At 41.2% G+C, this 105,953-nt stretch overlaps 4 protein-coding genes and 1 pseudogene across 14 annotated transcripts; 2 read left to right on the forward strand and 3 right to left on the reverse strand.

The window, feature by feature from the left end:
• The first annotated feature begins 2,747 nt into the window (after window positions 1-2,747).
• Window positions 2,748-37,266, forward strand: pikfyve (phosphoinositide kinase, FYVE finger containing). Of its 8 annotated transcripts, none has more exons than XM_047600917.1 (45): window positions 2,748-2,872; window positions 3,477-3,496; window positions 4,340-4,542; window positions 5,930-6,091; window positions 7,198-7,209; window positions 7,627-7,736; window positions 8,403-8,574; window positions 9,076-9,283; window positions 9,922-9,948; window positions 10,151-10,240; window positions 15,674-15,830; window positions 15,912-16,069; window positions 16,522-16,633; window positions 16,802-16,949; window positions 17,042-17,206; window positions 17,876-17,938; window positions 18,023-18,152; window positions 18,740-18,920; window positions 19,021-19,095; window positions 19,242-19,349; window positions 19,430-19,570; window positions 19,865-19,991; window positions 20,066-20,931; window positions 25,588-25,977; window positions 26,457-26,557; window positions 26,637-26,708; window positions 26,799-26,970; window positions 28,016-28,194; window positions 28,283-28,396; window positions 29,368-29,476; window positions 29,564-29,718; window positions 29,897-29,993; window positions 32,275-32,332; window positions 32,412-32,543; window positions 32,620-32,740; window positions 32,809-32,904; window positions 32,976-33,053; window positions 33,129-33,223; window positions 33,309-33,368; window positions 33,772-33,948; window positions 34,025-34,128; window positions 34,389-34,517; window positions 34,812-35,073; window positions 35,157-35,231; window positions 36,839-37,266. In XM_047600917.1, the coding sequence occupies exons 3-45, from the start codon at window positions 4,359-4,361 to the stop codon at window positions 36,952-36,954; spliced, it is 6,288 nt and encodes a 2,095-aa protein (XP_047456873.1). In that variant the 5' UTR covers window positions 2,748-2,872; window positions 3,477-3,496; window positions 4,340-4,358; the 3' UTR covers window positions 36,955-37,266. The 8 variants fall into 8 exon arrangements, with proteins under 8 accessions (XP_047456873.1, XP_047456874.1, XP_047456878.1 ...); XM_047600918.1 differs by having other exon boundaries at window positions 17,879-17,938; XM_047600922.1 differs by lacking the exon at window positions 9,922-9,948.
• Window positions 37,267-41,980: 4,714 nt separating this feature from the next.
• ankrd44 (ankyrin repeat domain 44) lies at window positions 41,981-75,712 on the reverse strand. 3 transcript variants are annotated; one of them, XM_047600760.1, is made up of 28 exons: window positions 75,536-75,712; window positions 69,651-69,734; window positions 67,527-67,605; window positions 65,932-66,002; window positions 64,738-64,938; window positions 63,390-63,477; window positions 63,142-63,284; window positions 62,433-62,645; window positions 61,644-61,722; window positions 61,450-61,564; window positions 61,281-61,363; window positions 54,286-54,349; window positions 53,936-54,004; window positions 53,670-53,810; window positions 53,088-53,153; window positions 52,857-52,968; window positions 50,857-50,928; window positions 50,545-50,746; window positions 50,146-50,233; window positions 49,941-50,058; window positions 48,717-48,939; window positions 48,278-48,365; window positions 48,106-48,189; window positions 47,866-48,011; window positions 47,700-47,776; window positions 47,522-47,604; window positions 47,224-47,315; window positions 41,981-46,080 (listed from the first exon to the last, which is right to left on the reverse strand). In XM_047600760.1, the coding sequence occupies exons 1-28, from the start codon at window positions 75,560-75,562 to the stop codon at window positions 45,821-45,823; spliced, it is 3,168 nt and encodes a 1,055-aa protein (XP_047456716.1). In that variant the 5' UTR covers window positions 75,563-75,712; the 3' UTR covers window positions 41,981-45,820. The 3 variants fall into 3 exon arrangements, with proteins under 3 accessions (XP_047456716.1, XP_047456718.1, XP_047456715.1); XM_047600762.1 differs by having other exon boundaries at window positions 41,981-45,983; window positions 54,286-54,394; XM_047600759.1 differs by having other exon boundaries at window positions 54,286-54,394.
• Window positions 75,713-78,048: 2,336 nt separating this feature from the next.
• LOC125017925 lies at window positions 78,049-80,509 on the reverse strand (annotated as a pseudogene).
• Window positions 80,510-81,892: 1,383 nt separating this feature from the next.
• Window positions 81,893-84,046, forward strand: LOC125018165 (the record flags this gene model as incomplete). Its single annotated transcript, XM_047601911.1, has 1 exon — window positions 81,893-84,046. A coding segment is annotated over one exon (2,154 nt), but the record flags the coding sequence as incomplete, so codon positions are not given.
• A 2,690-nt stretch (window positions 84,047-86,736) lies between these two features.
• Window positions 86,737-102,561, reverse strand: sf3b1 (splicing factor 3b, subunit 1). 2 transcript variants are annotated; one of them, XM_047600103.1, is made up of 24 exons: window positions 102,443-102,561; window positions 100,818-100,990; window positions 100,559-100,660; window positions 99,832-99,946; window positions 96,015-96,094; window positions 95,583-95,768; window positions 95,021-95,483; window positions 94,704-94,825; window positions 94,429-94,626; window positions 94,251-94,352; window positions 93,637-93,816; window positions 93,467-93,553; window positions 92,929-93,199; window positions 92,350-92,495; window positions 91,614-91,760; window positions 91,237-91,362; window positions 90,825-91,046; window positions 89,887-90,069; window positions 89,692-89,803; window positions 89,278-89,398; window positions 89,066-89,197; window positions 88,710-88,982; window positions 88,272-88,488; window positions 86,737-87,379 (listed from the first exon to the last, which is right to left on the reverse strand). In XM_047600103.1, exons 1-24 carry the CDS (start codon window positions 102,468-102,470, stop codon window positions 87,221-87,223), a joined length of 3,945 nt encoding a protein of 1,314 aa, XP_047456059.1. In that variant the 5' UTR covers window positions 102,471-102,561; the 3' UTR covers window positions 86,737-87,220. The 2 variants fall into 2 exon arrangements, with proteins under 2 accessions (XP_047456059.1, XP_047456060.1); XM_047600104.1 differs by lacking the exons at window positions 99,832-99,946; window positions 100,559-100,660; window positions 100,818-100,990; window positions 102,443-102,561 and adding an exon at window positions 96,465-99,730.
• Between the last annotated feature and the right edge of the window lie 3,392 nt (window positions 102,562-105,953).

The raw sequence follows: 105,953 nt of genomic DNA on the forward strand, positions 1-105,953 counted from the left end.
TGGCTGTCCAAATAGCTCTTTAAAAAGCCTCCAATTGATTCAAACTGCTACAATAAGAGCACTGACAGGAATTAACAAGAGAAATCTCATCTCATCTTCATTTTAATCCTTACTTGGGTCACAGGGGTTTGCTGGAGCACAGAGACAAACAACCATTCGCACTCACACACGCACACCAATTAGCCAATTAGAAGAGAATGTAGAGCTGTTACAATGTGAGGAAGACACCAATGTGAAAGCTCAGCAACTTGTGTTGATGACAGCAGGAATGAACATCTATTGCAGGGTGCACATTTAAACGCACACTTTGTTGTTTTCAAGTTTTATTTACAAAACACTAAGTTGTGGATGATTTCCCTACACAGAAGGGATAAACAAGCATTAAGATCATAAATCCTTTTATAGAATAACAAATAAGTCTACTATGCCAATCTACTTACTGAATTTCTACATCTAGTTTTATGGTAGTCTCATTATGAACACGGCAATCTAACAAACACAAAGTGCACAAACAATCATGAGTTATGGCTATGATTCACTCACATGTGATGTCTTTGTTCTTTTGTAGGGGAAGTGTCTCAAGGCCTTTTAAGAGGCCTTATATAGGTTATGGAGGAGTGGTAAATTAATGACATGAGATTTAGACAGGAAGTAACTTGGGATTTAACAATCGATGACTTATTAAATCAACCATTAACAAAAACAGAGCTGAACCATGCACTAGAGAAATTAATTGTCAGCACAAGGAAAGCATCAGACTTGTTATGAAATGTTAAAGCATCTCAGTGAATCGTCCAAGGAGATTTTACTGGAATTATATAATAAAGTTTGGGAGGGAGGAAACTGCCACAAAGCTTAATACACCCAAGCCCAATATGGGAACCTAGGGAAATATCAACCAATCACTTGCTAACCAAAATCCAGTGGTTAGCACTGATGCCGCACAGCGGGTAGATCCAGGTTTGAGGCTGACTTGGGCCTTTTGGGGTGGGGTTTGCATGTTCTCCCTGCATCTGTGTGGGTTTTCTCCAGGTACTTCAGTTTCCTCCCGACCTCCAAAGACATGCTCTTTAGACTGATTGGTGACCCTTAATTGACCCTAGGTGTGAGTGTGTGAGTGAATGATTGTTTGTGTATGTGTTAGTCCTGTGATAGGCTGGCAACCTGTCCAGGGTGTACCCCGCCTCTCGCCCGATGACAGCTGGGATAGGCTCCAGCAACCCCCGCGACCCTAGTTTGGAGGTTGGAGGAAACCAGAGTACCCAGGGAGAAATACTAAGGATCCAGCTGTATGTTTAGAGCTAAGGTCAGAAAAGCACAGATAACCCGTGAAACTGTGGTGGCTGTGTTTTTTGACATAGAGAAGTCATCTAATACATTGTGGGGAGAGGGATTATTAATAAGACTCTACAAGTTAGGCATTAAAGGTTGAATTCATAGACGGATTAAGGATATTTCATTTTTTTTTTTTTTTTTTTTTTTTCAGATTTATTCAACTAAGAATAGGGAAGAACTACTCTGGGAAAGTTGCCATTGAAAATGGCACACCTCAAGAATACAGATTATACAGAAACTGCTATCACAGAAATAGAGGACTGATCGTATAAATGGGGTTTTAAATTTTTCAGTTGACAAGACAAAGACAATGTTTTTACAAGGAAAATAATTGGTAGTACAGTAAAATTAAAACTGTATCATCAAGAATTGTAGAGAGTCATCCAACACAACTGACTTTAAAACCTTGTTGGGAAAAGGACAAAAGGCACAGTGAAAGCTTTGGTTGGACAATGATACAGAAAGGAAAAGAACTTGAAATAGCACAGTTTAACTCAGTCCTATCAGTCCTACAGTACCTTTGCCAGTTATACCACATTGAATACTTCCAAATGCCACAGTAGATTTTGATTTGTTAGAAAATAGAACAAGAATAGACAGCTTACATACAATTTACATGTTGTACGGGCATACATTGATGGTTTTATCAGTTACATCCAGGTATATACAGATGTGTCAAGGAGTTCAGTTAAGTTAGGAGTAGTTTTTATTGTTTTCGAATTTCATATTACAGTAGGGTAACAGATCAGTTAGACAGATAAGACAGGACAGGAAACTGGAAATAAATACACTGATTTGACAGTGTTAGTAAATCAGAAATTAAGAGTATTAAAGGTTGAAGGGAAGGGAGGGAAAGGTGGCAAAAACAATGGAAGGAAGACACGACGGTGGTATTATAGAGTACATAATATTGTGGCTCAATTATGGACATACTGCACATAATAGCACACTATTCATGATAGGAAAACATAATACAGGGAATTATGACTACTGGGGACAAGGAGAGACAACATGTAATACTCCATTGTCAGAAACACACAGAAACACATCTCAGAAAAATTTAAGTACCACTTGACATCATAGACATTCTACAGCAGAATTCAGGAAGTGAGTGTTAATCAGTGTTGCCACCTGATTTCTTCTTCTACTTTTTTTTGCATGTTGGTCACACCTAAATGTTTCAGGTCATCAATATATTTAAATATTGGTCAAATATAACACAAGACAACATAAAATGCTGTTTTTAAATTAAGCATTTTATTATTAAGGGAAAACAAATTCCTAATAACTGATTGGACCACCCTTAGCAGCAACAACTGCAATCGAGCGTTTGCGAGAACTGGGAACGACTCTTTTACAGCGTAACTACTAATACTACTAGATGACTCTGCATTCGACCTGTGCTGTCTGCTCTCGTAATCATCCTGCGGTTGTCGATTCGCCAGGGCTGCTTTTTTAGGAGTCAATTTTGTCACAGGTGTTTTACACCGTAGGTCCAGAGTTTCATTCAGAGATGTCCAGCTCATGAAGTGAACTGGTAATCATCTGTGTTATATGTTTGTCGTCATTATAACGTAGTGATATGCATTTCGTCCTGGAGCAAGGTTGTTGCAGAGCAGCCGACTAGTTACCATACGAGGCTAACATTAGCGGGCTTGGCTAAAAACACTGCTACTGTACATACAGTTAAGCTAGCTGGCTAACGTTAGCTAAGTAGCGCAGGTCCTTTATTTTGTGTTTCTGACTATAATAAAACGTCGGTTTAGTACACATTTATGATAATTTAGCTGTTAGTGTCTCATGGTTTGTAGGAAATGCGCTGACAATTTTAATGATATTCGATGTAATTAAATTACCTAGCTACACTGGCTAGCTGCTGATGAACTGCTACTACAACACTGGGAATCGTTTGTGTAGTGATAGTGTCCGCAGACTGTCATCGAGCTTAAGTGACAGTTAACTTGATCGTGTAAACATTAGCTCGGTGATGTGGTGAGATAATACGCAGGGATTGGTCCCGAGGACACTGTAGTACTGCCTCGGCCTGCTTTAATCACATGATGAACTGAAGGATGTGATGAGGCTACTTCTGCTTTCTCTTTGTCTCACTATGTAAAATGGCATACATCGCAAACTCAAAGTCTGCAGCCCTCTTCAAAAGGTAAGAGTGGATTTAAATGTTCTCCTAGTTTGTTCAAGGAGAAATGTTGATTTGAGTGGCGGATGTAGTTTAAGCTTTCCAGCAGGCTCATAATTAATCAGCTACAGATGTCATGTCACGAGTTAATCTGTGGGCAAGTTTGGCTTTAAATCTCACTCTGGATTCATCAGATTGAGAGTAAAGCTGAGTTATACTGTCTGGGAAACCAGAAAAACTGTCTGACTGAAACCTGTTTACTGTCAAGTTAAGATCAAAAGTCAGATTTCAAAAGTTATTAATGTTTGAAACATGAAAAGTTCATTCAGTAACCTTTTTGACAGGACTGTTTCAGTTCAGAGGCCACCAAGTGGTTGTGTGTTTTTATGTGCACCCACCAGTCATAACATTATGACCACTGGACTACAGAGACATGGAGAAAGGTGGTTCTGGTCTGGAGACAAGCCTGTGGAGACAGTGTTTGGTCATGAGACCTTGGGTCCTTCCATTCATGAGGATGTTGCTTTGACTTGTAGCTCCTCCCTGAGCATCACTTTAGACCATTCCAGACAGTATTCCTTGATTCACTCTTTCAGCAGGATAATGCTCCATGGAGGCTGCACCTTTCAACTTAAATTAAATCTGCAGACTTAAAGAATCTGCTGCTCATGTCTTGGTGTCAGATATCCCAGCTCAACCTTCAGAGGTCTAGAGGAGACCAGGCCTAGACAGGTGGTCATAATGTTATGGCTGGGTGCTTGTACATTGCTGTCTGGTTTACGTTTACGTTAAACACAACATCAACAGGTCTCCTTGATGACACATGATTTATTTATGTTTAAATAATCTCTGTTTCTGCATCTGTAGCAGGACCTTTAGCAGGGACATGGCGGCTGATGACAAGTCCTCATCTTCATCTTCCGACTGGAGTGCCGAGCCACCAGTCATCTCCCCCAGCAGCCCCTCCCACCTCACCCACTTCAAACCACTGACACCGGAGCAGGATGAACCTCCACTCCGTTCGGCCTACTTCGGCTCCTTAGTCAACCTGTTTCGCTTCAACAACAAAGGTTAGGACACAAAAACATACCGACACCCAGAAGTAAAGGTCTAGCAGTGTCCTGACACAGACGGATGTTTGGGTAGGGGTGTGAGTGTGATGTGGCTGTCAAAACAAAAGCCTGTAGCTGTATAAACACAAAGCAGATGGTTGGTTGCAGAAGAAGAGCAGCATCATATTTTCTTTTAACCTGACTGTTAAAAAAGGTACACAGTGCTGACTAGCGTTTCTGTGGCATTTTTACAGAGTGAGCCAGACTGACAAGCACACAAGTGTGAATGACTCGCACCAGTAGGTTATGGTGTCGAGGTCCCACAGTAGTACTTTAAAAGTGTCTTTATTCACATTGACCAATAAGATATCTGAAGTTTCTTGTCATGTTTGGCTAAATGCTCTTGATTATTGGGTAATTTATTTAACTCTGTCACACATTCTATTTCTTTCTATTTCTACCAAAGAGTAATAAATCCTCCAGTGTGTTAAAATCCACCTGGAACACTATTTTGCAGAGGTTTAAAGAAGCCAGGGTGATTAGCCATTGTTTCATGGGGTCTTGTGATAGAAATTGTGTTGAACAAGTTAATCACATGACATGTGTATTTCAAATCTTGCAGTGGGAATGACTCAGTAAATATCTGAAAGTCTTTGATAGATAGAAATGCTGCACTTCATGTTGATTATTGGTAAAAAATTAAATCCCTCTGCTTTGAATAATAATTTGTATTATTTTTATAAGTTCAGAATTTTTCAGCTCATCTGAGCCTCAAAACTAGTCTGGTATAAATCTGTAATTAAATAATTTGGGCTGCAGCAAAGGTCATTTTCACCTTTTTTTTTTTACCTGTTGTGCTATTAGTTTATTGACCGTTTATTAATTATTATATATAATTATATATATTAATATATTAATATTAATATAATATGTATATATATTATAATTATTAATGTTTTGATTTAAAAACTAGGAAGAAAGGAAATATGGAGGGAAGGAAGGAAGGAGAGAGAGGGGGGAGGGAATGAAGGAAGGATGGAAAGAGGAAAGGACTTGACACAATCACACACAGCCTCCTCATATTCCATAATTTTCTGATTTTATTGTTTACATTTACTTCTTCTTTAGTTAGTTAACAGGTCCAACTGCAGAATCTTTTGAAGGGCTCCCATTACCTATGAACAGACATCATTAATTCAAGTGATTTTTTCTAATAGTTGTTGAATGAATGAGTTAAACTCCCCTTCCACAGATCAGCCCTGTTGAGTCTTTAATGCGGCCCAGAGATCAAATAAATTAAGAAACATAATTATGGTTGCACTTAGAAGACAGACTGATGAGATGGAAACAGAATAATATGGCTCTAAGTAATAACAGATCTCTTTGTTTTGTTGCTTGTGTGTAGAGGAGGGACGTCCTTCCTCTACAGCTTCAGAGAAGACAGATGTGCCGTCCCCTTCCCCTCAGTCAGAGGGGAGGGGCTGGTCCTCCAGTCCTTCCCATTCCGTCTACAGGACACACCGCAAGCAGCATCCTGACCACCTCCGACGCACCTCCACTGCCTCAGGTAAAACGCCGTACAACTTGTTTAGCCCTTTGTCAGGTAGATCTGATGGAAACAGGTTTGTGGTGAACACCTAGTCCATTTCACAGCAGTGTGAATGAGATTAAATTATGTAGTTTGGCTGTAAAATGTTGGAGCTATTGTATGTGTAGAGGATGTCCATTTAAATTTATACAAATCTATAAGAAAATGTGATTTACTCTTGTTTTTTTTATCTGCTATTTGAAACCAGCTGATTTGTAAAGCCTCTGTTCTGTGATGAATAAACTAATCAGATGCCACTGATAACACTGTGACATGTTTAAATTTCACCCAAATTCATTTTTAAAGCTTTACATTTGTTCTTTTCCATTTAAACATTTATTTTTGAAGAGCTGCTAACACCCTCTGAAATTAGCCTTTCTTCTTGAAGGTACAAAAGTTTGTCTTTGAACTTTAGTCAAGATTTAATTTATTTTTCCTGCTGGTGAAGAACCTGTGCAATAGTGGTCATATGTTTGAGTACAACCACTGAGTTATGAGTATCTCTCACCTCATGTTCTTGCTGGAAAATAAAACTTTTCCTAAGTCTTAGTTCTCTTACAGATTGAATCCAGTGGCTGCTTCATAGTGGGAGTGTTTGTGGTGATGTGCGGCGTTTTATGTCTTTTAAAGGTGGTGAATACTTGAAGAATTCACACATTTTACATTATGTATTTTTAATTAATTTACATGACTTTGTATCAATTTGTATGATACAGTTTTTCATATTTTTTCATATTTTTGTTTTAATCTATTTTAGTCACTCTTATTGGTAGACTGGTCACACATGGATTTTATAGTTTTTTAATGATAAAAAAAACAACAAAACAACCTCTGCATCATTTGGATAGTCCGCAAACCAATCAGAGTCAATTTTGTGAATGTAGGGAGTTAGTGTGGCTTCAAGTTTAATATTGACCTATATATTTATTTATAAAAATCAATAAAAGTGGGTGAATAATTGTCTCTGCATAAACCACAGATCAGGTGTTTGTTTGGGTTGGACAGAGGAGACAGAAAAAGTTAGTTTGAAACGTGTATGCATGTACAGGCTGTAACGTCTGCTCTCATGTCTTTTCTGATTCCAGTGGATTGGCCAGGTGAGGGCTCCTCTGCACTGTGTGTTTTTTTTTTTTTTTTTTACTAAAGATGCTTTCAGCTTGTCTGTAACAACTCGTTCTGAAAGAATGTGAGTGCATGCGAGTGCGTTTGCATTTTCAGTGAAGCGCTTCCTATTTGTCTTTAGTTTGCCCTAATATTTTCCACTCAGGTACTAATAACTGGAATTGCGTTTGTCATGAATGAAAGCTAACATTTATATTGAGTATGTGTATGTTCCTTTCACATTTTTTTTGTGTGCAATCTTATCCATATTTACAACATTTCAGGGAGAAATGTTTGGCACTTAAAATATTTAAAAAGTCATATTTGACAATGCAGCCGGATGGATTTAAAAGACAGAACCTTTTCCGTTTTTATCTTAATTTGTGTAGTTGTGTTTGTGTGTGGGATTTTAGATGGCACCAGGAAATCAGATGCACCTCTAAGCAATCATGACCCCCGCACTGCTGTGCAACTACGCACTGCACTGAAGAGGCTGAAGGAAATCATGGAGGGAAAGAGCCAGGTATTTGTTGTTCTTTTTTCTTCTGTTCTTACAGTTTCTTAAAACATTAAAGGTGTTTCCCCAGCCAGCACTTGAGATCTTAACTCAGTCTGTGTGTCTGTAAATAACCAGCGCCATCATGTGGTCAGTAGAATATTGTAACAACTGCTGTCTCTAATGTAGGGGTGCCCAAATTGTTCCCAGTGGAGGGCCAAAATTTAATCCTGGGGAAGAGGTGTGGGCCAAAATGTTAACTTTGCAGCACATTAAGTTAAATATGGGCATATATAGCATGCATGTGCAAGATGCTGGTCTTCTTCACCTCACAGGATTTGAGCTGTCAGAAGCTCAACAGCGCCACCCTACCATCAATCACAATGGTATTCTTTGGTCAGCAGTAGAAGTGCACCAATAAATAGTATTTAATGAGAGCAAACGCAGCGAGCGCGTATTCTGAGCACTGATGGTGGGAAAAAATGATACAGTGGGCAAGGTGCAGGCCAAATATATTTGGTTTTGGCTCACAGGCCACAAATTGGACAGCCAAGCTCAATTGGATTTCTACCCACCTCTGGATCAGAACTATCAACAGCTGTTTGTTCACTTGGGGAGATGATCCATATTGTGGAACAAGCTGTCTTTTACACGTTAAGTTCTTTTCAGTTTACTGTTGTCTCCTCCCTGCAGGACAGCGATCTGAAGCAGTACTGGATGCCAGACAGCCAGTGTAAGGAGTGTTACGACTGTAACGAGAAGTTCACCACCTTCCGTCGCAGACACCATTGCAGACTGTGCGGCCAGATCTTCTGCAGTCGCTGCTGCAACCAGGAAATCCCTGGAAAGTTCATGGGCTATACCGGTAAGTGACATACTTTACATTATCAGTTATTAATCAGAACGGATTTGGAGGATTTTATTTATTAATTATTATTATCATTTATTTGTTTTGAAATATATTGCCATTTTCCTTTAATTATTTGCATTCATTATACAATGCTTATATTGTGCATAAAGTACACACAGCATAATATACATTAACATACACAAAACACATAACTAATCCTACTGCATGCAAAATCTTTTGTATGGTGGAAGTAGAAGGTAAAAACATTTAACTCACCAAATTGGCAGAAGCATTCTTGGAACAACCATCTAAAAATCAGCCATAATTGTGTTTGAATGTTTGTTAAGTTTTTCCTACAATTAGTTTCCAAAATAAGAACAACTTTAACTGAACCGTCACAGGTACACATAAGACCACAGAATAACCCTTCTGCATACATGCAAAAACTGTCATTCAAAAGTTACGTGACACAGCTCATTCTTCTCACCTTCTTGGATTTCCTTTCACTTCGTTTAGGAGATCTGCGAGCTTGTACGTACTGCCGTAAATTAGCACTAAGCTACGCTCACTCCGCTGAATCAGGATCCATCAGCGAGGACATCAGCTCCTTGACTGACTCTCCCTGCTCGGTGTCTGTGCTGGAGCCCAGTGAGCCGAGGACACCGGTGGGTGGACGCAAGGCCAGCAGGAACATCTTCCTGGAGGAAGACCTCACCTGGCAAAGGTAAACATGCTTGCACACGATTTGGGCTAAATCAAATCGGGGAAATTTTAGCTTTCATACCCAGATAGAATCAATTTTTGTAAAGCTTTGATTTTTTGATTTTGCCGAAATACAAGTGGAGCAAAGTCTCCCTGCATGGCTCCTCCACCCATCATGTTTACTACCCACATACCTGTTAGTTTCATGTGGCGTTACAAGTTTCTGATTCTGCTTGTGATAAAAACACTCTTCACGCGCTTCCTCTGTCTTGATTTTCTTCTGTTTAAACATTTGTATGAACTGTCATCTGTGCATGAAACTAAATCACATAATGTAGAATATGTTATATCCATTTCTCATGGTCCTTACTATGAGCCTGCACTGTTAAATTTCTTTCATCTCTAATTAAGAACTTAAATCTATATAAAAAGCTAATAATCATCCTTTTAAGTTAATCTTTAAATTTGTGATTTCATTAACCGTGCACTGAACAGATCAAACAAATTCTTAAATGACATCTCCATTTAAAGTAACAATGCATGCTTTAATACCGGTCTGCTTGTTTTGCTGCTGTTGTTTTGAATCAGTGTCCTTGCTGCTTGTTTTCTCTATCAACTTTCCTCAAAGAAAATCTGTTTCCTCTCTCTCTCCTGGCATAGAAAAACTCCTATTGGAATGAGAAAGAAGTGAGTCTTGCTGTTTGTTTTATTCATGTTTTTCTTCCACATCTGTCTCAGCAGTGTGAATAAATGCTAATGCTTTCTAGCTCTGTAAATAAATGATCTTCTGCATTCTCACGTTCACTGATCATAAATCTGACTGGAAAACATAACAGCCGTGAAAACATAACCGCTGATAGGATATAAATCAAAACTTTGTCTTGGTTAGTATGGTTCACCAGGAGCCTCAGAGCAGTGGCCTCAATTCAAGACTGACGACGCTGCAAGAGGACATTGGGAAATCACCGGCAAGGAAGAGGTGAGTCACGCAACGTACAATGGGATTTATTTTCTCTTTATTACAAGAAGTGTCCACAGTCTGATTTGAGTTAATTCCTTTGAGCCGTAGAACTTCATTGTTATCCATGAAAACAACAAGACATCTGGATCTATGTTGCGTAAAAACCTCCCTCTTTCATAGGTGTCATTTTGAGTTGTTGTGTGTGTCATTGTGTCCTTAGAGTAGATGCAAGTGTCTTCATGTACTTTAGAGTAGTTGTAGGTGTCACGGTCTCCTTCAGAGTAGTCATAGGTGTCTTGGTGTCCTTTAGAGTAGTCACAAGTGTCTTTGTGTCCTATAGAATAGATGCAGGTGCCCTGGTGTCCTTAGAGTAGTCATAGGTTTATTGGTGTCCTTAGAGTAGTCATAGGTTTATTGCTGTCCTTTAGAGTAGTCATAGGTGTTATCGTGTCTTTTAGAGTAGTCGTAGGTGTCAGTGTCATGGTGTCCTTTAGAGTAGTCCTAGGTCAGGGGTCGGCAACCTTCAACACTCAAAGAGTCATTTGGACCCGTTTCCCACGGAAAAGAAAACACTGGGAACCACAAAACCCCTTTGACATCTAAAATGAAGATAACACTGCATATATCGTTTTTACCTCTATGCTAGGCCTATGTATAAAAAAACTGTAGTATGTTACATTTATGAAATGAAAGAAATGCTACAGAGAAAACAAAATTTTATTTATGCATACGAATACATTTTGAACCCCGAACAAAAAGTAGGTTGAACGTAACACTGCATATATTGTTTTTTTACCTCTATGCTATGTATAAAAAAACTATAGTGTGTTGCATTTATGAAATGAAAGAACTGCTACAGAAAAAAATAAATTTTATGCATACATAATAGGGATTTATCCATGGTTGGCCTTCCCTCCGGTCAAAAAGTTAATTAAATAGCGGTCTGGGTCTGCCGGCGCGTGTGTGTCGCACATCGAAAGTTGTGATGTATTTTGAGCGACAAAAAATTAAACACATTTTATTTTAATGTTACAAGATCACCATCAATTAAAATTTAGGATTATATTTAAAAAACTAAACAAACTCAAATAAAATACATTTGAATTAAATACTTGATAGCAAGGAGTGTATGTGCTGCAATGCACTGTGGGAGTTCATTGTTTTTGGTTGATGTTACAACCATGAGTGTAGTGTGGCATTCATTGTCATTCAGTTTTGTGTAGCTTTCACTCGTTCACTATTGATTGAATAGTTGCTGAGGCAGTTAGCTTGAAAATGTGAACGACTTTGATCAGCGTCCTCGTTCCCCACTGCTCACCACAGAGAGCAGAGGGACCAAAGAGCCGCAGGTCCTAGGCACTGTCCTAGGTAAAAGACTGAGAGAAAGACTTTAAAACGACTAGATAGCTATTACAACCTGGATGTGCAACAACTTCTTCTCAATGTGATAAAACTCTAAATTACAACTTATTCACTACAAAATTTACAATATATATTACACAAAATGTGAATTGCTGAAAATAAAACCTGCTCACACTGCACAACAGACAGTATAGAATCTATACTGTAGATGATTACTTTCATGCCATTTGGCTGTGCCCACCATCTCAGAAACCTTGGATAAATGTCATCAATATTTTATCATTAGCTATAGGTCATGGTAAGGAATGTGTATCGTTATGATTTTATCGAGACCGATACTCCTTATCGATACCGGTATTTATCAATACTCTTATTGATACTACAACGTCATTTAGAGTAAACAATAAAGATATTACAAGATGTTAAAAGATTCAGACGAGAAGCTGGTGGTGCTGGCATGGCGCTACACTCAGTAGTGTTTGGCAGATGGACTTTTGCCACTTCTAAGCAGTCAAAGACAGCATGCCTCCCTTGGACGAAACTTGTCTCAGACAAATGTTGCATTGAGATGAATCTTGGGCCCACACTTTGGATCGCTTAGACCAGGCATATTCTGTTAAAATTTAAAGAGGTCCAGTTACTATGATTTCCCCCCAGCAAAGGTCCCAACCTAATGTCACTCGAAATAGTGTACCCTGATGTAAATAAAATGATACGATAATGTACATACATTTCCATATCATTTATTGTCAAATTTCAAGTGTTTTCAAAGTAATAGCCTATACTTTTTACATACCAATAAGTCTGAACTTATAGAGCTACAATCAATTTGATTGGCTTGGCCATTGATGATGCTCTTGACGTATTAACGACATTTATCTTTTTATTAACCATATAAAGCCTGAACGGATCGCTAGCGACCCATCAAAGCACGGTGATTTGAATTACCATAACTCACAGTTGTTTATGCTACTGACAATATTCAAATTGTGGCTGAACACTGGGAAGTTGTGCTTTTGTCTGGAAGACCTTTGTGACATCTCAAGGGTATAACTAACTTTTTTACCAGCAAATTCCTCCGAACAACTCTCTCTTGCTCGAGCTGACAGCAGCGGTGCGTCATCATTATCCTAATGGCAGGGTTTTTTTTTTCAGAAAGCGCAACTTCCCAGTGTTCAACCACACTTTGAATTCCATCGGGGAGTTATAGTAATTCAAATACCGCAAGCTTCTTTTTGTGCGCACACGGATGTTCAGGTCTTAAAGGGTTGATATCAAAATTTTAACAGGTCAGGGTAGAACTGTCATTGGTACCGTGCCCTGACTGAGTCTGCCATTTGGTAATGCCTGGTTTAGACCTTTCCGTGGACACGATCAGTGGACTAGGAGCTGCGTCATCACCTATTGACGGTGGTAGTGATATAGTGCCAATAAAAATACAAATTGTCTCAAGACGCTCTACAAAAACCAGCCTGGGGCAGATGTAGTTTATGGAGCTCCACAGCACTCCAGACCATGAAGACTGGGCTGGTTGATGAGGCCACGGCAGCAGATGTAGCTTAGAACTCCACAGGTCAGATATTCAGCACTCCAGCCCAGAGACCCTCAGAAGAAGATGGAGGGGAAGGGGAGGGGAGGGGAAGGGAGAGAGTGAGACACAGTGGTTAGTAATTAGTAAAAAAAAAAATATAAGATATTAGTGGACAGGACCCACAGAAGAGAGTAGAGGACATGTCCTCAGTGCATCGTCCCCCTGCTGCCTAGGCCTATAGCAGCATAACTAAGGGATGGTTAAGTCCAGACCTAACTATAAGCTTTGTCAGAAGGAAAGTCTTAAGCCTGACCTTAAACGTAGAGACTGTGTCTGCCTCCCAAACCCAAACTGGGAGCTGGTTTCACGGGAGAGGAGCCTGATAGCTGAAGGCTGTACCTCCCATTCTACTTTTAGAAACTCTAGGAACCACAAGTGGACCAGATCGTAATGATCTGTTGGGACAATATGGTACTATGAGGTCTTTCAGATATGATGGGGCTAGGCCTTCCAAGGCCTTGTATTTAAGGAGGAGGATTTTAAATTCAGCTCTAGATTTTATAGGGAGCAAGTGAAGAGAAGCTAAAACTGGGGTAATATGATCTCTTTTTCTAATTCCTGTCAGTGCTCCTGCTGCAGCGTTTTGAATCATTTGGAGGCTTTTTAAGGAGCTATTTGGACAGCCAGACAGTAATGAGTTACTATAATCCAGCCTGCAAGACACAAATGCATGAACTAGTTTTTCTGCATCAATCTGAGAGAGGATGTTCCTAATCTTGATGATATTACGAAGGTGAAACAAAGCAGTCCTGGTCACTTGCTTTATGTGAGAATTAAAGGACATATCCTGGTTAAATATAACACCAAGGTTTTTCACTGTAGTACTGGAGGCCAAGGTAATGCCATCCAACGAACCCAGGTGATTAGATAATGAATCTCATGTTTAGAGCCAAATACAATGACTTCTGTTTTGTTTGAGTTTAAAAGTAGATGGTAGTACATGCTTGGAGTTTAACCAGCTGATTAGTTTCATCTGGTTTCATGGATAAATATAGGTAACTTTAACCAGAGCCGTTTCTGTACTATGATGAGCTCTAAAACCTGACTGAAACTCTTCTAACAAACCATTCCTGTTTAAATGATCAATCAACTGATTGACAACAACCCTTTCTAAAACTTTAGAGATAAAAGGAAAGTTGGAAATTGGCCTATAGATGGCTAAAACATCTGGGTCAAGAGTGTTTTTTTAAGTAATGCTTTAATTACAGCAGTTTTAAAAGACTGGGGCACATATCCTGTTAATAAAGATAAGTCTGGGTTTTCTGTAGCGTTCACTATGGCAGTGGAGCTGAATCATTCTGCTGGAGAATGAGCTCCTATGACCCTCAAATGTTTGGTGTATTGGATGGGATGGATTGTTCATAATGGAGAGCAGTTTATCCAATGTCCTCCTGTCCCTCACTGAGACAAATGACTCCTACTCCCTACCGATCACATGTCCAGCCTTTCGGATCTATTTGTTGATCCTACTCATGTCTTTTTTGCTGGTACTACTTCCCCAACAAACCACAGCAAAGAACAGGGCACTGGCAGCAACAGACTGGTAGAAAGACTCTAGTATTTCTCTGCACACATTGAAAGACCTGAGCTTCCTGAGAAAGTAGAGTCTACTCAGGCCCTTCTTGTACACAGCATCACTGTTGTCCCTCTAGTCCAGTCTGTTGTTCATGTGGACTCCCAGGTACTTGTAACGATCCACTACTTCCACCTCCAGGCCCTGGATGGTAATTGACTCCACTGATGTCCTCTTCCTCTTGAAGTCAGTGACTAGCTTTTCAGTCTTGTCCACGTTCAGGAGAAGTTGGTTTGCCCAGGAACACTCCACAAAATCCGCGATCAGTGTCCTGTACTCCACCTCCTGTCCATCTCTGATACACCCTACCACTGCACAGTCATCAGAGAACTTCTGCGGGTGGCAGGACCCAGAGCTGTATCGGAAATCAGAGGTGTAAAGAGTGAACAGGAAAGCAGACAGAACAGCTCCCTGTCGTGCCCCTACATTACTGATAATGGTATCTGACAGGGAGTCCCCCAGCCGCACAAACTGAGGCCTGACAGACAGTCAGCAATCCAGGAGACAGCCTCCCCCTCTATATGTCTGACCTAAACTGGAAAGACAAAATTCTCAAATACAGTACAAAATATCTCAGTGGCACCTTCTATTATCCTGCCACATCTCAACAGAAAAAGCATTTTATTTATTTATCATTACTTTTTTGGTCATTTCTTGTCATTTGCAAACATACTTCACCCACATAAACACATAACCATCCATGTTGTTCAATGTCCTGCATCATCTGTTTTTTCCCTGTCCTGTAAGTGTTTTTTGTTTTGTGAATTAAAAAAATAATAAATGAAAAGGAGTAGAGTAAGAGAGAGTTGTCGTAGGTGTCTTGTCCTTCAGAGTCTGTTGTGAAATCCATTCATTCTTCTGTGAAATAGAACAATAAACAAACCAAAATGGAGAAGGTTGAGTGAACGATCCGCCTGTCTCTCAGGTCTGCCAGTGTGACCAACCTGTCTTTGGATCGCTCGGGATCCTCCATGGTACCTTCCTATGACAGCTCCGTCAGCCCACCCACCAACCGAGCCGTTTCAGTGACCAAGAGTGGCAGCAAACTGGACCACAGTGAGGAGGAGAGGAAGATCCTGCTGGTGCTGATTTTCATGTCCTGGTACTCCAGTATGTTGTCTTGCTGTAATCAAATCTGACTACTCTGATCTTTTTGTTTGAAGGATTCCTCTCAGTTGAAGGACCTGTGGAAGAAAATCTGCCATAACAACACAGGGATGGAGTTCCAGGACCACAGGTACTGGCTAAGGACGTACCCAAACTGCATTGTCGGAAAAGAGCTTGTCAACTGGCTGCTTAGGAATGGCACCATCTCCACCAGGTATCGTCATCCCACTGGATTAAGCAAGTCCTGTAACTAGAAACTAATCAAACAAAAATATTATACTTTGGTCCTCAGTTTCAATTTGTTTTTGTGTGACGGCATGGGCAGACGAGCTTCCTGAGGAGCTCAGCAAAAGAGTTGTTGCTCATCAGATTGAAGAATAAATGGCTTGGAATAGATTTAAGACGATTGATACCCTTCATAGCAGTGGTCCACCAGCAATGATCCCTCCATAAGAAAAATACAAATATTTACAGTTTATTTGCATTTCTATTTTCTGTGGTCCTTATGTCCCAAAGTATTACACAATCTCTGCTTTTGTGAGTAAATGAACTAGAACTAGAACCTGATCTAAATTGATTAACTCTTGATTTGAGTTCTACATTTTAAATTCAGTTTAGAAGCTGAGAGCTGCTTCCATCTTGCATTTTTATGTTCTTGTGTTGCAGAGCTCAGGCTATCGCTATAGGCCAGGCGCTGGTGGACGGTCGCTGGCTCGACTGTCTCACCCACAACGACCAGCTGTTCAGGGACGAGTACGCCCTCTACCGCCCCTTGCAGGTGAGTTCAACCCCAAGCCCAGTGACACAAACAAGTGTAGGCAGGACACAGCTCCAATCGACTCGTCACATGCTGATATTGATCAGTTCAGTGGTGGGATCTCTGGGTCAACGGCTGATTCCACTAAGTGAGGTGAAATGTGCTGACGTCTCTCTGTCTGGTCTGTAGAGTACAGAGTTCTCAGAAACGCCGTCTCCAGACAGCGATAGCGTCAACTCCCTGGAGGGACACTCAGAGCCGTCCTGGTTCAAGGACATCAAGTTTGATGACAGCGACATGGAGCAGCTGGCGGATGAGACTGACTACACCATGCCCAGTCTGTATCTTTAATTGAACTTTCACATATGTTGAGTTCTAGTTTTAGTTCTGTACATTTAAATCCACCTTTCTTCGTCTCTTTGTGTCCAGATTCTGCCAGCCCCAGCAAGAGGACATCTGTTAGTAGCTTCCAGTCGGTGGTGGACAGTGACTCGGCCGCCTCCATCAACCTCAACATGGAGCAAAACAATGTGAACTTCCACATCAAGAAGCAGTCCAAATATCCACACATGCCTCCTGCCACTGACCAGAGAGGTAAAAAAAGATACGTCCCACATATGTGTCTCAACGGCTTCTACTTCATTCAGTTCGGCAACTAATATACATAACTTTGTTGAGTAGTTCACACCTGAAGGACAAAGGACACCCTCTAACGTCCACATTTTATCCACTTATCAGACACTCAGTTTCATCCACATTCAGAACTTGAGTCTAGAATTTCTGGACATTAATTGTCTGTTAATCCAGTAATCTGGTTGTTGCAGACTCTATTCATGTGAGTTTCAAGTTTTTCAAGTCACCACTGATGGATGTTCCTGAGAAAAACAAGAAACCCAACAAGTTAAATTTACCTTTGTTCTAGATAAATTCTTCCACATGCGCATTTTTTCTAATCCACCTTAAACTAAACATGAAAAAGTGAGATCTCCCTTTGCCTGTGAAGGTTATTCATGTCATGGTATTCCCAAAAAAAAAAAGACAAAACAAAGAAAAAAGAGTTTCTTGAATCCATTTAATTCAAGTCTGCAGTTCTAAAAGACTTATGGGGAGTTCAATAAGAATAGTTTAATTAAGAGTTTAATAAGAACATCTGTGTTGTCCACCTGAAACTTGCTTGATAAAAAACGATTGGGCAAAGCATTTATCCTGTAAATCTTGTCATCTTTGTTTCTGGGTCTTTACTTCCTGTCTCATCTCTTGTAGCAGAGTTTTTCGTGTCTGAGGATGGAGGGCAGAACATTGTCATCAGCGATGCCTTCATCAAGGGTAGGAGTTCTGCACCTTTTGGGTGAATCAACCCACAACACAGGCTTGTTAAAGGCGAACCTGCTCTTTCTTCCCCCACTGCAGAGTCGCTGTTCAATCGTCGTGTGGAGGAAAAAGCCAAAGAGATGCTGTTCACTCCGCTGGGTTGGCACCACAGCTCTCTAGATCAGCTCCGAGAGGAGAATGGAGAGAAGAAAGCCATGGAGAGGCTGCTGTGAGTGGTCATAATATCATGTTTAATACTGTTAAAATAATCCTTAAAATTAAGACAACTTTCACTACAGTGACTTGAAAGTGATATATGAAATAACGGATAAGGACTGGGGCCGTCAAACATTTGTACAGGAAGGTTTAAAAAAACACCTAATAAAAAAATATTCCTTCTTATATTCATAAAGAACGGCATTTCTGCGTACTGTTAACATACTTTTAGATGTAGTTATTTAATATCTATAGAAAAACACGTATATTTAAATGGTGTTTGAATGTTAATAAAGGGGAATGAAATCTAGCGTTAATGAAAAATTAAGTTTGACAGTCCCGGGACGTCCAAATTTACTGTTCATGCCTGTGTGGAAACACATACGCAGGACTAGGTCTCGTCATTACTTAAAATATTATGATATAGTGGGACATGACACTGACACAAACGTGATATAAATGTCATTAAATTCATGGGCTAACAATTTCTAAAACATACATAATTTGAAGTCTTATTGAGGATTCATTTCAGAACAACTATCAATGCCTCAACATGGCAAGTGTTTAATGTGTCCTCCAACCATCTTCCTCTCTGTGCAGCTCAGCCAACCACAGCCACATGATGGCACTGCTGCAGCAGCTGCTCTACAGCGAGTCTCTGTCTCTGTCCTGGCGGGACATCATCGTCCCTGTGGTCCGACAGGTTGTCCAGACTGTACGACCCAACGTCCGCAACTGTGACGACGACATGGACATCCGACAGCTGGTCCACATCAAGAAGGTCATACGCTGCCTTAGCTGGACTGTAGACATATCTCATAGTTTGGACATTTGATCAGATGATGAGACGTTATAACTGTGTTTGGATGTTTGTGGTTCAGATTCCTGGAGGCAGGAAGTTTGACTCAATGATGGTGAACGGGTTCATTTGCACAAAGAACATTGCCCACAAGAAGGTTGGGTCACCACACAAAACACATCCTAAAAACACATTAACACATAGATGTTGTAGTTCTTGACATAGTAAACCAATGAAATCACAAAACATTTTGGTTGTGCTTGGTTGTGTCAGTAATTATTGTTTGGATCCTTCTACAACCAGATGAACCCATACATCAAGAACCCAAAGATTCTGCTGCTGAAGTGCTCCATAGAGTACCTGTACAGGGAGGAGACCAAGTTCACCTGCATTGACCCCATTGTGCTTCAGGTCAGGAAATCACTCTGACAGACCGATGGAACTGAGTGGTTTGTTGTAGTTCACTAATGTTTCTTGGCCCGTACCTTTAGGAACGAGAATTTTTGAAGAACTACGTTCAGCGCATTGTGGATGTCCGTCCAAACCTGGTACTGGTGGAGAAGACTGTATCTCGCATTGCTCAGGACATGCTGCTGGAGCATGGCATCACGCTGGTCATCAACGTCAAACCGGTTGGTGGAGAAAATCTGAGTAGCTGGAGATAAATATCTGAACACTTCCTGAATCAAAATTTAATCAGGACAGAATTGTTGCCACTTATTTTTATAAACAGCTTGAAGCCAGACCAACTTCAACTGCTACAAATTTTGCTGTGGTGGAAAGTTGGTCCGGAGTCTCTCCAATAAATGTTTATTGGCTCCGACATGAGATGCTCAGTTTCGAAGCACACAGAAACTAAAAGAATGAATGAAGCTTTAGATTGACCTGTAATGATATTTTTATTATCTGTTTATTTTTCATTTAAGCAAGTCCTGGACAGAGTGAGTCGTATGACGCAGGGAGACCTGGTGATGTCCATGGACCAGCTGCTCACCAAACCTCGACTTGGGACCTGTCACAAGTTCTACATGCAGCCCTTCACGCTGCCCAACAGTATGTCTTCTTTCTCCTCCTCCTACATGTCGTCATTAGTGTGACTTTAAAACTCAAGTTTTTTTTTCTTACAGATGAGATGAAGACGCTGATGTTCTTTGAAGGCTGCTCTCCTCACTTGGGATGCTCCATTAAGCTCCGTGGAGCTTCAGAGTACGAGCTAGCCCGAGTAAAGGAGATCATCATGCTGATGGTGTGCGTGGCCTATCACTCCCAGCTGGAGATCTCATTCCTGATGGATGAGTTTGCCATGCCTCCCAGCTTGACTCAGAGTGCCTCCTTCCCCTGCCTGCTAGAGGGTGCTGCTGCTGCTGAGGAGGAAGAGGAGGAGGAGGAGGAGGAGGAGGAGGAGGAGGAGGAGAGGGAGGCAGACGGAGAGAGGAAGGAGACGGATAGAGAGAAAGCTATAGTGAGTGTGGAGTCCACACTAGAAGCACAACCTGAAGATGAAGGTCTTCCCTCAGAGTCTTTATCCAAGAATGGGGATGTTCTCCAGGACAATCCACAATCTCCACAGGATGCTGCCAGCAAAGAGACGAGGACGTCCTCTCCGCTATCTGTCCGGCCTGCTCCATCTCTCTCCGTCTCTCCTCCATTTCTCATGGAGGAAAACCTGGAGGTGAGTTCAGACACTTTCATCTGTGCGTCCGAGGGGGAGACGGTGGAGGAGGGAGACCCACTGAAGGTTTCGGCGGATGGTGATGGTCCAGAGACACCCACTACCAAGCTGTTCCGAGATCCTCTGCAGGACGACACAGGGATGTTTGTGGCTGAGCAGGTGGCCTCGTCCGACGACCGCCTGAAGTCCATCTCTGCTGTTTTCAAGCAGGAGCTCAAAGACATCATTCTGTGCATCTCACCCTTTATCACGTTCAAAGAACCATTCCTGCTCCTGCCGGATGGCATCCACTGCCCCAGCAGAGACTATTTCCCTGAACAGGTGCGTGGCTAAGTTTACTTTTACTATATTCCTTTACAGATTGGCTCTATCATAAAAAAGAAAGAAAATTAGTCAGTAGCATTTGGTATCACTGAGTATTGCCTAAATAAATCTTAATTTTTAAAGATATTTCAGTTTTAATGATCAGGTTCTTCTAACCCTCAATCCAATCCTGATCCTTTACTATCAAGTCCTGATCTGATGTTAAATCGTCATCTTCTCTAAGAGTCAACTGGCTTCAGTCCAATAAATCTTTCTGTCAAAGGTTATGTAGTGTGGAGAGGGTAGATCGTACCTTGTGTTCTCTACTCCAGAAATGTTCTGGTCATCCAACGCTGCCATAAACTCCCTAACTCTCTCTGGAAGTTTTTTTTTTATCTCTCTTCTTTTAAACACAGCATTCAGTGTTTGTTGTTGTTGTTTGGGTGCAGCATTTACCTGAATGGACTCCATGGATTCTATCTAGTAATTTTATTGGGGCTGTTGAATCAAGTTGGCAGTATTGACTGATTATCTCCCACTACCACCCCACTGAACATTCAAATTTAATTAGTTATTAACTCCTGGCTGACTCACTTTATTTTACACACCAGACATGGTTAGATACAGGATTCTGGTTCTTGTTCTTCATCTTTGTTTAAATGGCAGCTTTGACACTAGTCACTAAAACAGAAGAAGAAGATATTTTAACACTACAGGGACAGATATGAAGTTTGGCTAAAGCCCATCTGATCCCATGATTTTTTAGAATGCCTTGATTGGCCTCAATACTGATCAGGACATCCCTACAGTTTAACCCTTATTTTTGTACATTTTTTTCAACTTTTTTTTTTTTTTTTTTTTCATTTGGTGATTATTTTGGCTGTGTTATAGCTTCTGACTTGAAGCCAGTATCTTTTACTCTCACATGTCATTTATACTCTTGTCATGCAGTTTGCCCCCTATGGACACCTTCATGGCAAAAATGTACACGCTTGAAAAATGCCATAAAATCCTCATTGTAAAATTGGGGGTCGTCTTGATCCGTTTATATTTACTTTAATGACAGCATAAACATCTAAACAAACCGGCATGAGCAAAAGCGCCTTTGTATGCAAGGCAGCAACACATTAACTGCTCTGCGTTACAATGTTACTGTTGCAACATTACTTCCGCTACATAAACTATATATGACATTGCACCCGTTTAACTTATTATCAGTAACATAAAGTGCAATTAACACATACAGTAACAGCCAGAAAATAGAAGAGTGTAGTGAGTGTAGAGTGTAGAGATGAGTGGTTCTTTTTGTTGGGTCCACTTTTGCTCTTGGCATGAGTGGCATGACATCACTGTGTTCTAGAGTTCTGCACAGAGTCCTGGCCCCCAAACCGAAGATTTTGCTCTCTACACTTTGTTAGCCCCTGATGTCCATCATGTATTTTCTGTAGGGTGTCGGCTCTCTGGGACAGTGGAGTGACCCTACTTCCACATATGAGCAAACCATCAGTCTCTGATAGCTCATTTTTCACCTTCATGTATGCTTTGACCTTTGGTGGTACATTTCCACTGTATTCTGGCCACCTGCTTCTTATGAATTTGATGACAGACTGCAGCTCGCTGTCAGCTGCAGTGGCCATTTTGATGCTTTCCATCCTGCTTGGAGATGATGGGATGCCTTGTACCACCGAAGCTACATAACACTCCACCTTGCTGTGTGTGTCAGTTTCTTCTTCTGTGTAATTTTGTGGGCTTCAGGACAAGGTATCAGCAACATATACAGCAACTGGTTTGTACTAGGGCTGAACAATATGGACAAAAGTTCATATCTCAGTATTCATGCCAGATATCTCGATATCTATACGATACGATATTACTATGGGTTTGGTGAAAACCAAGCAACCAACATCATAATACAAAAAAATGTGGAAAGTGCAGTTTTATTTTTAAGAACTCACTGCCAGTCATCAACATTAACATAAATTATGAATAAATAAATGATGTATGTGCATTATGCGATGGTGTTGTTTCAGGTGGTGAAACGTGTTTGTTGTGTTACCTTGCTTTTCAAGCACCAGCGGGTTGTGATCAGGCTCAAGCCTGAATTCATCTAGGCCACACAGATACTTATCAAACTTTTCACAAGCCCACACACCAGCCAGCACTCCTTCTCTATCTGGGCAAGGCGTGTTTCAGCTTCTGAGAGACGTCTGGAGCAGTAGGCTACTGTCTTCCACTCTTCTCTGTGGAGCTGAAGCAGCACAGCTCTTAGTCCATAACTACTGGCATCTTCAGATACAGCTGTAGGCCTTGTGACATCATAAAAGGAAAGAACAGGTGCTTTTGTCAACATTCTTTTAATGTCGTCAAAAGCTGACTGCTGCGAGTGTCCCCAGGCCCAGATGTTCTTGCTCTTTGGCAGCTCATACAACAGCTGTCCCACCGCTGCAAGGGCTGGGACGAACCTTCCCAGGTAATACACCATGCCAAGGACTCTTTTTAGCTCCTGCATATTTTCAGGCAGTGGCAGCTGGTGTATGGCCAGAGTCCAGTCTGACCCCTGACTGGTCGATGAGATGACCCAGGTAGCATAGCTGGCTCTGCCTGAGGTAGAATTTCTTCTTGCTGAGTTTCAACCCTGCTAACTCAACACACTGCAGCACCTTCTCGAGTCAGGCATTATGTTGCTCCATCGAGGTCCCATAGATTAGGATGTCATCCATGAAGACTGCCAGGCCTTCCAGTCCTTCTAGAGTCTCCAGCATCTTCCACTGGAAGATCTCTGGTGCATTTGTTATGCCAAAAGGTAACCTTTTGAAACAGTGTCTGCCAAATGGTGTTATAAATGTTGTCAGCTTGCAGCTGTCTGGATGCAGAGGGATCTGCCAGAATCCACTGGCAGCATCAAGGGAATAAAACACAGTTGCACCGCTGAGCTTCACTCCTCTCATCCAAGGTAGATAGGATGTAGCGTTCTCTTTTGACTGACTTATTTAGTTTCGTCCGGTCCGCAGATTTGGGCAGCGCCTGTGTTCTTCTTCAGGACTGGTACCATGGGAGCACACCATTCAGTAGGTTGTCACCCGCTGGATGACACCATCTTTCTCCATCCTCTGTATTTCTGCTTTCACGTTTTCTAACATGGGAAAGGGCACACGGCGTGCAGTGTGCACAGCATATGGCATATGGATTTTGACTGGTTCAGTGTTTAGAGTAACATGCTCACTGTGGGTTAGATGACTGGTGATGCCTCACCAGGTTTATCCTTACTGACAGGGCCGGCTGAGGAGATTGTTGACTCTATGTCCACGTACTACGCAGGCTGTGAATGAACAATCTTTTCCTTTGTGACTGGCTGTTGCATTAAAGCGGCCCAGACATAGCAGCTCACCTCCAGGGCTCTCGAAAGGAATGTCAGGTGGGTCCAGTGTTCTCTCAGGGGTGAGTGTGTGAAATGTGTTTTCACTTATGACAGTGACATCAGCTCCCCTGTCAATCTTAAATTCTACTGGAGAGGAATCAGCTTGTAGTAGCACAGTCCACTGTTCACTGTTTTCATTAGCATCACACACAGAACCCAGGAAATAAGAGATCTGTCCAGCTCTCTCAGTCTCTGTGACCTCATTCATTGACCTGTTGTGAGATACTCTGGCCCAGTGTCCCTTACTGTGACAGTTTCTTTTGCGTTTAAACAGCACCCCCTGTACTGATCCCGCAGCATCTCTTTGCAGACTCACTTGTGCCTGACAGTCTGTACTGTCTGCATCAGGTCTGCCATCAGCTGCAGCCTGCGGCAGCTCACTTGTACTTGTCCCCCGTCCTTCTGAAGATTTGTTGTGATTCTGTATCACTCGAACCGTTGCTTCCGTTGCTTCAAGTTCTCCGTAGGGTTAAATGTAGCCATTTCTTTTCTTCTTGCCGTCTGTCTTCTTACTTTATCTCTTGGTCGTTCATTGAACTACTTCTGACACCATGTAAAATGATCGAGGGTTGGCTTGATCCATTTATATTTACTTTAATGACAGTGTAAACATCTAAACAAACAAGCATAAGAAAAAGTGTCTTCGTAACCAAGGCAACAACACATTAACTGTTCTGCATTACAATGTTACTGTTGCTGTGGGAACATTACTTCTGCTACATAAACTTCGTATGAGCTGCTTAAAACTACCAACATTTCAAAAGTTTTCAGGATTTTAACCTTTTAAATTCCAGTCTGAAACTACAAAGTTTTAAACAAAGGGAGTATCTGACTTTGATTACATTAGTATTTTTTATGTAGTGTCAGATACTCTCTCTGTTTAAAAACTTGCATTTAAACTGGCATTTAAAGGGTTAAACTCTTGAAATTTTGGTTGTGTTGTGCAAGTGATTCATGAAAAAAGAAAAAAGCAGAAATAAATATTGAGGTATGAGGATTTTATGGCAGTTTCTTTATGCGTGTACATTTTTGCCACAAAGGTGTCCAGAGGGTAGTAAATTTGAGGACGGCATAAGGATTAAAATCTAATCAGCTTGATGGACAGAAGAGTAACAGTAGTCATACATGTCATTTGAGTGTCATCGAGTTGAATAAGTTTACTTAATGTCTCTGATTGGTCCAAATGATGCAGACTTCTGTCTTATACACACCATTTACATTGGTTTTTAATTGAGTTTTTCTTCTCTACTCCTTAGGTTTACCTGTCTCCTCTTCTCAACAAAGACTTAAAGGAACTTGATGGGCGTAGGAAGCGACAACTCCTCAAAGATTCCGCCCCCTCCTCTGTGGTCAGTGGACAGACGAACGGTGGCAACCAGCCAAAGCCCATTGACATCCTGCCCTGTCACAGCCTTACCAGTACCCGCATCGTGGATCAATTGGGCAGTAGTCACGACCTGGCCAAAATGTTGGCCGACTACCGAGCAAAAGGTGGTCGAATCCGACAGAGAGAAGCCAGCGACCCCTTCAGCTCCGCTGGTGGAGGACTGAGCCGGGCAGCCGACGTACCAGTTAAAGCACCAGTGAAGTCTGACAGCGAAGAGGAGAAGCTGAGCAAACAGAGCGATATGAACTGGTCTCCCAAGGTGAGCACTGTTATTTATTACTGTTAACAAAAATATTAGAACATATTAATGATGGCAGGAAAGGGGCAACTTTCATCAGTAGCTCGGCAACCTGGTTAATGACTGTGATATGAGATGGACTGTTTCAATGAAGCCTGAATCAAATGATGTGATCGGATACATATGTTTATATCAAAACATCAATATGAGGAGCATCACATCTACTGGAAATAAAAACAGAAGATGAGGAAGAGGAGGAGAAGAAGTTGAAGGAATAAGATGAAAAAGAAGATAAAAGAGGAGAAGTAAATTCAGTGTTCAGTCCTGAATATCTGCAGTAGAAGACGACAACCAAGTCCTCACATCTTCACGTTGCTGTCCACATGGATTCCAGCTTGATTTATCTTGGCGTTTGTGTAATGGTCACAGTGTTGAATTATGTTAAGAAGAACGTTTGTGGTTTCTTTCCTCATCTTTTTTTTCTGTCCTGTCATCCTCAGCTGGACTGTCTGAACCCATCCAACCATCAGAGGCTCTGTGTTCTCTTCAGCAGTTCATCAGTTCAGTCCAACAATGCTCCCAACCCCTGCGTCAGCCCTTGGTAACCTCCTCATCAGAGAGAATCAGAAACCAAAAAAAAAGAAACAAAAGTTTATAATTAGTACATTTGTTGTCAACAGGATTGTCACGATGGAGTTTTATGGGAAGAATGACCTCTCTCTGGGTGTATTCCTGGAGCGATACTGTTTCCGGTAACTCAAAGATCAGATTGATATTTCAGTTTGCTCTACGTTGTGTTTTTTTTTTTTTTTTGGTGATAAATGTGGATGAATGATCTCCAGGCCATCGTACCAGTGCCCCAGCGTTTTCTGTGAGACTCCCATGGTGCACCACGTCCGGCGGTTTGTCCACGGCAGCGGTTGTGTTCAGATCGTGCTGAAGGAGCTGGACTCTCCTGTTCCTGGTTATCAGCACACGATCCTCAACTACTCCTGGTGTCGCATCTGCAAACAGGTCAGTTAAGTAGTTTCCTGTTTACAGATATTTTTAGTTTAGTAGATTCTTTTTTTGTTGCAGGAATTCAAAAGATAAACTAATAAAAGTCTCCAGACCAATTGTATGTTTGTTTTGGCTTCAAGGCTAAAACAATACCTGAATAAACATCTCCACAAACACTTCACTTTATTAGTTTGTTGTTACATGGACAGTCCCTAATAATCAACTGTACAAAGTGCCAGTGCCACTAAAAACTAATTTCCAGCTGTAGTCCCCGGCCAGGTGTAATATCTTCCTGTAATACAGTGGAAGATATTATCAACAGAGGAAAGTAATTAATAAAAGTTATTTATAAAAAGCAGCAATGTAGAAATATAATACAGGCCAAGCAAGCACTGAAGAGACACATTAGTGTGCATTTAAAAAAACAGCACAGCACAGAAAGCATTCATCAAGCATAGAAGTGGCTATTGGAGCTATGCAAAACACAAAGACTTCCCCCGTAGTATCAGAACCAGAATCTCATACTAATGGTGTTTCATTATTTTGGTAAGACAAAAGGGGAAAGGTAAGATTTTTTAAATAACTGACGTGTTTCGCCTGTCATCTGCACCAAATTCAGTCGTGCCGATATTGGGCTTAGATCAGCTGGGGAACCAGGATGAAGGGACTGCAACCAGATCCTGGAACGACACCCAAAAGCCAAAGGCGTATCCGTTCTTCCCAAAATGAATTTTTTGAACTTCAGAGTTGAACTTGTCAACTACCAAGTACACAAGTTCTAAGTTCACATGCTTGGTATTGAGATAGCCCATAGTCTCAACAGGACGTTCCAAATATCTCCTTGTGTTCTTGCCTTACCTGTTTTAACAAGGCTCCGTTGGGAGGCAAGTTATCCCAGAATGCATTTTGCGGGTGTCATCAAACACATTGAAGCCACTTCCTCCATTTACTTCCACCTGATCAAACCTGAGACTGGTGTCAGATTTCGCAGAGCTGGTTAAATAACTTCAAAGAGTCTCAGCTTGTACTGCTCCTACTTTTGTACCACTTCTTTCTGTAGGTGACCCCTGTGGTGCCTCTGTCCAATGACTCCTGGTCCATGTCTTTTGCGAAATACCTGGAGCTTCGCTTCTACGGCCACCAGTACACCAGACGAGCCAACGCCGAGCCCTGCGGTCACTCCATCCACAAAGACTACCACCAGTACTTCTCCTACAACCAGATGGTGGCTTCATTCAGGTTTTTTTGATTTTCATTCAAGACATTCAGCTCCTGTGTCTTTGAGATTTATATCAGTCACTAAATTAATTGACTCCTGTCTCCTCAGCTACACTTCTGTAAGGCTGTTAGAGATTTGTCTTCCTCGTCCTAAAATCTTCATCAGGAACCTGGGGCCTTCTAAAAGCAACCTACAGCAGGATCTGAAGGACTTCTCTCAGAAGTAAATGATCTCCAAGTTGTAATAAGAGCTAAGAGATGTAAATGTCAGAACAGTTTGTTTTATTTAAATTCAATTGAGCTGGGTTCAGAGTTCTTATGAAGAACTATCTTTGAAGACTGAAACAAAGACAACTGGACCTGCAGAGATTCTTGAAGATGTTTCATCAAAGTCTTCATTCTAAAAGCTGGTGTGGAGTTGTGGTTGAAATAGGAACATCTGTGGGTGTTACCCATCAAAAACTCTTATGGCGAGGGTTCATTGATGACTAGATACTCACCTGAAGTTGGAGCAAATTGTTTCTGACAGGTAACATCTACAGATGTTCCTCTTTAAACTACAACCAGTCTTTTTAGAACGGAAGATTTTGTCTTCAAGAAACTTTCCAAGTCCAGTTTTCCTTGTTTCATGTTCTAAATAGTGAAAAATTTAAGGCAATATCAAAAAGAAAATTTAAATTCTGTGCTTGTGCTACATGCAACTGTCATCCTTAACTGCAGGGGTCTTCAACGTTTTTCAGAGACCCCAAAACTGATGGAGAGATTTAATAGGGACCCCCCCATGTGTTCTATATTAAACTCGGCCTAGGGTGGCCGTGGAACTGCTGTAGATGTCTGCCAATTGTGGGGAACCTGACAGAGTCAGCGTGTAATATGCGCTGTATGAGTATGAACGTATAGCTGAATGAGTGAAGTGCTGACTGTCTCCATTTATCCCTTTACTAAAATATGTTGGATTCTAGTTAATGTGTTTTAAAGAAATTTAACATTGTTTGGGAATATTTAAAAAATACATAAAAAAAAATCTAAAAAAAAAAAAGTGTAATCAACCAACGATTTTGCGACCCCCCTGTGGTAACGTATTAGTACCAGATACCACAGCGCAACACCTCCACAGGTCAAGAGAAGTTCAGTCCTCAAAGGGTCAGGAAGGTGCTCACAAAGTTATGGTGCATATTTTTCTTTCCTGTTCAGAGTGTCTCAGGTGTACTTGGCCATCGACGACCGCCTCACTTCCTTGAAGACTGATACCTTCAGTAAGACTCGAGAGGAAAAGATGGAGGACCTCTTCGCTCAGAAAGACGTAGGTGTTTCCCTCCATCAGGGTCTCCAGTCGCAGTTTTAAAAGGAAAATATATTTAAGCTCATGTTCTTGTTGGTTTGTTCTTAGATGGAAGAAGCCGAGCTGCGGACTTGGATCGATAAGCTCCAGGGTCGACTGCAGGTCTGCTGTCAGGACTCTCCTCAGCAGCTTCAAGCCGTTCTGGAGTCACTGGTGATGAAGAAGCAGAGTCTGTGTGAGATGCTACAGTCCTGGAACAGCAGGTCAGAATCACTGTCTCCTCATCCATCCAACTCTTTATGGAGTTATACATTTTTTTGAACCATCAGTTCTGACTTAATCTGTTTTATATTATTATGACATTAGAAAAAGCAGTGAGGCTCATATCTTAGGTTTCTTTTTGTTCATCCTGTTGGTTCTATGTGTTTTTGTCTCTCCCAGACTTCAGGACTTGTTCCAGCAGGAGAAAGGCAGGAAACGTTTGTCCGTCCCTCCGAGTCCAGGTAGACACAGACCAGCAGCAACTGATGACAGCAAGGTTGGTGACGTCTCTATAAGCCCTAACCAAGTACACGTTCATGATCCAGTGGTATCCATTAGAGCAGGGATGGGCAACTGGTGGCCCCGTGATTAGTTTCTTGTAAATTATGAAAACGAGAGATGCCTGGAGACACTTTCAGCCCTGAAAGACTATTACTTAAGTTGCCACTACAACAGCTTGCACAAAATTAAGCATGAAAGTATACTGACGCTGCCAGAGCTGCTCTCATAGCCAACCTCAAATCTTCAGTACACAAACGGCGGCATTTGTTTTTTTTTGTTTTTTTAACCAAAACCACAACCACACAGGAGGCTGCAGTCACAGCATCTTGTGCTGTTGTGATTGAGCAAAGAACCCTTCAGATGGTCAGATGGTGAAATTGTGAAGGGGTCTGCCATGGAAATGGCAAGAGCTTTTGGTGATGCTAATGTGGCGAAAAACTTTAATATGGTCTCTTTGTCTCGTTGCATAGTCTCGAATTTTTGACATTCACGGTTCATGTCGAGGAGAAGATGAAAAAAGTTATGCATGACTGCAAGTAGTTCTACCAGTTCTACACCAGGAAGGCACTGATTTTTGCAAGAACTGTTGATAGTTCATGAGAAGTGCACGAGGAGTAATTACAAATGGCGTCTTTGCATGATATACACATATTGAAAGGCATTAACGACATTAACGCCATTAATTTCAATTGTTATCTTATCTTATTCCTACAGGAGGCCCTCTGTGCCAAGACAGAAATTTAGTCACATTATGAACTTGTTGACTAAAGTAACATATCTTATCCGAGGAGGGTCTCTCAGTCTCGGGAGATTTGTAGCTATTTAGGATGAAGTGGATGTCGCCTACGAGAATTTACAAATGCACGTTCGTGGTGATATGAGTGCTTACTGCAGGAAACTCACTGCATTTTTATGCATCATGGCATTCCTTTCTGACTTCACATCTCAATGACCTGACCTGAACACAAAGTTGCAGGGGAGAGACCAAACTGTGTATGACCTGTGTGCAACACATTTCAGTGCAAATTACAGCGCTTGAAAGGGGGATTTTCATCCCATTGTAGGCACACTCTCCTGCTTGTGAGGAGAAGCAAAACAATGTCCCAGGGTGTGAAGCCATGCTTCACAAAAATAAGATTGATATTGAGGGACTGCAGGAGCAGTTCAAACTACAAGATTTTCACTCGATACAGCTTGTCACGGATCCCTTCCCACTGCTGTTAGCGGGTAATGTTCTGACTTACATCTGACCTGCAGTAAGATCCATTTTTTTTCAAGCAAGGTGCAATGACAGGGGAATTTTAATTTTGGAGTCTGCTACCCAAGTGCTGTTTCCCACGCCTCCAAGATTTTGCTCTAATGAGCACATACATTTGTGAGAGCAGTTTTTCGACAACGAAACACATCAAGTCAAAGGAGAGGAAAAGGCTGACTAATGACACTCTTTTCATGCTATTGTTCGCCAGCAGGCAAAACCAGTGTCTCATTAAAACAGTCCCTTATTAATCTTTGAGTTTTAAAAATAAACAAAGTGAAAAGTGACCAAAGTTTTGGTTTTATTAGGATTGCCATTAGCTGCAGCCTTGCTGAAGATATTCTTCCTGGGGTCCGACCATAAGCATAAAAGAACACAATGAAACAGAATATAAACATAATAGATTTTATTTATTTTATTTCTTGCACTGTGTTGTTTTGTGTGCAGCAGTTTTGTGCCAGGAATATGTGGTTATTGTGGTTATTTCTTGAATGATTGTTCAAACACATTGCTTTTGTTGTTGTCTTTGTACATACATTTGAGCATGAAATATATTGTTATATTGTTTGATTCAACAAAAAGACATATGCATGTATGTTGGTCTTATTTAAAATAGTGTTTTTGTCATATCTGGAGAAAGTTTGCGGTCCTATGTGGCCCCTGGTACAGCTGACAGAACATTGTGCCCCCCTCTATCATTTAAGTTGCCCATCGCTGCATGACAGCGACATCATGTGGTCAGTAGAATATTAGCAGCTGTTAAAATATTCTACTGACCACATGATGGCTGCTTATAGACAGACAAACTGAGAACTGATCTCAAATGCTGGCTAGTGCTCCACATTTGAATTAGAAGCAGGAGTGAACTTAGAGATGAACAGATGGGATCAGATAGACCTTAAATTTAATTTAAGGTCTGAGTGAATTATAAATAAAATAGTTGATCTAGCTTGTATTAAGCATGAAGGAGACATTTTGACCAGGTAGCTTTTCATTTATCATAAGTTTATGTTTTTAACAGAGTGCTGTGGAGTCCTCCCCTCGTAACCCCTCACCTGTGGTGCAAAATGGAGAGAAAGGTGAGGTCAAACAAGCTGAGTTGGGTTTGTTTTGCTAGTCCTGGTTTATTAAAAAATAAAATAATATTTCTTCCAACAGAGGACCGTCACCTCAGCATGCTGCCCTCAGCCACTGTCTCCTCTTCGCTGCCGTCTCCAGGAGAATCCGGAACAGAAGCGACCTCAGCTGGGCCGTCCTTCAGCGAGCAGGACTCGGTCAGCCTCCCTGAAGGTTTGTCGTCTCTGATGTGTCTCTCTGCGTATTTCTGGTGTTAGTCCCTCGCTACAAACTGCTGATTTGCTTTCAGACGTATTTGAGGGACACCTGCTGGGCTCCACTGACAGCCAGGTCAAAGAGAAGTCCACCATGAAGGCTATCCTCGCCAACTTCCTGCCTGGGAACAGCTACAACACCATCCCCTTCCCCTTGTAAGTGTTGATGGATGTATGATAGATATATAACCTATAGATGAGACTCTGACGTCTCTCGTCCTCAGTGATCCAGACAAGCATTACCTGATGTACGAACATGAACGAGTTCCCATCGCTGTCTGCGAGAGAGAGCCCAGCTCCATCATTGCCTTCGCTCTCAGGTTATTATTGATTATTAATCATTATTAATATTATTTATCAGTTTTTAATTATTCCATCTCTCGTCCTCCAGCTGTAAAGAGTATAAAACAGCTCTGGACGATCTGTCCAAGGCATCAAACTCAGGAGATGAGACTCCACAGGTCATCAGGTACGCGGTTCAGTTTCAGTTAATTAAGAATTAATAATCAGTGATCAATAGTCAGCGTTACTGTTTGGTCCTCAGTGGAGGGGACAGTCGAATGAGGAGCAGTCCGGCCCGGCCCAGCGAGATGTCGTCTTCACAGCAGAGTCGCAGCAGCTCAGAGACAGATCCTCTCAGTAGGTCTAATAGGTGATCAACACCTCTGATCAGAAACACAAACTGATAATCAGTTGAAGACACATGTCCTGTGTTTGTCTCCAGAGGATGGAGACTCAGTGGACAAACAGAAGAAACAGACTTTGAATCCACACGTTGAGCTGCGTGAGTGAGACATCCTCTAACTTCCTGTACTAACAATACAAACAGAAAAATGAGAGATAGATAAAATGACCAGATAGGTACCGAGAAGGGAGTGAGAAGGAAATGGACAGAGAAAGAATGAGAGGGAACGAAATAAGTGGGAGAGAGCATGAGACACAGTACAATAGAGAAATGGACAGAAAGAGGGGGAAATAAATAAGGGGAGACTGAATGAAAGTGGGAGGGAGGGATAGGGAGTGAAAGAATTGTGGAGAGCAGTAAGATTATGAAGACCACAAAGAAGCAGAAGGGATGAGAAAACATTTTTATTTTGAAGGGCATCATAAAAACATCTCTTTTAAAACATTTAGATCAAATTTATTTCTAAATGAACCCATTTATAACATTTCCTCTGTTCTCTCAGAGTTCTCCGACGCCAATGCCAAGTTCTACTGTCGTGTCTACTATGCCGAGGACTTCCACAGGATGAGGGAGGACATCATGGAGAGCAGTGAGGATGACTTCATCCGCTCGCTGTCACACTGCGTCAACTGGCAGGCAAGAGGAGGGAAATCTGGAGCTGTGTTCTATGCCACCGAAGGTCAGACATAGATTAAGATATAAACTTATTTAAGTAGAAGGAATGGTTCAGGTAATCAGACTCTCCTCTTCCTCAGACGACCGCTTCATCCTGAAACAGATGCCCAGACTGGAGGTCCAGTCCTTCCTGGACTTTGCTCCTCATTACTTCACGTACATCACCGGAGCCGTGCAGCAGAAAGTAAGAAACTAAAGAAAATCAATCACCAGGTTCACAGACATCACCCTGTAGGAGAAAAATGTAGAGACAAAGAAGAAAGGCAGGGAGAGGGAAAGAGAAAGAAAAGAGGAAAGGAAATGGAAATGAGTGAGAGAGGGAGAACTCTACCACTCTAATCTTCCAAGGTTTTAATAACACGAGAAACCCCACACATCCTATTATATACAAAGTCGGGCCTATCAGATCTGTAGAGGTTGTTAAAGTGAGTGTTTGTGTCACAGCGGCCGACGGCTCTGGCGAAGATCCTCGGCGTTTACCGGATCGGATACAAGAACTCCCAGAACAACACAGAGAAGAAACTGGACCTGCTGGTAATGGAAAACCTCTTCTATGGACGAAAGATGGCTCAGGTTTGATTGTTAATATGCTTCTTATTGAGGGAAATTAAATTAGTAACCTTACAAATATGTTTTATCATTTGGCAACAACTTAACATTACATTTATACAGCTAACAGCACACTTCGGATTAAAAGAAGGAATAACACATGCAAAATATATCCATAAAAAACGAATAAATGAAAAAATAAATGTAAGTTAAAAATGTAAAAGGAATATACTACAATTATATAACAATGAACAACTATAAAATCAATTTAAAGAAGTAATTTAAATGATTTATAAAAGACAGATGGCTGTCTTTTAGGTGTTCGACCTGAAGGGCTCGCTGAGGAACCGCAACGTGAAGACAGACTCAGGGAAGGAGAGCTGCGAGGTGGTTCTGCTGGACGAGAACCTGCTGAAACTGATCCACGACAACCCGCTCTACATCCGCTCCCACTGCAAGGCCATCCTGAGGGCCGCCATCCACAGCGACGCCTACTTCCTGTCCAGCCACCTCATCATCGATTACTCCCTGCTGGTGGGGCGCGATGATGCCACTGACCAACTGGTGGTCGGGATTATAGGTGAGGAGGAAGAGGAGAAATGGAGGAGGATGTGGTTGTATGTCATCTTTGGTTTCATTTTCTCTTCTTCTGTTTCTCTAAAGATTACATCAGGACGTTCACCTGGGACAAGAGACTGGAGATGGTCGTCAAATCCACTGGAATCCTGGGAGGTCAAGGTAAATAAATCAAACCCAATCCACTCTATTTATATAGCACAATTTTAACAAACACAAGGTTTCCAAAGTGCTGCACAGTAAGATAAAAAAACACAATAAATAGTACAACAGAACACAATAAAAAAATAAAATAAAATAAAATAAAATAAAATAAAATAGGATAAAAAACAAATAAGATGAATAAAATAAAATAAATAGAGTGCACTGCTCACACAACACGCAACACAAGGTATCAAAAGCCAGAGAGAAGAGGTGGGTTTTAACAAGAGATTTAAAGTAAGACAGTGAGGAGGCCTGTCTAATGTGCAGTGGCAATCCATTCCACAGTTTTGGAGCTGCAACAGCAAGTGCTCATTCATCTTTGAGTTTAAGCCTAGCTTTAGGCACTCACAGGAGCAGCTGGTCAGCTAACCTGAGAGAGCGGCTGGGAGTGCTTGGGTGCAGCAGCTCAGAAAGGTAAGGTGGGACAAGGCCATTCAAGGCTTTAAAAGCAAATAAATTAATTTTAAAATGAATCCTAAAATGGACGGGCAGCCAGTGGAGTGAAGCTAAAATAGGTGAAATGTGCTCATATTGGCTTCTGCAGTTAAAAGACGTGCAGCAGCATTTTGCACCAGTTGCAGACGAGCAATGGAGGACGCAACAACCCCTATATAAAATGCATTGCACTAATCCAGTCAAGTGGTCACAAAGGCGTGGATTACTGTCTTAAAGTGCTGTCTCTGAAGGACTGGTTTAATTTTTGCCAGTTGCCTCAACTGGAAAAAGCTTGACTTCACCGCAGCTTTAATCTGGCTGTCAAATTTCAGGTCTGTGTCGACTTTTACCTCCAGATTGTGCATGGTTGGCTTGTGATATTGTGCCATAGAACCCAGATCAACTAGGGGGGTCACAGAAGATCCACCACCAGACCATGACTTCTGTCTTTTCTTCATTAAAATTCAAGAAGTTTAGAGACATCCAAGCTTTGATGTCATGCAAACACTCATGCAATGGCTTAATACTGTAGGAGTCTGACTGTTTTAGGGGGACATAGATCTGACTGTCATCCGCATAGCAATGAAAAGAAATGCCATGTTTCCTGAGAATTGAACCAAGTGGGAGTAGATAGAGGGAAAATAAAAGAGGGCCAAGCACACAGCCCTGTGGTACCCCACTGAGCTTCAACCTGATGAACCATTTCCATGGAAACTAAAAATGATGATATCAGATATGACGTGTTTACATCAAAACAGCAATCACTGAAGAACTAGAAGAGGAGGAGAGAAAGAAGAAAAGGGGAGGAAAATGCAGAGAAGCAGAAGACAAAGTCAGGAGAGGAAAAGAATAAAAAACAAGAAAAAAGTAGAAGAAAGGTGGAGGTTAAAAAGAGAAAAGGTAACATGAAAAGGGGGAGAGGAAGTAGGAGAAAGATGGGAGGAGGAGAAGGAAAAAAAGGAAGAAAGGGGAAGAGGAGGACAAGGAGAGGAAGAAGATGTAAGAGGAGATTTCCTCCATATTTCTCTACACTTCAACTGATACAGGAGAGAACAGGAAGGATAAGGAGGAAATAGAAGATTTTAATTGTAGAACCTTGCTTTTATGTGTCCTTGTGTTTTTGTTTCCAGGGAAGATGCCCACAGTGGTTTCTCCAGAGCTGTACAGAGCTCGATTCTGCGAGGCCATGGATAAATACTTCCTGATGGTCCCCGACCACTGGACTGGCCTTGGAACCAACTGCTGAGTCTGCACACTGTTCAGTGAAATCATGAACTATACGCACACAAATCTGTTCCCTGGAAAGAACCTGGACCCTGGTGTGGACTAACTCCTCATTCCATAGAAGAAGAAGCTGCAGCAGCATTCTGAAACGTTGAGATGTTTTTATGGTGATGTTATTAAGTCACAACTCTGTCCAAATCTGTCCTTTTATAATCAGTGCCATGAGCCTCTGGAGAACATCCAGGCTGATGGTTTTAGTTTGTTAAACAAACTAACTCATGTAATTTAAAGTTTGTACAGAGATTATGTAACTATTAAAGGTTATTAACACTAACAGGATGTTGGTTCTTGTGTTAAATGAAACAAGGAATCTGCTCTCAGGGAAAAATATCTTAAAAACAAAAGCAGGCTGTCTCGAGTATAAATACCAAAACATTTAGCAAATTAAGAACTGAATACTTACCTCAGGAGTTGGAGGGGACATAAGATGGAGCTAAAAATAGGTAAAGGTTGGAAGTAGCTTCTTCAGGTGGATGCTAAATCCTCAAATAACTGTATTGTCTGTGTTGTGTTTCTGTGGGTCGTCCTAGCTCACCTGGGGGTGTTGCACAAAAGAAGGGCATCCAATATAAATAAGCAAGCTTGCTTTACTAAGCCTTATTGACGCTTTCTTGGATTAAACGGTTGCACCGTAAAGCAGGGGGAAAAGCCTGGTAGACAATAGCAGCTTCATGCGTAAGTAGCCTGAACATGTACAGCTGATAAACATTTAAGAGTTTAAGGAAGCTGAGCTAATTAGTCCTCTAATCAATAGTCATGTTTTTTAGTTTAATGTGGCCCATAGAAGTGCATGTTGCTCATGTTGTGTAGATTGTCTAAATAATTAAGTTCAGAGCTGTGACGCTTTGTCAGCCTGGCTACAGTGCTGAAAAGAAATCTGGGGTTGGTCTTGTTTTCTTCTATTAATGAAGAGTAATATACTCTTCTACTCTTATGGAGAGTTTTTTTTTATAAGTTGTTAAACTTAGAAAAGATCTTTCCAGGCTACGTGAGCTTCTTCAGAATTAGTGGAATGCCAAATTCTTTCCAGCTTTCCAACTGCCTGCTTTGAACTACGCAACTGTGAATTATACCACAGAGCTACCCTCCTCCGATTTATCACCTTCTTTTTCAGAGGAGCAACTAGATTTAGAGTTGTGCTAAGTGATGCTGTTGTGCTGTCAACAAAATAACCTATTAGTGTTGGAGTTAAATTGTGGTTGCTGACATCCACATCAGTTACATAAGGCACTGAGGTAGATGAAGGAATCCATCTCATCTTCCGTACCGCTTAATCCTGCACTAGGGTCGCGGGGGTTGCTGGAGCCTATCCCAGCTGGCATCGGGCGAGAGGCGGTGCACACCCTGGACAAGTCGCCAGCCTGTAATGAAGGAATTAATTCCTTTTATCTAGTTACAGCATCATTGGATAAGCGTCTACCATAACATTATGTCTTTCCAATTTCAGTGTAATCTCTTATAGTAAATTCAAATGTTATGAGGAAATGATCAGACAAAATAGGGTTATGAGAATATATTGTCAGACCTTCAGTTTCTATGCCATAAGTTAGTACAAGATCTAGGATGTGATTGAAACAGTGAGTTGAACCATTTACATTCTGAGAAAAGCCAGTTGAGTCTAGTAATGACATAAATGAAGAGCTAAGACTGTCACTGCCAACATCAATATGGATGTTAAAGTCACCTACTATAATGACTTTATCTGTTCTAAGCACTGAATCACATAGAAACTCAGAGAATTCAGCTAAAAATTCTGAGTAAGGAGCAGGTGGGTGATACACCACAACAAAGAGAATTGGTTTTTGTGTTTTCCAGTCTGGATGAGCAAGACTAAGAGTAAGGCTTTCAAACGAATTAAAGCTTGGCTTAGGTCTAGGATTAATACATAAATCAAAGTGGAAGATTGCTGCCAAAAAAAAAAAAGGAAGATTGCTGCCACTCCTCCTCAGCCTGTGCCTTGATTATTGCAATAGCTACTGGGTGGTATGGACTCATTTAAATTGATACATTCATCATCCTGCAGCCATATTTCAGTCCAACTAAATAGATCAATCTGATGATCAATTGTCAGATCAGTCACTAAAAGAGATTTAGACGAGAGAGATCTGACATTTAAAAGACCACATTTAATTTTTTTTATTGTTCTGTTGTACTAGTGAATTTATGAACAACTCCTCCATTGTTATTTTCCGATTTAAAACATCTGTGAGCAGACAGCACATCTATGGAGTTTGCAATGGGGCTGAACTCTGGGTTGTCATGGTTTTGGGGGGTTAATAAAATCGGTACCCGCCAAGGTGGGGTGAACTCCATCTCGCCTAATCAGACCAGGCTCCAATTATCAACATAGGCCGCGTCGTTGGCTGGACACCACCTAGATAACCCGCGGTGGAATGACAACATGTGACTAAACATATCATCGCTGGTCACATTTGGCAGGGATCCAGAGAAAACTACGAAGTCTGACATTGTTTTTGCAAACTTACACACCGATTCCACATTAAGTTTATTAATCTCCGATTGGCGTAACAGTTGGTCATTACTGCAGACGTGAATAACAATACTTAGCCTTAGCTAGCAGTTTCAGGTAAGTTTTGGTGTCACTCTGGCCCCAAAATAGAGTCACCAATTACCAGAGTTGGTTTCTCAGCGGGTGTGTCGCAGAGTGGGGAAAATCTGTTTGAAACGTGAACCGTTTGATTGTGCTCTGTGGGCCGGGTACGACTATGCTTCCTTTGTACCGTCACCCAGCTGCCCTGGTTTCCCGGCTGCTCGGGAGCTGCAGGGGGACAGCTAGCAGGAGCTATGCTAACGGGAGCTGCGCTTGGTCAGCCCACACCGGCTATAGGGCGCTGGCTAGCTATTGGGTCTGCATGGTGCGGAGCCATGCTTCCAATTCAGAGAGCCTCGCCTCCAAAGCTACAAATAAACTACATTTATTACAGGTACCATAACCACTAAAGGAGGCAGAGGAGTAGCTAAACATGTGGCACAACGAGCAGGAGAGAGAAGGAGAAGCAGAGGGAGAGAAAGTGGCCATAGTTAACCGCTAAATACACCAAAGCTGATTAAACTGAGAAGAAACGTGAGATTAACAAGGTGCTACAGAGGACAGGTGGTTGGGTAAACTCAAAACATGAGTTTCACCACTTATACAGAAAATGTTCATGTGATTTTAATGGAGCTAAAACAGTGCAAGCATACACAGCAGCGGTGCAGAATTGGGAAGCTTACTCACGTGACGTTGTGTTCACAAGCACATTTCCAGCAATGTCCTTTCTCTTGGATCCACCTCTTGACTGCGGCCCTTGACAGCTGACGGAAATCTGGGCAGACACTCATATGATGGCCAGGGACACTACAATAAGGGCATGTCTGGCTACGACGTGTAGCAGACTCAAGTGGAGGTCACTGAGTTTGGCGTTGAGGATGGCTAGTCCCATGAACTCTGCTTCTTCGAGTCAGTTAGAAAAGTCAACCAAGTTATAAGGAACACCTGGCTTTGTGGTACAGCTGAAACTGGTGTAATTAGCAACATGCTCAGAAGGAAGTTTACCCAAACGCTGCTGCACATAAGATGCACAAGCCAACTCTGCATCCCCTTCACCGTTCCAACAAGAGCTTGGACTCGGATGGCAAAGTCACTGAAGCTTCTAGAATCTGCTGTGGCTGACCATATCTCTGCTGCAAAGCTAGCACAGCTCTGGTCAAGTGGTCCAATAATACATGGTATTTTAACTGCTCAGTTTCATCAAGGGGTACAAGGTTTGTAAGAGCCATCTTAAGCAGTATAAACTGTCTAGGATCTTCATGGGTAAAGTAGGGAAAGAAGGGGGCTGCAACTGGATGAGCACTGTGGTGCAGCAGATGTTGAGGCACTGACTGTTCTTGGTAAGTAGTATCTGCACTGCACACATTCAAAGAAGAGGGAGCAGTGTAACGATGGGCTGATACAGCCTGATGATGTAGGAAAGCAGCTGCAAGCAACTGGTGCGTGTACAAAGAGGCACGGGGCTAAGGGTAAGAAAGCCTTTGCTGGCTGCAGAGTACTCAAGAACTAAGAGGTGGTGGAAGAGAGCAAAGATGACTAGGTGATGGTGGTGAAGGAGGATGAGATACACAATGGTTATGCTATTATACAGTTGAACAATTTACAAATTAGTATTAAAAACATTCAACCTTCAAGCCTTACATACTGTTCTTATTCTATATGTTGGTTATCCTGGATGAACTTATCCTTCCATGGGGAGAAAGATGGGAGGAAAATACAAAAAACTGTAGAAAAATAGAAGAGTAGAGAAAGATGGAGATGAAGAAAAGGGGACGAAGAGGAGAAGAAGTAGCAATAAAAAGAAGGGTAGGAGGAGAAATGTAGAAGAAAGGGGAGGAAAAAGATGGAGGAGGAGAGGTTTTCCTTAATCTTTCTCTTCAATTCAGTATGTAAGTAAGAACCAGATATTTAACTCAGTACGTTGTGGAGACCAAAAATTTTGCTAAAAGAGACTGACGGTTGGAGTTAACTTCTTCAGGTGGACGGCAACACTCCAAATGAATGAAAATGTTGCTCTCATTAAAGTCATTATAACTTCATCAGCCAAAATCTTAATTTTCAAATGTGCACAAGGTAAAGAAAACGGCTTTTAGGATCTAAAAATACAGTGTAAACTGTCAGAGTGAACAAAGTGAAACATTTAGGAGATAAAGTACCAGATATTTATCTCCTGAGGTAAATATCTGGTATGGATATGGTATGGAGGTGACCATAAATTTAACTAAAAGAGGGTAAAGGCCTGACGTAGCTTCTTCAGGTTTTATCATATAAAACCGATTAAATCTGCATAATTAGCTAAACTGTAAGCTCCAGATGTTTCCATAGTTTAATGAAAAGATCCAACACAATCAGCTTCATTTCTGAACCTGAATTTTCAAAAACCTCAATTTTCAAATGAGCATAAGGTAAAAAATAAAAACAAGAAAGGAAACAAGTAGTGAGTCCAAACAGATTTTTATAATTGTACAGTTTATATAAAACAAGCTGACAAACAGCACTCAGCATGTTCTACTGCATCAGGAACTGGTAGGAAAATCATCACACACATGACAATAGCGATTGTCTGGTGAAGCTCATCTTCTGGTTGATCAATATTAACAATAATAATAATACTGGCAAACAAACCTTATCAGTATCTGTGCTTATCAGGGATTTCAATTTAAAAACATCAATATGAATATAAACCACGGGCGGAGGAGGATTTTCTTCATACAAAGACTTGATTTCTGTTGACATTATGTACAAAAGCAAGTGATTTCGTATCAGTACCTAAGCTAACACACTTCCGCACACACACACACAACATAAAGGAGTAGGCTGGAGACATTTAACTGTCAGCAAATGAGAGACAAATTAATAAGGATTACAAAAAGCATGGGCATCATAGTTTAATAGATGCACTGCTTTATTCTAAATGACGTATAAAAGTATAAATTTTGTCCCGTTTCAAGTGCTAGAAATTTATTTTGCTTGCATGTTAAACCGAATGAATGGTGCTAAATACTTTTGAAAACCTGCAGCTGCGAACAGGAGAAGTCGCCTGATAGATCGACTCTTAAAATCTAACACTTATTTACAAAAAAGACCTGTGTTATACATTTTTTGGACTGAAAACCGTTTGCAGAACATAGTTTTTAATGTAGAATAAATCTAATAAATTACCATTTTGCTGTGAACACACTCCTGTTACAAAGTGAGGAGCTGTTGTTGATGTGGTGTTTGAATCTACATAAAATGGAAAAGGAGCTAATCATTTATGTAGAGAAGGGCGTGCAGCAAGGAACTACAAAGATTCTGAAGCAGATTGTTGCTGTTGGTTTATTTAAATTTAAAATAAAATAGTTTTGTGCCAAAAACACACCTTTTAAAATAAAATAAAATAAATAAAATGCCTGTCCATTAGACGACGGTGGAAATGTTTGTGTGCTGCTGTTGAAATATTGACTTAAGAAGTCACTTCTTTGTTATTATTATTTTTGTCTTCTTAACAGATTAGTTGACAATGAAATTAACCAGCTGGTAAGTAAAGCAGGTGACTGGAGCTTCTCTTGTTCATTAGGTGCAACACAATATCTCACATTATTATTATTATTATTATTAATAACAGCTTTTTTAGCTTATCAGTTGTTAAGTTGGACTACCCTGTTAAGGTGTTAAATAAAACCAATTAAAAAATAAAGGTGTTTTAGGATAATGGTTCATTCATTTCATTATTTTCCCTGTTGATCAATTAAGAAAAATAGCCACAAAAACAAACAAAAAAAAAATCTAAAAACTTTTTGGATCGTTTGTCTGAAAAAAAGTGTGGTATGTTTTGAGTTTTCAAATAACAATAGAATTATGTGAGTAGGAACCATGTAAATTAAAAAGCTATTGCCTCACAAATATTAATATTAATATTATCTCCAGGCTAACAAAGTGACTAATTTATCTTATTCACGCTAACAAAGATGCTAACTTTAATTTGTTTGAGCTAATATAGCTGCTAGCTGTGCGTACATGCTAATGGAGCGGCTAACATTTGCTTGTTATGCATAAATATCTATGTATCACAAATATAGCAAAAAAGTGAACTCTCTCAGATTCTGTCAAATGGCCAGTCAAATAACAGAGTAATTGTTTTGGCCACAGAACAAAAAAAATTAAGCAAAAACAAGATGCATTTACACTAACATCGCAGCTACTGTTTGCTTGTTAGGGTTAAAATAGCAGCTAGCAGTACACTTTGGCTGATTGAACTTGTTTAACTACTAGTTAGCATTTAGATTTTTTTTTTCATTTTATCAATCAACAAAAATAGCAAGTTGACACACTTAAGCTGTATATTTCCAGACAAATGGTCCGAAAAGTTTCAATTTTTTGTGAAAATGCATTACAATAACAGATTATTTTGTCAATTGTCCATGTAACTAATCTTTATGCCCTTCACAGTAAGCTGTGATGACAATAGACATTTGTAGGTTGATATAAGTTGTTGTGACTGAGAAAGAATATATGTTAAAAAAAAAATAAAAAATTAATGGACATCAAGGCACTGGACATATTTGAGACAATGACACATAGCTGGTAGGTAGAGAACTGGGGGGGGGGGGGGGGGGTGTTTTACATTAAATTTAAGTGCTGGCAGTATTTGTACCATCATGCAAGTGTAAATAATAAATGCTTTTAGACAAATTTAATCTTTGTGGAGAGCCTGGGTCTCTGTAATCAGACATATCCTGGAGTAGAAAGTGTGCGAGCATGCACAGAATGGACACGGACACAGGAGGAAATGCATAATCAGTATCTAATCTCCTTGACTTGTCGTTTTCTGTGAACTTTACCAGTTGAGGTAAATTATGACAGAGTGCCAACATTTAAACTACAAATCATCTCATGGACGCTGCACAGTTCAAATTTCAGCCACAGTTCATCAAACTACACAAACTCTTAATTTGTGCTTCGGCTGTTAAAAACAAGCTGAATGTACCTATTCACGCTCCAGGACATGTTAATCATTTATGTGGGTAAGTCAAATATTTGGTACAACAACAAGCCAAAATCATAAAAAGATAGAAAATACGTTTCATTCATTTCACACTTCATTTCATACAAACAGTTAAAAATGGCTTCTTCTTTTATTTCTTCCTCTTTTTTTTTTTTTTTTTTTTTAAGAAGACAAAATGAGTCTCCGAGGCGAGTGGCTGTGCCAAGCGGCCGTTGAAGTACCGAGGTCGATTTGGATTTAAGCACCCGTGAGTGTAAAAAAATTGAACCGTGGTGTAAATTGACAGAAGCATGCAGACCCAAACCAGAACCGGTCGAGATTGAGTTCTTCATGGAGCAACGCAGTCCCGGGCAGTGCAGCCTATCAAAGATGGCGTTCCTCCAGAGGATTCGGTTCATGTTCCCCACATGAGGAACAAGATACAGATGCTGTGGAGCCAAAAGGTTCAATATTTAACAAAACAACAACATTATAAATATGAATAACTGGTTTTAGTCATATATTATCAGTTATTAATACTGTTTGCTTTTATTATTTCAAAATATCTGGATTTTAATTTTTTATTTTCCTGATGTCACTTTATTTCTTATTAGGCCTGCAACAATTAACAATTAAATACTGAAATAGTCAGTTTCATCACTTCTACGTTAAATATTTGCTCTTAGTAGATGCTAAATTTTAAATGTGTCACACTTGACAATAAAATGAAAAACTTGTCACAAAACAAGGATTTTATGGATAAAATCTGCAGAACAAATAACAATGGAAATAATTTCTACGTTTCAATTTTTATGACTTGCTTTAGCGAACAAGCCCCACAGCCACGATCAAATTTACATCCAGATGGTTCCACCTCCAAACGTGGTCTGAGACCAGGTCAGACACATCCTGGACATTAAGTTGGACACTTGCCATTGGGTTTTTTATAGAAGTTTGGGCGGTGGGCGCAACATGCTACATATCAACATTTTGATGCTCCACTGATGAGACAACCCAACAAAAGCTTTTGTTTAACGTTTTAAACAACAGCTTTTGATGCTCGTCAATGACTTATGTTACGGTTATTATGAAAATAGTCAGGAATGTTTTGAGTTGATTGTTTCCTGCTGTTAAATATTGAACCTTCTGGACCTCCATGACTGAACACTAACGCTTTGCAATGACCAAGTCTCTACCCTTCTCCCTCAAGAGTGCGCTGAAACACTGCATGGCTCCTGGAGGAGGCGGGAAGGTGAGGAGTTCAGGTGCACAGTTCGAGGTAGAGGAGGCTAGAGAGTTGCTCCTGAGTCGTCAGAAGGTTTCCGAATCCTCTGAGTCGTTCTCTGCAGTTCCCTCGCTGGAGGGTCTGGAGGGGTTCTTAGGGCTGCGTGGCCCCCGAGGGCCAGTGCCCTGGCTTTTACCCCCCTGGTGGGGCAGCAGCCTCAGCAGGGAGCCTGGGGAGGGGGCCCCGGAGCTGCAAGGGGAGCAGAAAGGCATCATGGTAGCCAGAATGAGAGCCAGACAGTCAGCCACCTCTCTGCTAGGAGCACAAGCCAGAGCAGGGGTCAGACCTGAGGTAGAGAGACAGAGAAAGAAGGGAGGAGGAAAGAGGAGCGAGACATGGACATGGAGGAAGCAAGGGAGGCAAAGCAAAAGACAAAGATGGAGCAGCATTCCATTAGTGTTCAGCCAGCTGTACGACCACACGGGGGAGGACGGGAACATCGAGCATCGAAGCGTCAAGTCAGAAAGGGCTGTATACCAACACAAGTAAACCAACGCAGTTCATCCATAAACAAAGACGTCGCACTCAGATGACAACCGCTACTCTTCTGTCCATCCACACATTAAGCCCACCCCAAATGATCTGATTGGCCTGGCAGACCTTTGCAGGACCAGAGTCAGTTCCCAATGTAGAGAGAGTCCAGACTCTGAAGTCTATTAAATGTTAAACCAAGTCAAGTAACTGGAAATTTCCACCAGACGGAGCTTTAATGGTATCATTTCTATTCAAATCTTTTTTTTTTTTTTTTTTAATCTCCAAAAACAGTTAACAGTCAACATGTTTCCATCCACCGTGATCAAAGAAAGAAAATATGATGTAAATATGACATTTCTGTTAGTTTTGTGTGATATTATGACATTTCCTCATTGCTTTGTGTCTTCCCATGCTCTTTGTACATACTTTATTCAAGACATATTTTAATTATGTAGTCCACACTTAACTGTTTTGGACATTAAGTCTAAAAAGAATGTACATTGCAGTATCCTAACTACAAAAAGGTATTTTAGACACTAAATGAGGCCAAACCTGATCTCTTTAGATTTTATGACCCTGAATATTAACAAGGCTTTTGTTCTGAATCCCTGGTTTGTGTCCCTACCTTGTTCTTCCCTTAACCCCTGTTCTGTCTCTTCTGTCATATCAAAATGGGGTTTGATGAATAAATCATTTCGGAGCAGAAATAAAGAGGCACACAGTCTTTTTGTTTGCACCACTCAGCCATGGAAAAAACAAATTAAATCTAATCTAAACTAAAAGGTGAAACTGAGGCTGTGATACTTCCCGCATCTCTCTATTCATGACTTCTAAGGATTATTTTCACTGCACGAGGAAAAACATTAAAACCATAGTTTAGCACATACTGCCACAAACAACACTCATGCAGACCAGGGACCACAGCATGCAGCAGCGACTTAAAGCTTCATCCTACCATTCTCGTCCACCGTCTGGACATTAGCTCCTCGGGACAACAGCTCCTGGACTGCCTGCTTCAGACCGCTACGAGCCGCCAGGTGGAGAGGACTGATGAAGATAGGAAACAGTTTTAATATTCCATCAGTTAGACAGGATTTTAAATTATTTAACTTTTTGTGATTTATTGCAAACCATCCCAAACTGGTCAAGGTCTCCTACTATTAGCTGGGAAGCTAGCAAAAGCTACTTTTAGCAACAGATGCATCAGTATAAATCAATATGATGAGTTCCAGTTTGTCGTTTCGGATACTCACGTTTGCAGTGCTGCATTTGTGGCATTTATGAGTGCAGTGTCAGAAAGCTTCTCCAGGATCAACATCACACAGTCCTCCTTTCCCTGCAGAGGAAGAACAACATCATCATCTTCATCTTTTACCAGGGGAACAAATGCAACAATGAAAACTCAGGGTGGCCCCTCTTCTGGACATGTACATTGCTGCAGGCCAGGTGCAGGGCGGTGTTGCCATCTTTGTCCGTCAGACTAAGGTTGGCGCTGGTCAACAGCACCTCTAGAGAAACAGGAGAAAATACAGAAAGTATAAAAATCAGGAAGATCAATGATCTTTAAAATAACACTTGTCTGTACAGTTGCCCGTACCGAGAGCCCCGACCCGGCCCTTTTCTGCCCCCATCATCAGTGGAGTGCAGCCAGACTGGTCCACAGCGTCAACGGGTGCATCATGGGAAAGAAGGAGCTGGACACAATCGGCATGACCCGCGAATGCCGCAGCATGAAGAGGAGTCCTGCACCAGAGAGGGGCAACACAATACGGTGCAATTGAGCATCAACAGAGCTGCAGAATCTAAACCATCAAAACTCTCCATGCTCTCATCTCACCTATCCTTGGCATCTTTGCAGCTGGCAATGTCTGATCCCATCGCCTCCAGCAGCAGTGACCCACATGACTCATGGTCGTTCACTCTGAATACAAACACAAAGAATAAGCTTCAGCTGTTGCTCAGTCTAAATCTAGAGCTTCAGGATGTTTAGAGGTAAATATGTGTCTCACACAGCACAGTGCAGAGGGGTGAAGGGGTTCCCATCAATACAGCGGCAGCCTTTCTGCTCCAGCAGGATCTCAACACATCCCTCATGACCTACAGACACAAATAAATTTTTTCTCAAAAAGTTTTCTCAGACAACAATTGGACTTTGCGACCTCTACAAACAGAGACAGGAGCTACAGCAACAAGATATGATGACCTGGAAACCCTTCATTACTTTTTAGTTTGTCTGCTGGACTGAATAACGTCTAAAAGTATGCATTGATTACAGGAATGTGTTAATTGCGCTTTATCACACATTTCTCTAAATGCCATTAATATTTTTTTGACATTCTTTTATTTTGACCTCAGTAAGTGATCAAAACAGTCTCCCAGTCCTGTGGAAAGCAAGCAGAATCTGAAGTGCTGTAATACAGAAGGTAGTAGTTGTGTGATGACCCTGACCGTAGTAGCAGGCCCAGTGCAGTGGCGTGTATCCATTCTGGTCTCTCAGTGGGGGTAGCGACGGTGGCTCAGAGCAGGCGATGCTCAGCAGCTCACTCAGCCAGGAGGCGTGGCCTCGGGCGGCGGCCAGGTGGATGGGTGTACGACCCCGCGAGTCACCAATCAAAACCGAAGCCTCTTGCTCCAAGAGACACTGGATACACTCCTCCTGACCACACAGCAGCTGTACACAGAGGACGTAAAGATCTGAATACAACTTTAAATATGTCTCCACATGAATCCTCAGCCAGCACTTGAGATCTGGTCTAATAATAATAATGATGTATTGGTTTTATATAGCACTATCATTAGATGCTCAAAATGCTTACAAGTCAATGTATTATTCATTTGGTCACACAGTCACACCCTGGTGGTGGTAAACTATCTCAGTAGTCACAGCTGCCCTGGGGCAGACTGATGGAAACGTGGCTGCCAGTCCGTGCCTGTGGCCTCTCCGAAACTCTTGCAATAATACACCAGTGGGGTACACACTGGGAGCAAGGTGAGTTAAGGACACAATATCCATATCAGCTCAGACCAGGCTTATCCTTATCTGTGAACATGGTGATCCAATATGTCAGTTTGGTAATTTAAGCTGCCCAATAGTAAAATAAAAAAAAAGGTAAACCCAAATCACCATCAGATTTAACTCTCTCCAGGCTTGCCTTTTTTATACATGCAGATTTTTCTGATCCAATAGTAATTGCCAGTGGTTCGATCGCAGTGTCAAACAGGAAGGGCCACAAACAGCAACCCTGCCTTGTAGCTCTGTGGAGCGAGAAATATTCAGAGATTTCCTCTTCTTGGAAACTTCCAGAAATCAGCCCTGTTGAGTAGCTGGTCTTTAATGTGACCCAGGACTCATTGTGTGTTACTAACTAGGTAATTAGGTCAAATGGGGCCTAATTTAACGCAAAGTATGGCATTTATCAATGTGTACAGATCTAATCAATATATCTCATACTGTTGTATAGCTGTAGAGAAGATAAAAGATAAACGTGATTCATTATAAACCTTTGGCTCAGGTGAATTCTTATTTAACCAGGTGTTATCATCTCCAAGCTTGTCTGTATGAGAGATAAATTATTGCCAAAGATGAAAGACATGATAAATAAGGAATGCAACGAGTTACACAGCATTAATGTGATGCTGTAATGTTGAGTAGGAAGGTCTTTTGTTGCTTACCCCAAGGTGCAGAGCCGTGAGGCCGTGGTTATCAGCCATGTTGACGTTGGCTTCTCTCTCCAGCAGCAGGGACACAGCGTCAATGTGACCTCCTGCCACTGCCAGCATCAGAGGAGTCCTTCAGATGAGAAAAAGTTTAGAATGTAGCAAAAAGGAATTAAAACACTGACAGGAAGTAAGGCCGCAGCAGAGATGACCAACTCACTGTCCTTGAGAGTCAGCAACATCTACGAGGTCTGCACCATCTGGTTCGTCCAGTAGGAGACGCACACATGTTGTGTGACCGTTCATCACTGCAGAGAGGGAGAAATGTTTATTAAGAGAAGGCTAGAATGTGATCACTACATCAGAAAAGGAAATAATAACCAGATGAATATTTTTATAAAATTTGTATATGCAGGAATCAAATATGTGAACAGGCAGAAAAATGTTTGAAATCTAGTTACAGTGGAACAAAGGTTGTTTCACTTCTGTAAACAATGAGTTAAAACTTAATATCAACATGAAGAAGCTGCATGAATACAAACATCTGTGTATATTCTTGCTATACAATCAGGATTTTCATTCAAACAATAAAAACTTGTTTCACTCTGCCTGAGCCCACCTGCCAGGTGTACTGGGGTGCGTCCGTACTGCCTGTCTGTGGTGTGCGGTGACGCCCCCTGGCTGAGGAGAGTGTGAACGCAATCAGTGTGGCCCCGGAGGGCAGCCAGAGCCAGAGGGGTCCTCCCTGCCTCGTCTCCCTGGTCCACTTCCCTCTCCCCGTGCAGCAGCACCTCCAGGGCCTGAGCATGGCCATGGTATGCCTACAGAGAAAGACAAAGTTAAAATAAGAACATCTGAGTGACCTGTATCAGAACTTTTAAACCTTTATAGCTACAGAAAGAAAACAAAAAATGGTAATATGTGAACTCACGGCGAGGTGTAGCGGGCTCCTGGTGTTCAGATTTTCAGGATCGTCTTGGTGGCTGTCATCTCTGTCTAGGAGCTGCAGATTATGACACAAACCAACATGAAACCTGATTACAGCCCACACACATACTCATCTCATTTTCTACTACCAGTTTGTCCCCTTTCTGAGAGTTGGCTCTTTTTCTACGTCTCCCAAAGACAAGCTGGCTCTTTATTTAGTAGCATTTATAGCCTTGTATTGCAGCCCAACAGGGCAAATACCCATGGTCTATGTGTTGTTAAGCCCTTTTGCCTTCAATGTTTTTATAAGAAGCCTGATAAATGTCTCATTTTATGGAGTTATTCTGTTACAAAAACATTATTACTTTAGTTTAATGTAACCACACACCATAATCCCTCCTCCACCAAACTTCCCACTTGGCACAATGTAGTCAGACATCTACCACTGTGTGATTCATTTCTCCAGAGAATGTCTCCACTGCTCTAGAGTCCAGTGATGCAGTGCTCCACTGCATCAGACACCAGACACCAGACACCAGACACCAGACACCAGACACCAGACACCACTGCATCTGATGCTTTGCATTGCACTTGGTGATGTATGGCTCGGATGTAGCTGCTCAGCCATGGAAACCCAATCTATGAAGCTCTGTACACACACTGTTCTTGAGCTAATCTGAGGGCCAAATGAAGTTTGGAGGTCTGTAACGATCAATAAGACCTTAATCCTCCCATTGGCACCGACAATCTGGGATTCCTGGATGCGACGCGCACTGACACCTCCCTGACGCTTACCGGTGCCCACTAGCACCCTGTGACTACCTGTCAGGATCTTTCAGTGGCACTGATGCCTTTTGACCACTAAGTTAAATCCTGATACTGACGCTCTGGCTCGACACTGACGCCCCGTGACTTATGACTGCCACTATTTTGAGAGATGCCGTCGCTCTTGACAAAGTTCATCAAGCACATTTTTATTCATCGTGTTGGATTTAAATTACATTATATTAAATTAAAAATAAATCATGAAGGGACAGACCCCGTTCCGTTTTTTTTGCAAGTTTATATCCAATACAGAGTAAAGATGAACACCGCTAATGTACTTTATTCTTTTTGTCATATCAAACTGTAATATCTAATTCTGCACCTTATATTTCAGGTGCATCGTTATGCCTCCATGGCACTCAGGTTGCGCACATTGCCTCTGTTCTGTTTTGTTTACTCAAAACCACCTCATGGATACTGGACAATTATGGGATGGGTTCCCAGTGCCATGGAAGCGTAACAATGCGTCATATTTGTTCGCCTATAAATATATCTATATAAGAATAAATCAATAAAAGCTTCACCAAATCCGAAGGGAGTGACAGTCTGTCAACAGGGTGACTCAGGTGTCTTAAGTAGTCACATTGCCACGAATATGTAAATAGGAATCTGATTATTATTTATTATTTAGTCTTTCGTTAATGAAACAGGAGTTGGTTGTCTAATATTTGTCACAACTATAATAATAAAAATAATTAAAGATAAGGTGCAGAATTAGATATTACAGTTCGATATGGCATAAATAATAAATAAATACATTAGTGGCCTTCATTGTTACTCGGTGTTGCATATAAACTTGCAAACAAAACGGAAGGGGGTCTTTCCCTTCCCATTGCTTTTTAATTTAATTGAGTCTAATTTAAATCCAGCACGATGAATAAAAAAAACTTGATAAACTCTGTCAAGAGCGTCAGCATCTCTCATGCCACTCTATCTATCTATCTATCTATCTATCTATCTATCTATCTATCTATCTATCTATCTATCTATCTATCTATCTATCTATCTATCTATCTATCCATCCATCCATCCATCCATCCATCCATCCATCCATCCATGCTACCACTTAGCCTAAAACGTAGAACCTTTATTTTCTCTCAATCAACTTGGTTACAGCTGACTGATGAATTTTACTGTGTTGTATTAAACATGTTGTGTCTAACATGTGAATGAACTGACCAGTTCTAGACAGTGTCTGTGTCCGTAGGCTGCAGCGTAGTGGACAGGACTGTAGCCCTGTTTGTCCTTTAGTGAGGCCGTCGCTCCACTCTGAAGCAGGAACTCTAAACATCTGCAACACAAACATTTTAGTTTTCTTTTGAGATGGTGATTTGTGTATTTACAGATGTTATAGGCAGATTTGTTGGGAAAGAGGCAGATTTTTTTTTTTTTATTCCGGTGTTGACTCACAGTGCTGCCTCCTTCTCTCTCTCCGCCTGAACTCCTTCGCTCTCCGGCTCCAGAGCAACACGACGCCTGTGAAAGGAGAAGAAAATGTGAGCAAGGAAGTTAGAAAGGGAGCAAGGAAGGAGAGACAAGAAAAAAACAAACAAAAAAACTCAAACCACCCTATTTTAACCTGTACAGCAGCATTAACCACTAGTGCCATCAAGTTAAATGAACAATGACTGGATGTGAACCTGGAGGCCAAACACACACCACCTCAGCATCACATCCCTGTTGCTGTGGAAACAACAAGTTGTGGATCATTGTTTTTCAATATGTGGAAAACATCACAGAAGAGGTGCAAAGAGGAGATGATTTACACCTTGCCAGCATCCTCTTGTTAACCTTTAACCTCATGATGGTACTTTATGACATTATATTAACTATCTAACATGACATAAAACACCTCTTGTTATTGTTGTATGTTATTGTTTTACTTTGACCTATGTCCCATCCACTAACAGGGGACAGAGCTTATGACTTATGAAGAGTCTTGCCATGGCGTCCACTTGTGTACTACAGTCTATGATCTGAACGCTTACTTACCGCCTGTCCAGGTCCGATGCAGCAGCATAGTGCAGCGCAGAGCGCCCCCACTGGTCGGTAGCATTGATGGCGGTGCCACAAGCCACCAGAGTCTCCAGACACTGATAGTGACGGCTTGCGGCTGCATAGTGGAGGGGAGTCCTGAAAGCAACGGAGAGAGAGAAAGTCAGACAAAGAGATCAGTGGGAAAACGCAACTATAAAATACATGGTTGATGAAAGCATTTAAAGAATAAAAGTGAAAATATCAGCAACGTAAAATCTTACCTGCCACAGTTGTCCCTCCTGTTATGGTCTCCTCCGCTGCTCAGGAGCAACTTAACACACTCAACATTACTGAAAGTAAAGAGGAACTTTATCACTAAATGAATTCATGGGTTAAAATGAGAAGATGAGATCCAGACTAACAGAAGAAACAAGCGACATGCTGCTTCTTTGGTTAATATTATTTAAGACTAAGGTCCACAAACAACAGCTGTTTATCTTTTACTGATTTATAATTCTTGTGTGTATAATCATAGATTCTGTGACACTGGTTCAAACTACCAACTTCTTATCTAACGTGATTGTAATGATGTTGCCACATGTCTAGGTGTATAAATGATGACCAGACTCACCCTCCAGCTGCAGCAGCGTGAAGGCAGGTCCTCCCCAAGCTGTCCGGACTGTCTATCTGAAAGCCTGCAGACAGGACCGAGTCGTTACATATTATGCTAAACCTCCGACCTAATGAGGACAGGGAGACGAAGAGAAGCCAGACAACACACAACAGCAGCAACAGCAGACGAGGAGGGGGAGAGAGAGACAGGAATTAGTGAGACGGGTGGGGGTAAACAATGCTTAGATAATCATGCGTGCACAAGAAAACACACAGACAAGTATAAAGCTATATGTTGCAGACACCGCGGGTCAAACACATTCAGAAACTCACATTCAGAGAGTTGGAGATGAGAAGCGAAGAGTAGCGTAACACCTTGAACATCCAGCGCCACAGAATTAGTAAGACTTTGAAAGCAGAACTTGTTTAATTGTGGATTTTATTATGAGGCATGTCTCAGACAAAAAAAAAACTCTGAACACAATTTATTTGCAGCAACAAAGTATGTGACATTAAATTAGAATTAGAAAATTAGAAATCCAGGCCACCTGAAAAAACTAACAGCAGGCTAGCAGTCAGCTACCACTAGTAACCAACAAACCAACAAGACGACACTAGCTAACTAGCCTAGCCAACAGTAGGTAAGAAGTGATGGGATATACGACTACATGTCAACCAACACATCTCCTCTCTGCAAAACACAAGACAAAACACATTTAGAAAAATAAAAAATCTGACCAGCAAGCTAGCCGTCAGCTACCATTAGCAACCAACAAGGAGACAACCAGCCAACTAGCCTAGCCAAGAGCAGTAGGCAGAATGCGGCACATCATTCAGGTTTTCAAGTGGGCACCTCCCGATGTTTCATTAAGTTAAGCTCACAACACTTCAAGAAGGTTTAACAGTGAGTTCCAGAGTCCTGGAGTCACTCCCCTCCATGCAGTGACCACGCAACTGTGTGACTTTCAACCCAGAGACTAGTTTAGCCCTACTACTAACTACTAAAAACACTCAGCTAGCCTTACATTTAGCATGCTCCCCAGCTAGGATGTTTCCTCCTTAGCCACAGCCACTCACTTGCTCTGCTGGCAGGGTCATGTTGTTTACTGCCACCCTCTGCTCTCTTGTGTGAAGTGGGCATTTGCGGGAGAGAACAATGTTGGATTTTGCCACAAATCCACAGTAACCCACCTTCACCAGTCGCACGCGGTCCCTCCACCCTTGCAGTTCAGCTTCTGTTGCAATCTCTGCATATCAATTTACTAACCCTGCAACCTGTCAGAATGTGGCTAAGTGTATATACACTAGAGCAGGCAGCATCCTCCCATAACCACTGGTTTAGGTTTCGGGGAGATGGAAGCACATCATAAATAGCCCCAATCACCAATTTAATCTTGCTAGCCTCCATGCTCCACAGCTCTCTCCATTTCAGCTTCCTTTTCTCTACAATCTTCCAGTTCACCCACTGTCCTTGCTTAGCCTGTAACACCGCCTAAGTACATCTTACTACTTCCTCTTGCCTACGAATCTCCTCCACTACCGTCGTTCTCTTTTCTGCTTCTGATGCCTTGCTCCACAGACGTTTTCCTGCACACAGCCCCAGGCCTCCACGCCCTTGCTGTACATGACCTATGACATCCCTGTGCCTGAGGGCAGCCTGTGCTTCCTGCACTGCATCTTTTGGATTCCACTTCCTCCCTGTTTTAACCGTGAGCGCTACGCACCTAACTACTGTATCTTTCGACTGAGCGAGAGTCATCTCCAGTCTAGCCTTAGCATGCTTAAACTCCTCTGTCAGACTAGTTATTGGGAGCTCCAGTATGCCTTTCCCATATAAGAAAAAGTAAAGAGCTAATGCAGCTATTAGGGGGGTGGAAGGAGGAGGGAAAGAGCACAAACTATTATTATATGCGAACGATATTTTGATGCTGATAAAAGACCCATTAAACTCGATACCACACCTGATGAACACGATACGATCTCACTCTAAAGTATCAGGATATAAAATAAACTGGACAAAGTCGGAAGCTATGCCAGTATCTGAATTATGCAATTCAAATTTATTGACAAATTTCGGCTTTAAATGGATATCAAAAGGGATGAAAAACTTGGAGTCAAACTAAGTAGAGAAGTGGAGGAAATACCTTAACTAAACTTAGATCCATTGCTGCAAAAAATTAAGACTAATCTGGATAAATGGGGGAAACCTACGCTTACATTATGGGGAAAGGTCAATGTGATAAAAATGGTGGTTTCACCGCAAATTAACTATGAGCTTATGATGTTACCAGTAACCATATCTCCTCAGATCTTTAAACAGTATGATACAATAATTAAAGAATTTTTATGGGACAGGAAAAGACCCAGAATTAGTAAAACTAAACTACACTCCTAGAGACAGACGTGGCCTGGGGTTGCCAGACCTGAGATTATACTATATCTCCTTTGAAATGACCAAATTAGCCAAATACTACTACTTCAGTTAGAGTGGGTTACTATTGAAAACAAGCTGCCATTCCCTTCCACTCCTATTGATAGCCTATCCCAGTCTTCACACAAGGTAGCAGACCCTATTATGTCTCACTCCAAAGAGATTTGGATTAAAATACATAAATTGCATAAATTATCACACCGTAAACAAATATATTTTTCCCTGTGGCATAATCCCATGATAAAGATTGGAAAGACATTAATATACTGGAGGGAATGGCACCTTAATGGAATATGTCATATTGCTGATTTATATGAGGAAGGTGTATTTATGTCATTCCTTGATGTTAAAAGAAAATACAATCTTAAGGGAACGGAACATTCCTGGAAATATCTACAGATCAGTAGCTGTATCATAAAGAAGATTCAATATAAAGATGGAAACCATATCACAGATTATTTTATGTTACCCGTAAAGCATCATCGAGACACTATATTTTATAGAACAACAAATCAACTGCTCAGCGACGGCCGTCAGAGCCCGAGAACAATATTGGAGAGAGACCTGGGATGTCTGATGGATGAGGAGGAATGGATGAGAATTATATCCAACAATGGGAAATACATTAGGGAAGCTAAAGGGAAATTTACACAATACAAAATAACACATAGGTACTACTGGACTCCATAAAAACTTAACAGAGCAGGCATAATAAACAATAAGTTGTGTTGGAAATGTCAGAAAGACATAGGTACTCTGTTACATTGTATATAGGAGTGCCCTGCCATTCAGCCTTTTTGGAAAACAGTCCTGGACAACTTGAGCAAATGGCTGGGAAGTGACATACCGTTATCTCCCAGGTTATGTCTACTCGGGGACAGAAGCCAAATAGAAAACACATCAGGTGGAGAACTCTCTGTAATCATGGCAGGGACTACAACGGCTGCCAGGGCAATACTTAAACTGTTATTTATTGCAGTTCAAGTCATGCTAGCCCAACGAATAGCTTGAAATGGTACAAAGGTAAGTACTGAACAGCCAGAGGTTAAAAAAAAGGTTTGGTTGCCCAAAACTGAAAAATAATGTACATTTCATAATTATACAAAAAGGCCTTTTTCAGGGAACATGAAGTGGGTTAACAATTTAAAGCTGTTCTGCAGCATTGAAGGTTGAATCAGCCTTGAAAGCTGGTGCTACTAATTCCTACAGGTGGGGGTTGGATTACTTAGAACCCCCTCTGTCTGCATAAAAGCAGTGTAGGAACACACTGTGGTACCAGACCCTCATGTGCATCAGGTAAATTGTAAATGGTCTTGCTCTTATATAGCACTTTTCTACCTACTCAAAGGTACTCAAAGCGCTTTTACAGTCAGAGACACATCCACCCATTCGCTCACACAAGCACACACACAGTTATTGATTTGATTTAGATATCTCCTCTGTTCATTCACTACATTTTGTTCACTGATGAAAATAAACTATTAACACTTCCGCTTTTGAAAGCATTCGTAGTTTACAGCATCTTTTCACACCTGCCTAAAACTTTTGCCCATTACTGTATATTTACATATTTACACACACGTGTGGAGCAGAATGCTGGAGCAGAATTCCACCTCAAATAATCTGTATGCGAGAAAATCTGTCACTAGAATTAGGATTACAATTGTGAAACCGAGTAGAAACAATAAACGTTACTTTAGATCTGAGTCACAAAACACTCCTGAAGCAGTTGCGCAAGACTCAACACACGTAAATGACTTCTTTGTTGATAGCCTCAGCCACTCAGCAGATCCACATAAGGAGACCACTTTCATCCTGCCCCATGCCTCCAGGGCTTTGTTAAATCATCAATAGTCCGTGTCTGGACTCAGCAGGGACTGGTGCCTTATAACCAGTTCTTCAGTTGTTTAATACACGGGTCTTTCTTATTCTATACTGGAAAACCTCTTCATCCCTAAGCTAGATATACTAAAGTAAGCAGCAAATAAGCATTTCATTGCCTGGAGCAGCAAGGGAACGTGACGATGTAAACAAGTTTTCTGTAGTTAGAGGAGCATTCACAAGGGTAGACACTTGTCCAGAGGGAGATGAGTAATTAGACTCAGTAAGGCCTTCTGGAACATTGTGACTTGAATTTGGTCACAGCTGAATATATGTGCAGGAATTTATCACCAGGAGCCAAAAAAACATCTAGTCACAACCTCCCTGTTTACACATATACACTGGTACATGAGTGAATATGCTGATTCAGTGCTCTTAAGACACAAACTTAAGTTTAAGTTATAATTCTACCCTTCATTAGCGACACAATCAAACATTGCAACTGCTTCAAAAACATTACAATTGCCACAACTCTAACAGCTTGGTGGAAAATCAATAAAATAAAGCACACCACCATCTGACCCTTCACTCAAACACCCATATGGAACAACCCAGACTTCACAACAAATAAATCACAACTGATAGGCAATAAATAGAAAGAAAAGGGAATCACACACTTACAACACATTTTTAATTGTAACACCGTGCTATCACTCCAACAACTCACTGACATATATGGCACTGAAAAACAACATTTACTGCAATACATTCAAATAAAAAAGATAATCAAGACAAAACTAGACATATCAAATACCCATTAACAACAACCACCACTATTGGACGATATCAACAAAATTGCCAAAACAAAAAAAACACTGTCAAAACTGTATAAACTAGTATGTCCCACTGACAAAACACACCATACTCCACCAAGTAAATGAGAAAATGACCTCAACATCAACACCAATAATACATTGTGGAACAACATTTGCAATAACATCTTCAATATGTCCAGGAAAAGCAACATAAGACTAATTCTAACTGATGAATTTATTTTTCATTACAGTTTAAATTCTGCATAATTAGTGGTGTTCTTGCTTTGGGTGACAGCTGTTAGCCTGAGCTAACAGGTAGCAGAGAGTTGGGTATTTGAGTGTGGGTGGAGCAAAACTCTCAAGCTCTGTCCCTTCATGCTTAATTTTCGCTAAAGACTCAAACCTTGAACCCTCACTGACTTAAGTGACGTCAACTGTAAGTGATTGAGTGTGAGAGTTAAGTGTGAGAGAAAGCAAAATGGAAGAGACAGCTCAAGAGGTAATTTCAAAATAATTAATATATTCAGTGTGAAGTTGCAAAAAACAACAACAACAAAAAAACTGGGAAAAATATGTCCTGTAAGAGAAATTATACTATTATTATTTTTTTCACGATTTCGGGTATTCTGACAGTATCTCCGTGTTTGATTTGACAACGCTTTGCAATGTGGGTTATTCCCTTACCTTATACCAGGGGTTTTCAAAGTGTGGTATAGTGAGCGTCCCCAAAGAACTCAAAAGCAGGCCCCCTGCCCCAAGTTATTATTATTATTATTATTACTGTTACTGTTGATGCTTTGTATGTGCCACACACACTTGGACTTTAAACTTTGGTGCTTCAACATGGTGTTTCAATATGACGGTGGAATTTACATCGTTGCACACTGTCATTTACTAGTACCTCTTTGCAAATAACACTCAGTATGTCAACATGTAGGCTCACATGAAAAAAAAAAAAAAAAAAACTTATTGTCTTAATCCAAATTTAACTGGACAACTTAAGTGCACGTAAACACGACTAATATCAGAGTTCTCTTTTTCAGACTAGACAGATTCACCGGCATGTATACAGCTTAATCTGAGTGTAACGAATGCGTGTGCGCATGCTCCACAACTGCTGGGCTGAAAGAAAACAGAGCCAGTAAAAAGAACACCTGATGGATGGTGTGAATCTTATCTGCACCATAAGTAGCACATACATTACCTACGAGATTTAAAAAGCTGTACTATTATCTATCTCGTTGTTTGAAATTCAGGTCTGCCGCGTGAACGAGTCCAGTTGTTAATTATATGACGTCATACGTCAACCTGAAAGGGGGCCGTATTAATCCGCTGAAAAGACACAAATCACCACACTCCCCTGAAGTCCTCAGGCGCTGCTCTCTCTCAGGGGAATGTACCTCACACTTTGAAAAACACTGCCTTATGCAAAGTCAGCATGGATGCTGACTTACGGCACAGGGGCATTCACTCAGGGCTCATTCACTGACTCACTGACTTAAGATGACACCCGCCATTTCAAACCATAGAAAAAGATCCACAAAGTTTGTTTACATATGCTGATTTAGCATTGCACGTAGATTATATGAGATATGGTAATTCTTATATTGAGGAGATAGGAGGACAAAAACCTTGGTGTGTTTTGTGCAGCGAGGTGCTAGAAGAATGCTTGAAGAAGTGACTACATATTCCAACTCTATTTGAAACTTATTCAATAGTTGTAATCTCACATAGCTATTTTTTATGTGTTTGTGCACGAACTAATTACTAACTAATTTAGCATAAAAGGAAATAGTAGGAAATTTGAGCCGTGGTTGGTCATTAAGGGGCGATGGTCGGTCCTGAAGTCAGACCAGTTGAGAACCACTGGTTTAAACTAACAGAGTGTATTGTCAAATGAAAAAATAAATATGATGAGGAGACTAAAGTGTTGCTGCCAACTCTTACCTGAGGACAGCAGCTTGCGGCAGCAGTCAGAATGAGCATTCAAGGCAGCCAGATGGAGAGGAAACATGCCGTGGACTCCTCGCCTTCAGAGATGCATAAATAAAAGTCTCTTATATGAGATACTATGTCACTGCTAAACCTACATTTTTCAACAAGGTAACAAACACACCTTGTGCAGTCTGCACCACTGGTGATGAGCGTGTTGATGAGGAGTTCATGGCCATAGCGAGCAGCGATGTGAAGAGGGGTGTTACCATCCTTGTCGATGCTGTCAATCTCCCCACCTGGAATTAAATATGAATTTATTAAGGAGAGTGCAGTGAAAGGAGCTTTGAGACAAGAAGGAGCATAAGGAGGTCTCACCGTTCTGGATGAGGGTCTGAGAGCGAGTGAAGCGTCCGTGCACTGCTGTCATGTGAAGAGGACTCTTACCGTCCCGACTCTGACAAAGGTGTAGGAAGAACAAAAGCAAAGGTTTAAGGTTTTTGATGAAACTATATAATGCAATAGTGCCAAACCTTAACAACGTTATTCCTGGGGATGTTGGGTATTGTGTTGTAGGTTTTCAGGTTGTGGTGACAGTGGGAGAGTGAATTTAGATTATGTTTCACGAACTACTGTATTAACTACAGACATCAAGTTAATTTAAATAGTTATATAGTTAATAGTAATAGTTTGTGGTAAGCTACAAGTAATAATATGTATTTGTCTAAAAGTTAGGGACTAAACGTTAATTACTTAGAATAAATGGATCAAATGTTTTGCTAAAAGTAATATCTTGTCAGGTAAAAGATAGGGATACAATTGTAAACTACCGGTAACATTACCTTAAATTTAAATAGTTAGCTTAATAAAAAAAAAATAAAAAGGTAGAACAGCTGAAACCTGCCAACTTGTATATAGGCCTAATGCTAATTCTGTAAATTTGTTATTACATTGTTTATTTTTATTTTTATTTCAGTTGATCTCATTTGTTTTATCTTTCTTGTGTTTTTTGTGTTGTTTACTTTTATATGCAAAGAAGTTACGGTGACAAAGTAATTTCCCTCGTGCATCATTAAAGTGTGTCTAAGTCTAAATCTACTACAACTGCATTCATCTAGCAGCAAAAACATGTCATAGAGATTCCTCTCAGATTTTTGCCTGGTGTACCTGGACATTGACATCGGCTCCATTGTTGACTAGGAACTCCAGACAAAGCGCTCCATGTGTGGAGGCAGCGGCAAAGTGCAGTGGGGTGAAGCCCTTATTGTTGGGCTGGCTGACATTGGCACCATAATCGATCAGCTCGCTGACAACGGCATCTTGACCATTAAAACAGGCCACATGGAGCGCCGTGTTCCCAAACGCGTTGGACTCGTCTATCTGTTGTTGGAGAAAACAAGACAGCGTTGTAAATGTGAACATGACCTTTGAATAAGTGTTATTGTGCTTTTTTGACACTGAGAGTGGTAAGTCTAAGAGTAACTGAACTGAGAGCTGTAACTGTGTGTGGAGTCAAAAATAATGAAACATTAAATTCTATCTAAAAGTCGTAAATAGTAGCTAAAAGTAATGGTGCCACCAGTTCAGTCATACAGCGATGCCTCCTATCTGTTAAAATAATTCGTTATTTGGCAGTCATCTACACACCAACAGTTTTGGCACATTTCTATAAGGACTAATGTACCATCAGTAACAGCTGTGAAACAATATTATTAACTAATTACCTAATAGAGTTAGGTAATAGCCAAGCTAAGCTAAAACTAAACTAAACTAAACTAAACTAAACATATTTTACCAAAAAAATAGTTTAGAAAAATGTAAATATTTTTAAGTCTAAGGTTAGCCGAAGTATCATCTGAGGAAATGAAAGCTTGACCTCCACAGCCAGGTTCAGCAGCTGTTTGACCACCGCAATCTTTCCACCAGAGGCTGCCGTGTGGAGTGGCGTGTATCCCCGTTTGTCCTTACAACTGATCTCTGCACCCTGACTCACCAGCAGACACACCACATCCAAGTGACCTGCAGGGGGTGTGACAAACAAGAAAGACTCGATAAGTAAACCTGTCCACTGTCCTAGAAGTTAGCACTGGAGCATTTAACTGTGTTGGGTTTTTATGTTATTACCCATAAAAGCCGCCCAGTGCAGTGCCCGGCCATCCTTCTTATCGAAGGCATTAATGTTTGCCCCTTTAGTGAGGAGAAGGCTTACCATCTACAAAAAACACACAAAAAAAGAGCATTAATGGACAATTTTGGAGGGTTGTAGGTGTGCAGCAGGATGTGTGAGTGAGCCTTTACATAACAGCATTGTAAATGTCCCTCATCTCTTGGCTCAGCTATTGCATAAACCGTCAGTGTGTTTACATGCAGCGCTTAATCGAGCTATGCTCAAAATTCGACTTTCTCACTACAGACCTTGTCCCAGTTTACATGTAGCGCAAGAAAATCGAAAAACTGTTCTCCTCTTCCACACTAGGTGGCGATACGTGTCTTTTCAGCCGGTTAATACCACATTAATACGGCCCGATTTGCAGAAGAAGAGCCGTTCATGTGGCAGACCAGTGTTTCAAACAACAACCAGACAGATAATACTACATTTTTTAATCTCATACGTAATGTTAATTCTGGTGCAGATAAGATGTGCGCTATCCCTCAGACAGTTCTTCTTCTACTGCGACCAGCTTTCTTGGGTGTTTTTGTTCCAGGGTCACACGCCAGCGCAGTGGTTGTGGAGCATGCGCATACGCATTATCCGATGGAAAAATATGATTTACTGTATACATGCTGGAGAAAACTGAATTCCAATCGCATTATCTGGGTGTCTCAATTGGATGATGAGAACTCTGATTTTAATCGGAGTAAACATGCAATTAAGTTCTCCTGTTATAGTCTGATTTTTTTCACGTGCATGTAAACGCACTGATAGAGAGAAAGAGAGAAGCCCACCATTCAGCTCCAGAAATTCCCCGCCTCTCATTGTTAATTTTAGATCTGACACATTGATGAATGATTTTAAGATGAGATTTAAAATGCATGGCCCACTTACTAACACCCAATGACACAGCTGCACTCGCCCACCTGTTTCCTTTAACTAAGCTATTATAAGAATAGCTCAAAGGACGATTACGTCACAGCCTGTTTATTTTTGCCTGCAGTGAGGATGCATATCATTTAGATTTATGCAGCTAATGTTAAATTGATGTAGAAACAGGTTCAACTGGATGAAACCACAGTGAATGTTGGAGACGGATTTTGTGGTGCTGTTAAACTGGAGTTTCTATTATTTTGACAAAAATGTGAAAATAATATGACCACATGTCAAATAAGAATACATTTGATTAGGTTATCCAAAAAACAACTTGTGAAACATTTTCAAGAAACTCTATTTAGTTTTCCTTGTTTCATCTTTAGTTTCTAGATAAACCTGAATGACAGAGGACCCGGGCTCAAGGTCAGCCCTGCAGTGCAGTACCTCAGCATGTCCATTGAGGGCAGCGTGGTGCAGGGCGGTGCGTCCACCTCGATCCGACACATTGACACTGCTCAGCAATGGGATGATGACCTCAGCGCATCTTAGTGCATTATTGGCAGCGGCAACGTGTAGCGGCGTCTGCCAGTTCTTGTCCCGAGCGTTCACATCGGCCGAGTGGCGAATCAGAACTCGTACAGCGTCCTGAGGAAATAGGCAATAATTCATTAGTGTGAAACATTTTAAATAATTTAAATTCCTTTTAGGGACAACTTTATTTATTATTATTTATTAGTACAGTACAGACTCCGAGTTAACAAAAAAATGGAAATGTGATTTTACTGAGACACTGTCATGTGGGTTTGTAGCTCTTCTAGTCACCCCTGGCTTCCAAGTCCCAGTCCCTAGTCCCCCTGCTAATAGTAGAAATTTCTAGCCTCCCTTCTAATAGTAGCTCTTCCTAGCTTCCTAGCCTCCCAGCTAATAATGGCTCTCCCCAGCTCTCCTGCTAATAGTAGCTTTTCTTAGCTTCCTAGCTTCCCAGCTAATAGTGGTTCGTCCTAGCTCCCTAGCTAATAGTAGCTTTCTTTAGCCTCCCTGCTAATTGTAGCTCTTCCTGCCTGTGGTAGGACCAGTTATTTCATCTCTGGTATGTACCAGCTGGTCATTGTCTGTCTTTGTGTTCAAGTGCAACTTTTTTATGCAGTCGGTTCTTTCTTCTTTGTCCTGGTCTTAAACCGGTGAATCAACAACTGAGTTGCTGCTCCACTGTGGCAATGTCATCACTAAGTAAACATTAATTAGACTGAGAAGAGTTTTAGTTACCACAGTATCCACATTCACCAATGGTGACACTCGTAGTAATTAATGAATACCACTACCAAACTGAAAATCTCAAATTTCCCCCCAGGGGATGAATGAACTATTCGTCTATTCTATCTCAAGTGTCGCTGGAGAAAATTTTGAAGACAAGTTCAAACGATAAAATGTAAAGTAAAGTCTCAAACAATTCCAGCCATGCAGAATTACCAGTATTACTACTGGGAGTGATGTGGTGGATTAATTGTTTTAAAACAGATTCATGAACCCTGAAGAAGAGAGCAGCAGAGCTGGGTGAGGCTAAAAAAACACTGTGAGTCCACTTCCAGGTAAATACAGAGCAGTTCTATTTAACTCCTGTATGAGATGTGAGTTTACCTCGCTCCGAGAAGCCACTGCGCGGTGGAGAGGGGTGAGCCACATATTATCTTTGGCGTTGACCCGAGCTCCTGCAGCAGGAGGGTAACAGGTCAAACAGTGAATTATGACATTATTGCCCATCATATCCAGCATCCTGTCAAAAAACAGCTCTTACCATCCTTTAAAAATGATAGAATTATATGTTCTTACAAGGGCTGTCAAAATTAAGGTGTTAACACAGATTAAGCCATCATCATCAATCCAATTAAAAATTTTATCGCAATTAACTCCTCTGCAGCAGAATGACTCTGAGTGTTTCTGACTACACATTTTGGACAGTTCGTCCAAGTAGAGTTACCGTTAAGCACGCGCACATAGGCAGTTGGTCTGGTAGTGACAAGCAGCAGGAGCAACCGAAATGGAAGACGCTAAACAGCACATTGGCCCTCTCCAACTGACATAGTTGACAACAGTATATCTATTGTATGATCATCGCATTTGTACAATTATTCCACCTTCTGTACGATGTACGATAAATTCCAAAAATTCCATTATATACGATAATTTGGCTCCTTCAATGCATGTCCTATGTGATAGTAAGCTTTTGGTATGATAATTTAGAATGGTACCGCTGTGGTGCAGAATTAATATTAGCCTAGCGGTTAATCTTAGCCAGACCTGATTCCATAAATACAGAGGGAGAACATGAAATTAAACATGAAAACAAACAAAAAAATAATAACATGTACTCAATAAATAAATAAACTAAATAATAAAATGGTGTTTAATCTCACATAATTTATATTCCTAATTATTTAACAATTTTGATTAAAATTTTATTTTTTTAAAAACTGCACCTGTCTTAGACGTCTATGTGACCTAAAAAAAAATGTTCAAATTTTGAATAGTAAATCGGGTCCTGGTTAGATGTCCAAATATCGGACTTAGTTCGCAAGTTGTGTATTTCCTTCTAGAAAACACGCATCTCTCCCTCCCTTCATTGCTGTTTACATGTGTGTTCCTGCGTGGTTTTACATGTGAGTTGTCCTCATTTTGAAAATGCTGTTTGTTTATTTGAAGAGATTTTGTTTATTTGTATAACTGATTTAGTTATTTTGATGGGATTTTTGTTTTAAAGATTAATTTTTTTATTTATTTTTTGTTAAGATAAAATATAATTTCAGTTGCACTTTTAAGAGTACATATATCTTAGAAATTTGTTTTTTGTCTGAGAAATAAAGTAATCTTTTCAGTCATAATTTGTCTGCAAGCTCATTTTGTTAATCATGAGTTAAGTGTATTAATACAACAGCTTATCTTGTTTAGGCAAATTAAATATCTACTACAATATCTTGTAGTAGTGGATCGTATCCAGTGATAAAGGCCCAAACTATCCACAGGTAAAAGCCGCTGATATGTAGCTACGGGATAAACAGTCACTTAACATTTTATATGGAAAGCGATACAGTGAATGTCCACAAAGTATAAGAAAACTAGGACGGTGGCTCGCACTTCCATGATGCTACATTTTTACTTTCGTACAAGAAACAAACAAACTTAAGAAACTCAAAGGAAACATAAAAGATGTTCAGAGGGGATTTAATGTGCTTTACCAGAGATGATAAGGAGTTCAGTAATCTCAGCATCACCCAGGAAGGCTGCAGCATGCAGCGGGGTCCGTTTCTCCGCATCCTGAGGAAAGAACAAGGATGAATTATGAGAAAATGTGCCCCCAAGAAAGGCCCCTGACCCTCCAACTGAGCAGCAAGACATCCATTTATTTTATGCCAGATCTTCCTGTGTGGTTGTTTAGCATCTTTTTACAATTGTTGTGCGTCTCTTTGTGCATTGGCCTAGTTCAGACCTCAAATTGTCATCCATCCTGGGTGATCTGATCACAAGTGTCCAGATGTTAACACGCCTAAGTTACTTTAACTGATCTGTGGAGGTGGTGTAGGACACATTTGACTTCATTCCACATTCCTGATTATTTACAGACAGACAAACTCAGGTCAGATATCAAGTGTTGGCTGGGACACATATGGAGACAATTTTTAATTAATACCAGGTGTGAAGACAAGAACCTAAAGATGGACAGATGCGATTCGACTGCAGAGGTCGGACATTTATGTGAAGTCTGAATGGGGCTTTGTTTGCCATGTTTTAAGAGTGGAGCTGCAGCATTTAAAGGGGCACTATGGCTTTTCCCTGTAAACAAAATAGAAAGTTGTATTCACATTCATAGTCTCTAAAACACGCTGTGTATCCTACAACACTAACAAACCTGACAAGTACTTCGTCCTCCTCATAAACCAACTACAACGTTTCTCCTTATTACTATTACTGAGTATGAGCTGTGATACAAGATCACAGATGATGAGTGATCGCCACTGTTCCTCTCACAGCATCGCAGTGATCGCCTTATATCCATGTGACTGGACTGAGAGCAACTTCTCCAACGGACGATGTTGCTCTGACAGACACATCATGTATTGTGTATCTAAACCCACATGAGCATAAATAAAAAAAACACTCTGAACTTTTGCTTCATTGACTCTCGACCTTTGGCTCTCGTCCCCTTGCTCTGAAACAGGAAGTGAGGGCTGAACAAAGAGACGACTGAGTTCTGTTCAATTTCCTTAAGAATTCTTTTTTTATTCTGCAAGTAAATACATCTGCTTGAAAATACACTGCCTGGCCAAAAAAGTAGCCACCTGGATTTAACTAAGCAAATAGATACGAGTCTCCTATTGGATCATTTCTGCATGAGTGATTATCTTTCAGCTGGGAACAAGTTATGTAATCCCAGTAGCTTCTCATTTCTTAATCAACCATGTCAAAAGACACATCCAGTGGCTGTGGAAAAGATGTTAGTCTGTTTGAGAAGGGTCAAAACATTGCCATACATCAGGAAGAGAAAACATCTCTATACATATAATGTGAAGGGAACTCAAGAGATTGGGACTGAACAGCTGTGTAGCCTTAAGAAAACCACTAATCAGGGAGGCTAACTGCAAAAAAAGGCTTCAATTTGCTACGGAGCATAAAGATTGGGCTCTGGAGAATTGGAAGAAGGTCATGTGCTCTGATGAGTCCAGATTGACCCTGTTCCAGACTGATGGGGCATCAGGGTAAGAAGAGAAGAAGATGAAGTGATGCCCCCGTCATACCTAGTGCTCACTGTTCAAGCCTGTGGGGGCAGAACTGTGATCTGGGGTTGTTGCAGTTACTCAGGTCCAGGTTCAGCAACATTATGTCCAAAGAATGCTTATGTATTTTTATTTTCATTTTAATGTTTATTTTATTTTTATTTTATTTATCAAGGAATTCTGGCTTGATGTTCTTTCTTTTGGTTACTAATAGTTATTATGTTTATTTATGTATTATTCATTTTATTCCATTTATTATCATTTAAGTTCTAATTATCTATTTATTTATAGTCATTTGCTTTTGCTTATTTATTATTACCTATATGTATTATTTTCTTATTTTATGTTTTATCATTGATTGTCATTTTATTTATTAAGTAATAAATTTATAGTTATTCTTCTTATTTATATATTCTTACTTATTTTTTATAATTTACATTTAATTAATTCAATTATTTCTTATCATTTACATATATATTCATTTCCAGTTATTTCCTCATTTATCTAATTTATTATTATTGTATTTTATTTGCAAATAAGCCTCCTGTGCTCATAAGCACACTGTGAATGGATTATATGGATCCTCACCAGAGCATTGATGTCTTCCGACTTGTATATGAGCATTCGGATCTCTTCAGGATCTCCACTGAAGATTGCCTGGATGAGAAGAGGCTGTAGGAGGAAGAGGAAGATCACAGTCAAAGACCTTTACATGATCGGACAAGACAATTTATACATTCACATGTTAGGGATAATATTTCCTGGATGTTATGCAAGGGGCATGATCCTTCCCACGGTATGAAGTGTGTGGACGATGACTTTAAACTGCAGTGTTTACAAAAGCTGCAGACTGTATATACTGCTGAAACACAGAGAAACTACTGTAGAAAATTCTTGGTAGATACAGATCATAAAAATAAAATGTCTGTACAGATAGAAGGCTTCAGTGAAGGGCACTGCATGGAGGTCATGTGTCTAAGGCCCTTATTTTTCTTTTTAGGTTCCCAGACATAAGGTAAATACAGGTGCTGAGCAGCAGATATCAGGAAAGATATCAGATATCATTAGTTCAGGTCTTCAGAGATCAGAATAACAGGAGGGATGTCGACAACATGTCAAGAACTTAAAGGCCAGTCAGACAGTCCAAAAAGACATTAAACAAAGCACAAATATCACAGTTGAGATGTGTGGACCAGAGAATAATCAGCTTTATTTGCTTTAAATGACTAAATAAAAACAAAATGTCAAAATATTTCCTAATTAATTATCTGATGATCGTCTAATCTGATTCCAATCATAGTTAAACACAATATTCAGTTAGTAAAGATTGATAAATAAATGCAGAAATTTGACAGTATTACTGGTACAAAATGAGAAACTGACATCTTTATTTTAAATTCACAGAAAAAAGAAGGTAATTCGCATTATTAGAGGGAAAACTTCAACTCTGTCATAAATAAGAAGATAGTGAAGAAGCTGTTTTCTGTTTAACTTTTAACTGTAACACTCTACTCTGTAGCACAGATCACTGAAAGATAAAACAGTCGGGGTAGGAACTGAAATATAAGTGTGTTAGTGATGAATCAGATCGAGCAGCAGCAGGCCCCACTTCCTGTTGCACAGTCTCTCCTTCTCAGAAACCAGAGAGAGGAACGAACCGCAGAGAAACGTTTCACTTCTGCTTTAAACACACGGCTCCACTTCCGCATCTTTAGTCCACTTTTAATTTGAATATTTTTGTAATGACACATCATCACATCGTCTCACTCGTAGGTAACCAGGTGTGTTTAACGGTAGCAGAAGAAGAGGACAAACTTAAACCAGAAATCCAGATTTCAGGATCTGATTTTAATAACTGTGCAAACTGGTTTATTCTCGATTATTAAGTCTTAATTAGAATAGAGGGGGAAATGTCAGTTTTACTGATATAAACTGAAAGCACAACACATTAAAGTGTGAGGAAAGAGAATTAGAATACTGGTGACTCTATTCGACTCGTAAATGAAACAGACAGCCTGGTATTTAATTAGTTTCTGGAGGAGTTTGTGAAATTATTTAATGCTAAATGCAGCAGAAAAATCACAAACTAATGGAATAAATTTATTGTCAGACATCTTAATTCTTCCCAATTTCTACGAATGCAGATGAAATTTACCCTTGGAAAACATATATATTTACATACATAGTGCGCAACTTTCTGCCACTTAACTGAAAATGCAAGGAAAGAAGATGCTGCTCATATTTGGTTCAAGGCTTTCACTTATCTAAGCTACGAGGAATGTTTAGTCAGAGGTTTCTTACAAGACAAAGGATGCATGTCACGGTAGAGAAAAGCAGGCCTGTTGCTTTAAGACGGATTCAGGCAATGTGAAGTAAAATAGGAAGTGGAATTCACCATTAAAGTTGCTTCTGTTACAACACTAATAACTAAAAAATTGGATGGACTGCCAGCACAATTCAATCAATAAAATAAAGAAGAGTTGAGTGCATGATTGCACTGAAGCAAATGGGAAGTGCCAGCCTGGCTTAGCACTCTGTACTGCACTTCCTGGTATGTCATCCCTGCAGGCTATCTCAGACACAGAGAGTCACTGTTGCAGAGCGCTCTCACATACATATTCCCACACCACTTTTCATCAGCCTTAAGGCCAAACCAATGTGGCCCAAATCCTATTAAAACCAGTGACAATGAGAAAGTATTCTTCATCGTACAGGGACGGCCTGTGGTTAACAGCCCAACAAACGTCAAGTTCAAAACTGAGCAAACTGGAACTAGACAACATTTCTGCATTTTTTTAAGCACAGTTAGACTTAGACTTACACAAGCTTTAGTGATCCATAAGGATATGAAAATATTTTCTGATATTTCATTTATTAAATTTTTTCTAAGGAGGTCATACTCGCAAGTCAGTAAAAGTTTCAATGAGGCTCGTTTATACTAATGGAGGACTTAACATTGTCTCACTTAGGCTAATGTAACAGCTGATGGGATTTTGTTAAGTGGCTAACAGTGGCTAACATTATCTTATTCAGAATACCATAGCAGCTTCTATGTACTATGTACAAGACACATTCAGCATTTACAAAGGCATTAGCATTAACATTAACATTAACATTAGCTATTGTGGCAAAAAGGATAATCAAGCAGCCAACATCATTTTACTGAGGCAAAAGTAGTAGTTCATAGGAAATTGTTCAGCCTAAAGCTTGCTAATAGTTAATGTGATTTTGTGTAAGGTAGGAGGGAAGCTAACATTTTCTTGCTTATACTGCAAATTTCATTAACTTGTTTATACTAACCTAGTGTTGGAGGAGGGAAACATCGAAAACATACAGAATTGAGAGACACTGGTTTAGGGTATCAGTGGCCAACATGAACATGTTTAGGCTAACAAACAATAGCTGGGTGCTTCTCATAATTTCCATCATTACTCATTTGTGAAACTTCAACATCATATGTGCAGGGGTGTTTTATAAAGAAACATATGCTGAAAAACATTAATCAGATATTTTACATTATATGCGGTATCAAAAACTTCAGAGTTACTGCTACCATCTACCAAATTTCTATTTTAATTATTAGTTGTTGCCTTTCTTTGCTGTATTTGTCTTCTTGTTGCATGTGTTGTTTTAGCTTTATCTATAACTAAAGAAAGATTAACAAAAGATATTCATAATTGCTTAACGGGTAAAAGTCTGATCAGAAATAGGAACCAGCTACCCAAACCAAACCCTCTAGGACCCTGAAGCACAGACTTCCTCTCTCCTTCCTATCCTACACAAACGTCCTCCATCAGATTTCCTCTGTTTTCATTCCTCAGACACAAGCTAACCTCCATTACATGACCGTGACATCTCAAGCACACGAACTCGGGACGTCCCTTTTAATGCCTGCATCTGTAAAAGAAAGGCTTTGCTTTGCAGCTATGTCTTCATTTCCTTTGATGCCTGAGGTGACGGCCTTTAACTGGCTCGTCTCTGTCTCCTCAGGTTCGACTGCAGACTTTAAACTTCTTCCAACACAAAAAGCTATTTGACTGTAAAGACAATCCTGCAGTTTGGGGCTAATAATATACAACATGTTTAATGTATTGGTTAAGTATAAGGTTTGATTTAATTGACAGGTATGCTGCATACTGGTTGCAGTGTATTCTTACTTTACAGACTGGTTGCTATATAAAGAGTCATGTAACAACTTACCAGAACAGAAGCACAACTGTGCTATGGTGGAGAGTCAGAAGCCAACAACTTCCTGTATTTCATTTTTATTCTGGTCAGATACTATTATTAACCTTGTGATATAGAACCAAGCTAGGATATTTTAAATCTCACATTCACATACACACCAGGTACACAAAGGCTAAAGTTTAATTTATTTAATGCAGTAAATATCAAGTTGTTAAGGTAAATGTAGCAGGTAATGTAGGTTATATGATTTACTGGCAGCAACTAACTTTCTGATGCTCTACAGCTACAGTTTTCACAAAGGCTAATAGTAGCTTGAATATGCTAAAGTTAGCTTTATTATATCAATGGTGCACAGGCTTGTTTGATTCTGTCATGACTAATCAAATAGCTAACATTATCTTATTTTGGCTAAAATAGCTATAACATCATGAGATCTTGTTTAGCACAGGCTAACTTTACCCTGTTTTGAGTAAAGTGATTCAGTAAAGAATTTGAAGGTAAAGGGGGGAAAATATAACCTGCTGGGATGCCTGCAGAGCTGAGGCATCCAGTTATCAAACATCATCAGCATGTTGTCTGAAAATAACAGGAAGTACTACAGTTCTGGTAACGCGCACACAAACAGCTCTTCCTTCCTTGACAACAGATCAGAAGATATAACGGAGACATGATGAAAAGTTCAACTTTACAGCAGCCTGAAGCATGACGGAGAGGAAGGAGAATCCCAGAAACTGTTGAATGTCCACTAAAGAAGAATACAGTTAAATATTCTTTGATTTCAGATTGTCTAATTTTTTGCTGGTTTTCTTAATTTTATTAAAATAAATTCAATATTTTTTGACTTTTGTCTGTAAAATGTCAGTAAATGGTACACATACGTTCAAATATTTTAGTGTCAGTGTTTAGTGTTTGTTTACGTACACAGAACTTCAATGCCCTTTACTGGTTTCAGTGCTTAAAAAATGAATATTTAATAGTTTAGATGCTGTAATGGGATTGTATTCAAGTGTGTCTCCTTGGAAGAAAATCTTATCAGAGTAGTCCTTCTTGGGTTGAATGTTTGTGAGTACTAACACAAAATAGATTACATTTTTGAAATTGTATTATCACCTTGGTGGAAGAAGATTTTAATTTCTTTAATTGGTAAACTGTAAAAATAAAACAAATAAACAATACATGTAAAATGGTTTGATAAATAATATCCATTAATAAGTAAATAACTACTTCCTTAGTTACATCGATTCAGAATTTTAAGTACCAATACAACTGGTTTGCTGTTATGTGTAAAATCTTAGCTAGCTATACCTGCTAAGCTAATCGTGTAGTAATTTAAATTTTTTTAGCTGAGGTAACTATGTTAATTCACACAAACTAACTTCAAATAATATGATTTAGCCAAAATTAGCACACTGGAAACAGGCTACCAACCACGGGTTGATTGTCACCTCTAAATCTAGCTGTTTTAAAATTTTATTTTAAATTTTTAAAAGCAATAAACAGGAAGTCCGAGCAGAGCCTTCTTTGCTAAGCTAGGGTAGTTAGCTTACTAGGCTAGTTAGCTAAACCCGCTAAATTGATAGTGTAGGTATTAATTAATTCATCACTTAATAAATATTTTTTTCAATTACATTTCAACAAACTTCGTGGCAAATTTAGAGGAAAATTAATCAGATTTTTAAATTTCATTAAAGACTCGTAATTTAGCTATAGATAGCGCACTAGCATCCTCTAGCTAAAGTCTCTATATTATGATTTTACCTCTAGTCCTGTTTTTTAAATATTATTTTTCTGAATAATTTGAGATTTCATGACATCTTCTTTTAATTAAAAAAAAAATAAAATAAAAAAAAACTTGTCCAGTTAAATTGGTGCAGTTGAAAATATATTATTTACTTTTTAGATTTTTGCGGATTTCATTTTAATATTTAAATTAAAGTATAAATATTCAGATGTATTTAAACACTTTGGCTTCAAAGTGTTTAAATAAATCTGAAGCTTTCTGTGGCGGAAGGAAACTGATCAGGAAGTGCTGTCTGTCCTCATTTTAACGGATCAACGACGTTAACAACAAAATCGGGACATTAAGTTTTAATCAGATTTATGGAGGCATTCTATGAACATTTTGCACGATAAAAATCTGCTTATTATTCCTGTGTGTGTTGGAGTAAAGGGCCGGAGTGGCCGCACGGACACAGGCGGTGATATTAAATCAGATCAGCAACTCTTACAGGAGGAGAATTGCTGCCTGTCTGCATGCTAAGCTAACAGCTAACAGCGGCTCGTACCTGGTCGGCCAGTTTGAGGACAGCCATCTCCGGGTCAGCTCCGGCTGCTCATCCACTCCCCTCCCGACACCGTAGCACCATGCACTGGGTGATGCTGCTCCCCGCTCCGCCTCCTCCTTCCTCCGCTTCCTCCCGCGGGACCTCAGGCGATCGTACGTTTCAGGTTCGCAGTTCTCTGGCGGGCAATAGTGGTGATGGCGAAGGCCGGGCCGAGCACCATCGGCTCCGCTTCTACTGACGCTATCTGCGGCGACGCTGCCGAGCAGAGGCGGCCGCTCGGAGGTCGCGGGGAGGCAACAGGAACGGCTCGACTCCCCGGTGTAAACAATCCACATCTACGGCTACTTCTGTTTCTGTTCACCGTGCTTCACGAAGCTCCCGGCCGTCTCCCCGACACATGCATCATCCGCTGAGGGCTCCCTCCTCCCGGGTCTGCAGAGCCTCTCTCCTCCCGGAGAGGCAGCCAGGCTGAAGTCAGCTGAACGGAGGTCACACAGGAAGTCGGTATCTCTCCTCCTCTCAGATGCAGATAGTGGAGGAGAAGCTTCCTCAGCATCAACGTTCTCGCTGCTGCCATCATCTGGAGGCACAGACACACTTTAGCAGCATCCGAGGTGACGGATTTAAAATAATCTCTCCTGCCAGGATTCAGGATTAACTCGATTTACACATGATTGAAATATGATTTAAAGCCCTTTATACCCAATTTAAATCTGGTAAACCTGGACATTACTTAAACTTTCAATTTGAGTGTGTCCTTTAAACGGTCCCAAAGTGCCATGGCCCAGAAGTGCAAAACACAACACAATAAAAACATTAAAGTAGCAGCTTTATTTCAGCACAACTCAGGAAAAACATTAGTACAACAAAACTTAAACAACAACCACACAAGATTAATGACAAAAGCAATAAATAAATAAATAAATGAAAATTACACATGAAATAACCACAAAAGACATAACAGTGTTTCAGAAAATGGAGAGAACACAATAAGATAAATAAACAACAAGAGGAGCAAACGCAACACAATAAAAAGACAAAAAATGAAGTCAACTTCATCAACAATATTCACAAAAATTAAATCACAGTAAGGAAAAACAATAAATAAATAACTATATTTACATTTCATTGTTTTTGGATAATGCAAATTTAAATACAGTATAAGACAAAGATAATACAAGTGAGAATACATCAGAGAAAATATCTGAGCAGACTGCAGAAACTAGAAAAATTGAGGTAAGAACTGCTTAATGCATTGTTCACCCTCCTACCTTCAATTTTTCTAACGCTCTTTATCCTTGGTATCAATTGGACCCCAGCAATTTAAACAATTTTCATTACATTCATATGTCAGGTATTTTATATTTGCTTGACTACCTAAATAATTCTTTAAATAAAAACAAATCCTCCCATCTCACCCATATCCATCCAGAATACCTGTTACACAATTCTGGAGTAATATGCAGATAATCATAAAATCTCACTGATTGACCTTAAATTGGAAAGAGATTCATTTAAGTGGCTTTATCTTATATGAATTTTTAAATTCATATTCTTGTTATCTATCTAACATTTAGTATGAAAAACTATTGTCACAACTATTATCAAGAATAATAACATATTAGGTCCAGGCCAGTCAGCGCCCCCTTTAAATTAGCAAAAGTCATTAAATACAAAGCAAAATATATTTGACGTTAAACATTGCATGGGGTTAAAGTGACCCCCAAAGATAAGAGGAGGGTTAAAAACTGGAAGGCTAGAGGGGAACCGTTGTCTCTGAGGAAGAAATGTAGTTGAAAAAAGATCCTGATTGATGGTGATGGTAAATGGTCTTGCTCTTATATAGCGCTTTTCTACCTACCCAAAGGTACTCAAAGCACTTTTACAGTCAGAGACACATCCACCCATCCGCTCACACAAGCACACACACATTCACACACCAGCGCCAGTTGCACTGGGAGCAACTGGGGGTTCTTGCTCAAGGACACTTCGGCATATGGCACACTCAGGGGATCGAACTGCTAACCCTTCGGTTCATGGATAATCCGCTCTACCTACTGAGCCATAGCTGCCCCCAAATTTATTAAACATTTGGTGAAATCAAATTGAAGAAAAACAACAGTAGAACTCAGGGTTGTCCAAAAAAGCGTTGAATAAGGTCAGCTGGACTTGTAGAATTTCTTGAAGACGTTTCGCCACTCATCCGAGTAGCTTCTTCAGTTCTGATGAACTAGTGGGAAATTGAGGTTTAAATAGGAAAAAACTCTGTGGGTAGCACCCACCAGAAACTTGCTTGACCAGAAGACTGGGGTCACTAATTACCATAATGGCTGATACTTACCTGTCCTTGAATGGGGGGAAACTGTGTGCCTAGGCTAACTTACCCTATGAATAGAGCTCTAACGAGGCTATTGTCCATGGGAACCTGGAGGCTCAGTGTGTGAATGTTGTTGAAACTTCTTGGGGACAGAAGTCAAAACTGAATTATAAATAGTTGGTAAATGAAATCTCAGTCCACCTCCTCTGTTTAGAGAAGGTTTCTCCATTTTGACATAGATGGCTTCCTTAACTCCTCTCTCAAACCATCTGTCCTCTCTGGCCAGGACTTTGACGTTGTTATCCTCAAAGGAGTGTCCTTTGTCCTTCAGGTGGAGGTGGACTGCTGAGTCGTTTCCTGATGAGCTGGCTCTCCTGTGTTGGGCCATGCGCTTGTGTATGGGTTGTTTGGTTTCCCCAATGTACAGGTCTGTACATTCCTCGCTACACTGAACCGCGTACACTACATTGCTCTGTTTCTGTCTAGGTGTTTTGTCCTTGGGGTGGACCAGTTTCTGTCTTAGGGTGTTTCCAGGTTTGAAATAAACTGGGATGCGGTGTTTACCAAAAATTCTCCTTAGTTTCTCTGATACCCCAGCTATGTAGGGGATGGTGATGTTCTTCCTTCTGTTTTGTTCCTCTTCCCTGTCCTTCCTGGGATATCTTTTTGAGCCTTTGACAAAGGCCCAGTTGGGATATCCGCATGTCTTGAGGGTTTGTTTAATGTGTGTTCCCTCCTTGTCCTTGCCATCCTGTCTGGTGGGGACAGTCTGTGCTCGGTGCTGGAGGGTTCTGATGACTCCCAGTTTGTGTTCCAGGGGGTGGTGTGAGTCAAATAACAGGTGTTGGTCTGTGTGTGTGGGTTTCCTATATACTTCTATGTTGAGGCTTCGATCTTCTTCAACACGTACCAAACAGTCCAAAAAGGCCAGACAGGCCCCGCTGATGTCCTCCCTGGTGAACTTGATGTTGCTGTCCACTGTGTTGATGTGTTTAGTGAAAGATTCCACCTCCTTTGTCTTGATTTTAACCCAGGTGTCGTCCACATATCTGTACCAGTGGGTGGGAGTGGGACCTGCAAAGGTGTCCAGAGCTCTGGTCTCTACTTCCTCCATGTAGAGATTGGCCACGATCGGTGACACTGGGGACCCCATCGCACAGCCGTGTTTTTGCCTGTAGAAACCTCCATTGAACTGAAAGTAGGTGGTGGTCAGGCACAGGTCGAGTAACACACAGACTTGTTCTGGGGTGAGGTTGGTTCTTGAGGCCAAGGTGTCATCCTTTTGTAGTTTTTTCCTTACTACATCCGTGGCTTCTCTCGTGGGGATGCAGGTGAACAGAGAGGTGACATCAAAGGACACGATGGTTTCTTCTGGGTCCAGTGTGATGTCCTTGACTTTGTTCACAAAGTCCCTGGAGTTTTCGATGTGGTGTGGGGTGTTGCCTACTAATGGAGAGAGGATGGATGCCAAATGCTTGGCAATGTTATATGTGACAGAGTTGATGCTACTGACAATGGGTCTGAGTGGGGCTCCCTCCTTGTGTATTTTGGGGAGACCATAAATACACGGTGTGGCTTCCCCTGGGTACAGACGGTAATAAAGGAGTCTGTCGATGACCTTCTCCTTTTCCAGTTGTTGTAGGTAGTTTATTATTCTGGTTTTGTAGATGTTGGTTGGGTCGCGGTCTCAGTGTCTCATAAGTGTCTTGGTCGTTGAGGAGGTTGTTCATTTTTGCCTGGTAGTCCACCGTGTTTAACACCACTGTGCATCTCCCTTTGTCTGCTGGCAGGATCGTGATGTCCCGGTCTTTCTGCAGTGATACTAGCGCCTTCCTTTCCTGGGGGGTGATGTTCGATGGTGGTGTTTTTGCACTGGCGAGGGCTGATGTTATTTCCAGTCTGAGTTGTTCGGCTTCTGTGTTTGTCAGTTTGTTGTTCTTGATGGCAGACTCTGTAGCAGTGATGAGGTCTACCACTGGAATCTGTTCTGGTGTTATGGCGAAGTTTAGTCCTTTGGCCAGGATCTCATTCTCTGGTTGCGTGAGTTCTCTGTGCGATAGGTTCTGGACCCACTTCTTCTGGATGCCCTGCTGCGTGGTGTGGGCATCCTTCTTCCTCCATGTCAGTTCTTCCGACTTGTGTTTTCTGTTGTGCCTAGTTTGCAAAACCTGGAATTTGCGTTTCTGTCGTTCCTTACCTTTTGTGTGTTGTGTGATCTGGGCCTTTTCCACAAATTTGGAGACTTTCTCCAGGATGTCCTCAGGTAGCTGCGAAGTTAGTTTGCAGAAGCAGTGTTCGGCCTCGGATTTGAGAGCGTCGATGGTGAAATTGACCTGTCTCACTCTCTCGTTGAGCAGCTGGGCTTGAGCTTTCTGGAGAATTTGTTCCGCTTTGAAGCCCTTTACGGTGGAGCCTATGTGTAGGCTGGTGGGAATAATCTTGTGTTGTCTGCATCTCAAGTTGAACCGAAGGTGGTTCCTGTAGTCTGCAAGTTTCCTCGAGGTCCTCTCATATTCCCGCACTAGTCGAAGGGTGCTGGTCCCAAAGTGCGTAGCAATATGTCTGTGAAGGTTCTCAGTCATCCAGGTCATGGTAATCCAAAAAAGCGTTGAATAAGGTCAGCTGGACTTGTAGAATTTCTTGAAGACGTTTCGCCACTCATCCGAGTAGCTTCTTCAGTTCTGATGAACTAGTGGGAAATTGAGGTTTAAATAGGAAAAAACTCTGTGGGTAGCACCCACCAGAAACTTGCTTGACCAGAAGACTGGGGTCACTAATTACCATAATGGCTGATACTTACCTGTCCTTGAATGGGGGGAAACTGTGTGCCTAGGCTAACTTACCCTATGAATAGAGCTCTAACGAGGCTATTGTCCATGGGAACCTGGAGGCTCAGTGTGTGAATGTTGTTGAAACTTCTTGGGGACAGAAGTCAAAACTGAATTATAAATAGTTGGTAAATGAAATCTCAGTCCACCTCCTCTGTTTAGAGAAGGTTTCTCCATTTTGACATAGATGGCTTCCTTAACTCCTCTCTCAAACCATCTGTCCTCTCTGGCCAGGACTTTGACGTTGTTATCCTCAAAGGAGTGTCCTTTGTCCTTCAGGTGGAGGTGGACTGCTGAGTCGTTTCCTGATGAGCTGGCTCTCCTGTGTTGGGCCATGCGCTTGTGTATGGGTTGTTTGGTTTCCCCAATGTACAGGTCTGTACATTCCTCGCTACACTGAACCGCGTACACTACATTGCTCTGTTTCTGTCTAGGTGTTTTGTCCTTGGGGTGGACCAGTTTCTGTCTTAGGGTGTTTCCAGGTTTGAAATAAACTGGGATGCGGTGTTTACCAAAAATTCTCCTTAGTTTCTCTGATACCCCAGCTATGTAGGGGATGGTGATGTTCTTCCTTCTGTTTTGTTCCTCTTCCCTGTCCTTCCTGGGATATCTTTTTGAGCCTTTGACAAAGGCCCAGTTGGGATATCCGCATGTCTTGAGGGTTTGTTTAATGTGTGTTCCCTCCTTGTCCTTGCCATCCTGTCTGGTGGGGACAGTCTGTGCTCGGTGCTGGAGGGTTCTGATGACTCCCAGTTTGTGTTCCAGGGGGTGGTGTGAGTCAAATAACAGGTGTTGGTCTGTGTGTGTGGGTTTCCTATATACTTCTATGTTGAGGCTTCGATCTTCTTCAACACGTACCAAACAGTCCAAAAAGGCCAGACAGGCCCCGCTGATGTCCTCCCTGGTGAACTTGATGTTGCTGTCCACTGTGTTGATGTGTTTAGTGAAAGATTCCACCTCCTTTGTCTTGATTTTAACCCAGGTGTCGTCCACATATCTGTACCAGTGGGTGGGAGTGGGACCTGCAAAGGTGTCCAGAGCTCTGGTCTCTACTTCCTCCATGTAGAGATTGGCCACGATCGGTGACACTGGGGACCCCATCGCACAGCCGTGTTTTTGCCTGTAGAAACCTCCATTGAACTGAAAGTAGGTGGTGGTCAGGCACAGGTCGAGTAACACACAGACTTGTTCTGGGGTGAGACAGAGTGAGAGAGTGAGAGAGTGAGACAGGTCAATTTCACCATCGACGCTCTCAAATCCGAGGCCGAACACTGCTTCTGCAAACTAACTTCGCAGCTACCTGAGGACATCCTGGAGAAAGTCTCCAAATTTGTGGAAAAGGCCCAGATCACACAACACACAAAAGGTAAGGAACGACAGAAACGCAAATTCCAGGTTTTGCAAACTAGGCACAACAGAAAACACAAGTCGGAAGAACTGACATGGAGGAAGAAGGATGCCCACACCACGCAGCAGGGCATCCAGAAGAAGTGGGTCCAGAACCTATCGCACAGAGAACTCACGCAACCAGAGAATGAGATCCTGGCCAAAGGACTAAACTTCGCCATAACACCAGAACAGATTCCAGTGGTAGACCTCATCACTGCTACAGAGTCTGCCATCAAGAACAACAAACTGACAAACACAGAAGCCGAACAACTCAGACTGGAAATAACATCAGCCCTCGCCAGTGCAAAAACACCACCATCGAACATCACCCCCCAGGAAAGGAAGGCGCTAGTATCACTGCAGAAAGACCGGGACATCACGATCCTGCCAGCAGACAAAGGGAGATGCACAGTGGTGTTAAACACGGTGGACTACCAGGCAAAAATGAACAACCTCCTCAACGACCAAGACACTTATGAGACACTGAGACGCGACCCAACCAACATCTACAAAACCAGAATAATAAACTACCTACAACAACTGGAAAAGGAGAAGGTCATCGACAGACTCCTTTATTACCGTCTGTACCCAGGGGAAGCCACACCGTGTATTTATGGTCTCCCCAAAATACACAAGGAGGGAGCCCCACTCAGACCCATTGTCAGTAGCATCAACTCTGTCACATATAACATTGCCAAGCATTTGGCATCCATCCTCTCTCCATTAGTAGGCAACACCCCACACCACATCGAAAACTCCAGGGACTTTGTGAACAAAGTCAAGGACATCACACTGGACCCAGAAGAAACCATCGTGTCCTTTGATGTCACCTCTCTGTTCACCTGCATCCCCACGAGAGAAGCCACGGATGTAGTAAGGAAAAAACTACAAAAGGATGACACCTTGGCCTCAAGAACCAACCTCACCCCAGAACAAGTCTGTGTGTTACTCGACCTGTGCCTGACCACCACCTACTTTCAGTTCAATGGAGGTTTCTACAGGCAAAAACACGGCTGTGCGATGGGGTCCCCAGTGTCACCGATCGTGGCCAATCTCTACATGGAGGAAGTAGAGACCAGAGCTCTGGACACCTTTGCAGGTCCCACTCCCACCCACTGGTACAGATATGTGGACGACACCTGGGTTAAAATCAAGACAAAGGAGGTGGAATCTTTCACTAAACACATCAACACAGTGGACAGCAACATCAAGTTCACCAGGGAGGACATCAGCGGGGCCTGTCTGGCCTTTTTGGACTGTTTGGTACGTGTTGAAGAAGATCGAAGCCTCAACATAGAAGTATATAGGAAACCCACACACACAGACCAACACCTGTTATTTGACTCACACCACCCCCTGGAACACAAACTGGGAGTCATCAGAACCCTCCAGCACCGAGCACAGACTGTCCCCACCAGACAGGATGGCAAGGACAAGGAGGGAACACACATTAAACAAACCCTCAAGACATGCGGATATCCCAACTGGGCCTTTGTCAAAGGCTCAAAAAGATATCCCAGGAAGGACAGGGAAGAGGAACAAAACAGAAGGAAGAACATCACCATCCCCTACATAGCTGGGGTATCAGAGAAACTAAGGAGAATTTTTGGTAAACACCGCATCCCAGTTTATTTCAAACCTGGAAACACCCTAAGACAGAAACTGGTCCACCCCAAGGACAAAACACCTAGACAGAAACAGAGCAATGTAGTGTACGCGGTTCAGTGTAGCGAGGAATGTACAGACCTGTACATTGGGGAAACCAAACAACCCATACACAAGCGCATGGCCCAACACAGGAGAGCCAGCTCATCAGGAAACGACTCAGCAGTCCACCTCCACCTGAAGGACAAAGGACACTCCTTTGAGGATAACAACGTCAAAGTCCTGGCCAGAGAGGACAGATGGTTTGAGAGAGGAGTTAAGGAAGCCATCTATGTCAAAATGGAGAAACCTTCTCTAAACAGAGGAGGTGGACTGAGATTTCATTTACCAACTATTTATAATTCAGTTTTGACTTCTGTCCCCAAGAAGTTTCAACAACATTCACACACTGAGCCTCCAGGTTCCCATGGACAATAGCCTCGTTAGAGCTCTATTCATAGGGTAAGTTAGCCTAGGCACACAGTTTCCCCCCATTCAAGGACAGGTAAGTATCAGCCATTATGGTAATTAGTGACCCCAGTCTTCTGGTCAAGCAAGTTTCTGGTGGGTGCTACCCACAGAGTTTTTTCCTATTTAAACCTCAATTTCCCACTAGTTCATCAGAACTGAAGAAGCTACTCGGATGAGTGGCGAAACGTCTTCAAGAAATTCTACAAGTCCAGCTGACCTTATTCAACGCTTTTTTGGATTACCATGACCTGGATGACTGAGAACCTTCACAGACAACTCAGGGTTGTGATTAATATTGAAAATAAGAGTACAATATAAGTACAATATGAAGGAACTGAATGGTTTGGGAATGAACAGCTGCATTAGTCTTAAGAAAACCACTAATCGGTGAGGCTAACTAGAAAGGGCTTTAATTTGCTACGGAGCATAAAGATTGGACTCTGGAGCAATGGAAGAAGGTCACGTGGTCTGATGAGTCCAGATTTACCCTGTTCCAGAGTGATGGGGCATCAGGGTAAGAAGAGAAGAAGATGAAGTGCCCCATCACATGTAGTCCTGCTGTTCAAGCCTGTGGGGGCAGAACTGTGATCTGGGGTTGCTGCAGTTACTCAGGTCTAGATTCAGCAACATTATGCCCAAAGAATGAGGTCAGCTGACTACCTGAATGTACTGATTAACCATGCATCAATGGATTGTTTCTTCCCTGATGACACAGGCATTTTTCATGATGCCAGGATTCATTGGGCTCACACTGTGAAAGAGTGGTTCAGGGAGCATGAGACATAATTTTCACACATGGATTGACCACCACAGAGCCCAGACCTGAACCCCATTGAGAATCTTTGGAATGTGCCAGAGAAGGCTTTGAAAAGTGGACAGACTCTCCCATCATCAAAAAAATGCATGAAAGTAAATCTTGTGACATGGCAGAAGCTTATCACAACAATGCCACAGTGAATATGTGCTATAATTAATGCTAAAGCTGGCCCAACAAAATATTACTATTAGAGAGGGAGACGGCGTGGGAAAACATTGCTGCTCGGGTCAATGCGTGAGTTTACGGTTACGATTACGGTTTTCTTATCTACCTGCTGACAGACTGTGGTCTGGGCCAGCCAGCTGATAAATGACACGTCAGCAATACGTCGGATGATGTTTCTGAGGAAGACTGGAGTCACACTTGAAACTGTCAAGCAAGATCTGTCTGAAGATAAGAAAACTGTAACATAAGTTTAAATGTAGTCCTTTACAATCACAATAATATTACTGGGGAAAACTGCTTGAATGGTAGCCTATTCATTTATTTCATAGGTGCAATCCGTGGGGGAGAAGCGTACTTGGCAGCAGCTTAAGATGAAATATAAAAACATTGTTCAAACAGGTCAGACCTCGGCATGGAGGGACCTCATGTTGATCATGTTTTACACTGTAAAGTAAATATTAAGTGGCTATTTGACTGTGCAGTTGTTTTATCCACAACATAATGCTGTTCTCACACACATAAATGTCTTCTCATCTATATCATGTTCTGTTAAATTAAGCCTGTTTAAACTAACACATACTCTACTCAGCCAACAGAAAGAAGGCAGAGTTGTGGTGGCCCAGCACCGCCACCTCTAACAGGGCAGGGGAGCCCTAAGTCAGAATACTGGAAGGCCATTGTCTGGGGGAATCCCTGGAGGGAGCTCATCCTCTGAGTCCACCCCCCAAGACACAAGTACCTTTATAAAATGTAATGGTCCCATAGATATCTTTTTTGAAGCCTATTCATACAAATATTTATCTATTATGTATTTTTTTCTTTTGTCCCAACAGATTCTGATGGTACCGCTCAAAAAGATAATTATCTGGAAATGCTAAAACATCTATGCGCAATCTGATAACCATCTTCCGACAAATACTTAAATTCTCTGTGCAGTAATGCTGCACCTTTATCCACGGGATCGTTGTCAAAAGGACATGCCGTGTTCGTGAAAAAAGTCACCTCCTACTGTGCCTAATGGACTTCTGATAGAGCTGACAATGATTTTTTAAATGATTTTTGACGGACAGCAGAACAAGGCTACACCAAAACTAGCATGCTGACTGAATGAATTAAAGAGGAAATCATATTGTGTGTGGCTGAAAGAGGGCGGAGACAGAGAGAAACTTGAGGATCTTTGAGTAAAACTTGGTCCCAACCAGGTTAGGTTCATGGAGTCTGTTACTACGGTAACTGACTGAGAGCTTAAGGTATCTCTCTCTGTGAAACAGGGTAGTTATCCTTCTTTCTCTGGTTTGAGTTACCTCCCTTTGTGAAAGAAAAAACTCAGACTTTTCTTCACTTCAGGTCTAGTTTTCACTTTGTGAAACAGACCTCTGATTTTTAGCCCATATGGAGCAGATGGATTTAGGAGATGATTAGTAAAAGTTACCATTAGAACTCTACTCCTCATCCATCAGGTATAATCTGATTATTAGAGGTAGAGTTCCCTTCACTAATAACTACATTTAGATGATTTTTTTTTATCACCGATTCTACATGAACACGTTAAATACACAACCACAACAAATGAACAACTTCAAGTTTATTGAAGAACTTAATTTATGTAAATCCAATAAAACTCACATGAACAAGGAAACTAGAATACATTGTCATCAAAATCTGAAACATTTCATCTTTGTCTTTAGTTAGTAAAGCAAAAAATGAGAAACCGAAATGGATTTTTATACACAAACATTTTATTTGGTTAAATAAAGCATTGATCTAATAAGAACAGAGGGAGAAGGTTGTGGTCAATACACACTGACAAAATAATCCATATGGTTTCAAAACTCTGTGGTGATTGATGCTGCTCTGCTTGTAGCTCAACAAAAATAAAACAGGACAATAATAAAAAAAAAAATTACAGACTCTACAAGTTTCCTTCTTTGACTTCCAGCTTTGAATACGGGAAGCTGGCGACAAACAGAGCCGCTAAATACAAACCGACCAGGAGGGGAGATGATGGGGGAGACGATCCAGAGGAGGAGGAAAGAGGAGGGGTGGATTTGTATTTACAGGACGTATTCCAGCTCGTAGCGGACGAATACGTTTTTGTCGTCATTGTAGACCTGTGGGTAGTGAGCAATGAGGGCGTCCTGGGAGCCGATGTAGATCGAGTTGTAGATCTTCCAGTAGACGTCCCTCACCTTCCTGGCTGGGTGGAAGAGACCCTGCAGAGACGAGAGGGACAAGTTATAGATTATGATTCATTGATCTATCGAGGATTAATCCAAGGGTGTTAAACATACGGCCCGTGGGCCAAAACCAGCCTCTAAGAGGATCCAACCTGGGTCCGCTGGGATTCATTTACCAAGTGAAAACATGAGCTGCAAATTTTCAATTAAAAATTTACTGCTAATTCTAATGTGTCCACTATGCATCGTACAGTTTTAATCAGAGTTGTTGGACATAAAATAACACTAGTATTACATAACCAAGATGAAAAGTACCAATAAAATAAAATAAAATGTTATTTCATGTGCGAATCGTTAACCTAACAATCTCAGTTAGGATTAGCAAACTGCTACATACCATGTGGCTACAAATTTGGAGGAAGAATACAAGATCTAAAGGAACATATGATATTTATTCAGCTTCTATCACAGTCAGTAAACTAACTATGAAGTTAAAGAAGTCTCATCTAAGTACTTCACTAGTTGATGTTTTTACACTATTGAAGTTATTGTCTTCTGACTTTTTACTGACATGTATTTAAACAGTGGACAGTGGAAAAGTGGAAGAGTGGACAATGGATGAGCATTTAGCATTAAACTAAAACGGTTCATAAATGTAGTTTCTGGAATGAATGCTTCTTGTGTATAAGCCCAAATATAAAGAAATACAGTAAACTGTTGGAGTTACAAGACTGTAATTTATAGTTTAAGATTCAAAATGTTATTTTGTTGTAAATGTTCTTCTCTGCAATAAAATAAAAGGGAAACATGGAGTTGTTATTATTTATAAGTTATTATACTTGAGACTTATGTGGCCCCAGAACTAAAATGAAGTGAACACCCCAGGCATAAGTGGGCCAACCAAACCAATTTATTTATTGGTCTTCACCTGTAAGCAGTACTGCAGCATGCGGCAGGGCCCGATGGCAACCCTCAGCCCCTCCAATGCCCCCATGACGGCCTGGATGACATGAGGCGACGTCTCAAACACGTTGGGCCACACATAGTTCAGCAGGTGGTTGAGGGAGTCCTCGCAGCCGAAGCCGTAAACACCCAGAGACATGTGCTGGACAACGGCGCTGGCAGTCTGTCGGTGGACCAGATCTCTGCAGAGAAACCAACAAGAGCCATATATTTAACTTGAAGGACTCCGATGTATTAGTATGAATGTCCCTGATAGGTATTGGAATCTAGACATTTTTAAAATCATCAGATCAGCATTAGGAGTTCTATTTTATGCATGATTCTAATTAAGTATTTTCAGTCTAAAGTACTTCAACGTCAATAAAGAACCTGAATACAGCCAGTCAGAAAGCACTGCGCTTACCTGTCCATGAGGGCATCCTCCAGCAGGGGCGTGACGGCATAGATATAGTCTTTGCCCATCTCTCCGATGTACTCAAAAAGGAAGGAGAGCGACTTGAGGACGCCGTTCTGCACATTGAGCTCGGGCACTCTGTATTCGTTCATGAGCGCGGGCAGTACGGTGAACGGTGAGCAGGTCTCTGCCACAATAGCGATGGCCACAGTGGTGCAGACCCTGTTCTGGCGCTCCTGGACCTTCAGGTTGTTCAGCAGAGTGGCCAAGACGTCGTGAGGCCTGTGAGGAGAGAGGAGGAGGATGTGAGGTGAGGTTTCTAGAGAAGTAAAGATTAATTTGAGGCGTCTATGTTTAATACTCACCCTATAGCTTTGGCGATGTAACCGAACGTATTGACAGTGGCTCTGCGGATCGCCTTCTTGTGAGCCTTCAGCAGCTCCAGCAGCTCAAAACAAATCCTCATCCACTCCCTGGCTGACACATATTCAGCTCCCCTAAAAATTTTTTAAAAAGTCTGATTAACTCTCTGAACGACCAGGAAAACACAATCAGATCAACGTGATGTTTGACAGACCTGTCGGCGATCCTGCCCACCAGGTCGATGCAGTTTTCCTGCACCTTCTCGTGTCTGTTCTTCAGGATGGGAGTCAAACGCGGAAGCAGGTCTTTGATTGGTGGAGTCATCTTGTGCATACCTGCAACAAGAGCATAAAATGTTTTAAATTTGACACTAGCAAACACAACTGGACTTGTTGGAGATGCTTTATTCAAGTCTTTAGTTTAACCAGGAACCTGTGTCTGCCCACCTGACAAGAGTGTTTACAACCAGATATTCTCACTCTCACAATTAAAAGAAATGGGCTTATCATCCATTCGAAAGACATTCTGCTCAAACCTCAAAACTAGAGTCTTTGGACATAAAGGGCTCATTAAAGTAGCAGTCTTTAACTATTAGCTGGGAGTTGAATGAAGGTGGTGAAGGACATACCAATGACATTAACGATGGCCTTCAGCGCTCCCAGGATGCTACCCAGCACCTCAGGGTACTCTTCACCCAGGTACTCATACAGTACCACACCCAAGTGACCCATCAGCTTTTCCTGCAGACAGATTTAAAGCAACACTTTGAGTTTGTGGACTTTTATGGACTCAGTAATACGGTCATATCTTTGGTGTTGTGTACCTCCTGGCAGGTCTTCATGACCACAGCTGTACGGGAGATGAGGTCAGCGGCTTGCTGACGGACTTTGGCTGACTTGTTGTTGAGACGCCACAGCACCGTACCACAAATCTGAGGCAGGTAGGGCTTGACACGCTTCCCAAGGGCATTCACCACTGTACCAAAACCATTCAGCATCACAGAGTCCTGCAGATAAAGGAGGGACAAAATTAACACAAAACAGAGGAGGGGGTGGTATTGTGTTTTTCTAACTTGGCAACAAAATACTACTGATTCCCACAGGAGGCAAAAACACAATTCAACCCATGGGCTTTTTTAATTAAGCCTGTACTTCATCACACTGTGCACATTATAGAATCAATAAAAATATTGCCATTTCCTCCATGTGAGTGGATCATACTTGCCAGCGAGTATGATCCACTTGCTGGAAGCTGACTACACAACATTCAGAGCGTTTACATGCAGCGCTTAATCAAGCTATGCTCAAAATTCAACTTTCTGACCCCAGTCCTTGTCCCAGTTTACATGCAGCGCAAGAAAATCTAATAACTGTTCTCCTCTTTCACACTAGGTGGCGATATGCATCTTTTCAGCGGGTTAATACCACGTTAATACGGCCCGATTTCCAGGTGACCTATTACGTAATATAATAAACTAGTCGTTCATGCAGCAGACCGGCATTTCAAACAACAACAAGACGGATATTAGTACATTTTTTAATCTTGTACGTAATGTTCGCGCTACTTCTGGTGCAGGTAAGATCCGCACTATCCCTCAGACGGTTCTTCTAGCGGCTCCATTTCTCTTCTTCTTCTCCTGCGACCGTTTTTGTTCCGGGGTCACATGCACTTAAGTTCACATGCACTTAAGTTCTCCTGTTATAGTCCGATTAAGGCAATGATTGTTTTTTTTCACGTGCATGTAAACGCACTGATTCTTACCTCAGTCGTCTGCTCTTGGAAGGCGTACAGGATGCCGTCTATCAGCTGCTCCTCCAGCTTGTGGTCAATGTCAGCTGCACCCAGGTTGCCCATAATTTTTTCAATGGTCTCCATCACCATCTTCCTGTACTGCTCTGCCTCATCTTTCAGGTCATCCACAATGCGAGAAATGATCTCCGCCGCCCCGACTTTGTTGGCCAGCTCTACCGTGGTGTCGACCAGCTGTACAAACAGGAAACATCTTTAGACGCTGGCGGCCAACTTTGGCATTGCACTGAGCGTGACTAAAAGAGTTTATAAAATTATATTGAATGTCTGTTGAAATGCAACTTTTATGTTTGGACACCTTTGTAGGTAAAAGGCATTTACAGGCATAGGAGTTTTAAGACATGACAACAACATTTTTGCTGACCTGTCTGTAGTTGCGTCTGTCCAGAGCCATCCTGTGCTGCCAGAAGTGTTTGAAGAAAGGTGGAAGGATCTCGGTCTTGATGTAGTTTGCTTCCACACCATCAGTGCCACAGCACTGCTTCACCACCTGAGAGGCAACACAGAATGATTGATCCGAGAAGAAAGGAGGTGTTTATTTGGTCGTCTAAAATCTCAATAAAGTTTGTTGCCAACGGGTGCAGGTTGAGAACAGAGACGACACCAACGGCCGCTCTGCTAATTCTCGTGTTGGCGTTAATCTAGCGACCTACTAGCCCTGAGGCAACTATGTAAAAAGTTGAACAGGCGAGAAAGAGTCGCAGGAAGTTTGTACAAGTTTGTGCTTTTAGGCATTCTTACCTTGAGCACAATCTTCTTCATCTCCTCGTCGGGGGACTGAAACTCTCTGATGAGGATCAGCATCACCTCCCTGGTGTAGTAGTTTGCGTACTCAGCATCCATCAGAGGGATCAGGTAGCCGATAGCTTTGAGGAAAGCAGCCAGACCCTAGAACCAAACATGAACCAGATTTAAACTTCAATGATGAAGATAAGACAAAAAAGACGCCTGAGAGACACTAGTCATAGTAAATAATTTCATCCTGCAGAGGGCAGTAATACGACAGTTGCTCAAACCTGACCCTGAACCCTTAAAACCTTTAAGTAAATAAATAATTTTAAAAAAATTAAGCTTCTGAATATTTGAGACTATTCCATTGAGTTTAGTCTGATTGTTGGTTAGTGGTCAGAGCCTGGGAGTCGTCTTCATCAGCCGTTTTAAAGAAACTAACTGAACAGAGACTCCGGGGCAGATTTTAATGGCAGGGCCACTTTCCAGCAGTTTGTATCTGCATGTATAGACCAGCTCCTAGCAGCTGAAATAATCCAGACACTTGACATGAAACACTGATGTTTGTGTCTGATGCTGCCAGAAGAATTTAACAGTCTTTATTTGACCTCCTCTGACAGCAGCAGGTCCTCACAAAGAAGATTCTTTGGCAAGTAAATATTCACACTGCAGCCACAGACTGGCTCAGTGCTGGGTGTTATCTTGCACTCAATGCTGATAAGGGAATTTTTCCAAACAGTTGTCTTACCTTTCCTCTGTGCTGCCTGATACCCTTCCACAGAGGCTTCAGGACAGAGTCAAAGGACTCAATACCATAGGGCGTAGCAGCTTCAGCCAGGGCAGCAATGGCCAAGGCACTGATGGTCCTCACCTTCTGCTGCTCGTCCACCAGACCTGTGGCAACACATGGAGTTTCACAACCATCAGAAAGGTGGCATTATTAAAAAACAGATAATAAATCGTATCAATATTGTTCCAACAGTTCACAGAAATACTACCCTATTTATAATATACATAATAAAACTGACATATCATAGAAGCCATAAGAAATTTGCTTTCATATGGCTGTGGTATACACATGTCAATGGCAATGTCTCAGAAAATGTACCAATGGTTTATAAATACAACAAAACATTGAGATTTGTCTAAAGGTTTTAATAAAGATGGTACCAGGTGAATTCTCTATTTGGGTTTTATTATTGTGTATATCATGAAATCATGAAAACAGCCTTGAGATTGTTTTCAATCCATTTTAGATTTAAAATTAAGAATGGCAGTTTGAAAATGACAAATAAAAATATGTGTTTTAGTCGAGGACACTACTTGCCGTGTTCAATAATCTCCACCAAGCTGCGGAGATGTGGCAGGATGGCACAGCCCATGAGGATGGCGATTTGTTGCACGATCTTGATGCCAGTGTGGCGAGCCTGCCAGGACTTCTTGCTTTTACACACAGCCTTGAGGAAAGGCAGGAGGGAAGGGATGCCGAGGGCAGAGGCCACCACGGCGAAGGCTCTGGCAGTGGTGTTTCTGACATACTCGTCCATGTTGTCAATATCGGGCCGCATTGTGGAGATCATTGTAGCTAAACCGGCAGCCTTGGACACGGAGGAGAAAGATAGAAAGGTCAAATATGTGCACATCTCTTAGCTTCGATGCTTTGATTTAACCTGTCAAAATGAAACATTTTAAATGGGTGCAGTCTGAATTCAGACCAGACATATCAGATTTCTCTCCTCTTGTGTTGGTTAATCCAGTGGACAACTAGCCCTGATCTCAGCACGGACTTGTCGAACAGGCAAGAAACAGTTCGCAAAAATCCGGTTTGTTGATGACAAAGAAAACATAAACGTGCCTCATATTACCTTTGCCAAGTTAGAGATGATTTCTCTGCCCTCTACTCTGGCGTAATAGTCCTCATCAATCAGCAGCGGCTCAATAACCACAAGAATCTGGACACAAAAGGCATGGTCAGTTAGTTCCTCACAGGCAAGAAAACAAAAAAACAAGCACACCTCTTTCTCACTGAGCTCACCTTGTGAACATATGGCCGGACCAGGTCATCCAGCTTGTAGAGGATGCGGTCAATGACTTTGACCAGCAGGTGGCGCTCCTGGTCCTCCAGGGTGGGCGACATGAGCAGCGGCAGGATCTGGTTAAACAGAGGGCCGGCTCCAAATTCACGAGCCTTGTCGGTAATCTGACGCAGAGCGGCCTACGATGAGAGAGAGGATCAATCAGTCAGATTAAAATGTGACAGAGCACAGAATGATCACAAAACAACCAGAGTCACGAAGTTTTTGTTTTAAGAAAACGTTTTAGTCTGAGCTATGGTTCCTACAGTTAAGGCACAATGTCTGGTCAGTATTCTAATGAAATAATTTATCCACCCAAAGAAAATGAAACGTCTGCTCAAGGCTAGGGATGCACCGATTGGCACTGGGGTTGATCTACTGAATTGGGCTTCAACCAATCCTCATCTTTTGTCGTTATTCGTTGTGCGTTACTGGGTAGTGTCAAAGGTGCCCAGAATCTAAGAAGAAGAATCTAAACTATGTGAATACAAATGTCTGTAGCAGGAGATTCTTTAGCAAGAAAATATTCACAATGCAGTCACATAAAGGGAATACAGTAACTAGAGACACCAACCTTCCTCATGGGAGGTGTTCCATTTTTAATCTTTAGCAACAGCTTCATGATCTTCCTTTCCTTCTGCTCTTCAGGGCTCAGTGTGGACTCGTCCACCTCCACCTGATACAAACACAAAGAGACGCAACTTAGAGAGAACGAACATGTTTAACTCAAGGTTTTATGAAACGATGCTCACCAGCAGTTTGTCAAAGTACTGGATGTCGTCAGGTTTGAGGAAGGGAAGATTTCCTGAGGGCTGGTCGTTCATCTGTTTTGTGGTGCGATCCTCGGCCTGCATGTGGAAGCCTGTCATTCCACCAATGGGTGTGGGGGTGGCCGCCAGCTTACGGGCCGGGGTGCGAATCGGCACGTAACCAGCCGGAGGAGGCAAGACCTGCAGGAAGACAAATTTAAATTTAAATTAAATCCCATTTATTTAAGAATACAAAGCATCAACGAAGAGGCACGGACTTTGTAACCCTCGGGGAACATGGCATCAAGCTCCTCATCTGTAAGAGGTCGGTTCCTCTCGTCAATCTCCCGCTCCCATCTCCACGCCTGCAGCTGCTCTGGAGTCATGCTCATCAGGTGACCTAAAAAACAAACAAACAGTTTATTAAAACATCTAAAAAAATGCTGTTTTCTTTTCAATACCAGTTGTTGTTCCTGGTTTTAAAAGCAAACGTATGAAAATGATGGGGTTTGACTATCTGGTCTTAGTATGCAGTCCTATTGTGACAAACAAGAGCCAAAAAAATTTCAAAAACAGATGAGCCATGCTGGTTTACCTGGCGTTGGTGTGGCCATGTTCATCGCTGGCGTTCCGATGGGAGTTTTTCCAGGAGTAAGCAGAGGCGTTGAGGATCCCATCTGGCTGGCGGGTGTTTCATCCCACCGAGATTTCCTTTTACTGGCCCCTGGAGTTGGTGTCTCGCCCACTGACTCGTCCCCTCTGTCAGTTCGTGGCGTTTCGGCCCATCCGCTGCCATGTCCCGGGGTCTCCCTCTCTGTCTTTGGGGTCTCGTCCCAGCGGTTCTTGCGGACGCTTCCTGTGGCTCCGCCGTGGCCAGGTGTGGCGTGACCGGGTGTGTCCCTGCCTGGGGTTGCGGCGCCTGCAGGAGTGTGGCTAGGAGTGGGGTCCCACATGCGACTGCTGGGAGTGGCACCTGGGGTCTCGCTGCCTTTAGGGCGGCCGGGGGTTTCATCCCATCGGCTGTTTGAAGGCGTGTGTGCAGGGGTGTGCCCTGGAGTCTGCACATTGAGAAACAAAAGCTTAGAAGCATTCAGATTAACGGTCATGTTTTATTTTTAACAGTTAAATGAAGAGGAAACTGAAAATGGGCAGCTCACCTCAGCAGAGGAGTCAGCTTGGTCCCAGCTGGACATCTTTTTGGGTGTAGTGTTGGAGGGGGTTTGATCGGCTGTCTGGTCCCAGCGGCGCTTGCGTTTTGCGGCGGCTTGAATGGCGGCGGACCCGTTGACAGCTTTCAGGTCCCCTGACTTGGCCTTCTCTGCCAGCTGTAGACGAATCTCTCTCTGCGCACAGAAACAAAAGTCAGGATGCGGCTTGCATCAAATGTAGAGGAGCCGAAAAATGTTGAAATATCTATCAGCAATACTAGCAGTGGAACTAAATTCACTTAACAGGGTTAAGAAGTATTTATGTTCTGACTCGTTCTGGGGTTTAGATTTACGAACTGTGATGTTACTACTCATTAGTAGAGGTCTCCATGTAAAATTAGTCTCATCTCAGCTTTAAACGGCAGCAGGCGGCATTCTTACCTCCTCTTTGGACAAGTTCTGCTCCAACATGACGTCCACGTAAGACCTGACCTGCAGCTTGGGGTCCGGCGTTTTGCCCCCTGTGCGAAAAAGCACCAACAAGAACACAGGACACTCATCAGTCTATGCTCCATTAACCCCCTGAATCACAACAAATAAAACAACACACAGCAAGCACAAACACAGCCAAGCTAGGCCTGACTCTCTTGTTTTGTTTTAACCAACAAATTAACATTAAGGTTCCTGCTCTGTTAAACAAAGTCCTAGAGAATTATATACAAGTATACATCTCCTGTCTTTTCTTTTACATACAGGCATAGCATTCTAGTGGAAAAACAAGCAGATACATAAGAGAGAAGAGCTGAGGCTGTGGTGCTTTCTTTAATTAAAGAAGTCTAGCCATCACTGATGCAGGGGTCCTGGTGGGGCTGGGCTCTTCAGAATACGTACACTTTCAGTGCCAAGGGTCCTTCTGCAGTCAGACTTCAACCGGCAGAAAAGAAGCCTAGAAAATTTCTCTTTACCATTAGTAACACTTTGGAAAAGGGTTTGAACTCACACACAACAGTATACCACCTGTGTTGCATTGATTCACGGCACTCAAAAAATAAATTAAAAACTTATATAAAAACAAAAGAATTTTCTCGGGGCCCAGCTTCCCATATTTATTATTATAAATAAGTATTTAACAGATTAAAATTTGAGATTATCAAAATAATGATAATGAATAAATAAAAAATAAGCATTTAAATCAGGAAAATAAAAGATAAAAAAAAAACTATAATATGCAGATCTTGCTAAATATTTGGCGACAGGCTTTCCATCATGAATGAAACGGAGGAGGGAGGTTTGCTAAATAATTTGTTGGAAACCCGATTATTATTATTATTATTATTTCTTTTTTTTTTTAATAGGTTGAGGTTTTGGGGGAAAAAAATAAAAAAGAAGCAGCAGCCAGTGGACCCTGACCAAACTGACAAAAAGTGCACAGTTCTCCATAACCTACACAGGATGAGTTGCTGCACCCTTAACAGAGTGCAGTACAGGACTGGCAAAGCAGTACTGCTGTAGGAGAGAAATTAAGGACAGTTAGTATGGGCCTGTGGTATTGCGGTAACACATTTTTTTCCTTTGATAACATATTTATATTTTACAGAGAGAGGTGTAAAATAAAAATATATTTACACAACAAGTTTGTACAACAGAGAGCTCTCTCTCTACATGCAGGCGTCAGGTAAAGGCACCCAGGAACCGGTGGCCATTAATAGTATCAGCGGAAGATGAATAAAATAAAACTACCTGACTCATAGTTATGGTTTAAAGTCATAACAAGCGACATAGGCTAATAATTAAATGACTATCATTAGGCTTGAGCCAATTTGAAGAGCTGTGGAGAAGTCTCACGTTGTTGTACAACTTAATCTATGAATAAATATATTAGATAAATTAATTCTCCTCTTCCTGCCTGGGAATGTAGTGCTGCTGTGCCCAATGGGGATGTCCTGATCAAGTCATTTTAATCGGTATCTGGAGCCGATCCAGGCATTTTTAAAAAGTTGTCTCAAATCAAACCTGAAGTAGTTTATGATGATTGATTATTAACGCCAAGTAAACAAACTTGAGGCTTTCATACTTGATAGTTCAGACTTGACAAGTTTGGTTCTGTAGTAGAAACTCCAGATGATCCTGGGCAGTCATTTTGTAAGTGGAAAAGCAGCGTTCTTGAAATGCATTCCTGGGTGTAGCAAGTCCACACAAGTTACCACCTGATACGTCCTCGATAAAACAGCAAGAACGCATCCAGGTATTTGGACTGGACTTCACAAGAACTTACATTAAGCTGGTTATTGGCGTGATCTGAATTAAGAATGTGAGAGACTTTACAGCTTGTTCCAAGATTTGGATCATCTCCCCAATTCAACAGAGCTGTTCATGGTTCTGATCCAGCAGCTGGTACAATATTCTATGGACCACATAATGACACTGCTTATGTACAGACAGACAAATTGAGATCAGATGTTGTATGTATGTAACTAGCAGAGCATTTCCCTTTCCTTAGGGGAATCGGCCCCAACATAAGTGACTATGTTGTTGCAGCTAAAAGCTAGCAACATAAAAGTTACCGTGCAACTTGTATACTGTCACATTTACATACACCGCTATCATACTAAAAATGGTTGACACAGGATTTTCTGACCCGGGTCGACTCACCACGGTGTACTTTCACATTGCCAGCAGTAGCGGGTCTGACCTTCTGCTAAGTTATCGATAAAAAAAAAAAAGTGTGCCATATCGCTATACAGACTGTATATAAACAGTCGTGCATGCGCATTGCACATCAAGATTCCCCAATTGCTGCAATTTCCTGAACATGACGTAGTTCTAAGTCGCCTGTGCATTTCCACAAATAATTGTGTAACAACACATTTGATTTGTTTGAAAAAAAAAATAAAAATAAGAAAATCTCTGCCTTTTAGAGATCGGTCTCGGGGAGACCATCAGGAAGACTGAACTTATGGATGATGACCAAAACTTTACTCCGTTCTGAGCTGCTTGCAGCCCTGGAGCTTCTATGACAGTCTAACAGGCCGTCCATTGACAAAATCAGAATGCAATAGGCAGGTACATCAACATCATTGTGTAAATTAGTGGGACAACGCAGGAAGCCTTTTCACACTGAAAGCCGAGTCGAACCGAGCCATTCAAATCCCGGGTCAACCCGGAATTTTGTGAGAGGGGCTATAGTTTCATGTTGTTGTCAAGATGTGTCCTAATCTCCTGCTCTGTGAAGGAAAGTGTGTTCCCCTCTTCACTGTGGAGCGATTTCTGGTCTAATAGCTAGCTACCAGAAACCAGTCGAGAACAAGAGGTATCCCTACTATGGCACAGAGCTGTGAATCTGGGTAGCTAACATGTGGAAAACAAACATAGCCAGACACACATTAACACATCTTTTATTGTGGATATTTAACGAGGTGGTAACAATTGAGGAAAACATTCACAGTCCATGCTAATGAGGGTCTCATTCACATATTTATAGTTTTAGGTTGAGCTATAAATATATAGCTCACCACAGAGGTATTTATAAAGGTATTTAAAACCATTAGTTGATTATTTTATACAGAAAAAGAACCCATATCTACGTGTTTTATTGTTATTTCTGTTTTATTGCTATTCATATTAGAGAAATTGATGGATCAAGACTTGGATCCGCCGATACCCAAATAAAATGATCAGGTGAGAGGAAATCAAACCTCCATCGGGACATCCCTAGTGCTTAGTACAGCGTAGCACAGTTTTAATTGGTTATTACACTACAGCTAATCCTCGTCTTTGTTTGCTGTGTCCGTCACAAATCAGATGTTAACCCTTCGACTCACACACAAACCATCTGCGACCCACGTCTGTTAGGTGACCAACACCCAACCACCTCTCCCACAGAAAACCATGGTAACCCTACTATGGGAGTATTGCACGAACCGGGATAAAAATCAGGACAACAACATCCTCTTCAGTCAAAACCAAGTAACAATAAACTACGACCCTTGTTTCAGAGTTGGAGACTGAACTCAAGAGGAAGACAGTGACCCAAAAAAAAAGGACGTTCTTGGACCACAAAGGATTGACCACAGGGAAGGCAATGAGTCTGGGAAGCAAGCTATTGCACTGTGGTCGAAGGGTTTAACAGCAAAACTATGGGTGTGAAAAACCATTGGCAGTCATGGGGGAGGGGTGCAAGAAAAAAGGTGAGCCGTGAGAAAATTTGGAGGAAATGGGGAAGATGTAACAATGACAAAAAAAAGAGAGCTAAATTTACCATCTGCGAAGGGGTCAAGACGCTCGGGCGAGATAATCATCCGTATGCGCCGGGCTTTGTATTCATCCTCACGCTCTACGATCTTCTGCGGACGATGCTCTGCAAATGGGTCATACTGCAAAACAAAGAGAGCGTGTAGCGTGTCAGTCAGAGCGTTTACATGCACAGCTTAATCGAGCTATGTTCAAGATTCGACTTTCTGACTACAGTCCTTGTCCCAGTTTACATGCAGTGGTAGATAATCAAATAACTGATGGGAACATGTTCTCCTCTAGGTGGCAATGTGTGTCTTTTCAGCAGTTTAATACCATGTTAATACGGCTCGCTTTCTGGTGGACCTATTACGTCATATAATGAACAAGAGTTGTTCATGTGGCAGACCAGCATTTCAAACAACAACCATAGGTGTAATAGTACATTTTTTAATCTCGTACATAATGTGTGTGCTACTTCTGGTGCATGCAAGATGCGTGCTATCGATCAGACGGTTCTTCTAGCGGCTCCGCTGACCGTCTTCTTCTGTGACTGGCTTTCTTGGACGTTTGTGTTCCGGGGTGTCAATCAGATAATGAGAACTCCGATGTTAATCGGAGTAACGTGTTTACGTGCACTTAAGTTCTCCTGTTTTGTCCGATTAAGGCAACAATTTGTTTTTTTCACGTGCATGTAAACGCACTGAGGGTCTATAACTGAATGCTTTGAATGAAAACTGGTGCTTTTGACGTACTTGCTCGTCTGACTGGGGGATGGCATTGAGTATTGCCACCGGAGCATGGTACCCTGGTTTCTTCTGTCCCAACAGGCTAGTTGATGTGTCATCTTCATCGTCCTGAGAAAGGAAAAGAGAAAGTCTAGTTAAATCTCGCCTGACTGGCAAGATTCTCCCAGGTCATATGCAGAGAACATGCAAAGGAGCATTCAAGCTCAACAGTGGAAATATGTAGTTTAAAAACCAACAGTGTATGCCTGAATAATCTAATACTTACATCCTCTTGTTCATTGGCGGCGATGGAGGTGACGTATCCAGCAAAGCGGCTGTCATTGCCTCCATAGATCTCTTGGTCGTAAAAGCCAGTGGAAACCAAACCAACTCCCTGCTCTCCCTCCTCCAGCAGAGAGGCCTTCATCCCCTGGATCTCCAGGATCTGGGCCTCAATGTCTGCAGGAAAACAAAGAAAACAACCAGACAGGGTAAAGACACAAAATTCAATAACAAATTGTAGAACAATAATCAGCTGTGCTTTAAGACAAACTACAAGTAATCATTTGAACAAAAAACTACACCTTCAAACATGTGAACACAAAGCAGAAGAAGTAACTGGCACTTTGTCTACGGAGTATTTTACGCAATCGTAAGCGTATAGACTACTGCGTCAAATTGAAGAAGAAGCTACAGCACAGACACTACACAGACCGTAGTGCTGTGACAGACGTGCACCTCCAAAGAAATATAAGCAAGCAAGGGAGACGCAATCTGATGGGGAGATTTGGAGACAGTGCGTACGTTACTGTGTTTATGTGTCTCAGTACTATAAAAGGGCCTTTATCGTCCAGTTCATTGGGTATCTCTGAATGTATTCTAATATAACAGTTGTGCAACAAATATTGTTGTCATGGAGGTTCTGGTATTCAGCATCAGTGACAAGTGACTGTGTTGTTGAATCAGCTAGGTGCTGAATAGACATGTGTTCCTAACAATCCAGACGTTTTAATCTAAATAACAGAATCACTTTAATCTCATATGTAATGTGTGCGCTACACTACACTTTCTGTTCATTCCAGTTTAATGGAACCAAAAACTCCATCCTCCACAATGATAATCTGTTTCTACTTCAACTGAAGATGATTTGGAGCAGGCCTGTTTTAAATGAATGTAATAGTTTTTACTAGTATACCTAATAATCTGGTGATTGTATTTCAAGTTTTATCTCAATATTAATTACAAAAACAAATCCCCACAATTATGAAAATAATGAGGATTTCAGGTTTTGCTCACTTACTTACATATTTTTTAGTTTTTTAACTAAAAAAAAAAAAATAAATATATATATATACACACACATACCAAACACACACACACATATATATATAAGTTCGCTCCTTTCCTTTAAAAACAGGTTGAGTGTCTAACTATGCCGGCTTCGGGCCGTTATTTGCTACCCACCACATCCACTGCGTTGTAACGTGTGGCCTAGCAGTGTTTTTAAATAAAGATACTGCTAACTGGGTGAGTCATGCGACGTTAGCCTGTCAGCAGCCGAAATGAGCAAACATGCACATATAATTTTATAAAACAAAAACATCGAAGACATTCGTTGAGATTCCCTTAGTACACCGAGTATTGTGATAGAGTCACACTTAGATATAAATCCACGGAACGCTAAAATATCATCGCTAGGTAGCATGCTAAAAGCTAGCACCAAGCGCCATTATGTAAAGCGTCCGCGTTGCGTCGTACGAGATCCGCCGTGGTATCGTTTTAAAACAACATATTAACACTATTAATCTGTGTCCAGACGGTGCAACCCGTTACCGCAACACGTAGCATGTCATTGATACAAAAAGTTTCGAGAAGCGTTTGGTATTTTCAGACTAATTTGTAATAATTTACCTTCGTGGGTCTTGGCGATCTTCGCCATTTTGGTCGTGGTTGTTCGAGACTGACACCGGATGTTACTTAACACGGACTTCCGTCTCCTTCCAGCTGTCTTCTTCTGCTTCTTCTTCTTTGTTGTTTAACGGCAGTCGGCATCCTTAACGTTACATACTGCCCTCTTCTGGACTTTATTTCTTTACTCCTTCCTCTTTATTATAATCTTTTTATTAACCCAGTTGAGACTAGATATCTCATAATGATTTTCATGTCCTCTGCACTTTTTCAGAAGGCCGTTTTGGTCCCCTGCAGTTTTTACCGTCCAAAAACAATGTTACGCTATGGCCCCCCCCCCACTTCTGAAATCAAAATTCGGTGTTTTCCTCCACCCATTCTATTGCTAGTAGTATTACACATATCTCCACTGCATATACACTTAAATGATCTGATGTTCTTTTAGACGTTGTGAGATGACACCTGGGAACCACCACTGCTGCACCTGTTGCTCCTGTTACCTGCTCTTTGGACCCGTCTGTATATATGTGCGTTCGTACTGTCTCTGTACTTTTCCTCTATATAGTTCCTGCACTAAATCTGCTGTTTTATTTCCTTTTTTGATGTTCCATAGCTCTATATCTACACTTGTTTCGTGCATCATCCATTCTGGTATTGCTGACCACAACACTATTGTGCTGAATTCTATTTGTTGTATTTTTAGCTGTTCAGCTATTCCCTCACTGACCCACCCAAAACTAGATTTTTGATCATTCCCCTTTTCCCAACACATCTCCAGAACTCTCTTTACCAGATGCTCTTTATTGTGCCCTTTTAAGTTTATCCACTAATTTGCCACCAGCTGCTTCCTTCTAAGCCATAATGGACTGGAGCCGTTTTCAATGCTCCTATACAAGTTCTTAGTGCTCGAGCTTGAATAACATCAAGCTGTGAGAGAACTGACTTCGCTGCCGATCCATATCCCACACAACCATATTCTATTCTTGATCTAATTAATGCTACATATATATATTTTGCCAGCTGTCCAGCATAATGCCTCTGACAAGCAGTATTACAGTGGTATATGATTATTTGTTATAATAATAAAAAACAATGCACATCAATGAACAATCGGTCATGTAAATATACCGGATTTATCTGAAGGCTAATTTCCATTCGTAGTCCTCATATTAAAAGACCGACAGACATACCATAAATAGCAGTTAATACAATACCATGTGTATGAGAAAAAGAAAAAGAAAGGAAACAAACAATAACTGTCAGCAGTTATACAATATATTTCAATGAAATTGAAGAAAGAAATAAGGGACTACAGTGGAGCGCTGTAAGAGAGAACTATTTAACATTTCATTCATGGGTACTTATTTGCATGGAAGAGAGTAACCTATGTTACTGGTAAGACCACATCCCTTATGAGTGAAAACAAAGGAGAAGTTGTTGCATTGTGTATTGTTCTTTGAACAAATTAAAAGACAAAACTCTGAGATTTTCTCTGTTACCCTCAAGAGAGAGGGACAAAAACCAAATGAATGTTTAGACTTAGACAGACTTTAATGATTCACAAGGGAAATTACTTTGTCACCATAGCTTCGATTCACATAATAGTAAACACAAATAACACAAAAGATAAAACAAATAATCTACAATTAAATAAAGAATGTAATCAAAAAAAAATTACACAATTAGCATTAGGTCTATATACAAGTTGGCAAAAATAGTGTCCGACGTTTTTGGCCGTTTGACCAGTTGCATAGCAACAGCAGCATCGTGTAGAATGGCGGCTCCTTATACTTGTGAGGGAGGGATGTAAACAACGGCTGCTCCACAGAACTCCAGCATTGATATAATAATTGTTTTTATTATTATTATTATTAAATCACATCAAATACACCTCCCAGAGGTACAGCCAAATTTTAACACTGCAGCAGTTACAAGAGTGGTTTTATTTCAGTAAATAAATTTTATTAAATAAAGTATTGTAGAAGTATTATTAATGTGAAATATTCTAAGATCACCTATCACCCATAATATCCCTCACTCAATGTATCAAAGATATTAATCAATGGATGTAAGAAAACATTTTACAACTAAACAAAGACAAAACATAAATAATCATCTTTGGTGCACAGGCTCAGAGACTGAAAATCGCAGAACATGTCAACTCTCTCTCTCTCTTGATAGCAAAACTGAAGCAAGGAATCTGGGCGTAACTATCGACAGCAATCTAAATTTCAGAAGTCATATCAATCACATTACAAGATCATCTTTTTATCATCTCAAAAATATCTCCAAAATGAGGGGCTTTCTGTCAAAATCAGTGAAAAAATTAGTCCACGCGGTTTATTCACTGGACTCCCTCAAGTATTCAGAGGTTACAACTAATTCAAAATGCAGCTGCACGTATTCTGACTGGTACCAAAAAATATCAACACATCACACCTGTTCTTAAATCTTTTCACTGGTTACCTGTTAGAAGAAGAATCAATTTCAAAATACTGCTCCTGGTTTATAAAGCACTACATGGTCTAGCACCTCAGTACATCACAGATATGCTCATCACTTACACCCCAGCAAGAACACTTCGGTCAACAGGCAGTGGCAATTTACTCATCCCTCGCACCAGATCCAAAGAAGGTGAAGCAGCTTTAAGTGTATATGCCCCCAAAAAATGTAACACCTTGCCTGACACAGTTAGACATGCCACATCAGTAGCCATCTTTAAAAACAGATTAAAAATCTTTTTTTCAACAGCAGTCTGCTGAGCTGTGTGTGTGTGGTTGTGTGAGTTGGTACGCATGAGTTTAAGTGTGTATGTGGTGAAAATGACATACAAATGACTGTTTACTTGCACCTATACCTTTCAATTGATTCCAAACTGATTTTTATGTAACTGTTTGTATTGTAACTATGTATACCTCTTGAGTAAAGCACATTGAGTCTGCCTTATGCATGAAATGCGCTTTATAAATAAAATTGAATTGAATTGAATTTAATTCATTAAATGTCTATAAACTCCCATCAATTCTTATATATACAACACGAGCTACTTTTTTAAGTCTGCTGATGAGGAAAAATAGATGGTGGGAAGAGTTTTCAAGATTATAAATTAGAGACAGAGACACATTGTTTCAAAAACTGAGGCCAGTAACTGAAACCTGTAGGGCTGGGCGTATCGATCTAAATATCGATAGTATCGATAGCAAGGCCGGCATTGGTATCGGATCGATACTAGCGTGCTGATTGTTACAGTTTTTTTGTCTGCGTCTAGCAAATTACTCGTCAAAGAGTTCATGTGAGTGCAGCTTCTCTCCAAATGTGTGTGCGGCAGGAGCTTCTCCATCCTCACCTGTAGTAAAAGGTGGATATGGACAGAGTTTAATACTCAAATCCTACCATCGCAGCGGTATCGCACAGCTAAAACTGGTGCGTTTATTGAAATGCAATTTTTATATTTATTATTACATTCCCGCTTTTGTTTATGTATTTGCTCAACTGACTACTGTTACCGACTTTA

The sequence above is a fragment of the Mugil cephalus genome, chromosome 12 (assembly GCF_022458985.1).
Source record: "Mugil cephalus isolate CIBA_MC_2020 chromosome 12, CIBA_Mcephalus_1.1, whole genome shotgun sequence".
NCBI classification, from domain to species: domain Eukaryota; kingdom Metazoa; phylum Chordata; class Actinopteri; order Mugiliformes; family Mugilidae; genus Mugil; species Mugil cephalus.

What these genes read in the sequence shown, in the direction of transcription:
- pikfyve (XM_047600915.1), top strand. Translation starts at nt 3,453, where the DNA reads ATGGCATACATCGCAAACTCAAAGTCTGCAGCCCTCTTCAAAAG. An exon ending in GGTGTCGCATCTGCAAACAG is followed by an intron (nt 26,971 to 28,015) that starts GTCAGTTAAGTA and finishes TTCTTTCTGTAG; the next exon opens with GTGACCCCTGTGGTGCCTCT. An exon ending in CTCAGAGACAGATCCTCTCA is followed by an intron (nt 33,224 to 33,308) that starts GTAGGTCTAATA and finishes GTTTGTCTCCAG; the next exon opens with AGGATGGAGACTCAGTGGAC.
- ankrd44 (XM_047600759.1), bottom strand. Translation starts at nt 75,562, where the DNA reads ATGGCTGTCCTCAAACTGGCCGACCAG. An exon ending in TGAACTCCTTATCATCTCTG is followed by an intron (nt 66,003 to 67,526) that starts GTAAAGCACATT and finishes CTCCTGCTGCAG; the next exon opens with GAGCTCGGGTCAACGCCAAA. An exon ending in AGTGGTGCAGACTGCACAAG is followed by an intron (nt 61,364 to 61,449) that starts GTGTGTTTGTTA and finishes GCATCTCTGAAG; the next exon opens with GCGAGGAGTCCACGGCATGT.
- sf3b1 (XM_047600103.1), bottom strand. Translation starts at nt 102,470, where the DNA reads ATGGCGAAGATCGCCAAGACCCACGAAG. An exon ending in CCGCCAATGAACAAGAGGAT is followed by an intron (nt 100,661 to 100,817) that starts GTAAGTATTAGA and finishes TTCCTTTCTCAG; the next exon opens with GACGATGAAGATGACACATC. An exon ending in TCATCTCTAACTTGGCAAAG is followed by an intron (nt 93,200 to 93,466) that starts GTAATATGAGGC and finishes TCCGTGTCCAAG; the next exon opens with GCTGCCGGTTTAGCTACAAT.